General features: G+C 38.3%; 3 protein-coding genes across 3 annotated transcripts; 1 reads left to right on the top strand and 2 right to left on the bottom strand.

Moving 5' to 3' along the window:
- Positions 1-68641: 68641 nt before the first annotated feature.
- CLEC12A (C-type lectin domain family 12 member A) lies at positions 68642-81215 on the bottom strand. Its single transcript, XM_055566109.1, has 6 exons — positions 81046-81215; positions 76006-76104; positions 75140-75307; positions 73574-73731; positions 71429-71532; positions 68642-68997 (listed from the first exon to the last, which is right to left on the bottom strand). Exons 1-6 carry the CDS (start codon positions 81134-81136, stop codon positions 68823-68825), a joined length of 795 nt encoding a protein of 264 aa, XP_055422084.1. The 5' UTR covers positions 81137-81215; the 3' UTR covers positions 68642-68822.
- A 14063-nt stretch (positions 81216-95278) lies between these two features.
- CLEC12B (C-type lectin domain family 12 member B) lies at positions 95279-100683 on the bottom strand. Its single transcript, XM_055566110.1, has 6 exons — positions 100365-100683; positions 98462-98560; positions 97808-98026; positions 97110-97264; positions 96591-96706; positions 95279-95572 (listed from the first exon to the last, which is right to left on the bottom strand). The coding sequence occupies exons 1-6, from the start codon at positions 100573-100575 to the stop codon at positions 95422-95424; spliced, it is 951 nt and encodes a 316-aa protein (XP_055422085.1). The 5' UTR covers positions 100576-100683; the 3' UTR covers positions 95279-95421.
- Positions 100684-112516: 11833 nt separating this feature from the next.
- On the top strand, positions 112517-121623 carry CLEC1B (C-type lectin domain family 1 member B). The gene is made up of 6 exons (XM_055566111.1): positions 112517-112580; positions 113407-113505; positions 114570-114683; positions 114850-115001; positions 118534-118640; positions 121479-121623. Exons 1-6 carry the CDS (start codon positions 112517-112519, stop codon positions 121621-121623), a joined length of 681 nt encoding a protein of 226 aa, XP_055422086.1.
- Positions 121624-121896: the final 273 nt, after the last annotated feature.

Here is a 121896-nt window from a genome sequence, read left to right on the forward strand (position 1 = left end):
TGAGAAGCAATATACTTCAGAATAAAAATGATCAAATAAATTTCTTTTGCCATTTAAAGATTATATAAAGGGAGACATTATAACTGACATTAAATTGACCACTCTTCACTTGTTAAAAAAAAAATCAGACAGTCTTAAGGCTGAAATAGATGTTCACTCATCTACTCTTGCAACTACTGTCATTTGGGTATTTCTTGCTGGATAGGTTATGACACACATAAATAATTACAAATAAAATATCTTGAAAGGATTTACTACATTCCTATTTTGGGTCATATATAAAGAGAGGAAGTTGAGAGTTCAAAATAAGGAAAAGAAAAGTAGAATGGAGAGTTATGATGATTCCTGGTATATAATTTCTGTTAATTAAAATGCTTTCAGCCATTGGGGAGTTCCTTTGTGACACAGGTGTCACTTCCTAACTTCTAGTGTAACTTGAAATTTTTATCTGCCTGTTTCCAAAATGTATGCGATTTCTCTTCCTATGCCTTCTTTGGTGTTGAGTGCTCAATAATTGTCATAGGCTGAATTATGTACCCCCCTCTTCAAATTTATATATCGAGGACCTCACTGCTCATAGATCAGAATGCAATTATCTTAGGAGATGAAGTGTTTTAAAATGTTGGTTAAGTTAAAAAGGAGTCTTTACAGGGGGCCCTACTCCAGTATGGCTGATCTCCTCATAAGAAGAAGAAATCTGGGCACAGATAGGCAAGTGCACAAAGGGAAGACCATGTGAAGACACAGAGGAGAAGATGGCCAAGGAGAGAGGCCTCAGAAGAAATCAACCCTGCCAAACCTTTATCTGAGACTTCTGGTCTCCATAACTATTGTTTAAGCCACCGAGTCTGTGGTATTTATTACCGTAGCCTTAGCAAACTATTGCACCAATTTTAACCAACTTAGTTTTACTTCTCTCATCTTTTTTTCAAAGTGGAGCTGTATATAATACACAATATCTTCTCTCAAGAAAATTCCATAGTTGTTACGTTTGGTAGTCAGAAAGTTTTTGTTATACTTTGTCATATATTTTTCAAAGTTGAAAACATAATGATTGGCTATATTATTGGGCTCAAATCATTGCATGTGTATTTTCAGCCCAAATTGGATATAAACACAGTGATAACAGAAATTTCTCTAAATTTAGCAACCTCTGTTACTCTGTTACGTCATACACATTCTATCATGTCTAGCACCAAATGCCACTGGACTGAGACAGCATCTGTCCTTAGTAGATGCTCAATAAATTGTAGCTAGTGCCCCCTCTCTATGGGGAAATCAGTATCTTTCCAATTTCTTTCTCCTCCATGAAGTTGGAGAAGATCTTAAATATTTCAAGAACAGAAGTGAAGTCTACAGGCACAATCAATTCTTCAAGCTTAGGAACATAGAGCAAGTCTAGATTTTCAGTTGTCAATGGAAGCAAACATTTTGCCTTTATCACTTAATTTTCTCCCATTTCAGGCCACCAGTGGGTGTAGTAAGTGTAGGTTTGAGTAAACTTTCTAAGACTCCCATGCCAATGAGAATTCGAAGCAATAGCAAACAAACAAACCAAAAGCAAAGCCCTGAGAATAAGGCAAGGTTCATACACGTTGGATTTTCATTTCGTCTAGAATAAAAGTAATCTTTGTGGCTCACGAGTGGTATAGTCCATCTGAATGTGTAGAAATAAATATTGGTATCTGACCTTCGCCCAAGATCATATATTTGTCTGAAGCTTCTCTTTGGCATTTAATTTGTTGAGGGGCCTTTTTGGGAGATGGTGTAGAGGAAATTACAGAGGTGGCTAATCATAGATTTCTGCTTCCCTGATGGCTCAGCAGTAAAGAATCTGTCTGTAATGCAGGAAATCCAGGTTTGATTCCTGGGTTGGGAAGATCCCCTGGAGAAGGAAATGGTGACCCCCTCCAATATTCTTGCCTGGGAAATCCCATGGGCAGAGGAGCCTGGCAGGCTGCAGTCCATGGGATCACAAAAGAGTCAGGCACAACTAAACAAACAAAAACAATTATAGATTCAGAGTTCTTACCATCCTTAACACATTTATGAACAAATACACGCTATTAATGCTTACCAGTTGCTGAATACATCTCCATTTGTCCATATCCAGAGTTTGCTTGTGCTGTCCATTTTCAGTCCAATCCAATAGCAAGAGGGTCCCAGATAGGGCATCAAAGATTCCTTTCACAAAATACAGAGTGCTCTCCTAGTTTTCTCATTCTTATTACCTCCAATGCTATGGTCATTTTGAGCCCACTACCCTCTTGCTAGAGTTATTGCAACAGCCTAATAACATATACTCTGCTTTTATATTTGTAATTCATGGGCACATTACATTTAAAAGAAAATGATTGTTTTAAAACTTAAATCATGTCATATTCTTTATTTTTCATTTTCTGCAATATCTCCTAATTCTAGTTTAAAAAAGCCTACAAGACCTAGATGGTCCCTATCCCTCACTCACATTCTCATGTTAGGTACATTGACTGGCTGCCTCTTTTCTGTTCATTGAATTTTCCAGGCAGGTACCTACCTTACAATTCATGTTCTCACTGTTTCCTTTTCTGGGAAGTTTGTCCCCCAGATATTCCCTTGAGCAACTAACTCCCCTATCTGCATTACATTTTTGCTCAAGTGTTATCACTGAGTTGACTATCTTACTTGTAGTCTACCCACTGAAAACACTCATAAAATCCTCTCAACTTACAATTTTTTGCATAAAATTTACTAACTTGCAACATACTATATACTTTATATATTTATTGTGATTATTTTTTATTCCTTGTCTCTTCCTGTGTGATTTAACCTCTATAAAGACAAAGATCTTTGACTGTCTCATTGACTGATCTATCACATCCTTGAAGTATACCTGTTACAGAGTAGCTATTCAGTAAATTAAATGGAACATATACTGTGAAGGAGACATCTAACCGCTTCATTCTTGGAGTTGAATATGGCCAGAGATCCAGAGTGAGCCATGCATTTTGTCTGGCCATCCATCCAAGTTTTTTCACGTTCAGATTGAAAGAAGCAATTATTATTGATTCGGTTCCAGCTTTGTGGACATATAATTGCATCCTCAGAGCATGCCTTGTTGTTGAAGATCACTGGATTTTTAGCTAAAATTAACACAGTAATTGAGAGGGAAAAATGAAGAAAGTGTAAGAAAATGAAAGAGTTTCACCTTCACTGTAAAAGATTCTCATATATTTCAGACTGAGAAAATATATGTTATTTCCATGTTCAGTTCAAATGATTTAACTGACATAATTCAGGAAAATTAAAGATCAAGAACAGAGCATAAAACAAATCACCACTGAAGAATACAGATCTATGCATACTTTAAAATGGTGGTAATAAACAAACTTTCAGAAACTCAATCTTCTTTAGACATTTTTCCTTCCATTTTTTTTCATACTACTGGTATTTTCTTTATTTACCAGTTTTCTTCCCTGTAATTTACTATGGTGGCTGGGACACATCTCAAAATCTCAGAGACTTGGCTCCCTATTGCTGACTTAAGTGAGACTAGATTGTCTTTCAAAAACAGCACCTCTCATTAAAATTGTTCCTTTATCTTTAAACTCAAAACAATGGAGGGGAAAAAATGTTGAAATCTTACTAACATCCACTTTTTACTCTCCAACTTACTGCCACTAGGTAGATAAAATTACTCATGAAAGTGTAACAACCTTCAGAGAAACTAGGTTTAATAAAAAGGACACCTCTAACCCCAGCTGAAAGAAATGACTGGCTCACACTCAACAGTCTGAATTTGAAGACCCTCAAACTGTATAATAAACCAGCAATGTGGGACTATACATATGAGTCCTGGTATAAAAGTCAAGTGGAAAAACTCAGGTCACCAATATTAATTTCAAAATGATTTTAAAATGTCAAGTACAAGTAAACATATTGTTCAAAAATCAAGTATTTGGCTCAGAACTTGGGTCACCAGAAAGCCATGTTTTCTAATTCACTCACTAATTTTTTCATTCATTCAACAATTATTATTTGAGCTTCCACCATGTGCCAGATAAACTTTTGTAGTTTTAGAAGCACAACTCTATAAATAAGATACAAAAATCTTTCTCCTTAATGGGACTTACACGTCTAGTAAACTATAATAGTTTGTCATAAAATGCATCAAAGTAAAGGGGATTGGGACTGTTGGAAAGAGGTGCAATTTTAGTGCAATAGTCCAGACAGTGTTCCATGAGATATTTATTAAAGACTTGAAGGAGGTAGCTGGGGGCACATATTCACATATAGGGGAAGAGCTTCCCAAACAAAAAGAAGACCTAGGACAAAAGACAAAGATGAATGTGTCTTCCTTCTTCACAAAATAGTAAGGATGCCAGAGGACTGGAGGAAAATGAAATAGTAAGAGATGAGATCACAGAGATAGGTGAATGACCAGATCCAACAGAGCCTTATGGCCATTCGTAGGATTTTGGCATCACTCCAACAGAATAAAAGACTTCTGCATCATTTTGCACAGATCTGATTTGTCTCAAAAAATTGTTAAAAATATACTCTAGAACTGTACTGCTTGAAATGGTAGCCATAGCTAGGTGTGACTATTGAGCACCTGAAATTGCTAGTCTAAATTCAGGTGTCTTGTAAGTATAAAATGAACACTGAATATCAAACACTTACTACAAAAAATAATATGAAGATCTCAATAATGTTTACATAGCTACATGATGAAATGATAATACATTGACTACGTTTGAATTAAATAAAATGCAATTAAAAAATTTTTCTTTAATTTCAATGTGGCTGTTAACATTTAAATGACATTTGTGACTCACATTACATTTTCACTGGGCATTTTGCTCTAGAAGGTCAAGAGTGGAAGAGAGAGGAAGATTTAGAAGATAGAAGATGTGGATTGGAAACAATCAAGAGGGTAGAAATGATGAAAAGTACACAGATTGTGGTCATATTTTGAAAGGCCAGGCAGAATTTTCTGATTATATTTGGGGCTTGAGAGTGGGGGAAAAGAGTCAAAAAAGGACTATAAAGTTTTTACCTTGAAAACTGGAAAGATAAAGTTGCTATTTCCTGAGATGAGGAAAACCACAGATAGAAGGGGCTATAGGAGATAGAAGTTTATCTATCACATTTTCTTTTGTCATATTGGACAATGCTAGGTTTGAGATGTTTGTCAGAGAGTCAACTAGGTGGATTTAACAATTTGGGATTCAGTGAGATATATATTTGGAAATCATCAGTATTAATGTAAAAGTTTTAAGTCTGGTTCAGGTTACCAAGAGTACAAAGACAGATGAAGAGGGGACCTGCTCTAGGACTGAACTCAGGGCAAAGGTAAGAGGTCAGGGAGAAAAGGAACAAATACAAGAAACCTGCAAATAAGCAACAGATTAGGTAGGAAGCAAGGCATGAGAAAATGCTGTTTTGGAAGTCAAATGAACAAATCATTTCCAAGGAGAGAGACAGTGCTGACTACTACACAGATTAAGTTCGATAAAGACTAAGAATTGACCTGGAAGTTACTCATGGACTTGTAAGGTAAATTTGGTAGAAAAAGAAATGGGAATCTGAGTGAAGTAGATTTAACAAAAAACAGCAAAACAGACATTAGGAAAAACTAGCAAAGATTTTTCAAGGAGGCTACTGTACAGAGGAGAAAACAAGTTGGTATATGAAGGAAGAGTAAAGTCTAGAGAGTTTTGTTGTTGTTGTTGTTTTTTGCTTGTTTGTTTTTGGCGGGGGGAGTAGGAGTGATATCACTGTATCATGTTGCCCATGAGGATGTTTCAGTTGAGCATGAAAAGGCTGATGACCTAGAGAAGAGAGACAAAATTTACTAGAATAATACTAATCAGGTAAGAGGCTATAGGATCTAGCATAGAACATGAACACTCCATCTATATAGTACCAAGAATCTGGATAGAGTTTATGGGTAGAGATAGAGGTAATACAATAGGTGTGGTGATGAGAGTTATTTGGAAGTTTTCTACTAATTGTCATAAAAATGCCAAGCTGGATGAAGCACAATTTGGAAGGAAGGTTGCCGGGAGAGATATCAATAACTTCAGATATGCAGATGACACCACCCTTACAGCAGAAAGTGAAGAGCAACTGAAGAGGCTCTTGATGAAAGTGAAAGAGGAGAGTGAAAAAGCTGGCCTAAAACACAACATTCAAAAAACGAAGATCATGGCATCTGGTCCCATCACTTCATGGCAAATAGATGTGGAAGCAGAGGAAACAGTGACAGACTTTATTTTCTTGGGCTCCAAAATTACTGCAGATGGTGACTGCAGCAATGAAATTAAGACACTTGCTCCTTGGAAGAAAAGTTATGACCAACCTAGACAGCATATTAAAAAGCAGAGACATTACTTTGCCAGCAAAGTTCTGTCTAGTCAAAGCTATAGTTTTTCCAGTGGTCAAATATGGATGTGAGAGTTGGGCCATAAAGAAGGCTGAGCACTGAAGAATTGATGCTTTTGAACTGTGGTGTTGGAGAAGACTCTTGAGAATCCCTTGGATTGCAAGGAGATCCAACCAGTCAATCCTAAAGGAATCAGTCCTGAATATTCATTGCAAGGACTGATGCTGAAGCTGAAGCTCCAATATTTTGGCCACCTGTTGTGAAGAACTGACTCCTTGAAAAAGACCCTGATGCTGCGGAAGATTGAAGGTGGGAGAAGAAGGGAATGACAGAGGATGAGATGGTTGGATGGCATCACTGACTCAATGGACACAAGTTTGAGTAAGTTCCAGGAGTTGGTGATGGACAGGGAGGCCTGGCATGCTGCAGTCCATGGGGTCATAAAGAGTCAGATATGACTGAGTGACTGAACTGAACTAAACCGTAAGATTGGAAGCAAATATATAGACTTGACAATGAAGATGTGGAAAGACTCCCTAAAGGTTTGGAGAGAAAGGGTAAAGTATAAAATAATCATCTATGGAAGTGAGAGAATTAATGCACTCAGTTCAGTTCAGTAGCTAAGTCGTGTCTGACTCTTTGTGACCGCATGAAGTGCAGCACACCAGGCCTCCCTGTCCATCACCAACTCCCAGAGTTCATTCAAACTCATGTCCATTGAGTCGGTGATGCCATCCAGCCATCTCATCCTCTGTCATCCCCTTCTCCTCCTTCCCCCAATCCCTCCCAGAATCAGGGTCTTTTCCAATGACTCAACTCTTCGCATGAGGTGGCCAAAGTATTGGAGTTTCAGCTTCAGCATCAGTCCTTCCAATGAACACCCAGGACTGATCTCCTTTAGGATGCACTAGGGGAATGTAATATAATTGCTAGACCCCAACCCACTTCTTTTTAACTCTATCCTAATTGCACCTGGTATGATTGTCTGATGCTCATGTTTTTCTTTTTTCTCCTCAAAGGCAAGCTCACTGATAAATGCCTACTTGATCTCCTGATTCAGCACAAACACTCCTCCCATCACAAAGTCTCACTTGACTACTAGCAAAGTGAAGTGAAAATCACTCAGTAGTGTCTGACTCTTTGCAACCCCATGGACTATAGAGTCAATGGAATTCTCTGGGCCAGAATACTGGAGTGGATAGCCACTCCCTTCTCCAGGGGATATTCCCAACCCAGGTATTGAACCCAGGTCTCCCACATTGCAGGTGAATTCTTTACCAACTGGGCCACAAGGGAAGCCCAAGAATACTGGAGTGGGTAGTCTATCCCTTCTCCAGCAGATCTTCCTGACCCAGGAATTGAAATGGGGTCTCCTGCATTGCAGGCAGATTCTTTATCAACTGAGCTATCAGGGAAGCCCAACTACTTGAGGTAGACTTATAATCTCTTCTTCTGCTTCAAACTGCATGTACTCCTACTTAGTAGTCATTTTATCATGGCTCAGGCAGTAAAGAATCTGCTTGCCAATGCAGGAGAACTAGGTTCGGTCCCTGGGTCAGGAAGACCCCCTGGAGAAGGAAATGGCAACCCACTCCAGTATTCTTACCTAGAAAATCCCATGGATAGAGGAACCTGGGAAGCTACAGTCCATGGGGTCGTAAGAGTCAGACACGACTGAGCAACTGACACTTTTTTCTTAACATGTTTACATGCTTTTTTCTTCAGTTAATAATGAATTCCTTCCAGGGCAGAAAAAATACTTTTTATTTTTTCATTTTGGTATCATCATATGCCTGAAGTTCAAGAGATATTTATTAAAGGAATATTCATTCTAGAAGACAAAGCAGAGTAACTAATTTTGAAGAAAAACTAGATGGCTCTGGTAGGGAAAATATTTTCTGAGTCCAGTTGTCCAGTGAAGGGGAAGGAAAAGCTAGTCACTGGTATAACCAAATCAGTATTAATATAATCAATATATTTTTAGCAGCAATTGTTTACTCACATTTTTGAGGAAATCCTAACACTGCCCAAAGAAGAAAGGCAATACCTCCACAAATCATACTTGACATGATTAGCATTTTCTTTGTTACTATACCTGTGGAAAACATGTCACTGTTTATCTTGTAAAGAAAAGCGAACAAGTAAAGAAACAAAAGGACCAAATAATTTTTCTGCTCTATCTTCTCTACATGCTATAGTTCACAACCCAGTAATTAACACTTAGGAAAATGAGGAAAGGCACAGAAATCTAATTTGCAGCAGCAGCAGTCTCAAAAGTGCTTTGGCTCTACTTTTTGGTGCCATTTCTGAGAACTATGTTACTCAATCTTCTGTCTGGATTCCAGAACAGAAAAACAAGTTTCTCCTGGAGCTTTTTAATGAAATACTGCCTTTTCCAAGAGATGCGGGTTAATCCAGCGGAGAAGGGTAGATCCACAATTTCTCTGATGTCTTTGCTTTATAAAGAAGATTGTTTCTACTTAAGGGTCAGATTACGTATGATATAAACCAAAATTCTGAGGATGCAAGGTGGGATCAAGAAAGGATGCTCAGTTCCTGTATCCAAGGACAACTTCTGTCTTCCCTCTTACCTGGCCTTTTGATCCTCTGCTCCACAACCTTCCTATTTTCAATCCTTTCACTCTCCATCTCAGATGCTCTTGGAGAAGGCTCTTTGACAGTCATAGAGGGTGGAATAATCCTGGGGATGAACTGATAATTATATCTGATCCTCACTGCAGGAAAGCAAGGTGCCAGTTTTCTTCGGGGAGCAGGCGGAAGCAAGATTCAACTGGAAACAGTGCAGAAATCTAGCATCCGCCACTCAATCTCAGAACCCGACTTCAGGCAGATGCCCCCTTGGCCGGCGCATATCATGTGTCCTTTTCTCTTAGGTTTTCATGAACCTGGGTAGTAATGGCTGCCAGGCAATTACCAACCGGTACCCTAGCTGCAGGGGCGGTGGATCAGCAGCCCGGGATTGGCTGGAGCACAGTGGCAACTCTGAGAATTTCATATCTGATTGGCTCCTTCCCTCTCACCCGGTAACTACTCAAAACAGAGCCCGGAAAGGCCACTGTGACCCAGTTTTGGCTTCTTTATATAGTCTCCCGAAAATCTCAAATCTGAGACAATTTTACATGGTGGGCTTACAGTCCATGGGGTCATAAAGAGTCGGACAGGACTGAGACGACTGAGAACTCACGCACGCACTTCAGGAGTGTTTAAAAGTTTCAGATACAAAGGAGAAAAGGTTAAAACATGAGGTTTGTAATGAATATTACAAATAGATACAATGACAGATTTGTGGGTGGAGGGGTGGGGTCGGGGGGTCAGGAAACAGCTTCCTTTGCTTTTAAAATAAAATTTTCTGCCTATACAAATTTGTCTTTATTTTTCTAGCTGACCCTTTCCAATGCAATTATGTGCAGACTGACCAGATTTAGCAAATTAAAACCTAGAATTTCCACTTAAATTTGAATTTCAGGTCAACAATATATCAGTTCAGTTCAGTCCCTCAGTTGTGTCCGACTCTTTGCGACCCCATGAATTGCAGCAGGCCAGGCCTCCCTGTCCATCACCAACTCCCGGAGTTCACTCAGACTCACGTCCATCAAGTCAGTGATGCCATCCAGCCATCTCATCTTCTGTCGTCCCCTTCTCCTCCTGCCCCCAATCCCTCCCAGCATCAGAGTCTTTTCCCATGAGTCAACTCTTCGCATGAGGTGGCCAAAGTACTGGAGTTTCAGCTTTAACATCATTCCTTCCAAAGAAATCCCAGGGTTGATCTCCTTCAAAATGGACTGGTTGCATCTCCTTGCAGTCCAAGGGACTCTCAAGAGTCTTCTCCAATACCACAGTTCAAAAGCATCAATTCTTTGGCACTCAGCCTTCTTCACAGTCCAACTTTCACATCCATACATGACCACAGGAAAAACCATAGCCTTGACTAGACATACCTTTGTTGGCAAAGTAATGCCTCTGCTTTTGAATATGCTATCTAGGTTGGTAGTGGAGGTGATGGAATTCCAGATGAACTATTCCAAATCCTGAAAGATGATGCTGTGAAAGTGCTGCACTCAATATGCCAGCAAATTTGGAAAACTCAGCAGTGGCCACAGGACTGGAAAAGGTCAATTTTCATTCCAGTCCCAAAGAAAGGCAATTCCAAAGAATGCTCAAACTACTGCACAATTGCACTCATCTTACACGCTAGTAAAGTAATGCTCAAAATTCTCCAAGCCAGGCTTCAGCAATATGTGAATTGTGAACTTCCTGATGTTCAAGCTGGTTTTAGAAAAGGCAAGGAACCAGAGATCAAATTGCCAACATCTGCTGGATCATAAGAAAAGCAAGAGAGTTCCAGAAAAACATCTACTTCTGCTTTCTTGACTATGCCAAAGCCTTTGACTATGTGGATCACAATAAACTGTGGAAAATTCTGAAAGAGATGGGAATACCAGACCACCTGATCTGCCTCTTGAGAAATTTGTATGCAGGTCAGGAAGCAAGAGTTAAAACTGGACATGGAACAACAGACTGGTTCCAAATAGGAAAAGGAGTACGTCAAGGCTGTATATTGTCACCCTGTTTATTTAACTTAAATGCAGAGTACATCATGAGAAATGCTGGACTGGAAGAAACACAAGCTGGAATCATTTCCAGGAGAAATATCAATAACCTCAGATATGTAGATGACACCACCCTTATGGCAGAAAGTGAAGAGGAACTCAAAAGCCTTTTGATGAAGGTGAAAGTGGAGAGTGAAAAAGTTGGCTTAAAGCTCAACATTCAGAAAACGAAAATCATGGCATCTGGTCCCATCACTTCATGGGAAATAGATGGGGAAACAGTGTCAGACTTTATTTTCCTGGGCTCCAAAATCACTATAGATGGTGACTGCAGCCGTGAAATTAAAATATGCTTACTCTTTGGAAGGAAAGTTATGACCAACCTAGATAGCATATTCAAAAGCAGAGACATTACTTTGCCAACAAAGGTTCGTCTAGTCAAGGCTATGGTTATTCCTGTGGTCATGTATGGATGTGAGAGTTGGACTGTGAAGAAGGCTGAGCGCCAAAGAATTGATGCTTTTGAACTGTGGTGTTGGAGAAGACTCTTGAGAGTCCCTTGGACTGCAAGGAGATCCAACAAGTCCATTCTGAAGGAGATCAGCCCTGGGATTTCTTTGGAAGGATGATGTTAAAGCTGAAACTCCAGTACTTTGGCCACCTCATGCGAAGAGTTGACTCATTGGAAAAGACTCTGATGCTGGGAGGGATTGGGGGCAGGAGGAGAAGGGGATGACAGAGGATGAGATGGCTGGATGGCATCACTGACTCGATGGACGTGAATCTGAGTGAACTCTGGGAGTTGGTGATGGACAGGGAGGCCTGGCATGCTGCAATTCATGGGGTTGCAAAGGGTTGGACATGACTGAGCGACTGATCTGATCTGATCTGATCTAGGTTGGTCATAACTTTCCTTCAAAGGACTAAACGTCTTTTAATTTCATGGCTGCAATCACCATCTGCAGTGATTTTGGAGCCCCCAAAAATAAAGTCTGACACTGTTTCCACTGTTTCCCCATCTATTTCCCATGAAGTGATGGGACTGGATGCCATGATCTTCCTTTTCTGAATGTTGAGCTTTAAGCCAACTTTTTCACTCTCCACTTTCACTTTCATCAAGAGGCTTTTTAGTTATCAACAATTCATATTAGAAATAAATAAAAATATTGCATAAGGCATACTTACTTGAAAAACATATTATTTTTAATCTAAATTTATAATTTAACTGAATAAGATATTCAGGTATCTTATTCAGTTAATTCAAAATACAAGATGTATTTTACGTGACAACCCTACTTAGATCGCAACATTTTTTAAATCTTTTAAATTGTTAGGTGTTCCAGGGCTTGGTTGGGGGTTTTCCCTCGATTCTCTGTTTACATTTCTCTGTGAACCTTAGGTTGTGATGCAGCCCAGGGACTGAGAACAGGAAAGGAGCAGGGAACAAAGAGAAGACAGATTGCTATCCCTTTCAAGGTGGAAAGAAACTAGAGAAAGCGGAAGTAGAAAAAGAGAACATGAAGTGCTGAGAAGCAGATGTGGAGACCTTAGTGCAGGCAGTTTATTTTGAAAGTGAGAGAGAAACAGTGAAGGAACAAGAGAATTGAAACAGGAGACCTGTCAAACAAGTCACCACTGTGGATATCTGGAGCTTCATTTAGCAGAGAAATTCTAGCAGCCATGGTTAACACCATCAGGCTGTTTGTTCCCTTCTCTGTCATTTTCAGCTGTAATGAGCTTCTCCTGAGCCTGAGAAGGAGAGCTTGATGTTTTGCCTTCAGTGGCATAAGGCTCTTGTTCCCTAGGGGAGAAATATCAGGCTTTGTGTCTTTTCAACAATGACTGTTCTTCATCTCCCCAGACCTGAAACATAAGGGAAATTTGCTGATATGTTGTGACCTGCTTTCAAACTTACGGCATCCGGTGCAGTTTGTCAAGTACCTCGAGGTATCTGTGATTTACCTCTGTGTCCCCAGTTCTCAGGGTGTCTGTGCTCTTAAGCAAAACCACAGACTACCTTTAGCAACTTGTTAAACATTTTGGCTGAATTCTTTATAACAGCTTCTATGAATTGAGTATTTTCCGAAGGTGAGCAAGATTGCATGCTCTATCTTTCTTTGAAGGTACCTGTCTTTTTTAGATTTCAGCTTAGCTGACTGCACTATAACCTCAGAGCTCTGATAGGTTTAAGCAAAGTTATGAATTTGTGATGATGCAGCTGTATGCAGTTGTAAAAGCAGGAGTGATCAACTTCCCACCCTGCCCTCAGAGTGTCACTGTTTCTTCCCTTTCAGGGGCTCTGTTCCAGGGACCCAGCCTTGCAGCCCTTACAGGTTGACATGTTTGCTCAGTACAGTGGGATAAATTTATGCCACTTGCCGTCAAGCTTTCCATCAAGACCTGAAGGAATTAACGGATACTGATGGCATAACTGACTTGATGGACGTGAGTCTGAGTGAACTCCGGGAGTTGGTGATGAACAGGGAGGCCTGGCGTGCTGCGATTCATGGGGTTGCGAAGAGTCGGACACGACTGAGTGACTGAACTGAACTGAACTGATGCTTCAGGGTAGGTCCTGTAACTCTCCAAAGTAACCGGCTGCAGTGCTTAGGACAACCGTTTGATTCATTGCATCACAGTTCAGGTGACAGGTTTTGACACATCCTGAAGTTACAGACATGAGGACAGGGACTGGTGGTTTCTGCAGTTAAATGCTTAGGCAGCAGAATGTGGGAGAAGTGAGGCTTTCCCATGCAATAGTGCTGTGACCAAACCACCTACAACCCAGCCCTTGAACACAACTAGCAAGGAAGTGCTAAGTTCCTAGTCAGGCACATAAAACCCACTTGCAGCATCAGAATCTCCTTCCTGGAATTTGACATGCAGACCTGCCTGATCACTGTGCATAACTCCATATTGTGAAAAAGGAGAGGAGAGCTAAGCAACTGCCATGCTTTCTGTATGTGTGATACTGTTCCTTAATAAATGTTCTGTTGGGAATGCATTGTTTGACCATTAGCTTTTAAATATGTATGTGCTCGGTAGGTGTTGTGTAATCAAAGAAGGGAGAGCTCCCTGTTCTGACCACAAAACTGTGGCTTGTATCACATAAAACCTCCTACCAAAAAATTATTATCCAAGTGGAACAGAATTTGTAAAACTGAGAAGGCAAACTCAAGGGACTTTTTATATTCTACATGCTTTACATGTAGAATATAAGGGACTTATATCCTACATGCCTGCTAGAAAACAAACAAATAAAAACTTCTCTTTCTAGAAAAATATCACTCATAATCTTTACTGTTTTTATATACATGTGCATGTGCTAAGTCGCTTCAGTTGTGTCCGACTCTTTGCTACCCTGTGGACTGTAACTCGCCAGGCTTCTCTGTCCATGGGATTCTGGAGTGGGTTGTTATGCCCTCTTCTAGGGGGTCTTCTCAACCCAGGGATTGAACCCAGGTCTCTTGCATACATGGCTGGCATTTAATGAAAAATTGTGAAGCATCCTAAAAAAAAAATAGACTAAATGACAAAACATTAAGTGACAAGTCAAGTAATAAAAACTGACCTATAGATACTGATGATATCAGATTGGAAATTTAAAATAAAAATGATCAGTGTGTTCAAGTAGAGAGAAAAGTGTAAAGAATTTCCACAGCATAGAAATAATTCAGGAGTCAAATGAAAACTCCAGAACCTAAATAAGTTAGAAATGACATTAAAAATAATTTAATTAAGGATTCAGTTCAGTTCAGTTCAGTTGATCAGGCATGTCTGACTCTTTGTGACCCTACAAATCGCAGCATGCCAGGCCTCCCTATCCATCATCAGCTCCTAGAGTTTACCCAAACTCATGTCCATCAAGTCGGTGATGCCATCCAGCCGTCTTATCCTCTGTCATCCCCTTCTCCTCCTGCCCCCAATCCCTCCCAGCATCAGAGTCTTTTCCAATGAGTCAACTCTTCGCATGAGGTGGCCAAAGTACTGGAATTTCAGCTTTAGCATCATTCCTTCCAAAGAACACCCAGGACTGATCTCCTTTAGAATGGACTGGTTGGATCTCCTTGCAGTCCAAGGGACTCTCAAGAGCCCTCTCCAACACCACAGTTCAAAACTTCTTCGACATTCAGCTTTCTTCACAGTCCAACTCTCACATCCATACATGACCACTGGAAAAATGAGGGCAAAAGGGAATTCAAGAGATAAAAGTGTTTAGCCACTGGCATAAAAATTCCACTTTTAATGATTGTACTTGTTTTTCTCTTTGGAACCTCTCTGTGGGTCTCTTTTTTGAAACTGAAAATATGTCACTATGACTGTGGTCTCTGTATTCTGGAATGAAGTTACCCTTCTCCAGAAAAGAGTCACAAGTTACTTCTCTCAGGATCCAGGACTTTATGAATTTTGACCCCTTAATCCCTGAATAAAGGTTGAAATTTCTTGAAAACACAGATGATCACAACCTGGGCTGCAAGATTTTCAAAGGGCTTGTTTCCTTTTGGTTCAGTCTTACAGTGAAGGTAGAATTATTTGAGTCCCTATCTCATAGTATTTAGAAAAGCCAGAGGAACCAGAGATCGTGGATTTAGAAAAGGGAGAGGAACCAGAGATCAAATTGCCAACATCTGTTGGACCATCGAAAAAGCAAGAGAATTCCAGAAGAGCATCTACTTCTGCTTTATTGATTATGCCAAAGTCTTTGACTGTGTAGATAACAATGAACTATGGACAATTCTTCAAGAGATGGGAATACCAGACCACCTTACCTGCCTCCTGGGAAATCTGTGTGCAGGTCAAGAAGAAACAATTAGAACTGGACAGGAAGCAACAAACTGGTTCCAAATTGGGAAAGGAGTATGTCAAGGCTGTATATTGTCACCTTGCTTATTTAACTTATATGCAGAGTACATCATGAGAAATGCCAGGCTGGATGAAGCACAAGTTGGAATCAAAGACTGCTGGGAGAAATATCAATAACCTCAGACATGCAGATGACACCACCCTTATGGCAGAAAGTGAAGAGCAACTGAAGAGGCTCTTGATGAAAGTGAAAGAGGAGAGTGAAAAAGCTGGCTTAAAACTCAACATTCAAAAAATGAAGATCATGGCATCTGGTCCCATCACTTCATGGCAATTAGATGGGGAAACAATGCAAACAGTGACAAACTTTATTTTCTTGGGCTCCAAAATCACTGCAGATGGTTACTACAGCCCTGAAATTAAACACTTGCTCCTTGGAAGAAAAGTTATGACCAACATAGATAGCATATTAAAAAGCAGAAACATTACTTTGCCAACAAAGGTCAGTCTAGTCAGAGCTATGGTTTTTCCAGTAGTCATGTATGGATGTGAAAGTTGGACCATTAAAGAAAGCCGAGTACTGAAGAATTGATACTTTTGAACTGTGGTGTTGGAGAAGACACTTAAGAGTCCCTTGGACTGCAAGGAGATCAAACCAGTCAATCCTAAAGGAAATCAGTCCTGAATGTTCATTGGAAGAACTGATGCTGAAGCTGAAACTCCAATACTTTGGTCACCGGATGAGAAGAGCTGACTCATTGGAAAAGACCCTGATGCTGGGAAATACTGCAGGCAGAAGGCGAAGGGGATGACAGAGGATGAGACGGCTGGATGGCATCACCGACTAGAGATGGATATGAGTTTGAGCAAGCTCCAGGAGTTGGTGATGGACAGGAAAGCCTGATGCTGCAGCCCATGGGGTCACAAAGAGAGAGACATGACTGAGCAACTGAACTGAACTGAGCTTATAGTATGGAGATGACTTTGTTCTAACTTTCATTTCTCCAAGACCCAGTGTAGTATTAGTCTCTCAGTCATGTCTGACTCTCTGCAACCCCATGGACTGTAGGCCACTAGGCTCCTCTGTCGATGGGATTCTCCAGGCAAGAAAACTGGAGTGGGTTGCCATTTCCTCCTCCAGGGGATCTTCCCAACCCAGGAATTCAACCTGGGTCTCCCAGGTTGCAGGCAGACTCTTTACCAACTGAACCATCAAGGAAGACCTCCAGGACCCAAGATCTGTCTAAATAAAAGTTCAAATTTGCGTGAAAATGCAAGCATCTTCTCAGAAAAAAAAAAATGGGCATAATGATTAAATTAGTTCTCTGAGTTCCTGTTTTCTCCTGTTTTGGCCTGATTACTTCTTAGCTTTAATCAATGACTAAGGATATTTTAATCTAGGGCATCTCTTGTACCTCAGTTGGTAAAGATTCTGCCTGTAATGCAGGGGATCCTGTTTTGATCCCTGGATTGGGACGATCCTCTTGAGAAGGAAATAGCAACCCACTCCAGTATGCTTGCCTGAGAATCCCATGGACAGAGGAGCCTGTCAGGCTATAGTCCATGGGGTCACAAGAGTCGAACACGACTTAGTGACTAAGCCACCACCACCAAGGGTATTTTAACGTAAAAGAGAGGATTAGTGGTAGATTACATATTCCTTAAGTATCAGCTCTGTTGTCTTGAGAATCCTTCACAGATTTCCTGTTGATAAATATATGTAATAATCTGGAGGAAAAGAATCATATTATCATAAAATGGAGCACACCTCAGATGTTTGTTTTAATTTATTGTTCGAACTTTGAAAGCTATCAGAAATTATTTTTACATGATTCTCACAAATGCAAATTTCAGAGATTATGATTCACCTAAACATCAGCCTGCCACCTACAGGATTCAGTTTTCATTTACCAGAGTGTATTAACTCTGAGTAATCACATGAAGTACAAACTTTGCTGCTATGTAAACAACAGATACTCAATCTTGTCACTTAAAAAAAAAAATTTCTCCAGGGTTGGTCACTGAGAATCTCTTATTCAGTTCAGATATAGATAGTAATGCATAACGTTCCTTTTTCTCCTTGTTTCCATGTTGTTGAGATACTGTCAGCAAAATAATATAGTTTTTAGAGCACTTCTACTCAAATAATGCTCTAGGTCATGCTAATTCTCTTAGGGGCTTGAGTGAACTTGTGAAAATTTTCTGTTTATCATTAAATGCAGCATCATTAATCCAGTCAAGGGGTCAAGGAATTATCTTGTCTTTTAAGACCTTTTATGTTTGATGGACATTTGGACAGACTATTGATAATACAATCATAATGCAATCAAAAACTCTCTAGCTGAGTTTTAGAAATCTGACATAAAGCATCTAGCTGAAAGTACTCAAATATCCTGTCAGAAGGAGTGAATAACATGTTTATAGCATGACAGGAACTTTTACCACATTGTACAAATAATAATCTAAATACAGTTATGAAAGAAATCACTCACTGTGGGAATATTGATTCTACCATCATTTTAGAGAGTCTCAATATGCAGTCAGAGGAACTTAGTGAAGAAAGTGTATTAAGAAAAGTAGTTGTGTGAAGAAAATTACACTGAAACTGTCTAAAGGAAGTGATGCCAGAAAAAAAAAAACAAGAAAAAAAAACTTCACAATTAAAGGAACTGTTGAAAATATTTCATGTCTTTGAGCACAGAAAGGATAAAACAATAAAAGCTTATCCCAACTTAGAAAGGAGTGCAACAATTCCTTCAGTATAGACATAATAAGATGTATTGAAAGAAGTTGTAGCCCTGTTTATACTACTCTTTATAAACAAAATAAACCACTTTAATTCTCAAAGTTTCTAATATTTCAGATTAAATTTGGATGAGATAATATCAATTTTATTAAAAAAAACTTTTCCTGTATAATTATAATCAACTGAAGATGAGTTTTTAACGTTTTTACAAAAAGTTTTAAAGGTCACAAACCAATCAAATTTACCACATTTGTTTCTGAGCTTGTTTTTGCATAGTTTCAGCTTACACAATCATTTCTATATCCTAAACTCTTGTAAGTGCTTGCATTTACATAAGGTTGAGAATTTAGTACATCTACTTTGTTTTCACAGGTACCATAACTACGGGACTCATTAGATTTTCCAATTGTTAAATTTCCATTGAACACTGCATGCTTCACTGTTTTGGCACTTGAAATACTTATGGAGGTACCAAACCTGGAAGAAAAAGATAAATAAAAATGTGTCCTGTTCTTTATCTTGAAAAACAATTACCTCGTAAATATAAACTCTTACTTCCAAAACTTGCTCATTTCTTGTTAAATCATTTTAGTTAAGAGAGAAGAAAGTGACACTAGGTCTGGTGATTCTTTATACTATTGTTAGAATTCTCTAGTGCCCTCAACTTTCTTGGACTCAAAACTACCTCTGGTCTATCTATTACCACTTTTTATTTTTTATTATCATCTGCTGTTAGAATTTTTTAAATTATTTTTTATTGAAGTACAATTGTTCCATAGGGCTTCCCCGGTGGCACTAGTGATAAAGAACCCCCTTGACAACGTAGAAGACATAAGAGACGTAGGTTTGATTCCTGGGTTGGAAAGATCCCTGGAGAAGGGAATGGCAACCCACTCCAGTATTCTTGCCTGGAGAATCCCATGGACAAAGGAGTCTGGTGGGCTACACCATAGGATCATAGAGTCAGATACAACTGAAGCGACTTAGCATAGCATAATTGCTTTACAATGATGTGTTAATTTCTACTGTATTTGGATATTGGCATTGATTATTCAATCCCTTATACTGTGTATAAAATAGATAATTAATGAGAACCTACTATATAGCACTGGGAACTCTACTCAGTGCTTGGTGAAGAACTAAATGGGAAGAGAATCCAAAAAAAAGAGGGACTATATGTGTCTGTTACCAATTTTACCCTAGAGATCATTGAGTAACCTTGGCTTTCCCAGGACACTATTGATTTATGCCTGGTACAATTGGTATAATTACTTGGTATAATTATCAATAGTGCCTCATTTCACTCTCAAAATCATATGGTCAATAAATGAATCATATGACCAATAAATCATATAGTCATCTGGATTATAGTTCACTTAAAATATTGTTATAATCTTCCTTTAGTAAAGTATATAAGCTCATATTATTTACTTTAACAATGTAAAGTACTAGAAACAAAGCAGAATTTCTTGGCTCCAAGGAGATAATTTATTTTTTATTGCACTGGATAATATCCTTAACCCTGATTTGACTTTGTCCTTATACCTTGTCTCCATTCCTTAGTGTCCTAGGAAAGCAGGAAGCAGTCATGTAAAATAAAGGCAGGGAAGTATAGCAACACTTCTGAATTTCTTCCCCCAGTGCTTTCAATTCCAAGGAATTTCTGTATAGAATAGATTTTTTTTTTTTTTTTTGCAAAAAAAGAATTGCCTAAGTTATACAGAAAAGCTTCCAGGATATCTTTCTTGCCCTTCATACATCTTTGACCATGTAAGAGGGTGACTGTCAGAGAAACATCAACAAAATTAACACACCAGGTATTCCTTTATTATTGACAAAAAAAAAAAAAAAAAAGAAGAAGAAACAGGTTAACTCACAAGTCAAAATGGAAATATCTGAAACATTCCTTTCTGTCTGATTTGTGTTGTTGGAAACAGAATTCAGAAGCGTCTGGAAGATATATAATGGATGACATCTAATGAACAGCTATAAACAAAGGAAACATCAGTTAGTTTGAATGGCTTGGAGCTAATTCAAGTGCAACAAAAACAAGTTCATGCCATCAAAATTCCATTCAACATTCATGTTACTGCTCCTTTGTTCATTGTCCCCTTACCCTCAGTGGGATTTGAAGACCTTCTCTATTCTTCTCAAGTGTTCTATTTAACACCATTACTACACTCTTAACAGTTAGCAGGTGATAGGTGAAAACAAGTCATCAGGTAACCCATCATGTAGACATCTACAGAGGTTCTAATTTTCTGTATTCACCATGGAATAGGATCACATTCATTAAACCTTTCCCATGAGACCTCCCAATTCTTTTCCAATTTACCTGTCTTTATGTACTCTTTTTTTTCTCTCTCTCTTTTTTAAGTTATGAAAGTATGATAACACATTCACATGAGACTTGGAAAACATAGAAAAAAGTTATATATAGTTCCACTGTATGTGTGCATGTATGTGCACTCAATTGTGTTGGACCCTTTACAAGCTCATGGACTGCAACTCGCCAGGCTCCTCTGTCCGTGGGATTTCCCAGACAAGAATACTGGAGTGGGTTATCATTTCCTCCTTCAGGGAATCTTCCCCACCCAAGGAGAGAACCCATGTCTCTTGCACCTGCTGCACTGGCAGGCAGATTCTTTACCAATTGAGCTACCAGGGAAGCCCTTAGTTCCACTATATATTACAATGAGAACTTTAAAAAAATGTACATTACCATATGTAAAATAGATAACCAGTGTAACTTTGATGCATGAAGCAGGGCACCCAAAGCCAGTGCTCTGGGCCAACCCAGAGGGATAGGCTGGGGAGAGGAGGGAGCAGGATTCAGGATAGGGGAGACACATGTATACCTGTGGCTGATTCACACTGATGTATGGCAAAAAAATCAAAATACTGTTAAGTAATTATTCTCCAATTAAATTAATTAAAAAAAGAATCCTGAAAATTTTTAGAAATTAAAAAAATACAATTATTTTTTAAGTAGACAAATTAAGATTTTCAGTTGGAGTTTCAATATCAAACTCTCAAAAATTAATAGAATGAATATACAGAAAAGTAGAAGGATATAGTAGACCTGAAAAGTACCATGAACCAATTCAACATAATTAAGATTTATACAATTTTCACTCAACAGTAGTCTATCCTACTCTTTTAATTTTTCCCTCCTCACTGGGCCCTATGCTGAGCTGAGTCATAGTGTCTTTAAAATTTTCCTGGCATCATGAATTTTCTCTTGAGATATAAAAGGTATTTTATCTTGCATTAACTTCCAAGATTCTTAAGAAGAAATCTGGAGTTTAAGGTTTGTTTTCATGCTTTTTCTTCATTCAGATTTCAAGTAGTCTCTAACTATCCTCTTTGAGGTCTGACACATACTACAACATGGATGAGCCTTGAGGACATTATGGTGAGTGAAATAAGCAGTCACAGAAAAACAAATATTATATGATTCAATTAAATGTAAAGTTAAATGTAAAATTCATTTATTGACTATTACCCTAGTCAAATTCACAGAAATAAAGAGTGGAATCAGGCTTGCCAGGAGGCAGAGGAAGGAGAAATTGAGGAGTTGTTTAGTGAGTATGGTGTTTCAGTTTTGCAACATGAAAAGAGTTGCAGAGATTGATGGCACAGCGTTGGGAATGTACTATACACTTAAAATTGGTTAAGCCAGGAGATTTAATGTTATTTATTGTTCTTTAGTTGCTAAGTTGTGTCCAATTCTGTGTGGCTCCATGGACTGCAGCCCTCCAGGCTCCTCTATCCATGGGATGTCCCAGGCAAGAATACTGGAGTGGGTTACCATTTCTTCTCCATATGTTATGCATATTTTACCACAATTTAAAACAATTTTTTTAATTGGATGAGAGGAGAGTAACCAAGGTAGTGAAAGTCTCTGGAAGCCCCAAACTTTGAAACTTCCTTCTTTAAGGAAAAACCAGCTCAGAAGAATGATCTCTGAAAAGAAGTAAGTAGCAGTCAGATAAGGTAATTTCCAAAAAGACCTCACAACCACTCAGTAAGGAAGCCACTAATGGCATACATCTATTCTTCTTTTCTTCCGGTTTGAAAGCTATGCTTTTCATTTTTTATAAATGCAACATCATAATTGCAGTTAGATAATCATTTGCCTAATTTTTGACTTATTATTTCAATCCACCTTAGTTTAAAAGCTTTATTACGTGTATCACTCATATTACCAGCATTCAGTCCACATTGCAGACCTTAGTAAACACTTAAGAAGTACTTGTGTGAAATGTTATCAATATTTTACCCAAATTACTTATTACATGAAAAATACCCTTGTCAGAGTCATCTGTAAATTGTCAACCAATTATTTTTAGACACACTTCAGTCTTTGGAGATAAGCAGACTAGGTTTTGAGCTTACTTTCTGCTTCTTATTGCTCATGTGACCTTAAGAAATTTATTTATCCTCTATGAATTTCAGTTTTTGAATCTTAAATTTAGGAATAATGTATAGAGCCTGTTTGGAGGTTAAGTAAAACATCAGCTAGAAGGCATGATGCCATGGGAACTAACAAAGAAAGAGTTTCAAGAATAATGCAGTTAACAGTGAAAAACCTCAAAAAGTTTAAATAATGCATTAAGAGTAGTGACAAAAACTATTTACTATATGCCTGTATTAAGCCACATACTGGAAACCTGAGTTGGGTTAATCAGGTTCAAAAGATACAAAATAATCCAGGTAGTTAAACCAGAAAGGGCAAAGGTCACTGAGACATTTAACCACATTCAGGTTAATGCTGAGGACAAAATCTTTTGGATTGGAGCTTGCTGTGTGTTATAAGAAAATGAACAGGTATATTGTTCTAGATAGTAGGGGTTGGGGCATTCTACAGTTGCGAGTTTCGTATTTTTGCTACAGTCAAATATTAAGAAAAACAACAACAGCAAAATAATCATGAGCATAACTTGATCTGAGTTTTCTGTATTTTAACTTAAGTAAGATCACGTAGAGTTGTAATATGTGAGGATAAGATAGATAATTAAGTGGCTTATAGTCCAGAGGATGACTTTTTATCAGTGGACAATTCTAAGGGGGAAGAGAATCCTGTAATTTAATCTGCAGGAGTGATTATTTAAAATATACCTCACAATTCGAAATAAATAATTGCCCTCTCCTTCCTGACTCTATAAAAAACAAAACAACAACAACAAAAAAAACAGAAATCACGGGGAACAAGAAATAACAAAGAAATAGACTTCCATAGCTTACCATACGAACCAGCAACTCTAATCACTTGTAGATCCTTGCTTTCTGAAACTGTGATATAGGAATTTTCCAATGATATAGGAATTTTCCACTAAGATGGAGAGAGCAAAAGTGAAGGGCATGAAAGCCATTTATCAGGAATGGCCAAGAATTAATGTTCTTACTCAAATTCTCTGTGCCTGTACTTTAAAAATACCAGGAAATAGCTGCAGACATACCATAAATCATACCACAAACCTTGGTTCTATTCCTATTTTGCCCATCATCCATATTCATCAGGGAGGAGTGATTCTTCTCACAGTCGCTGTCGCACGTATTACAAATTATTTTGGTAGAAAAGTTATAGAAGTTACTTCCATACTGTATCCATATCTCCGAACATAAGTGAAGTGCTGGGTCTGAATAAGGACAGTCTATAAAGATATGATACATACACACATATGCATGACAGGTATGCACAGGTATAGTATAAATTAGCATATACATCAGAATTTCTAAATATTTGCATTATACATTCAAATGATTAACAGGAGTTATATTTTGAAAGAGATGATTGTTTAAAATATGAGAGAAGGAAAAGAACACAGCCTGAGATGAAACAGATTTGGATCTGGAGCAATTGGATCTGGAGCAATCTGAAGATTGAAGAAAAATCATGGCTATAGAGGGAAAAAACAATGAAGGGATTATTCAAAGCACTCAAAGAAAACTTCAGAATGTTTTGTTTGCTGCAAAAAAAAAAAAAAAAAAAAAGCAAGACCTTAGTCCGTATCTACTCTGATATTTACCACCTCAATGTTTTCAGTGATATTTCTATAAGACTCTTCTCTAAATGATTCAAATAGATTTCAGGTTGAAATCCAACTTCTTCCCATTATTTATAGGAACCCTCATGGCACTCCAGTATTATCTCTTAATCCACTTAGTTTCCTGTCATCCATTTATCTTGAAAATCTTAAATTTTTCTTGAGAATGTCTTACTATGTCATTACTTTTATGGAAACACTCATCTAATCCCTGCATTAAATATTGTACCCCATTCAGTGTGAACTGTTTCCTCCAACTATATGGTTTATTGCATTATGTGTTCATGTTTATGAACACTTATTACACTGAATTATAATTTTTCTGTTTACTTGTCTGCTTCTCCTGTCACACTCAAGATGAGAAATTGTTGTAACTGTTATATATAAAAAAAAAATTATATTCTCTAGGTTTCCCAGGTGCTTGACATATGGTGCACAGTGCATCTTTTTGATGAAAGAAGATAAGAAGTTAAGAGAGGGAGGAAGAAAATCAATGACATTTATACAATTTTCAGGAGAGGAAAGGATATTGTTAATCTCTAAAAAATATTGAATGAGCTATCTGGCAAGGCCTTGGTTTCTACTATCATTGTTGACACCATACTTTATATCCAACTTAATTTGAACAGGAAAGTTGCCTGTTCATCACTCCTCCCTGGTCTTCCACCCTTAAAATATATGTATAAATATAGCTGATTCACTTTGTTGTACAGCAGAAACTAAAACATTGTAAAACTACAACAAAAATTTTAAGAAATAAAGTAGAGGACCAAAAAAAAAAAAAAAAGTATTCAGATAGAGTTTTCACTTCTAGAGAGATCTAATGGAAAAACTATCTTCTTTATTTTTTAAAATAACAATAGAGGCAATCCACACTAGCCATTACTTCCTTTCTTGAGTATCAACAGAGAAGCAAAAATCCTAGGGTATATAGGAGCACCAGCACATGAAAGGAGAAGGCAATGGCACCCCACTCCAGTACTTTTGCCTGGAGAATCCCATGGACGAGGAGCCTGGTAGGCTGCAATCCATGGGGTCGCTAGAGTCGGACACGACTGAGCACCTTCGCTTTCACTTTTCACTTTCATGCATTGGAGAAGGCAATGGCAACCCACTCCAGTGTTCTTGCCTGGAGAATCCCAGGGACTGGGGAGGCTGGTGGGGCTACCTGCCGTCTATGGGGCCGCACAGAGTCGGACACAACTGAAGCGACTTGGAAGCAGTACATGAAAGAGAATTCTCATGATTAAAGAAAACGAAAAGAAAAAACAGCCTTCCTCCTCAAAATGATTTCAAAAAAACAGACTGATATTTTAAAATGTATCTCTAATCAATTTACAAAGATGCCTCCAAAAGAGTATATACATAAGGTAAGAATAGGATGCTACAAAAAAAAAAAAAAATCTTAAGAATCATTCAAAAATATGATAGCCAAAAAATAATCAATACATTAAAAAGTAAAATTTAAGAAATCTTCCAGAATCTAGTGTTAAAATAAACAGAAAATATAAAGGAAAGATGAAAACTTGTAAATCTGAACATCCAAAAGAGAGAAGTCATGGAAAGAACAGAGGAAATGAAATGAAGTAAAAAATAAACTATAAGGAATAGCACATATACTCCCTACATTTGAAAGCCCTAAACTTTCATATTGAGAAGACTGCAGCACACCAGGCTCCCTTATCCTTCACTAGCTCCTGGAGTTTGTTCAAATTCTTGTCCACTGAGTTGGTGATTTTATCCAACCAGCTCATCCTCTGCAGCCCTTTCCTCCTTTTGCCTCCAATCTTTCCCAGCAAAAGAATCTTTTCCAATGAGTCAGCTCTTCGCATCAGGTGGACAAAGTATTGGAGCGTCAGCATTAGTTCTTCCAAAACACTCATACCCAAGAAAAACCCAAAATGTCAGGACCCCAGCAGCTGAAGTTGGGTCATTTTTATAAAATAAAAATTATATTGGGGACAGACTTATTAACAACATTGTTTTCCAGAGACAATGAAGTAACTCCCTTAATTTTCTCTAAGAAGTGAATTTTTAGCCATGAAATTTATAGCTAGCCAAGTTAAAGACTTATTTCAGACATATGAGAATACAGAATATTTATCTCCCATATACCCAGCTAAACACCATCACAGCTAAACTCCATTAAAATGTTTAAATGTCAGTGCTAAAGAAGGAAGAAAGAAGGGATTTAAGAAAACCTAGTCTAAGGAGAGAGAAGGCAATTCATTTGAAAAAAAAAATAAACATAGAAAGAAACTAAGTACAGACAGATGAAAATGCTTATTTAACAGAAGAATCTATACATGTTTACCATATTTTTATGGTTTTTCTTTAATTTTGTAAATATTTCAGGACTTTGAACACAATGAAAAAGAAGAGAGAAAACTGGAGAACACTATGTTACTGATAACTCTGAAACAGAAAGATCTTTCACTTTTATTTTCCTTCCACTTTAACTCTTCAAAGTACTTGGAAGTAAAGTTATTCAACACTTTAGTGTGTATTCTAACATATTAAAATGATGTGCTCACCTGAGACAGTTGTAGGCATATCTGTGGGTAATGTGGTTGTTTCCACACGTTCTGTTACATTCAGTTGTATATCATAAACTGTCTTGCTGTTAAAAATGAGCTTGTAGTAATCTGTAATTCATATAAGGAGATTAATAACTTTCACATAGAATCTTCCAATAAATTATACTAATAACACAGCAGTTGTTTAAAAATTTAATAGAAAGCACATTTTAAAATGATAGCTACATAAGAGTAGAATATCAACTTTACATACTTTTAAGATTAACAGTTATTTGAAATAATAATGTTTGATGTTACTCAACACAGTACTAGTTCTTATATAAGGAAATGCCCAAATAAGTTTAAAAATACAAAACAAAAAAAATGTCTATGTGATGCAGAGATTTCAAAATAAAAGACTGTAATTCAATAGTTAGTTTTTAAAAATGCAAACCACACTTTTGAGACCAGGAGTCACCAGAATACATTGGTGAGGCTTCATGTTGTAACTTTTGAGTTTCTTGGACAGAAATAACCATATTTTATGGATATAGAATTAGTAAATACTAGCCTCAGAATTAAAAAAATAAGAATTTCAGAAAACTGAAATCATGTATCTAAAGAATATCAGAAGATTCAAAAAACATAATATATCCATTTTGTGGATTATTAAACAAAACCCATCTTTTCTACAAGACTGATATTAGTTTACTTGCCAGCCCTTAATCCTAACAGAATCTTTAAGTTTTATGAGAATTAAATGAGAAACAATCACGAAGAATGGACACAAACAGTTATTGCCGTGCTGCTGCTACTGCTAAGTCACTTCAGTTGTGTCCGACTCTGTGCGACCCCAGAGATGGCAGCCCACCAGGCTCCCCAGTCCCTGGGATTCTCCAGGCAAGAACACTGGAGTGGGTTGCCATTTCTTTCTCCAATGCATGAAAGTGAAAAAATAAAGTGAAGTCCTCAGTCGTTTCCGACTCCTAGTGACCCCATGGACTGCAGCCCACCAGGCCTCTCCGTCCATGGGATTTTCCAGGCAAGAGTACTGGAGTGGGTTGCCATTGCCTTCTCCAATTATTGCCGTAATCATACTCTATTTCCTTAGAATGCCTTTGTACCCACTCTTGTAGGAGGGAATGGAAAGGGAATAAGTGTTTCCCAATGGCATCCAGGCTTGAGAAGAGATACTTCAAAAATGTCATGAAAATGAAGAATTTATTTCTAATAAATGGACTCCTCATGAAAACTCTCAGGGTATAAATTAGTATATTTTGTTGCATTAATTTTATAACTTTTACAAACATAGGCTTTACATTACTTTCTTCAGCATTGGTTGTACAGAAGGAATCTGATATTAAGATAGCCTAAAAAGAATGACTAGTGTTACATGGTCATACAAAAATGAAACCTGTTTTCCTCTGTTTATCTGGAAGTTTTATATGGATATGTCTCAGGATTTGGATTCATTTGCAATATGTCTAAGAAAAGTAAGGGACAGCCTCAGAAAAGAGTAAACACTTACGCATTAAGCCCAGGGCTCCCAGTCCAGCCAGCACCACCAGGTTCAACAACAGTGAAACAAAAGCAATAGGGTACCACACCTTTGATGGAGCGCTGTGTCCTGTGAGGAGAATGACAAGAAGTCAAGCATTTTATGTTACTTCCTCTTTCCTTAATTCCCTCCAACTCCTGCTCTTCTATACATAGTGGTATCAGACTTCTAAAGTTTAATTTAAAAAATTGCTTGCAAAGTCAATGAGACCTCATTTATATTCAGCCAACATAAATACACCTGTTCATTCACATCTGACACTAAAAACACAGAATTTTATATAAATGTGATCATATGATGTATTCTGGATATTTTATGAACACTCTCACTTATATTTTAGCAGTAGTTTTTCCTCACTAACTTCTTAGTCTTTTTCTCATTGATCTACCTTCCTAGCTCCAGGTGATTAATGTTAACCACCTGCTGGGTGTTCTTCCTTATGTTTTCCAGGCTAGATTTTTGTTTCCTTTTATTTTTAATTTTTTGAATTTTTAATTGGAATAGTTGCTTTACAATGTTGTGATGGTTTCTGCTATACAACAACGTGGATCAGGTATGAGTATATACATATCCTCTCCCTCTTAAACTTCCCTTCCAGCCCCAAGCATCCAGTATCCTGCAATATTGTAAAGTAATTAGCCTCTAATTAAAATAAATGAATTTAAATTAAAAAAAAAAAAAACTTATCTTTCAGCCCCCCTCCCCCATCTAGTTCATCACAGAGCTCTGGGCTGAGTCCAGGATAGTTTTGAAATATGCTATTTAATATAATTGCTAATTCTTTCTCTGATGATTGATTTTTTTTCAAGTGATCTATTTAATATGTTAGTAGAAAAATCGACTCTCCAACCCAAACTTTTATAATGCTTTATTTCCCTCACTGCTTCTCTCCCTAACTCTAGGTTATATGGTGAGAGTTTATTATAAATGATTCTAGACTATGATAAACTTTCTCTTATAGTATATCTGTATCATTGAAAGATTGTTTAGCACTTTTATTATTGCAATTTTCATAGTCATGCCATTATCAGCTATTGCTTTTTTGCACACCTCTAAATGTCCCCTTAAACTCTAATTAATTAATCATGGGGCTAAAAATTTTCTTGCGTATTTCTCAAATGGAGTATATGATGATTTTTTAATTTTACAAAAATGGATAAATTGTATCTTTTCTGATTTTAGGATAAATGAATTGCAACCAAAGATGGAGAAACTCTGTACAGTCAGCAAAAACAAGACCGGGCGCTGACTGTGGCTCAGATCATGAACTCCTTATTGCCAAATTCAGACTTAAATTGAAGAAAGTGGGGAAAACCACTAGACCATTCAGGTATGACCTAAATCAAATCCCTTATGATTATACAGTGGAAGGGAGAAATAGATTTAAGGGACTAGATCTGATAGACAGAGTGCCTGATGAATTATGGACAGAGGTTTGTGACATTGTACAGGAGACAGGGATCAAGACCATCCCCATGGAAAAGAAATCCAAAAAAGCAAAATGGCTGTCCGGGGAGGCCTTACAAATAGCTGTGAAAAGAAGAGAAGTGAAAAGCAAAGGAGAAAAGGAAAGATATAAGCATCTGAATGCAGAGTTCCAAAGAATAGCAAGAAGAGATAAGAAAGCCTTCCTCAGTGATCAATACAAAGAAATAGAGGACAACAACAGAATGGGGAAGACTAAAGATCTCTTCAAGAAAATTAGAGATACCAAGGGAATATTTCATGCAAAGATGGGCTCATAAAGGACAGAAATGGTATGCACCTAACAGAAGCAGAAGATATTAAGAAGAGGTGGTAAGAATACACACAAGAACTGTACAAAAAAGATCTTCACAACCCAGATAATCATGATGGTGTGATCACTCACCTAAAGCCAGACATCCTGGAATATGAAGTCAAGTGGGCCTTAGAAAGCATAACTACAAACAAAGCTGGTAGAGGTGATGGAAATCCAGATGAGCTATTTAAAATCCTGAAGATGATGCTGTGAAAGTGCTGCACTCAATATGCCAGCAAATTTGGAAAACTCAGCAGTGGCCACAGGACTGGAAAAGGTCAGTTTTCATTCCAATCCCAAAGAAAGGCGATGCCAAAGAATGCTCAAACTACTGCACAATTGCACTCATCTCACACGCTAGTAAAGTAATGCTCAAAATTCTCCAAGCCAGGCTTCAGCAGTACGTGAACCGTGACTTCCAGATATTCAAGCTGATTTTAGAAAAGGCAGAGGAACCAGAGATCAAATTGCCAACATCTGCTGGATCATAGAAAAAGCAAGAGAGTTCCAGAAAAACATCTATTTCTGCTTTATTGACTATGCCAAAGCCTTTGACTGTGTGGATCACAATAAACTGTGGAAAATTCTGAAAGAGATGGGAATGCCAGACCACCTGACCTGCCTCTTGAGAAACCTATATGCAGGTCAGGAAGCAACAGTTAGAACTGGACATGGAACAACAGATCAGATCAGACCAGATCAGTCACTCAGTCGTGTCTGACTCTTTGAGACCCCATGAATCGCAGCACGCCAGGCCTCCCTGTCCATCACCAACTCCCAGAGTTCACTCAGACTCACATCCATCGAGTCAGTGATGCCATCCAGCCATCTCATGTTCTGTCGTCCCCTTCTCCTCCTGCCCCCAATCCCTCCCAGCATCAGAGTCCTTTCCAATGAGTCAACTCTTCACATGAGGTGGCCAAAGTACTGGAGTTTCAGCTTTAACATCATTCCTTCCAAAGAAATCCCAGGGCTGATCTCCTTCAGAATGGACTGGTTGGATCTCCTTGCAGTCCAAGGGACTCTCAAGAGTCTTCTCCAACACCACAGTTCAAAAGCATCAATTCTTTGGTGCTCAGCCTTCTTCACAGTCCAACTCTCACATCCATACATGACCACAGGAAAAACCATAGCCTTGACTAGATGAACCTTTGTTGGCAAAGTAATGTCTCTGCTTTTGAATATGCTATCTAGGTTGGTCATAACTTTCCTTCCAAGGAGTAAGCGTCTTTTAATTTCATGGCTGCAGTCACCATCTGTAGTGATTTTGGAGCCCAGAAAAATAAAGTCTGGCACTGTTTCCACTGTTTCCCCATCTATTTCCCATGAAGTGATGGGACCAGATGCCATGATCTTCATTTTCTGAATGTTGAGCTTTAAGCCAACTTTTCACTCTCCTCTTTCACTTTCATCAAGAGGCTCTTTAGTTCTTCATGGGAAATAGATGGGGAAACAGTGGAAACAGTGTCAGACTTTATTTTTGGGGGCTCCAAAATCACTGCAGATGGTGACTGCAGCCATGAAATTAAAAGACGCTTACTCCTTGGAAGTAAAGTTATGACCAACCTAGATAGCATATTGAAAAGCAGAGGTATTACTTTGCCAACAAAGATCTGTCTAGTCAAGGCTATGGTTTTTCCAGTGGTCATGTATGGATGTAAGAGTTGGACTGTGAAGAAAGCTGAGTACTGAAGAATTGATGCTTTTGAACTGTGGTGTTAGAGAAGACTCTTGAGAGTCCCTTGGACTGCAAAGAGATCCAACCAGTCCATTCTAAAGGAGATCAGTCCTGGGTGTTCATTGGAAGGAATGATGCTAAAGCTGAAACTCCAATACCTGACCACCTCATGCAAAGAGTTGACTCATTGGAAAAGACCCTGATGCTGGGAGGGATTGGCGACAGGAGGAGAAGGGGACGACAGAACATGAGATGGCTGGATGGCATCACTGAATTGATGGACATGAGTTTAAATGAACTCCAGGAGTTGGTGATGGACAGGGAGGCCTGGTGTGCTGCGATTCATGGGGTCACAGACAGTCAGACACGACTGAGCAACTGAACTGAACTGAACTGAATTGCAGGTATTTTCTTTCCATATCTACTCAATACTAAATGGTAACTACTTTAATTACTTCCTTGTTTATATCTATTCTTTTTATTGTTTATGGAATCTTATTATTTATATTTTAGATTACTTGGTTTTATTATCCAAGTCCATCATGATTTTCATGTCTCTTTATTTTATTTTTTTTGTATGATCTTCTAGGACCTGTAACTGGGCCTTAATGATCATTCATTCTTTGTATGAAAGTCATGGTTTTTCAAATTGAAAAATTTTAGTGCCATAATTTAATATCATAAATTAGTTTGATTATCTTTCTCTTGTAGGGATTCTGTTTTACCTGGAGCTGCTTGTTGGGCTTTTTCTTTTCCTCTGGTTCTGGGTTTCCTATGATTCTGGGTTCCATAAAATTAGTAACTTTTATTTGTTTTCCCTTGGCTTTACTGACCTTTAAGATTTGATACCAGTCTTTTGAGTACTTTGTGTGTGTGAAGTCACTCAGTTGTGTCTGACTCTTTGTGACCCCATGGACTGTAGCCTACCAGGCTCCTCCATCCATGGGATTTTTCAGGCAAGAGCACTGAAGTGGTTTTCCATTTCCTTCTCCAGAGGATCTTCCCCACCCAGGGATCAAACCTGGGTCTCCCACATTATAAGCAGATGCTTTACCGTCTGAGTCACTTTGAGTACTTTGAGAGGCATCAAATCTATGTGTGATGCAATGCATAGGTGTTTATTTCACTAAGTGCCAATGGAATGTCAGAAAACAAGTTCTTCATTTTATACCCCATAAAAGAAGAAACCTGGTTCATTGTCTTCTCAGATGCAAAGTCTGAGGATTTCTATGATTTAGGATTATAGAGGACCTTTTCTGCATTCTTATTTAGCTTCCACACTAACCCTCAGAGGCCAAAAAGATAAGCCAGCCCTCCCTGGACCACATAAGAAAGTTGGCGCCATCTTTTTTCTACAGAGTCTAATAAATCTCAAGAGACTGAATCCTTCCTAGGCACCAGAGAGACCTGAATCTAAGGCTTTTATTTGTGAATCTTCAGGCTCTTAATGAGGGCTGCTGCTGCTGCTGCTGCTGCTAAGTTGCGGCAGTCGTGTCCAACTCTGTGCAACCCCATAGACGGCAGCCCACCAGGCTCCCCCGTCCCTGGGATTCTCCAGGCAAGAACACTGGAGTGGGTTGCCATTTCCTTTTCTAAGCATGAAAGTGAAAAGTGAAAGTGAAGTCACTCAGTCATGTCTGACTCTTAGTGACCCCATGGACTGTAGCCTACCCGGCTCCTCCATCCATGGGATTTTCCAGGCAAGAGTACTGGAGTGGGGTGCCATTGCCTTCTCTGCTTAATGAGGGCTACTGCTGCTGCTGCTGCTAAGTTGCGGCAGTCGTGTCCAACTCTGTGCGACCCCATAGACGGCAGCCCACCAGGCTCCCCCGTCCCTGGGATTCTCCAGGCAAGAACACTGGAGTGGGTTGCCATTTCCTTCTCCAATGCATGAAAGTGAAAAGTGAAAGTGAAGTCACTCAGTCGTGTCCGACCCTCAGCGACCCCATGGACTGCAGCCTACCAGGCTCCTCCATCCATGGGATTTTCCAGGCAAGAGTACTGGAGTGGGTGCCATTGCCTTCTCCGCTTAATGAGGGCAGTGGTACACAAATCTTTTCTTCATTGGCACCATAAGAGTTTGGAGTACATACCATCAATCCGCTGCCTGGTTGCTAGCCCCAACAGTAGCTCCTTACATGGACTTAGGTATTTGCCAGTAGGAAATGGGAAAAAAAGGCAGAATGAAAGTACATTTAAGCTGATTGAAGTGCTAATTAAAATCAGTCTGAAATGAACAGTTATAGATGCATCATCCCTTCACCTTGATTTTTCTCTTAAAACTCCAATAAAATATAGAAAGTAGTTAAAGAAGGCATATAGATTCATAATAACAAAGAAAGGAAACCACAGAAATGGCCTTTGGAAAGGTAGGTAACAGATACAAAAGCTATTACTAACTTTGTAGGCACTTAGAAACTGAAGCAAAGTCAATAATGAGGAAACAAAAGTGAGCTGACTCTCGAGTAAGAACCCCAAAGGCTCCTGGTATTTTATCTTTCGAAGTGGAGGTATGGGTGAGTCTGAAAACTGAAAAAAATGCCCGAAAGTTGACATAAGATATGGGTATTCCCTCCTATGTATTTTTCTCTCCACTTTGTACAAGTTACCCTCTCTTACCCATTATAACAGAAGAATGCCCAGGGCAGAGTACTGAAAGATTCATTCAACTCCAGAATAGTCAACTGGCTCAAGAAGGGGGAAAAAATTTCAAATATAAAAAATTTTCTCAGTGAAATTGAAATTTTCTCAGGTTTCTCAGTGAATTGCTCCAGTTCATAAATGCTACTTCAGTTCATCACTTCATGGCAAATAAATGGGGAAACAATGGAATCAGTGACAGACTTCTTTTCTTGGGTTCCAAAATTACCACAGATGGGGACTACAGCCATGAAATTAAAAGACGCTTGCTCCTTTGAAAAAAAGCTATGACCACCTAGACAGCATATTAAAAAGCAGAGACATTACTTTGCCAACAAAGGCCCAACTAGTCAAAGGTATGGTTTTTCCAGTTGTCATGTATGGATATGAGAGTTGGACTATAAAGAAAGCTGAGCACCTAAGATTTGATGCCCTTGAACTGTGGTGTTGGGGAAGACTCTTGCTGACAGGAGATCCAACCAGTCAATCCTAAGGAAATCAGTCCTGAATATTCACTGGAAGAACTGATGCTGAAACTCCAATACTTTGGCCACCTGATGTGAAGAACTGACTCACTGGAAAAGACCCTGATGCTGGGAAAAATTGAAGGCAGGAGGAGAAGGGGATGACAGAGGATGAGATGGTTGGGTGGTATCACTGACTCAATGGACATGAGTTTGAGCAAGCTCCAGGTGTTGGCGATGTACAGGGAAGTATGGCATGCTGAAGTCCATGGGGTCACAAAGAGTCACACATGACTGAGCAACTGAAGTGAATTGACTGATGAATGCTACCATTTAGCTAGCCCATCTCACCTACACAAGCTCTCATTAAACCAGTTTAGTACCACACACTTAAGTAAGTAGAGACAACCAAGGATCATTTGATATTTGAAGAAAGCAACCAATATAAGGCTGAAGAAACAGAAAACACAGACAACAAGAATTTAGGGAAAGCATAAATAATGCAATGAGAACAGTTCAAAAACTCTGTAAATAAACAGACTCTCTTATATGACTGTGTTAGTCATTCAGTCACGCCCAACTCTTTGCGATCCCATGGACTTGCCAGGCTCCTCTGTCCATGGAATTCTCCAGGCAAGAATATAGGAGTGGATTGCCATTTCCTTCTTTAGGGGATCTTCCCGACCCAGGGATCAAACCCAAGTCTCCCTCATGTCACACAGATTCTTTACCATTTGAGTCACCAGGGAAGACCTTATAAGGCATGGAGGTATATAAATGTAGAAAACAATTTTGTCAGTTTCTTATACAGTAAACATAAGCCATGCAAACCAGGCTTCTACTCTTAGTTATTATCCTTCAAAAATTTCTAAAAATAGGTCTCTACAAAGACTTGTATATCCATCAGCTTTATTCATACTAGCTCCAAACTGGAAGCAACTGAAATGTTCATCTAGAGATGAGTGAGTTAACATGGTATGGTGTAGTCACACACTGGAATATTGTTCAGCCATGGAAAGAAATTCACTGCCAATGCATAGAACACAGATGAATCTCAAAAACATTGTGTTTACTGAATGAAGCCAGTCAGAGAAGAAGTCACAGTCAATCATTGCATATTATTTGAAACTATTTATATAAAAACTCTTCCCTGGTGGCTCAGATGGTAAAGAATTTGCCTGCAATGTGGGAGACCAGGTTCAATCCCCAGGGTTGGCAAGATCCCCTGGAAAAAGAAATAGCAATCCACTCCAGTATTCCTGCCTGGAGAATCCCATGGATAGAGGAGCCTGGCAGGCTAGAGTCTGTGGAGTCGCAAAGAGTCAGACACAACTGAGCAACTACACTGCTACTACTACATAAAACCTCTAGACTTAACAGAATAGTCTAGAATGACAGAAAGTAAAAGCTGGGGCTAGAACTAAGGTTGGTGGTGAGGATAAGATGGAGGCACACAAGTTGTTTTCTTGTGGTGACAGAAATATTGTAAATCTTAATTTTGGTTGGTTGTATGGGTATATATTTTTTAAGTCCAGTCAACCAAATGCTTAAGTGGGCATATTATTTTGTGTTTAAATTATAACATTGACTTTAAAGTACAATTTTTAAAACCATCAGAGAAGTAAGATACAATTTTGCATCCACATATAAGAATAGAATGCCATAGAAACAGCCTTTAGAAAACAATAACAGAAGTTCATGGAAAATAAAATAATACCAGAAACATTTTTAATGGAAAAAGATAATTTAAGAAAATCATCCATGAAATATAATAAAGGATAAAATGATGAAAAATAGGAGGAAAAAAGTCAATGAGGTTTAATATTATAAAAGTTGGAAAGATTCAGAAAAGTACACGAATACTCTGGGGGGATGGATGGAGAAAGTAATTAAAAAGAGCTGATTGTCCATAATTAAAGGTCATGAGTTTATCACCTTTGGTTTGTCTTCCTTATTTTCTCAAAAAATTTCTGTCTTTTATTTTATTTTTTTGTTGAAGTATAGTTGATTTACAATGCTGTGTCAGTTTCTGGTTATACATATATATATATATGTATGTGTGTATATATATATATATATATATACACACACATGTATATATGCATGTATATAGATATTAAGATTCTTTTCCATTATAAGTTATTACAAGATATTGAGTAGAATTCCCTGTGCTATACAGTGGTTCTTGTTGGTTATCTATTTTATATATAGTAGTGTACATATATCAATCTTAAGTTCCAAATTTATTTTTTCCTCCCTTTCCCCTTTGGTAGCCATAAGTTTGTTTTCCATGGCTATGAGTCTGTCTCTGTTTTGTAACTAAGTTCCTTTTGTATTATTTTTCAGTTTACTTCTTTTTTTTAATATTATTATTTTTTTTTTTACTTTACAATATTGTATTGGTTTTGCCATACATCAACATGCATCTGCCACGGGTGTACATTCAGATTCCATGTATAGGTGATATCATATGGTATATGTCTTTGTCTGACTTACTTCACTTAGTATTATAATCTCTAGGGCCATCCATTTTGCTGCAAATGGCAATATTTTATTCTTTTTATGGCTTAGTAGTATTCTATTTTATATATATATATTTCATATTTTCTTTATCTATTTATCTTTCAGTAGACATTTAGGTTGCTAATATGTCTTGACTATTTTAAATATTGCTATGAACATTGGGGTTACACGTATCTTTTCAAATTATGGTTTTCTCCAGATATATGTCCAGGAGTGGGATTGCTGGATCATATGGTAGCCCTATTTTTAGTTTTTAAGGAGCTGCCATACCATTTTCCATAGTGACTGCATCAATTTACATTCCCACCCACAGTTAGTAGAGTTCCCTTTCTTCCACAGCCTCTACAGAAAATATCTTTTATTTTCAGAAGAAATCTTTATTTTTTCTGCTGCAACATCTCCCACTATGTCCTTCTTACTTTTCTCCCAGCTCCAGTAGGTCTCACCTCTCATAGCTCTGCTCTCAGTTGCCTCAGCTGTGCCCTTGATGCTCCCTGCTCCAGTTTCAGCTTCACCGCCCAGCTCCAAGTCAGGAGTTTCATGGCTATCTTTTTCAGGAAATATAAACAGTGGCAATGTTTTTAGAAAATCATTCTTTTCTCTATAATCTTTTTTGCCTTCTAATTATCCAGGTAGTCCTATGTTCGTGGCTTGATTCTGATTCTGATGATAGATTTTTCCAATAGACAAACATGATGTGATCTTTTATAAAAATAAAATTGAAAGAGTTTCAGCTCAGTTCAGTCACTCAGTTGTGTCCAACTCCTTGTGACCCCATGGACTTCAGCATGCCAGGCTTCCCTGTCCACCACCAACTCCTAGAGCTTACTCAAACTCATGTCCATCGAGTCAGTGATGCCATCCAAGCATCTCATCCTCTGTTTACTTAGATATATAGAAAAGGATAAAATTGTTACATAAGGAAATACACATTAGAAAATATGTAGCAGAACATAAGGGCTTCCCAGGTGGCATTAATGGTAAAATACCCACCTGCCAATGCAGGAGACATAAGAGAAGTGGATCCGATCTGTGGGTTGGGAAGATCCCTTGAAGGAGGGCAGGACAACCCTCTCCAGTTATCTTGCCTGGAAAATCCCATGAACAGAAGATCCTGGCACGCTACAGTCCATAGGGTCGCAAAGAGTCAGACACGACTGAAGTGACTTAGCACAGCACTGTAGAACATAAATTGCATCTCCAATTTTATAGATACCACCATAGTGGTCTATGGTGTTTGTTGTATGATGAAGATGTAGTATTTTCCCCAAATACATGCAGTTCTTTCATCAGATGTTATAGAGACAGAGAAAATGACTCTTTGGAGGGACACTAGTCCCTAACACATGATCCACTAACCTGATGCCTCTAATCAGAGATTTGTTCACATAGAGGGCTTTTACTTCATTATTTAAATATAAAGTATCTCATAGCAATAAAGAAATTTCAGTGAATATGACTTTCATGTTTTGAAAAAATATCTTCCTACTGCTTCATTGTTATTAACTGTCTGGGAATTAAATTGCTGGATAAAGAAGACTGCAATTCTATTATGCTGAGATAAGGAAACTTCAGTCTTATTCTTTCTCAGAAAGAAATAAATGTTTAATGCATAATCACTGACTGGGTGTCCCATGATCCTATGAAACTCATAACATATACCTATTTCTTATCTTATTGCAATTAAATAAAAATATTGGATAGCTATGCTCACACTATTGCTGTCTTTTTCTTCCTCTAATAGCCTGTATGTAAAATCATCCTAAAATGTCTAAAAAATATAAGAAATGTTATTTTGGTGGCAACAGCAATCTGAATTTTCAGAGGTTTAGACCACAGTCTTTTTTCACATACTATGATGAACTTTGTTGTTGTCGTTGTTTATTCATTAAACCAAGTCTGACTCTTATGCGACCCCATGGACTATAGCCCAGCAGGCTCTTCTGTCCTTGGGATTTCCCAGGGAATAACAGTGGAGTGGGTTGCCATTTCCTTCTCCAGGGGATTTTTCCAATGCAGAGATCAAACCTATGTCTCCTGAGTCTCCTGCATTGGCAGACTGATTCTCTACCATTGAGCCATCAGGAAGCCCCATTGATGATGTTTCAAACTAAATAAGATAGACATAACTAGGCTTTGCAATAGTGACGATCTATGGACTAGTTCTCCAGAATTTAAATCTCAGAAGGGACTAACAGCCTCGAATTGAAGACAGGAGAACCCACCAGTATAGCTGATACCCTCTTCTCTGGTCTCTTTGATCCTCAAGGAGAATCTTACCTGTTCTCTTGAGACTGTGGCTTTCCTGGGGTTCCTTTGTCTTAGGATTTGAAAATTTGAGAGTTGCATAGGTCACTTCTTCAGACATTATTGAACAAAGCACAATTCAGTCACCCAGTGGGCTGTGCGTATCACCTTGAACTCACAGAAGCCACTCTTAGATGGCCTGTGCATGCAGGGACTGAGTTGACTGATCTATCTTTGTAAAGACCAAGCAAAAGAAGTGGTGTCAGAAAACAGAACTGTTCCCCTGAGAATTTCATAACTGCACTATTCTCACCTCTGTACATCCCTCTTATCTCACTTTTTCTAACTTCCTCCACTAAAACACCAAATTGAAGAAATGACTAAGAGAAAAATGTGGGTTTTAAATATAAACAATCTTTTATTTTTCAACTAGAGGGGAAAACATCTGTATCTCCAGACTCAACACTACCCTATGGAAATACAAATAAACATGTATTTATTTCTTCAGGTATAATTAGTTCTTAGAAAGCATGTGCCTGTGAGAACTCTGTTAGAATTGCATGAAGTGCATAACCCATTGCTGACTCCCAGAAAACCACAGGTGAGTTAATTCTAATCAAAATTTTTCATTCCATTTTTACGTGATTTTTTGTGGATTGCAGATTCCTGAGAATTTAAAGGCAAAATATTAATGGATCAAAACAAAAATCAAGAAGAAAAGGACTACAATGAACTACACTAAATATTGTACCCCACCCTCCTTTTTATTTACTGTCAAGAAAGATTGGAGCATTGTGCAATGAACAGAAGATACCTACCACAGAATTTAAAAGAAGAAAGAAAAAAAGAACTGTAAGGAGTAAATTTAGAAAAGTGTTCTGAAAATTGACTCAAGGAAAAAGGAAATTGCTTTAACCTATAGAGTTTGAAACTTTTTTAAAAACAGGAGTTGGGATGGAGACAGGGATGGGGAGGGAATATGTAGGTAGCGTGAGCTTTAGTGTTTTATTTAATATTAAATAAATTGGGAAGTCTCTAGGTCTCATTTTTCTCATTTACTAAAAACTCAACATTCAGAAAACTAAGATCATGGCATCTGGTCTCATCATTTCATGGCAAATAGATGGGGAAACAGTGGAAACAGTGGCTGACTTTATTTTTCTGGGCTCTAAAATCACTGCAGATGATGATTGCAGCCATGAAATTAAAAGACACTTGTTCCTTGGAAGAAAAGTTATGACCAACCTAGACAGCATATTCAAAAGCAGAGATATTACTTTGCCAACAAAGGTCTGTCTAGTCAAGGCTATGGTTTTTCCAGTGGTCATGTATGGATGTGAGAGTTGGACTATGAAGAAAGCTGAGCACTGCAGAATTGATGTTTTTGAACCGTGGTATGGCAGAAGACTCTTGAGAGTCCCTTGGACTGCAAGGAGATCCAACCAGTCCATCCTAAGGAGATCAGTCCTGGGTGTTCATTGGAAGGACTGATGTTGAAGCTGAAACTCCAATACTTTGGCCACCTGTTGTGAAGAGCTGACTCATTTGAAAAGACCCTGATGCTGGGAAAGATTGAGGGCAGGAGGAGAAGGGGACGACAGAGGATGAGATGGTTGGATGGCATCACCGACTCAATGGACATGGGTTTGGGTGAACTCTGGGAGTTGGTGATGGACAAGGAGGCCTGGCATGCTGCAGTTCATGGGGTTGCAAAGAGTTGGACACGACTTAGTGACTGAACTGAATTGAACAGATGAACCTAAAGTTTTTAACTGTTTTTCTAAATGCATATGATGTTCTTATTCTACCTCTCCTTCCAAGAGTGAATATAATGCTTCTCTGAGATCTTAAAACATACATTTGCTTTGAGCCAGTAGTCTCATTGTTTAGACGATGCAGAGATTAGACAATGATCTATGCACTTGCATGCTCATCATGTTGTCAGTTTATACATGTGAGAAATGTTTAAAGTGTTAAATATTGGACAAAAGGAAAAGTTGACATTCTTCACCATTTAGATAATGAGATCAGAAGCCAAGTTGATGTTTTGCACCTCTCGTAACAGAAAACATGTTTAAGGAATATGATGTCTGGGGTAGATAAAAACACTATAAAGGTAGAAGTTAAGGAATATTTCATGTGTTGTTGAGAAAGACAATATTTGCACATGTACATATATATGTAAGTGTATATATGAAAACCATGTTCTGATATGTAAACCTTGATATAAAGGGAAATCCCAAAAACTCTTACCCTGAAGCTCAGAATTTTCACTGGCTTGAATTCATTCTGAAGCAATAGGTGTTTTCAGCATCCTCCTAAATGTACATTCTCAAGTATAGTCAAAGCTGTGGTTTTTTCAGTAGTCATGTATGGATGTGAGAGTTGGACCATAAAGAAGGCTGAATGCTGAAGAATTAATGCTTTCAAACTATGATGTTGGAGAAGGCTCTTGAGAGTCCTTTGGACAGCAAGGACATAAAACCAGTCAATCCTAAAGGAAATCAACCCTGAATACTCATTGGAAGGACTGATGCTGAAGCTGAAACTCCAATACTTTGGCCACCTGATCCAAAGACCCAACTCATTGGAAAAGATCCTGATGCTGGGAAAGATTGAGGGCTAGTGAAAAAGGGGGTGACAGAGGATGAGATGGTTGGATGGCATCATTGATTCAATGGACATGAGTTTGAGCAAACTCCAGGAGGTAGTGAAAGATAGGGAAGCCTGGTGTGCTGCAATCCATGGGGTCTCAAAGAGTCAGATATGACTGAGAAACTGAATAAGAACAAAACCTACTACCTGAGAAAAACTCATTCACTATTTTAATTGACTGAAAACTTGAATAGTAGTTGACTTCCTAAATTTTCAAAGGATCAAATCTCTTCTCCCAGATAAAGATATTCATCCTACTCTAATCATATCATAATAAACTTTCTCTACACAAATACAAATGCAATGTATTTTATTTTATAATTGGGTTCTGCCGATTCCCGGGTCACTCGGCAGTAAAAAATCCGCCTGCCAAGTAGGAGATGTGAATTTGATCCCTGGATTGGGAAGACCTCCTGGAGGAGAAAATGGCAACCCACTTCAGTAAGCTTGCCTGGGAATTCCCACGGACAGAGCAGCTAGTGTCCATAGGGTTGCAAAGAATCAGGCACAACTTAGAGACTAAACAAGATCTGCCTATGTAACTTTGAAAAATGTAATAAATAGTTTTCTCTGGGCATTCAGAAACATTTGTTTATTCATCCATTTATTCTTTCCTTTATTCAACAGACTGAGTACCCACTGTATGGTAAGCAATATTCCAGACCATCTGATAGAAGCATTTATTTTCGTAAGGTAGTTTACATTCTATGCTTCATGTATTTACTTGTAAATATATAGCTTATATTGATATTTTTTACAGTATCCATGGATAAGCAATATAATATAAGGTAGTGAAAAATACTAGAATAGAAATAAAGTAGGGTAGAAGAAAGTGTGACAGAGAAGGAGAGGAGGCTTATGCTAAATAGAGGATGTATGGAAGACTTCTCTGTGGGGTTGTCATTTAAAACAACCAGAGAATAGCAATGACAAAAATATTATCCTATGAAAACATGCTAATTTAATCCTGTAATACCTACTAACTTTTTCAGTTTCTGAAATCTAAAAGTCAGAAGTTACTTACTCTTCAATTTCAAAGGTTTCAGTTCCTTTTAAATTTCCCCTTTCTTTTCAATTTCTTCATAATATGTTCCTCATTTTCAACTTCTGACTCCCTTGACAAATTTGACAATGAGAAGTATGTCAAATATTTGGTTTTCATCTCTCCTGAATAAGAATAATTTCATGTTCTCAGTTTCTGATCCACTGACCTAGTCCCAGAAATTTGATGCACATTGACTTTTGGGTGTGTTTCACGACCAAAGATTCTTTATCCTGATAGTCTGAATCAGATCTCCTTCATCACCAGATATATCCACAAACATAGTACTATCTGAAAAATAACAAGCCAGCAAAAGAAAGCAGTGACTAAAACCTGACGAATGGAATCTGGCTAACAGTGCACAATCTTCCCAAGAGCAGTAACATGTTCCAGACTGATTATTGCAACAGTTTTTGCAAAATGCTTGTGCAAAATGAGCTCAGAGGACTAGGAACCCTGAGAAAGAGGACAGTGAGAGAACAGGACACTCCACAGAATATGCAATAAGACAATCCAAAAATATGGAGGTTATGATATTTTAAAAAATAAGGAAAGAAGAATGGGAACTAGACAATCAAGAGCAAAAGCAAATACAGGAATACCTTTTTCAAATGTGGGGCAAACACAAATTTGGCATGACTGAACAATCAGTGAGACATAGTAATAGTATTCAATCTGAAATTTATGCTAAGAATGTTGTCTTTTGAATTGCTTAGTGGAGATGCAGGGAAAGATTTGCAGTCACTTCACTGAAATCAATCATTATGCAATAATAATGTGATCACATTTTTATTGCATAATGATTAATTTCAGTGAAGTGACTGCAAATCTTTCCCTGCATCTCAGTGAACTCCGGGAGTTGGTGATGGACAGGGAGGCCTGGCATGCTGCGATTCATGGGGTTGCAAAGAGTCTGACACGACTGAGCAACTGAACTGAACTGAACTGAATGTGATAAATAAATGCATTTTAAAAATTCACTCTTAAAATCAACCAGTGGTAAAATCATGAAATAATTATGGCTATGGTACATAGGTATGCTATTCATAATATTTAAATATTAGCAGGATAAAAGGAAAGGATCAAATTACAGAGATTAAGAGACAGGGGGAGGGAAGACAGAAGAAATAGGAGGAAGTGAAGAATTTTGAGATACATGGTTATAAGGAACTACTGTATAGCGTAGGGAACTCTGCTCAATGTTATTGGCAGCCTGGATAGGAGAGAAGTTTGGAGGCAAATGGATACATGTATATGTATGGCTGAGTCCCTTTGTAGAACACCTGAAACCATCACAACATTGTTAAATTGGCTACACTCTAGTACAAAATTAAATGTATTTTTTTTTAAGAGACACATGGCTGTGACAATAAGAAATAAAGGTTTGTATGAGGGGGTTTCCCTGGTGGTTCAGCTGGTAAAGAATCTGGCTACAAGGCAGGAGCGGAGAAGGCAATGGCAACCCACTCCATTACTCTTGCCTGGAAAATCCCATGGAAGGAGGGGCCTTGTGAGCTACAGTCTATGGGATCGCTAGGAGTCAGACATGACTGAGAGACTTCACTTTCACTTTCATGCATTGGAGAAGGAAATGGCAACCCACTCCAGTGTTCTTGCCTGGAGAATCCCAGGGATGGGGAAGCCTGGTGGGCTGCCGTCTATGGGGTCTCACAGAGTCGGACACAACTGAAGCGACTTAGCAGCAGCCGCAGCAGCAAGGCAGGAGACCCAAGTTCAATCCCTGGGTGGGGAAGATCTCCTAGAGAAGGAAATGGCTACCCACTTTAGTATTCTTGCCTGGAGAAGTCCATGGACAGAGGAGCCTGGTGGACTACAAGCCATGGGGTCACAAATAGTAGGACACAACTGAGTGACTTTCACTCACATGAGGGGGTCAGGGAAAAGAATTGAGAGAGTGAATTCTTCAAAAAAAAAAAAAAGAATTCATTTATCAAAACAAAAGCCAGTAGACAACTTCTAAAGTTATAAATCTATATAGCATAGTACAAATATTAAAGCTACAATCACCATAAAAAATAAAGACAAATTATTAAAAACAATTGCCATTGAGGAACAAAATAGTCATTTGGGGGGAGATGTTTTTATTGGCTAATCAGCTGTTCTGGTCTATTTTGTTTTAAACATATTCCTTTGAAAAAATGAAAATAATAGCAATTGTGTATATTCATATCTATTAAGCAAGGTTGTCTCCATTTCATAATTTGCCTTCATTCTGACCTTGTCCCAGTAGATTTCATTGCTGTAGATTCTGCCCTCAATTTAAAATCCACTGATTAGCATATTAAACTTTCTGCAGTAATATATAGATAGAAATGAATTTTTTTTTAATTTTTTTAATTTAAAAAAAATTTTTTTTAGTTTTATTTTATTTTTAAACTTTACATAATTGTATTAGTTTTGCCAAACATCAAAATGAATCTGCCACAGGTATGCATGTGTTCCCCATCCTGAACCCTCCTCCCTCCCCATACCATCCCTCTATCACACAAGGGAATACCCATAAGGATAACAGCTGATCTTTCAATAGAAACTCTTCAAGCCAGGAGGGAATGGCAAGACATACTTAAAATGATGAAAGAAAATAACCTACAGCCCAGATTATTGTACCCAGCAAGGATCTCATTCAAGTATGAAGGAGAAATCAAAAGCTTTTCAGAAAAGCAAAAGCTGAGAGAATTCTGCACCACCAAACCAGCTCTCCAACAAATACTAAAGGATATTCTCTAGACAGGAAACACAAAAACGGTGTATAAATTCGAACCCAAAACAATAAAGTAAATGGCAACGGGATCATATTTATCAGTAATGACCTTAAATGTAAATGGGTTGAATGCCCCAACCAAAAGACAAAGACTGGCTGAATGGATACAAAAACAAGACCCCTACATATGTTGTCTACAAGAGACCCACCTCAAAACAGGGAACACATACAGACTGAAAGTGAAGGGCTGGAAAAAGATTTTCCATGCAAATAGGGACCAAAAGAAAGCAGGAATAGCAATACTCATATCAGATAAAATAGACTTTAAAATAAAGGCTGTGAAAAGAGACAAAGAAGGTCACTACATAATGATCAAAGGATCAATCCAAGAAGAAGAGATAACAATTATAAATATATATGCACCCAACATGGGAGCACCGCAGTATGTAAGACAAATGCTAACAAGTATGAAAGGAGAAATTAACAATAACACAATAATAGTGGGAGACTTTAATACCCCACTCACACCTATGGATAGATCAACTAAACAGAAAATTAACAAGGAAACACAAACTTTAAATGATACAATAGACCAGTTAGACCTAATTGATATCTATAGGACATTTCATCCCAAAACAATGAATTTCACCTTTTTCTCAAGCGCACATGGAACCTTCTCCAGGATAGATCACATCCTGGGCCATAAAGCTAGCCTTGGTAAATTCAAAAAAATAGAAATCATTCCAAGCATCTTTTCTGACCACAATGCAGTAAGATTAGATCTCAATTATAGGAGAAAAACTATTAAAAATTACAACATATGGAGGCTGAACAACACGCTGCTGAATAACCAACAAATCACAGAAGAAATCAAAATTTGCATAGAAATGAATGAAAATGAAAACACAACAACCCAAAACCTGTGGGACACGGTAAAAGCAGTCCTAAGGGGAAAGTTCATAGCAATACACGCACACCTCAAGAAACAAGAAAAAAGTCAAATAAATAACCTAACTCTACACCTAAAGCAACTAGAAAAGGAAGAAATGAAGAACCCCAGGGTTAGTAGAAGGAAAGAAATCTTAAAAATTAGAGCAGAAATAAATGCAAAAGAAACAAAAGAGACCATAGCAAAAATCAACAAAACCAAAAGCTGGTTTTTTGAAAGGATAAATAAAATTGACAAACCATTAGCCAGACTCATCAAGAAACAAAGGGAGAAAAATCAAATCAATAAAATTAGAAATGAAAATGGAGAGATCACAACAGACAACACAGAAATACAAAGGACCATAAGAAAGTACTATCAACAATTATATGCCAATAAAATGGACAACGTGGAAGAAATGAACAAATTCTTAGAAAAGTACAACTTTCCAAAACTCGACCAGGAAGAAATAGAAAATCTTAACAGACCCATCACAAGCATGGAAATTGAAACTAATCAAAAATCTTCCAGCAAACAAAAGCCCAGGTCCGGATGGCTTCACAGCTGAATTCTACCAAAAATTTAGAGAAGAGCTAACACCTATCTTACTCAAACTCTTCCAGAAAATTGCAGAGGAAGGTAAACTTCCAAACTCATTCTATGAGGCCACCATCACCCTAATACCAAAACCTGACAAAGATCCCACAAAAAAAGAAAACTACAGGCCAATATCACTGATGAACATAGATACAAAAATCCTTAACAAAATTCTAGCAATCAGAATCCGTCAACACATTAAAAAGATCATACACCAGGACCAAGTGGGCTTTATCCCAGGGATGCAAGGATTCTTCAATATCCGCAAATCAATCAATGTAATACAGCACATTAACAAATTGAAAAATAAAAACCATATGATTATCTCAATAGATGCAGAGAAAGCCTTTGACAAAATTCAACATCCATTTATGATAAAAACTCTCCAGAAAGCAGGAATAGAAGGAACATACCTCAACATAATCAAAGCTATATATGACAAACCCACAGCAAACATTATCCTCAATGGTGAAAAATTGAAAGCATTTCCTCTAAAGTCAGGAACAAGACAAGGGTGCCCACTTTCACCATTACTATTCAACATAGTTTTGGAAGTTTTGGCCACAGCAATCAGAGCAGAAAAAGAAATAAAAGGAATCCAAATTGGAAAAGAAGAAGTAAAACTCTCACTATTTGCAGATGACATGATCCTCTACATAGAAAACCCTAAAGACTCCACCAGAAAATTACTAGAACTAATCAATGACTATAGTAAAGTTGCAGGATATAAAATCAACACACAGAAATCCCTTGCATTCCTATACACTAATAATGAGAAAACAGAAAGAGAAATTAAGGAAACAATTCCATTCACCATTGCAATGGAAAGAATAAAATACTTAGGAATATATCTACCTAAAGAAACTAAAGACCTATATATAGAAAACTATGAAACACTGGTGAAAGAAATCAAAGAGGACACTAACAGATGGAGAAATATACCATGTTCATGGATTGGAAGAATCAATATAGTGAAAATGAGTATACTACCCAAAGCAATTTATAGATTCAATGCAATCCCTATCAAGCTACCAACAGTATTCTTCACAGAGCTAGAACAAATAATTTCACAATTTGTATGGAAATACAAAAAACCTCGAATAGCCAAAGCGATCTTGAGAAAGAAGAATAGAACTGGAGGAATCAACCTACCTGACTGCAGGCTCTACTACAAAGCCACAGTCATCAAGACAGTATGGTACTGGCACAAAGACAGAAATATAGATCAATGGAACAAAATAGAAAGCCCAGAGATAAATCCACGCACATATGGACACCTTATCTTTGACAAAGGAGGCAAGAATATACAATGGATTAAAGACAATCTCTTTAACAAGTGGTGCTGGGAAATCTGGTCAACCACTTGAAAAAGAATGAAATGAACACTTTCTAACACCATACACAAAAATAAACTCAAAATAGATTAAAGAGCTAAACATAAGACCAGAAACTATAAAACTCCTAGAGGAGAACATAGGCAAAACACTCTCCGACATACATCACAGCAGGATCCTCTATGACCCACCTCCCAGAATATTGGAAATAAAAGCAAAAATAAACAAATGGGACCTAATTAACCTTAAAAGCTTCTGCACATCAAAGGAAACTATTAGCAAGATGAAAAGACAGCCTTCAGAATGGGAGAAAATAATAGCAAATGAAGCAATAGACAAACAACTAATCTCAAAAATATACAAGCAACTCCTACAGCTCAACTCCAGAAAAATAAATGACCCAATCAAAAAATGGGCCAAAGAACTAAATAAACATTTCTCCAAAGAAGACATACAGATGGCTAACAAACACATGAAAAGATACTCAACATCACTCATTATCAGAGAAATGCAAATCAAAACTACTATGAGGTACCATTTCACACCAGTCAGAATGGCTGCGATCCAAAACTCTACAAGCAATAAATGCTGGAGAGGGTGTGGAGAAAAGGGAACCCTCTTACGCTGTTGGTGGGAATGCAAACTAGTACAGCCACTATGGAGAACAGTGTGGAGATTCCTTAAAAAACTGGAAATAGAACTGCCTTATGATCCAGCAATCCCACTGCTGGGCATACATACTGAGGAAACCAGAAGGGAAAGAGACACGTGTACCCCAATGTTCATTGCAGCACTGTTTATAATAGCCAGGACATGGAAGCAACCTAGATGTCCATCAGCAGATGAATGGATAAGAAAGCGGTGGTACATATACACAATGGAGTATTACTCAGCCATTAAAAAGAATACATTTGAATCAGTTCTAATGAGGTGGATGAAACTGGAGCCTATTATACAGAGTGAAGTAAGCCAGAAAGAAAAACACCAATACAGTATACTAACGCATAATATGGAATTTAGAAAGATGGTAACAATAACCCTGTGTACGAGACAGCAAAAGAAATGAATTTTATATTTGTTTTATTCCTATATATATCAGTTTAATCTCTAAGAATTAAACTTTGCAATTAAAATAATTAGTAGATATTTATAAAAACAATATCAATGTATTCATTTCAGTTCAGCTGCTCAGCTGTGTCCAACTCTTTGCGACCCCATGGACTGCAGCATGCCAGGCCTCCCTGTCCATCACTAACTCCCGGAGTTTTACTCAAACTCATGTCCATTGAGTCGGTGATGCCATCCAACAATCTCATCCTCTGTCATCCCCTTTTCCTGCCCTGAATCTTTCCCAGCATCAGGGTCTTTTCAGATGAGTCAATTCTTCACATCAGGTGGCCAAAGTATTGGAATTTCAGCTTCAACATCAGTCCTTCTAATGTATACTCAGGACTGATTTCCTTTAGGATGGACTGGTTGGATCTCCTTGCAGTCCAAGGGACTCTCAAGAGTCTTCTCCAATACCACAGTTCAAAAGCATCAATTCTTCAGCACTCAGCTTTCTTTATAGTCCAACTCTCACATCCATCCATGACTACTGGAAAAACCATAGCTTTGACAAGACAGACCTTTGTTGGCAATGTCTCTGCTTTTGAATATGCTGTCTAAGTTGGTCATAACTTTTCTTCCAAGGAACAAATGTCTTTTAATTTCATGGCTGCAATCACCATCTGCAGTGATTTTGGAGCCCCCCAAAAATAAAATCTGCCACTGTTTCCACTGTTTCCTCATATATTTGCCATGAAGTGATGGGACCAGATGCCATGATCTTAGTTATCTGATTGTTGAGTTTTAAGCCAACTTTTTCACTGTCCTCTTTCACTTCATCAAGAACCTCTTTAGTTCTTTTTCCCTTTCTGCTATAAGGGTGGTGTCATCTGCATAAACTGAGGTTGATATTTCTCCTGGCAATATTGATTCCAGCTTGTGCTTCCTCCACCCCAGGGTTTCTCATGATGTACTCTGTATATAAGTTAAATAAGCAGGGTGACAATATACAGCCTTGATGTACTTGTTTCCCGATTTGGAAATCGGAATAAATGTATTAATCATGTCAATAACGTTTGAACACAAACATAATATTGTTTAGAAATGTTTTCTTTAAAGACACTAGTACATTCTATAATTTGTTCAGGTATGTTTACATAATATTAATTGAGACAATTTTCAGCAGTTTATATTGTTTATTATTTATAGATATGTAAACTAAGAAAATTCTTGTTCATAAAACTAAAAAGATGAAATAAAAAGATTCATTCTAACAATGCCATTCAGCTATTTGGATTTCTTCTGCATTACCTTCTAAGGTTACATAATTATTTAATGGCAAATATCACTTAATTACCCAATACATTGATTAAATCTCCCAATTTTGGTGAAAGAATTAGAAACCATGAGAATTACAAAAATAGTTTGCTTCCTACTTTTGTTTAAAAAGTAGCATATCAGATACTAGATTCAGTTTGTAATTGTATCAGAAGCTAACTTAGAAAAGTACCTTACAATATATGACTTACTCTGTGGGAACATTGTGTTAAAAATTAACTTACTAAAAACCATTATAATTGTAATATAGTTAGCCCTCAGTATCCTCACCTTCAACATCCAAAAATTCAACCAAATGAGATAAAATACATTCAGAAAAAAAAAAAAAATTCCAGGAAGTTCCAAAAAGGAACACAAATTTGCTGCATTAGCAACTATTTACCTAACATTTACTTTGTACCAAGGATTATATGTAATCTAGAAATGAATTGGGGTAGGGAGGAGCCAAGATGGCGGAGGAGTAGGACGGGGAGAACACTTTCTCCCCCACAAATTCATCAAAAGAGCATTTAAACGTCGAGTAAATTCCACAAAACAACTTCTGAATGCCGGCAGAGGACATCAGGCACCCAGAAAAGCAGCCCAACTCTTCGAAAGGAGGTAGGAAAAAATATAAAAGACAAAAAAATAGACAAAAGAGGGAGGGACGGAGTTCCGTCCCGGGAAGGGAGTCTTAAAAAGAGAGAAGTTTCCAAACACCAGGAAACCCTCTCACTGCCGAATCTGTGCCGAGCTTTGGAAGCACAGAAGGCAACATAAAAGGGAGGGGAAAAAAAAATAAACAATTAAAAATCGCGGATTGCGAGCCCTACGGGAACTCCCCCAGCGGAGAAGCAGCGCAGACGCCTGCACACGGCATTAGCAAGCGGGGGCTGGGCAGGGAAGCGCGGCGCGGGCTGTGTCCCTTAGAGTAAGAATCGGGCCGAATGTCCTGAGCGCTATCTGAGCGAAATAATTTGGGCTAGCAAACCAGACTGTGGGATATCTACCACGCGAAAAGCCAGCCCTAACCTAAGACACCGCCAGGCCCGCGCACAGAACAAAGGACTGAACAGAGATAGCCAGCTGCAGACCTTCCCCCTCCGGTGACAGGCAGCCAGAGCCTGAAGGGGGCAATCGCAGCCCCAGAGAGACACTATCTATAAAACTGTAAGCAGGCTTCTTTGCTAACTAAAACTTCTTGGGGGTCTGGACGGTCAACATCTGCCTGAGAAGGTGCGCCGGTTTTACACCCAGATAACCGAGTGGCGGGGAGGCGATAAGTCGCAGCATTGGCGCCCACCAAACACATCACCTGAGCTGCTCAGATCTGGGAAGAACACAAAACGCAGGCCCAACCGAGTCTGCGCCTCTGAGGACTACCCGAGTGCCTGAACCTGAGCGGCTTGGACCTGGGAGCTCAGCCCAGGGCCGGCCTCTGATTGTTCCCGGCGGAACAACCTAGAGCCCAAGCAGTGTGGGCAGGGAGGCTACACGCGCCGCGAGCGGGGGCAGACCCAGTGTGGCTGAGGCACTGCGAGCGCACGCCAGTGTTATCTGTTTGCAGCATCCCTCCCTCCCTCCCCACAGCGCGGCTGAACAAGTGAGCCTAAAAAAAAAAAAAAAAAAAAAAAAATAGTGTCCTCAACCATCCCCTTTGTGTCAGGGCGGGAACCAGACACTGAAGAGACCAGCAAACAGAAGAAGCTATAACAGAGGGAAACGCCTTGGAAGCTACAGGCCATAGATTAAAACCCTGTGGTTACTACGGATTACATAGGAAGGGGCCTATAGATCTTGAGAAATATAAGTCGGACTAAGGAACTGCCAAAAATGAACTGAACCCACAATACTCATAACAAAACCAGAGAAAGACCTAGATATATTTTTACTATTTTTACGATCAATCTTTCTTTTTTTTCTTTTTTTAATTAAAAAAAATTTTTTTAAGTCCTCTATTGTCCTTTAATTTTCACTTTTATAACTATTACTTTGCAAAAAAAAAAAAAAAAAAGACCCTATTTTTTTTTCTTCTTCAGCAAACTTCATATATATATTTTATAATTTTTTGACCGTGTTTTTTTTTTTTCTTTTTTCTTATTCTTATTTTCTTTAACATTGTATTTTTGAAATTCCAAACTCTACTCTAGATTTTTAATTTTAGCCTTTTGATATATGTTATCAATTTTGTACCTATAGTTTTTTTCATTATTTCTGTGACTTTTTTTTCCCCTCTGTTTCTTTCTCTTCTTCTTTTATATAACATCGTATATCTGCAATTCCAAACTCTACTCAAGATTTTTAATTTATGCTTTTTGGTATTTGATATCAATTTTGTACCTGTATTTTCTTTATAATTTTGTGACCTTGTTTTTGTTGGTTTGTTTGTTTTCTCTCTTTATTTTTCTTCTTCTTCTTTTTTTTTTTTTTTTAACGTTGTATTTTTGAAACTCCAAACTCTACTCTAGATTTTTAATTTTTGCTTTTTGGTATTAGTTATCAATTTTGTACCTGTAGTTTCTTTATAATTTTCACGACCTTGTTTGTTTTTCTTTGTTCGTTTTTTCTCTCTTTCTTTTCCTTCTTCTTTTCATTAACATCGCATTTTTGAAATTCCAAACTCTACTCTAGATTTCTAATTTTTGTTTTTATGTATTTGTTACCAATTTTGTACCTTTAAGAACCCAATCTTCAGGACCCATTTTTCACTAGTGTACGAGATTACTGGCTTGACTGCTCTCTCTCCCTTTGGACTTTCTATTTTCTCCACCAGGTCACCTGTATCTCCTCCCTAACCCCTCTCTACTCTACCCAACTCTGTGAATTTCTGTGTGTTCCAGACGGTGGAGAACACTTAAGGAACTGATTACTGGCTGGATCTGTCTCCCTCCTTTTCATTTCCCCCTTTTATCCTTCTGGCCACCTCTGTCTCCTGCCTCCTTCTTCTCTTCCCTGTATAACTCCATGAACATCTCTGAGCGGTCCAGTTGTGGAGGGCACATAAGGAAGTGACTACTGGCTAGCCCACTCTCTCCACTATTGATTCCACCTCATCTCATTTGGGTCACCTCTAACTCCCTCCTCCCTCTTCTCTTCTCCATGTAACGCTGTGAACCTCTCTGGGTGACCCTCACAGTAGAGAAACTTTTCATCTTTAACGTAGATGTTTTATCAGCGGTGCTGTATAGAAGGAGAAGTTTTGAAACTACTGTAAAATTAAGACCGATAACTGGAAGTAGGAGGCTTAAGTCCAAACCCTGACTCCAGGGAACTCCTGACTCCAAGGAACATTAAGTGACAGGAGCTCATCAAACGCCTCCATACCGACACTGAAACCAAGCACCACACAAGGGCCAACAAGTTCCAGGGAAAGACATAACAAGCAAATTCTCCAGCAACAAAGGAACACAGCCCTGAGCCTCAAGATACAGGCTGCCCAAAGTCACCCCAAAACCATAGACATCTCATAACTCATTACTGGACATTTCATTACACTCCAGAGAGAAGAAATACAGCTCCATCCACCAGAACATCGACACAAGCTTCCCTAACCAGGAAACCTTGACAAGCCACCTGTACAAACCCACACACAGCGAGGAAACGCCACAATAAAGAGAACTCCACAAACTGCCAGAATACAGAAAGGACACCCCAAACTCAGCAATTTAAACAAGATGAAGAGACAGAGGAATACCCAGCAGATAAAGGAACAGGATAAATGCCCACCAAACCAAACCAAAGAGGAAGAGATAGGGAATCTACCTGATAAAGAATTCCGAATAATGATAGTGAAATTGATCCAAAATCTTGAAATTAAAATGGAATCACAGATAAATAGCCTGGAGGCAAGGATTGAGAAGATGCAAGAAAGGTTTAACAAGGACTTAGAAGAAATAAAAAAGAGTCAATATACAATGAATAATGCAATAAGTGAAATTAAAAACACTCTGGAGGCAACAAATAGTAGAATAACAGAGGCAGAAGATAGGATTAGTGAATTAGAAGATAGAATGGTAGAAATAAATGAATCAGAGAGGATAAAAGAAAAACGAATTAAAAGAAATGAGGACAATCTCAGAGACCTCCAGGACAATATTAAACGCTACAACATTCGAATCATAGGGGTCCCAGAAGAAGAAGACAGAAAGAAAGACCATGAGAAAATACTTGAGGAGATAATAGTTGAAAACTTCCCTAAAATGGGGAAGGAAATAATCACCCAAGTCCAAGAAACCCAGAGAGTCCCAAACAGGATAAACCCAAGGCGAAACACCCCAAGACACATAGTAATCAAATTAACAAAGATCAAACACAAAGAACAAATATTAAAAGCAGCAAGGGAAAAACAACAAATAACACACAAGGGAATTCCCATAAGGATAACAGCTGATCTTTCAATAGAAACTCTTCAAGCCAGGAGGGAATGGCAAGACATACTTAAAATGATGAAAGAAAATAACCTACAGCCCAGATTATTGTACCCAGCAAGGATCTCATTCAAGTATGAAGGAGAAATCAAAAGCTTTTCAGACAAGCAAAAGCTGAGAGAATTCTGCACCACCAAACCAGCTCTCCAACAAATACTAAAGGATATTCTCTAGACAGGAAACACAAAAATTGTGTATAAATTCGAACCCAAAACAATAAAGTAAATGGCAACGGGGTCATACTTATCAGTAATGACCTTAAATGTAAATGGGTTGAATGCCCCAACCAAAAGACAAAGACTGGCTGAATGGATACAAAAACAAGACCCCTGCATATGTTGTCTACAAGAGACCCACCTCAAAACAGGGGACACATACAGACTGAAAGTGAAGGGCTGGAAAAAGATTTTCCATGCAAATAGGGACCAAAAGAAAGCAGGAGTAGCAATACTCATATCAGATAAAATAGACTTTAAAACCAAGACTGTGAAAAGAGACAAAGATGGTCACTACATAATGATCAAAGGATCAATCCAAGAAGAAGATATAACAATTATAAATATATATGCACCCAACACGGGAGCACCGCAGTATGTAAGACAAATGCTAACAAGTATGAAAGAAGAAATTAACAATAACACAATAATAGTGGGAGACTTTAATACCCCACTCACACCTATAGATAGATCAACTAAACAGAAAATCAACAAGGAAACACAAACTTTAAACGATACAATAGACCAGTTAGACCTAATTGATATCTATAGGACATTTCATCCCAAAACAATGAATTTCACCTTCTTCTCAAGCGCACATGGAACCTTCTCCAGGATAGATCACATCCTGGGCCATAAAGCTAGCCTTGGTAAATTCAAAAACATAGAAATCATTCCAAGCATCTTTTCTGACCACAATGCAGTAAGATTAGATCTCAATTACAGGAGAAAAACTATTAAAAAATCCAACATATGGAGGCTGAACAACACGCTGCTGAATAACCAACAAATCACAGAAGAAATCAAAAAAGAAATCAAAATTTGCATAGAAACAAATGAAAATGAAAACACAACAACCCAAAACCTGTGGGACACGGTAAAAGCAGTCCTAAGGGGAAAGTTCATAGCAATACAGGCACACCTCAAGAAACAAGAAAAAAGTCAAATAAATCACCTAACTCTACACCTAAAGCAACTAGAAAAGGAAGAAATGAAGAACCCCAGGGTTAGTAGAAGGAAAGAAATCTTAAAAATTAGAGCAGAAATAAATGCAAAAGAAACAAAAGAGACCATAGCAAAAATCAACAAAACCAAAAGCTGGTTCTTTGAAAGGATAAATAAAATTGACAAACCATTAGCCAGACTCATCAAGAAACAAAGGGAGAAAAATCAAATCAATAAAATTAGAAATGAAAATGGAGAGATCACAACAGACAACACAGAAATACAAAGGATCATAAGAGACTACTATCAACAACTATATGCCAATAAAATGGACAACGAGGAAGAAATGGACAAATTCTTAGAAAAGTACAACTTTCCAAAACTCGATCAGGAAGAAATAGACAATCTTAACAGACCCATCACAAGCACGGAAATTGAAACTGTAATAAAAAATCTTCCAGCAAACAAAAGCCCAGGTCCAGACGGCTTCACAGCTGAATTCTACCAAAAATTTAGAGAAGAGCTAACACCTATCCTGCTCAAACTCTTCCAGAAAATTGCAGAGGATGGTAAACTTCCAAACTCATTCTATGAGGCCACCATCACCCTAATACCAAAACCTGACAAAGATCCCACAAAAAAAGAAAACTACAGGCCAATATCACTGATGAACATAGATGCAAAAATCCTAAACAAAATTCTAGCAATCAGAATCCAACAACACATTAAAAAGATCATACACCATGACCAAGTGGGCTTTATCCCAGGGATGCAAGGATTCTTCAATATCCGCAAATCAATCAATGTAATACACCACATTAACAAATTGAAAAATAAAAACCATATGATTATCTCAATAGACGCAGAGAAAGCCTTTGACAAAATTCAACATCCATTTATGATCAAAACTCTCCAGAAAGCAGGAATAGAAGGAACATACCTCAACATAATCAAAGCTATATATGACAAACCCACAGCAAACATTATCCTCAATGGTGAAAAATTGAAAGCATTTCCTCTAAAGTCAGGAACAAAACAAGGGTGCCCACTTTCACCATTACTATTCAACATAGTTTTGGAAGTTTTGGCCACAGCAATCAGAACAGAAAAAGAAATAAAAGGAATCCAAATTGGAAAAGAAGAAGTCAAGCTCTCACTGTTTGCAGATGACATGATCCTCTACATAGAAAACCCTAAAGACTCCACCAGAAAATTACTAGAACTAATCAATGACTATAGTAAAGTTGCAGGATATAAAATCAACACACAGAAATCCCTTGCATTCCTACACACTAATAATGAGAAAACAGAAAGAGAAATTAAGGAAACAATTCCATTCACCATTGCAACAGAAAGAATAAAATACTTAGGAATATATCTACCTAAAGAATCTAAAGACCTATATATAGAAAACTATAAAACACTGGTGAAAGAAATCAAAGAGGACACTAACAGATGGAGAAATATACCATGTTCATGGATTGGAAGAATCAATATAGTGAAAATGAATATACTACCCAAAGCAATCTATAGATTCAATGCAATCCCTATCAAGCTACCAACAGCATTCTTCACAGAGCTAGAACAAATAATTTCACAATTTGTATGGAAAAACAAAAAACCTCGAATAGCCAAAGCGATCTTGAGAAAGAAGAATGGAACTGGAGGAATCAACCTACCTGACTTCAGGCTCTACTACAAAGCCACAGTTATCAAGACAGTATGGTACTGGCACAAAGACAGAAATATAGATCAATGGAACAAAATAGAAAGTCCAGAGATAAATCCACGCACATATGGACACCTAATCTTTGACAAAGGAGGCAAGAATATACAATGGATTAAAGACAATCTCTTTAACAAGTGGTGCTGGGAAATCTGGTCAACCACTTGTAAAAGAATGAAACTAGAACACTTTCTAACACCATACACAAAAATAAACTCAAAATGGATTAAAGATCTAAACATAAGACCAGAAACTATAAAACTCCTAGAGGAGAACATAGGCAAAACACTCTCTGACATACATCACAGCAGGATCCTCTATGACCCACCTCCCAGAATATTGGAAATAAAAGCAAAAATAAACAAATGGGACCTAATTAACCTTAAAAGCTTCTGCACATCAAAGGAAACTATTAGCAAGGTGAAAAGACAGCCTTCAGAATGGGAGAAGATAATAGCAAATGAAGCAACTGACAAACAACTAATCTCGCGAATATACAAGCAACTCCTACAGCTCAACTCCAGAAAAATAAATGACCCAATCAAAAAATGGGCCAAAGAACTAAATAGACATTTCTCCAAAGAAGACATCCAGATGGCTAACAAACACATGAAAAGATGCTCAACATCACTCATTATCAGAGAAATGCAAATCAAAACCACTATGAGGTACCATTTCACACCGGTCAGAATGGCTGCGATCCAAAAGTCTACAAGTAATAAATGCTGGAGAGGGTGTGGAGAAAAGGGAACCCTCTTGCACTGTTGGTGGGAATGCAAACTAGTACAGCCACTATGGAGAACAGTGTGGAGATTCCTTAAAAAACTGGAAATAGACATGCCTTATGATCCAGCAATCCCACTGCTGGGCATACACACTGAGAAAACCAGAAGGGAAAGAGACACGAGTACCCCAATGTTCATCGCAGCACTGTTTATAATAGCCAGGACATGGAAGCAACCTAGATGTCCATCAGCAGATGAATGGATAAGAAAGCTGTGGTACATATACACAATGGAGTATTACTCAGCCATTAAAAAGAATACATTTGAATCAGTTCTAATGAGGTGGATGAAACTGGAGCCTATTATACAGAGTGAAGTAAGCCAGAAAGAAAAACACCAATACAGTATACTAACGCATATATATGGAATTTAGAAAGATGGTAACAATAACCTTGTGTACGAGACAGCAAAAGAGACACTGATGTATAGAACAGTCTTATGGACTCTGTGGGAGAGGGAGAGGGTGGGAAGATTTGGGAGAATGGCATTGAAACATGTAAAATATCATTTATGAAATGAGTTGCCAGTCCAGGTTCGATGCACGATACTGGATGCTTGGGGCTGGTGCACTGGGACGACCCAGAGGGATGGAATGGGGAGGGAGGAGGGAGGAGGGTTCAGGATGGGGAACACATGTATACCTGTGGCGGATTCATTTTGATATTTGGCAAAACTAATACAGTTATGTAAAGTTTAAAAATAAAATAAAATTTAAAAAAAAAAAAAAAAAAAAAAAAAAGAAATGAATTGGGCTTCCTTTATAGCTCATTTGGTAAAGAATCTACCTGCAATGCAGGAGACCCGGGTTCAATTGCTGGGTAGGGAAAATCCCTGGAGAAGGAAATGGCAACCCCCTTTAGTATTCTTGCCTGGAGAATCCCATGGACAGAGGAGCCTGGCAGGCTACAGTCCATGGGTTTGCAAGAGCTGGACATGACTTAGCGACTAAAGAGAGAGAGAGAGCGAGCCATTTTCTCAAGTTTGGGGGGAAAGTACTGCTGCTGATGCTGCTGCTAAGTCACTTCAGTCGTGTCCGACTCTGTGCGACCCCATAGACGGCAGCCCACCAGGCTCCCCCGTCCCTGGGATTCTCCAGGCAAGAACACTGGAGTGGGTTGCCATTTCCTTCTCCAATGCATGAAAGTGAAAAGTGAAAGTGAAGTTGCTCAGTCGTATCCGACTCTTAGCAACCCCATGGACTGCAGCCTACCAGGCTCCTCCATCCATGGGATTTTCCAGACAAGAGTACTGGAGTAGGGTGCCATTGCCTTCTCCAGGGAAAGTACTATATACTATATAAAGTTTAAAATTTATCTCTATGACAACTCTAACATATTTTTTCACTTAGAGACTACTTCTTTAACCCAATATACACATAATATATTGAAATATCAAAACCCTATTAATTTCACTATACTCTATGAATGTGTTTTTAAAACAAAATGTTTTTATTGTATTAAGTATGTCTGTGTCAATAAAGGATAGGCACATGGTGCAATGAATTTATGAAAAATAGTTTTCATAATCCTGTTGGCAAAATCAGTAACCATTATCAAATCATCCAATCTAACTTACTCAGTGTCAAAAAATACCTTATTCTTAGTCATGTTAACAGCTAATACATTTTTAAGAAATGCATTAAAACCACTAAAAATATATTATGAGCTACATTTATGACATCAAAACACTTAAATCACATTTAAAATAATGTAGACCTAATAAAATTAATTTATACACTTCTGTGTTATAAAGGCAAGGTAATCAATCAATATGCTATTCTCATTGCTTCTTATTTTAATCATGCAAGGCATAATGTCGATAAGATTCCAAGATATAAATGAAGTAAAGTGAAAGTCGCTCAGTCGTGTCCAACTCTTTGTGACCCCATGGACTATACAGTCCATAGAATTCTCCAGGCCAGAATACTGGAGTGGGTAGCCTCTCCCTTCTCCAGGGGATCTTCCCAACCCAAGGATCGAACCCAGGTCTCCCGTGTTGCAGGCAGATTCTTTACCAACTGAGCTCTCAGGGAAGCCCAAATATAAATGAGGTACAGTATAAAACAAAAGGCACTGCATTTTATCAAATAGTTGTGTGCATGTTTATATATATATGTGTATACATATGCATGAATCAAGTTCATGGTCAAATTTTCCAACATATATAATGAAATAGCCAAAAAAATGTATATATTGTCCTATTGTAATCTACTCTATTAAACAACCAGCATATAATATCTCTATTAATGGAAGTTAAAAATTATTAAATACTTTATAAAATAAAATGAGGCTTGGCTATAATTGGAAAAGATAGATTATAGAATTTGACTCATATTTTACACAGACAAGTTATTTTTAAAAATCAAATGAAAGTTTAACCTTGAGTTTTATTAATTGACTTTAAAAATTGGCATATATGGAAAAAGCTTCAGTCAACAGAAAGAGAATCATTTATTACTGACCTATTAAGTTTTGGATATTCAGAGGTGATTTTCCAACTTACAACATATCCTTGAGAGAGGAATTCAGAGTAGTTAAAGCATCTTGTTAACATTGATGTAGTAAAACTAAGCATTTTAATGCTTAATTTTAGCTCTACTCTCTTGGAACTTTTCCTTGAGGAAATGGTATAATTAAACACAATTTGTCATTATTCCTAACTCACTATCACGTGTCTCATTTCAGAATAGCCCACAAGTGTCAAGAGATTTCATAAATAAACAAAACTTCACTTTGCCATTTGGGCAAAAGCAAAAGTCATTCCTTGGTTACTTTCCATGTAGCAATATGTACTTTATCTTGGGGGGAAAACATGGGGCAAACAATTGCAAAAAATTGCAAAAAAAATTTGGCAAACAATTCCCACCAAAGCACAGTATCTCAAAACTTGGGACATTCTTTCCCAAGTGAAAATGTATTAATTCACAACATGGGTATAGGATAAATTAATACATTATTCCCCATGAATAGACCCTTTCTCTTCAACTGTCTCAAAGTAATACAGAAGTGTTGTAGAAATAGAATTTGAAAGTATCTCAGAGAACAGAATCTCCTTACATATATAGTTGATTTTTACATTGGCCAGATCATTGGCTTTCTGATCCAACTTATCCCCTGCATCTTGTTCTCATTCTAGTATTTGATATATGAGAACTATTTCAACAGAATAGTTTGTTAAAGAGGCAATTCAATCAACAGATTGCCATGCTTCATTTGAAATGAAGCACATTAATTTGACACTACATAGTATACCTGAGCACATCTATCAACCAATTTGGCCTGAATGACATTCTACAGCACCGATGATGAATAGTCAAATGTATTGAAACATAATGAAAAACATATTGAAAAAGACAAGTTGGAAAACTAATCTCTACCTGACTTAAAAAAACGATCATATGTAAGACAGTGTGATGTTATTGTCAAATAAATAATTCAGTGAAAAATATCGAAGTCCAAAATAGATTGTTATGTATGTGGTCAACTGATTATTTTCACTAAGATACGAAGGTGATTCAGTGAAGACAGCATATTAATTTCTAAAGCTGGCTATCACTATGGGAAAAAAAATGAATTTGTATCCATGCTTTGCACCATAGAAAATAGCTAACAAAAAAAACAGCCCCACAACAAAATCTCACAATGGGCCACACACTTAAAGGTAAAATCTGAAATGATGAAACTTCAAAAACAACATAAAGGAGAAAATCTTTACAATTTGGGGGCGAAAAATATTTTCTAGCTACAACAACAAAGTGAAGTTAAAGTGTGGTTGTTCAGTCATGTCTGACTCTGTGAATCCATGAACTGTAACCCACCAGGCTCCTCTGTCCTTGGAATTCTCTAGGCAAGAATACTGGAGTGGATTGCCATTCCCTTCTCCAGGGGATCTTCCCAACCCAGGGGTCAAACACAGGTCTCCTGCAATGCAGGCAGATTCTTTACCATCTGAGCCACCAGGGAAGCCCACAACAGCAAAAGCATGATCTAAAAATAACAAAATAAATAAAAAGCTAGACAATGAAAATGAAGAACTTCCACTTTTTGAAAAAGATCTAAGGACATGAACAAACAAATCAAACACTAGGAAAAAAATATTTGCCATTCACGTAATTGATATAACATGTCTGATATTCAGACTATATCTCTCAACAGGAACTCTCAACACTAAAAATAAAGTATTACAAAATAGGCCAAAGATTGGCACTGACACTATCAAAGAAGTTATACAAATGTCAAATAAGCACAAGAAAAGATAGCCAACAAGGGACACCCCTACATAAATATTAGAATGTAAAAAAAAAAAAAGAAACAGAAAGACATATATCAGTCTTGCTGAAGATTATCAAACAAACAAAACTCTTTTTTCCCCAATTTTATTAGGATATAATTTACACATGGCATTGTGGAAGCTTAAGGTATACAGTATAATGATTTGACTCACATATATTATGAAATGATTACTGCAGTAAATTTAGTTATCCATCATATCATATAGATACGAAAAAAGGAAAACAATTGCTTGTGATGAGAACTCTTGGAATTTGCTCCATTAACAACTTTCAATTGTACCACACAGCAGTATCAACTATAGTTATTGTGTTGTGCATTAGATCCCCAGGACAATAACTATATGGTATAACTGGAAGTTTTTACTTTCTGACCACCTCATTCTATATCCTCTCTTCTTGGACTCTTGATCTGGGCTTATGGATGTATACCTATCCTGGTATCAAGTCAAAACTATTTTTATTATTGTGGCTTTAGAGTAAGTCTTGTTATTGAAGACTGTAATTTCTGCAAATATTCTTCTTTTTCAATATTATGTTGGCTATTCTAAATCTTATGCATTTCTGTATTAATCTTAGTATTAGCATATCACTTTTAAAAAATCCCTCTGAAAAATTCAGGGATTGTATTGAATCTAGAGGCAAATTTAGGAAAGTTGACGTCCCCCAAATATGAACTTTTCTAATCCAAGTATGTAGTTATCTCTCCACTTATTGAGGTTTTCTTTAATTTTGTCAGCAACCCCTACAGTCTTGATTTCCAGGGAAGCAGATTCTGAAGTCAAGATTAGTATGATGGAGGTTTATCAGGGACATCCTTGGTGTGTCCACTTGTGGAAAAAAACAGAAGAAAGCAGAATTGGGGAAAGGGAAGTTGGAGCTCTGAGGCTGGAATAGAGCTTCTGAGTTTTCCCTGATTAGGCCAAGGCATCAAGGCCTTCATATCCCCACATCGCAGAAACGAGCTGCTCTGGGAAAGGAATATAACCTTGACTGAGTTCATTCCCTTCAAGAGAGGCAAGGGCTCACACTTGATAGTTGGATGCTGATAGCTCTCCCAGCAACTAGGAGAATAAGCCCTTCAGTCCTGAAGAGGAATCTGTATATCACATCATAGGGTCCAGTACAATTTAACTTTCTTCAGCCTAGATGTATTTCTTCATGGAAATGAAGCAAGTCGAGGTTAAAAATATGTCTCTTCTCCTGGAATAAACCTGTAAGTGGAAGGTGTCTGGCATTAATTCTAGCTCCCGACCCTGCACCTGAGCTCAGAGTCACAACTGACACTCATTGTCTCTCTCTCCTATTTTTTTTTTATTTAATTTTATTTTTAAACTTTACAATATTGTATTGGTTTTGCCAAATATCAAAATGAATCCGCCACAGGTATACATGTGTTCCCCATCCTGAGCCCTCCTCCCTCCTCCCTCCCCATACCATCCCTCTGGGTCGTCCCAGTGCACCAGCCCCAAGCATCCAGTATTGTGCATCGAACCTGGACTGGTGACTCGTTCCATATATGATATTATACGTATTTCAATGCCATTCTCCCAAATCATCCCACCCTCTCCCTCTCCCACAGAGTCCAAAAGACTGTTCTATACATCAGTGTCTCTTTTGCTGTCTCGTATACAGGGTTATTGTTACCATCTTTCTAAATTCCATATATATGCGTTAGTATACTGTATTGGTGTTTTTCTTTCTGGCTTACTTCACTCTGTATAATAGGCTCCAGTTTCATCCACCTCATTAGAACTGATTCAAATGTATTCTTTTTAATGGCTGAGTAATACTCCATTGTGTATATGTACCACCGCTTTCTTATCCATTCATCTGCTGATGGGCATCTAGGTTGCTTCCATGTCCTGGCTATTATAAACAGTGCTGCGATGAACATTGGGGTACATATGTCTCTTTCAATTCTGGTTTCCTCAGTATGTATGCCCAGCAGTGGGATTGCTGGATCATAAGGCAGTTCTATTTCCAGTTTTTTAAGGAATCTCCACACTGTTCTCCATAGTGGCTGTACTAGTTTGCATTCCCACCAACAGTGTAAGAGGGTTCCCTTTTCTCCACACCCTCTCCAGCATTTATTGCTTGTAGAGTTTTGGATCGCAGCCATTCTGACTGGTGTGAAATGGTACCTCATAGTGGTTTTGATTTGCGTTTCTCTGATAATGAGTGATGTTGAGCATCTTTTCATGTGTTTGTTAGCCATCTGTATGTCTTCTTTGGAAAAATATCTATTTAGTTCTTTGGCCCATTTTTTGATTGGGTCATTTATTTTTCTGGAGTTGAGCTGTAGGAGTTGCTTGTATATTTTTGAGATTAGTTGTTTGTCAGTTGCTTCATTTGCTATTATTTTCTCCCATTCTGAAGGCTGTCTTTTCACCTTGCTTATAGTTTCCTTTGTTGTGCAGAAAGAAAAATTTTCAACTGTTTATTTTATATTGGAGTATAGCTGATTAACAATGTTATGATAGTTTGAGGTGAACAGCAAAGGGACTTGGCTACTCTTCTCACTCTCCACACATCTGCTGATCTTAGTCACCTTCACCTAGCAGGGGTTTGAGCCCATCATACCATTCTCAAGCTGAGACTGCAGAATTTGCCTTTATACCATCAAAATAGAGGATGGATTATAAAGATGTCCTCAAATGGCATAACTGGATGCCAAATGTCTTTCTTTCTGTTCCCCCTATGGTGTAAACACAGCCCCCTCTTCTGTTGGACAGAGTAAATAGCCCATCCCAATTCATCTAAAGGGATTATAAAGATGTCCTCAAATGGCATAACTGGATGCCAAATGTCTTTCTTTCTGTTCCCCCTATGGTGTAAACACAGCCCCCTCTTCTGTTGGACAGAGTAAATAGCTCATCCCAATTCATCTAAAGGGATTATAAAGATGTCCTCAAATGGCATAACTGGATGCCAAATGTCTTTCTTTCTGTTCCCCCTATGGTGTAAAAACAGCCCCCTCTTCTGTTGGACAGAGTAAATAGCTCATCCCAATTCATCTAAAGAGATGCTGTGCCCCTCGGTGGAAGCTTTTGTTCTTTACAGACAAGATTTTCTTAAACCCAGAGTTACTCTGACAGAAGGAATGCATCTCCCAAGTTAGTTACTGGAAATGATGGTAAGAAGGGTCACTCCTGCCTCTCCCTTTGGTTTCCAGACCCATGTATTCTATCTGTTGAAGACACAGCACCATATAAAGGTTATTGGTTTAAAGGATACACTATAACTTGGAAGATGGCATCATGTTGTAGTATTAACTCTTGAGATGGATCTCCAACTGTGCTTTCAATTGACCTTTAGCCTTCCATTGCTCTGTCTGACTTGAAGCTGTGTGTTGATTCTGTTTTTATGTAACTAGTGGATCCCATGGTCAATCCTCCATTCCCTTATGTGAATGCTAGAGAGCATCAGACGTGATGTTATGTAAGGTCCTATTCCAGTTTGTGGATATTGGTTCTGGATGAACCCTATGGACAGGACAAGAATTCCATACCCAAATATGCATCTATTCCTGTCAAAGCTCTTTCCATTGTGGAATGGGTATATATTAGCTAATTTGGCAGCAAACAGCTTATAGTTTTCTTTGAGGCATGACAGTGCAGTCCTGGCCCTTGCTATGCTGTTATTACCAGTTGCTGGATGTACAGATCTTTAGAAGGAAGTGTAACTTTAGGTGAGGTATTAGGATCACACTGCATATAATATTTACATATAGAGATTTTCCACATTTTAATCTTTATTATTACTATGTTTTTGGATGCTATTATTAATGGTATTGCTTTTGTAAATTTTATTTTGCACTACTTATTGCTAATATATAGAATTATGATTGATGTGCATGAATTGGGAATATACTATATATAATTTATCACTGAGCTTGCTAAATTAATAGTTTATAAATTATATTGGTTTATGTAAAGAATTAAATGATCTACAAATAAAATCTTATTTCTGTCTCTTTTTTAATATTTTTAATCTCTTTCTTGCTTTATTTCACTTTCAGGACCTCCAATAGACAGTAGAGGTTGTTGAATAAAATAACCGATAATTTCTATATTCTTCCAGGGTTCAAAAGAAAAACTTTCACTCTTTTACTAGAAATATGTTAAGCTTAGGGGTTTCTGTTGCTGCTTTTGTTAGTTTTTTTTTTTTTTTCTTTAATGTTAACATTCTTTATCAGATTAGAGATACCTTCTGCTTCAAGTTTTTTAAGAGATTTGGTGTTGAACTTTATCTAACATTTTTTCTATATCTATTGAAATGGCACTGTATTCTCTCTTTTATTTTTTTTCCTCAAAAGTAAGTAAATCAACCTGTCTTGTCCTAATTGGTCATGATGGTATTATCTTCTTTGTATATTCCAAGATTTCATTTTCTTTGATTTTCTGTAAAGTTTATATTTACCTTATTTCTGGAGAAGCAAGAAAAACTAGCTTCTGTTTTCTGTGTGTGCTCAGTCGTGTCTGACTTTTTGTGACCCCATGGACTGCAGCCCACCAGGCTCCTCTGTCCACTGGAATTATCCAGGCAAGAATACTGGCATGGGTTGCCATTTCCTCTATCAGTTTTCTGTATTCTCATCCAAAATACTGTATTTATGTTCAGCAGTATCTGGATTAAGTGAATGAAACATAAAATATAACTATGACGTTAGGCTCCATTCACTCAGCAAATGAAGAGAAAGAAAAAAGTTAGAAAATGCAAATTGTTAGGAGGGAGGCAGAAATGTAGTCGTACTGTATCTTTATTCTATAGGTGTGGTCAATAAGATGTATAGTCCCCAAAGTGTCCTTTAAGTGCAGGATAATACTTGGGACAAAATAATTGCACTAACTACTTTCTTCCACCCAATACTTCACTCATTAGTATACTCTCAGTCTTCACTGACTGGGCAAGCTTCTCGCATATAATATTTTTAGTTTCAGTGCACTTAATATAATAAAAGGATGCATAATATACGTATCCACAATACATCTCATCATTTATGACACTTGTATTTCTTATAAACCTGAAAGAGAAAATAAAGAATTACACTTAGCAAGTCAAACATTTGAAACACAGTCCCAGAAAAAAAAAATCACTTTTCCAACATATCACTTCTCCTATGGTCTGTGCTGTCTAAAATGAATTTTAATTATTATTTAGAATGGCAAGTGTCCAAGTTACTTATTTTTATGGACAAATGTGCAGTGTCACACACTGCCTGATTTCTCTCAGGCTTTTCTAGTTTCTCACAGCTGGAGTATTTGTTGTCCTTTTCTTCCAGACTTAGCACCTCCCTTCCACAGTACCTAGTATGAGTAAAGTAATGCAATTCCATTAGATTCTCCAGGAAAACTGGACAAGTAATAAATTTTGAGGCTGTCCTCCTCAAATATTTTTCATAATCATCAAAATCAGAAATTAACCTCATCTGTGATACCTTAAGCTCAGCATTATCTCCAAGTGGCATTTCCCTCAGCCATTTTCCAGAAATTTTACAATGAAGCCCTGAATGACTGCCAGCTCCTAACATAAGATGACTGTTGAGAGACTAGAGATCAAAGACAAACTTGTAAACTAAATATATTATCTTTGGGAAAAAAATGTAGCATCACCACTTGGATTAGTAACTAATGATTATTAATAAATAAGTTCCTCAAATAACTTTAATTTTCTATTTGAAGTAGCATAACACAGATTATATTAATCCTAGCTCATTTCCAGGAACAAATCCCAAAATAACATCAAAGATTAAAAAAAAGAATTACATATATTATATGTACATGATACATATAAAAGTGTATTATATACATATACTAGGATATATTTCTATTCCTATATTATTTCTTGTGATTTGAAATAGCCACTGCATTTTCCATCCCATTATAGTTTACTTTCCCATTAGCAATAATTACAAATAAACACAAGGAAACTCTAGCTTTTGAAACAAGATTACATCTATACTGTCCCTTTATGCTCACACTACCTTTACTTCTAGAATTTCACTCCAAATGAGACCTTTAGAATATACATCTTTCTCTCCTTTGTGCAGATCGTATCCCCTGTTCAGAGGAGGGCATGGCAACCCAGTCAAGTATTCTTGCCTGAAGAATTCCCATGGATGGAGGAGCCTGGCGGGCTATAGTCCATGGGATCACAAAGAGTTGGACAGGACTGAGCAACTAAGCATATCCCCTGTTCTGTGCTATCATTGCAGACTGACAAAGATGGAGCTGCAGTATCTTTATGACCCATATTCCTACCATACTATTTCTATCTCATGGAAAAAAACAAGCAGGACACAACAAAACAATAATCAAAACACAACCAAAGATTCTATTTGCTGCCTTGCCCAACGTCATGTATGTGGAGGAATCTCGGGGTTTAGATTCAGAGTGGCAGCACCCCAGCACATATGTATGGAGCTCACTCCAGCTTCATGTGTCCTCAACAAACAAATCTGTACAAATTTGTGAGATTGTAAGGGCATCCAGTGGGCTTCCCCGATGGCTCAGTGATAAAGAATCCACCTGCCATGCAGGTGACCTGGGTTCAATGCCTGAGTTGGGAAGATCCCCTGGAGTAGTGCATAGGAACCCACTCCAGTATCCTTGCCTGGGAAATCCAGGAGCCTGGCAGACTACAGTCCATGGGGTCACAAAGAGTCAGACACAACTTAGTGACTAAACAACATCTAGCAGTTTGAGGCTGTTGTTTCTTTCTTTAGTTGAATCCTGCCTGCTTCCTAAATTTAAGGAATTATAAAACAAATGAATTTTGGCATTGTTTTTATATACGCCTTGACCCCACCCCATTATAAGCAGAACAAATACAACATATGAGTCCATTTATACTGGCATATTTATAACCAATTTCTTACTATGTTGTGCAACAAAATATTTTTTTATATCATGCCCATGCTTATTTTATTCTCTTTACCAGAAGTGCTCTTCTAGTCAATCTCTAAATTTTTTATTCAAAAATGTCCACTTCAAATTTCAGTTATAACATAAATTTCAAAGATAAAATCATTTTTTGTTATTCTGTGTATTCTTACTGAAACATTTACACATTTTATTCTTTTCATCTGTTGAATTAATTTGTCTGTGCATCCAATCAATGGTTAAGTAAAAAAAAGAAGAATCAATCTTTCACTTGTTTTAGAATCCTAGCATTGCACAATTTTAAGTACATTTTCAAGCCCAGTGAATTGTGTTGGCTTCTATAGTTTTCTTAGATAAAAGCATTATTCACAGAAATCCTCCCTTATTTGGCTGGTAGTTGTCAAGATAATGGGAAGACATTTGCAATAATTTTCTCATTATTAAACACATCATAGAAGTCTGATGGAAAGGGTTCTTTGAGGATACAATTTCAGTAGAAGCTACAGTGCCCCTGAGAAAATTCACCTGTACTGAAACCCCAGCTATTAAAATTCAACAAGAATAAAGACTTACCAGTGGAGGGGGATAATTGTGTCCAAGTTTCTCTGTCCTGGGTTATCTGTCCTGGGAGATAATCCCAACCAATAGTTAGTTAACATCAGAGATTTTATAAATTCCTATAGGAAACAGAGGTGGCTTGTTAAAATCATTGTCTCCCTTTTCTGTAAATACCTCACAGTGTAATTTCTTACAAATTACTATGTCAAGGTGATATCTTTGACACTTTTCTACTATTTTCTATGCCATTAAAAAAAATTGAGACAGAGTGCCCCTTACTGAGAGATGTCTTTCAACATTTATATCTCAGTTACTATCTGGGGGCAAAGAGATGGTTCATCGTCAAAAAACCCAAGTTAAGAGAAACATTAGTATGAGAAACATGTAATAAGGTCAGAGGAGAATGGTTATAGACTAGAATTCAAACCCAGTTCAGAGATATGTAGCCAAAGTAATAGTTTTTTTTTTTTTCTTATATGCCAGTCATTTGTTAAGCAAATAACTATGAATGGATCATTTGAAAATAATAAGACTAGGCAGAAACTAGATTGATTTCCCCCCTTTTATAAAGAAGAAAAAGAATTCTGATAGTAAGGAAGTTGAGACTTTTGAAAAAAATATATCTTTGTTTTAAAATAAATACGGGATTACTATCTGAAAAACCACAAATGCCAATGAATAAATAAACTCTAGAGAGTGGTTGTTGTTGTTATTGTTTAGTTGCTAAATAATGCCCTACACTTTTGCAACTCCACGGACTATAGCCCACCAGGTTCCTCTGTCCATGGAGTTCTCCAGGCAAGAATGAATACAGGAGTGGATTGCTGTTTCCTACTCTAGGGGATTTTTTCCACCCAGGGGTCAAACCCACATCTGCATTGGCAGGTGGAGTCTTTACTGCTGAGCCACCAGGGAAGTCCAAAATGTGTGTGTGTGTGTGTGTGTGTTGGTTGCTCAGTAGTGTCCAGCTCTTTGAGACCCCTGAACTATAGCCCACCAGACTCCTCTTTCCATGGGATTCTTTATATTCTCCAAAATATAGAGATATAATTTAAATATTTGAAAAAAATAAGATAAATAAATAACTAAATCTTTCAGAGAATTCCCTTTTCCTGGGACCCAGGTACTCAGTGCGATATATCTGCTTGGCACTTGCCTTTGCCATTTCTCTTTTATTTACTTATTTGGCCCTGATGTGCCACACAACTTGTGGAATCTTAGTTCCCCAACCAAGGATTGAACCTGGGACCATAGCAGTGAAGGAGACAAGTCTTTAAACTACTGGACCTCCAGGGGATTCCCGTTTGCCACCTAATCTTAATTCTTTTGTTCAGTTGTTCAGTCACATCTGACTCTTTGTGATCCCATGGACTGCAGCACACCAGGCCTTCCTGTCCTATGCTATCTCCCAGAGTTTGTTTAAACTCATGTCCATCAAGTAGGTGATGCCATCCAACCTTCTCATCCTGTCTTTCCCTTCTTCTCCTGCCTTCAATCTTTCCCAGCATCAGGGTCTTTTCTAATGAGTCAGCTCTTTGCATCAGGTGGCCAAAGTATTGGAGCTTCCAACTCAGCATCAATCCTTCCAATGAATATTCAGGGTTGGTTTCCTTGAGGATTGACTTGTTGGATCACCTTGCAGTCCAAGTGACTCTCAAGTCTTCAACACCACAGTTCAAAAGCATCATTATTCTAGTATATGTAGCCTTTTCCTCTTGGTTAAAAAAATGCAAATGCAAAAGGGTAGAAACAGTGAACCTCCTTCTGTGTGATTTTACAGAATTGGTAAAACTCAGAAATAATTACAAATCTTCTGTTTTTAGATAAATGCTCAAACCTGTGTCCTGAGAATTGATTCTAAAGTTCTAGTTTGGAAATATTCACAGACCTAAAGATTCTGGGGACTCCATGTCTACCATCTGCCCATCAGCCTCTGAGAATCCACTGATGCTAAGGTGCTAAGCTAAAGTTTCACATGGCCTGTCTTGACTCGGTATCGTGATATGAGTATACTAAGTTCCATTCACCTCATACCCCAACTAAAATAAGCCAGATTCATGTCTGGACTAATACAAATCTTCCCCAACATGTCTCCCCCCTCTATTCTATGTTGGGGAAAGTGACTTCTTCCCTTACAGGCAGAGATCCATGTGATCTTACCAACACACTTTTGCTTTTAATCGTCAACAGGCTGGCATTGTAGTCAGAACAAATCTCATCACTCTTTTGCCACGTTTCCTGACCTTGGTAGGCACGTACAAAGTAGCATTTGTCATCATGCCACCTCCAGTCCTTTGGACAAGGTTTACATTTGTGCCCTGGAATAGGAGCATACTTTCGTTTGGTTGTGTAGACATCTTCATAATTCTTATTATTCCCATTTTCCTCTTAGTTTAAAAAAATAAAGCATATTTACTTGTCTTTCTTCTTCTAACACCAAAAGTGAAGAAAATAAATCTTGTATTCCAGGCTCCCGTATACAACCACAATGTGTCCAAAACATTATTTGAACACATTTGAAATTAAACACTTGGATTTCAGTCTATTTTCCAGTCTCAGGAGCCCTGATTAGCAACTAATTAATCTTCTTCTTTCCCTTTGTCATTTTGTGTATTTATACATGGCAATAAAGGCCAATCACAAGACATACTGCCTTTTCCAACTAGAGCATTTCCAGCTCTTTGACTTGTTGAATATTTGGGAGACTTCTTAAGATGAAAATATGTTTTAGTTATAATAACTATAGAAACTGTTAGAGATATTAAAAGACTAATGCCTCCCAATTCCAAAGGTAAGACTAAACTTGAATTTTTTTTCTATTAACTCTTATCAAACATTGAGTGACATTTAGGAACAAGGTCATCTATAAAAAGGTGATATATCTTCTATTGCTCTTCTTTTTAAAAAACATAAAGAGGTGATCTGATTTCCCTGGTGGTCCAATGTTTAGGAATCCAACTTCAAATGCTGGAGACGTGGGTTCATTTCCTGGCCCTGGAAGATTCCATATGCCATGGAGCAGCTAAGCCCGTGCACCGCGACTACTGAAGCCCAGGCTCCACAATAAGAGAAGCCACTGCAGTGAGAAGCCTATGCACCACAACTAGAGTCTAGCCCCTGTTTGTCACAACTAGAGAAAGACTGCACACAGCAGCAAAGACTCAGTGTAGCCAAAAATCATATAGTGCTCAGCTGTGCCTTATGCATGCTCAGCTGTGTCTGACTTTTTGCAACCCCATGGATTGTAGCCTGCCAGGCTCTTCTGTCCATGGGATTTTCCCCACAAGAATGCTGGAGTGGGTTGCCATTTTCTCTTCAGGGGATCTTCTCTACCCAGGGATTGAATTCACACTTCCTGCATTGCAGGTGGATACTTTGCCACTGAACCCCACAGGAAAATAAATTAAAGAGGTGATATATCCTTTCCTCCCGATATTCTATTGACTTCAGTGCCCAAAATAGTAGTGATAAATGTCAGATTATAGAAACTGCAGACCATCTTATTTAGTAAGTATCATCTCCTGATAATTTGGGAATTATAGTTATTTTTCTGTTTTTATTCTAACTGCACAGAAACATCAATGGGTCTTCAATCAACCACATTTAATTCTTTCTTCCAAATAATAGTTTCCTGGGAAAGGCTCCTAGCTTTTGATGAAGTGATCAAGTGACTCCAAGGTTTAGTTCATTGTCTAATAAATAACTCAGAAAGAAATAATGGATTACCTTTGTTTTTTGTATATAACTCACGACATAATTTGGTGGCTGTTTCTTCAAGTTTTATAGAAAGGTTCCTGATTTTCTGGGAACTGTTTGTGTTCTGCATGAGTTGTAGAGACACATTTCTTTGAAGTTCTTCTTTGAAATTTTGTAGCTTATTCAATTTTTCCATGCCTGTCTTCAAAGTTTTTAAATCTGACATGTGAATGTCACATTAAAAAAAAAGAGAAATGATAAACAAACAAACAAACAAACTGCAGTCACTCAGTACAACCATCATCTCCTTTCTGCTGAATTAAGAATATTAAATGTCTACGGAAGCAGTTATTTCACAGAAGTAAGGGAAAGAGACTGAGTACATATGACCCTATTTAGAGGACAAGAATAGAGGCGCAGATATAGAGAACAGACTTGTGGGCACACCTGGGGAAGGAAAGGGTGGGATGAATTGAGAGAGTAGCATTGAAACATATACATTACCATATGTAAAATAAACAGGTATTTACATATAAGTGCTATATATAACATGGGGAACTCAACCGATGCTCTGTGCTGACCTAGAGGGGAGGGATGAGGTGTTGGAAGGGAGGTTCAAGACGGAGGGGATATATGCATACATATAGCTGAGTCAACCTGTTGTATAGCAGAAACCAACATAATATTGTAAAACAAGTATCCTCCGATTAAAAATAAAATTTTACATTTAAAAAAATTTTAATTGTAAAACTTTAAAAAGAGACTAAGTACCATGTTGTAACTGCCTAGTTTTAAGTCCCTTTGTGGACATATCACCGATTCCAAGGCTTCGATTTAAAGAGCAAAACTCACTTCTAAGTGTTTTCCCTGGCGGTAAAAACATAGGGAATACATACATATGGCTCCTAAGACTCCCAGGCCAATCAGCAGCAGAAGGCACAGAACAGTCAGAGCCAAGGCTCTTTGACGCCATACGTGGGAAGGAACAGGTGGGTCTGTGGGAAGCAAAATTAGTAAAGACACTTAGAACGGTGTACATTTTAATTCGATTCATGTGTTCATTTATGTTGTCTTTATTTCTTTCCTCATAGGTCTGTGGTAAAGGAATGTGTTTTGCTAGAAACTCAAAGGCATTTAAAAATAACTTTTTAAAGACCAAGTAAGTCAAGAAGAAGTCAAAAAACGTTTTGTTAATTGTTTTGCATGCAAACTGGTTTTCAAAGCAGAAGCTTGGGATTGATAGGCTGATTCAAGAAACAGAAGCAAAAATGGGGCTGAAAAACAAGTGAGAAGGTACTGACCTAAAGGGGAAAGAAAGGGCTTCCCAGGTGGCTAAATGGTAAAAACTCTGCCTGCCGAGCAGGAGATGCATGAGGAGTCATGATTCAATCCCTGGGTTGAGACGATCCCCTGGAGAAGGAAATGGCAACCCACTCCAGTATACTTGCCTGGGAAATACCATGGTCAGAGGAGCCTGGTGGCTACAGTCCATGGGGTCAAAAAAGAGTCAGACATGACTGAGTGACTAAACAACAACAAAGGGAAAAGAAATCCAAAAAAGAAGGACCATATGTATATGTATTTCTGATTCACTTTGCTGTACACCTGAAACTAACACCACAGTGGAAGCAATTTCACTCCAATAAAAATAAATAGTAAATCTATGAAAAAGAGAAAGAAAAAGAAGTGAGAAGACCAATTAATCTGAAAAAGATGTATCTTGTCTGTACAAAATTGGGGAAACTGAGCAGCAAGCGGCTAACAGCAAGGTCAATTTAAGCGTTCCTTCCTTGAGTTGACAAATGTGGGGTATCAGAGAAAGCAATTTCCTTTGTCTATGTTTTCCCCAGAAAATACTGAGAGTTTGGCTGTGGAACATACATGAGAAAGTGTCCCTGTAATGTCTCTGGGTGTTCTCCCATCAGCCAGTTCTTAGGTCAGACTGAATAGTTTCCTCAGAATTTTTTCATGCTTTGATAAGCAAACTTTGATTGAATATTTCTTTTTTGTTGAACTATGAACATTTGTTGAAAAGATCATTTGCCTATTAAAAAAAAACTCAAGGAATTATAAACTTTATATTATAAATTAATTGCTATTAAATTACTATGTGATTTAAATAATCATTACTTATATAAATGGATACTAGATATTTCTTGAAAATATAATTCAGAGATAACATAACCTTACTATACTTACTATACTGTACCTATGTCCTTCATATCACAGTTGGTGATACCATGATACTGTGAAATAGAGAGAGAATTGAAAATGAAATGTGAAACTATGTTTTTAGACCTTGGACAACAGTTAACAGTGAAAGGATTACATAGTCAAGATCATTTCTAAGGTCAGAAACAAGACTTCAAGTGCTATTATTTTTACATACTTTTTCTAATTTATTTATATATTCAGTTAATCAAAAGTTATTGAATATATCTGTACACTGGACACTAGTCTGGATACTAACAACACAAAAGTGAGCAAGACATACCAACCCCTGCTTTCACAGGAGACAAATTTTAATTATGAGAGAGCTGAGAGATATCTCTAACTGTTAAATGGTATGCACAGGTTTGAAACTGAGCTATATTATAAAGAGCATTTAGTTTAGAACTTATGGCCACTGGGAATGAAAAATCAGTGCAAAGAAACTGCAGATAGCAAGGACACCAAATTCAAAGACTCTAATTTGGAGAAAAGTTTTACATGTTTAAAAAAAACAGAAAAGATTCAGAGTAGCTAAAGAATTGTGGCCAAGGTGAGAAATGATGTTCAGTTCAGTTCAGTTGCTCAGTCGTGTCCGACTCTTTGCGACCCCATAGATCGCAGCATGCCAGGCCTCCCTGTCCATCACCAACTCCCAGAGTTCACTCAGACTCATGTCCATCAAGTCGGTGATGCCATCCAGCCATCTCATCCTCTGTCGTCCCCTTCTCCTCCTGCCGCCAATCCCTCCCAGCATCAGAGTCTTTTCCAATGAGTCAACTCTTCGCATGAGGTGGCCAAAGTACTGGAGTTTCAGCTTTAGCATCATTCCTTCCAAAGAAATCCCAGGGCTGATCTCCTTCAGAATGGACTGGTTGGATCTCCTTGCAGTCCAAGGGACTCTCAAGAGTCTTCTCCAATACCACAGTTCAAAAGCATCAATTATTCGGCGCTCAGCCTTCTTCACAGTCCAACTCTCACATCCATACATGACCACTGGAAAAACCATAGCCTTGACTAGATGGATCTTTGTTGGCAAAGTAATGTCTCTGCTTTTGAATATGCTATCTAGGTTGGTCATAACTTTCCTTCCAAGGAGTAAGCATCTTTTAATTTCATGGCTGCAGTCACCATCTGCAGTGATTTTGGAGCCCCCCAAAACAAAGCCTGACACTGTTTCCACGAGAAATGATGTTAGAAGTGGTCAAAGGAGAAGTCAGGAGACAGATTAGAGCAGAGATGTGACTGTCACAATGGGTCAGGGAGGAGGTCATCCATGACTGAAACAAGGATAATCCCCATGGAACACTGAGAGCAGAAACCTAGTAGAGTTAGATGAGAAGAGAGAGAGGGATAACTAGGAGTCTGTGACCAAAGACAATGGGTTCAACAAGTTGAGTTGTGGACGGAGATGAAGAAATGGAGGGAAAATGGAGAGACTTAAGTGGTCAAGTGAGGATTATTTTTTTTGTTAAAATAGGGGTAGTATATGAAAACCCACTCCAGTACTCTTATCTGGACAATCCCATGGACAGAGGAGCCAGGTGGGCTACAGTTCAGAGGTTGCAAAGAGCTGGAGACAGCTTAGTGACTAAACCACCATGGCCACCAAAAATTATGTCGCTGTACCAGAAAGGGGTAATGAACTAAAGGAAGAAGAGAGAATAATAAAGCAAGAGAGAAAGTTGAAAATTGTTGAAGAAATGTGTTTGAGAAGGATACTTGGATTGAAATTTAGAACCAAATGAGAAGATTTGGTTTTTGATGAGTAAAACAGGATATTGTAAATATCATCTAGAAGTGAAACAGAGAGTATGAGTCAAAATAAATCAGAATAGAAATTTTGGTAGTAGAGATAAAAGGGATAGAATGAAATAGAAGCAAATCTTGTCAAATGAAACGGACATCCCCAGTGGGTCAGCGATAAAGAATCTACTTGTAATGCAGGAGACACAGGAGATATGGGTTCAACTCCTGGGTCAGAAAGATTCCCTGGAGAAGGAAATGGCAACCCATTCCATTCTTCTTGCCTAGGAAAATCCCATGGACAGAGGAGCCTGGTGGGTTACAGCCCATAGAGTTGCACAGAGGCTACAGAGTTGGACACTACTGAACACACATATACATATATTGGCAAATGAGAGTAAGCTGGGTTTGAGAGTTTGTGCATTTTTATGCGGCAATGTTCAGCTGCTCAGATGGGGCACAAAGTGGGTAGATATTTAAGAACTGGAATTTTTCAAGGAAAAAGCACAGGGAGGGAGCATATGAGACTAAGGGATAGATGTTAAATAATACAAAGTTTATATTATACAGTATAAACTTTAAGCTGAATAATGAGAAAATTAGACAAAATTGAGAAAGCCAACAAGACATGGATTCAAGATTTTTTTAGAGTCAAAGAATTTCTGAAGTGGAAATTTAGAATAAGGACAATTAGTAGGACAGAAAATGAGATAGAATGTGATGATATATGTTAAGAGCAATTATGGTATATTAAATTCATGATATGGTCTGTTCCTCTCAAACCATATAAAAGGAGAAATACCAACAAGGAAGCTGGCAGAAAGTATTGTAAAATCCTTAACTTCCTGTCCTTAAAAAAAAAAAAAAAAGTTTGTATTAGAGGAAAAGGCCACAGAATTAAGCTGTTATCCCTTCTCAGGATTTACAATGCTAATGATAAATGGACCCAAGATTCAACAATGAAAATGCTGTTCACAATAAAGTTAGAACTTCAAAGAATGCTACATTTTGGGGAGAGGGAAAACACTTAATGACTATATGAGAATTTTTCTATTAGTTCCCTCTCCTAATTTCACTGCTTCTACCAACTTTTCGTGTTATCCATATCTACTGTTTAATTTATGCACACTGATTTTAAGTTTGCATATTCTGGGACAGATTTCATCCAAAAGACAAAAAGCCAGGAGGTAGAAGCTACATACAATTGGAGAAATACATAATTGTGAATAGGATGGAAATTACAGTATAGAAAGTAAACACAAGTAGTCCATTTATCTCATAAATAAATTAGGATTAAAAAATATCAAACTTCCTGGCACAGGATGGATTTGAATGTGTCTCTTCTGATATTTCTTTATCTCTTTTCTTCCTTTAATACTTGATGTATCCTTTCATTTAATTTAACCCCTTCTATTATTTTAGTAAATTGGGAAAAGGTCTCCAAAAAAGGTAGAAAAAATTTTAGAGTTTAATATAGGCTCAGTTTGGTAAAAAAAAAAAAAAAAAAAAATCAAATGAAATCCTCTAAAGTTCCTCTCTGTCTCTCTGGTATCTTGTGCACCAGACACACACACATACACAGTAGCATTTATTTAGAAAAAGAAGGTACAACGCCTTGACTTTCTTGGACAGCACATGTTCATTGTTCCATGGTTTCCTTTCATGAGGGAAAAATGTTTCACAATCCAGTCATATGAAAATATTATCCTATCATAATTATCTTGATTGTGATATAAAAAAAAACACAGAAAATTTGTAAAAGATTAAGTGTCCAGTACATTGATCATTGCCTTAAAAAAACTTTACAGTCATTTTGTATGGACATTTTTGGTAGTTTGGGTAAAATTAAGATGCTTAATTAAAAATTCAAATAGAGAGATCATTGCCAATTCACTAACATCCAAGGGGAACCTACTCTTAACGCTTCTGCCACTTTGTACACCCTGACCACCTTACAACACATCTATAGCTAAAAATCTTACCTTCTTTCTCAAATTTGACAAACTTCTGGATATTTTCTGTCTGACTGGAGTCCTGGAATTTTAGATCTGCATAAGTAACTTCTTCAGACATTGATGTTATGCAAAGCAAGCCTAACAAACTGGAAAAAAGGAGAGGACAAAGTAATAGAGTTGGATGATAAACAGCTGTAATTTCAATGTCTGTTCATAAGCCAAAGTTTAAACATATCTTTAAACTTCTGTTTTTTATATCCACAGTACCAGTCACTCACAGCTCCGGAAATAAGCTGCAATACATGACCTCAGAGAAGAACAGAGAGCATCTTTCTTCCTCTTATCTCTTCCCTTTCTCATTTCTCTGAATCTACGGACCACAGAAAGTGTTTTTTAAAGTTGTGTTTGGGTATTATTAGCATTGTGCAAAGGGGCACAAATCAACATGGTGCAAATATAACATGGAGTTTCTTGGAGAAAAACTCTCAAGGAAAAAAAATAACAGGACACAGCCCTCAAACTCTGACTCGTGTACAGCAGCGACTTGGCATAGGTATTCTGTTGTCAGAGGTCTTGATAGAGACATTTGCTTAGCTGGGAGATCACACAAGCACAGAGAGAGGAAGAGCAAAAGCCCCACCCCAGGACTTCCCTGGTAGTCCAGTGGTTAAGAATCCACCTTCCAACACAGGGGACATGGGTTCAATACCTGGTCGGAGAACTAAAATCCCACATCCGTTTGGTTGCCAAAGTCATGTCTGACTCTTTTGCAACCCCACGAACTGTAGCCTGCCAAGCTCCTCTGTCCATGGGAATTTCCCAGGCAGGAATATTGAAGTGGATTGCCATTTCCTCCTCCAGGGGCTCTAACCTGCGTCTCCTGTATTGCAGGTGGATTCTTTACCATTGAGCCACCCATTCCACATGCTGCAGAACAGTTAAGCCCATGTACCACAACTACTGAACCTGCATGCTCTGGAGCCATGCACCACAATTAGAGAGAAGCCCACATGCCATAACTAGATAGTCCATGCACTGCCAGGAAAGATCCTGCATGATATAATGAAGATCCCATGTCAGGTGACTGAGAGCCCATACAAATAGATAAATAAATTTTTTAAAAAGGAAAGCCTCACCTCTACACCCTGATACACAGGTACAGGAGAGCCTAAAAGGGCCAAAGAACATCTAGTTTCTCTAAAAACAAAAAATATACTAAGGGATCTAGAATAAAACCATACCAGGGAGTATGCATATTGATGGCTATGGTCAGTATACTGAAAGTCCCAGAAATAGCTTTGCAGGTCAGGAGATTAGCACACATTGGATCCTTGCCAAAAGGTCCATGAGACATTTGGTCCATGCCAAAAGTTTCTTGACATTTTCCTCCTATCCGAAATATCCATGACCATATTTGTGCTGTGCTGTGCTTAGTCATGTCCAACTCTTTGTGACCCCATGTGTAGTGCACCAGGCTCCTTTGTCCTTGGGGAGTCTCCAGACAAGAACTCTGGAGTGGGTTTCCACGCCCTTCTCCAGGGGATCTCCCTAACCCAGGGATCAAATCCAGGTCTCCCATATTGTGGGTGGATCCTTTACCAGGACAGCCCATGAATACTGGAGTGGGTAGACTATCTCTTCTCCAGAGGAACTTCTGGACCCAGGAATGGAACTGAGGTCTCTTGCATTGCAAATGGATTCTTTACCAGCTAAGCTACTCAAAAAGCCCATGAACATATTTTGTTCATGCCAAATGGTTTTCAGATCAGATCAGTCGCTCAGTCGTGTCCGACTCTTTGCGACCCCATGAATCGCAGCACGCCAGGCCTCCCTGTCCATCACCAACTCCCGGAGTTCACTGAGACTCATGTCCATTGAGTCAGTGATGCCATCCAGCCATCTCATCCTCTGTCGTCCCCTTCTCCTCCTGCCCCCAATCCCTCCCAGCATCAGAGTCTTTTCCCTTGAGTCAACTCTTCACATGAGGTGGCCAAAGTACTGAAGTTTCAGCTTCAGCATCATTCCTTCCAAAGAAATCCCAGGGCTTATCTCCTTCAGAATGGACTGGCTGGACCTCCTTGAATCCAAGGGACTCTCAAGGGTCTTCTCCAACACCACAGTTCAAAAGCATCAATTCTTCGGTGCTCAGCCTTCTTCACAGTCCAACTCTCACATCCATACATGACCACAGGAAAAACCATAGCCTTGACTAGACGGACCTTTGTTGGCAAAGTAATGTCTCTGCTTTTGAATATGCTATCTAGGTTGGTCATAACTTTCCTTCCAAGGAGTAAGCGTCTTTTAATTTCATGGCTGCAGTCACCATCTGCAGTGATTTTGGAGCCCAGAAAAATAAAGTCTGACACTGTATCCACTGTTTCCCCATCTATTTCCTATGAAGTGATGGGACCAGATGCCATGATCTTCGTTTTCTGAATATTGAGCTTGAAGCCAACTTTTTCACTCTCCACTTTCACTTTCATCAAGAGGCTTTTTAGTTCCTCTTCACTTTCTGCCATAAGGGTGGTGTCATCTGCATATCTGAGGTTGTTGATATTTCTGAAATTGAAGAAAGTAGGGAAAACCACTAGACCATTCAGGTATGACCTAAATCAAATCCCTTATGATTATACAGTAGAAGTGAGAAATAGATTTAAGGGCCTAGATCTGATAGATAGAGTGCCTGATGAGCTATGGAATGAGGTTCGTGACATTGTATAGGAGACAGGGATCAAGACCATCCCCATAGAAAAGAAATCCAAAAAAGCAAAATGGCTGTCTGGGGAGGCCTTACAAATAGCTGTGAAAAGAAGAGAAGCAAAAAGCAAAGGAGAAAAGGAAAGATATAAACATCTGAATGCAGAGTTCCAAAGAATAGCAAGAAGAGATAAGAAAGCCTTCTTCAGTGATCAATGCAAAGAAATAGAGGAAAACAACAGAATGGGAAAGACTAGAGACCTCTTCAAGAAAATCAGAGATACCAAAGGAATATTTCATGCAAAGATGGGCTTGATAAAGGACAGAAATGATATGGACCTAACAGAAGCAGAAGATATTAAGAAGAGATGGCAAGAATACAGACAAGAACTGTACAAAAAAGATCTTCACGACCCAGATAATCACGATGGTGTGATCACTGACCTAGAGCCAGACATCCTGGAATGTGAAGTCAAATGGGCCTTAGAAAGCATCACTACAAACAAAGCTAGTGGAGGTGATAGAATTCCAGTTGAGCTATTCTAAATCCTGAAAGATGATGCTGTGAAAGTGCTGCACTCAATATGCCAGCAAATTTGGAAAACTCAGCAGTGGCCACAGGACTGGAAAAGGTCAGTTTTCATTATAATCCCAAAGAAAGGCAATGCCAAAGAATGTTCAAACTACTGCACAATTGCACTCTTCTCACATGCTAGTAAAGTAATGCTCAAAATTCTCCAAGCCAGGCTTCAGCAATATGTGAACCGTGAACTTCTTGATGTTCAAGCTTGTTTTAGAAAAGGCAGAGGAACCAGAGATCGAATTGCCAACATTCTCTGGATCATCAAAAAAGCGAGAGAGATCCAGAAAAACATCAATTTCTGCTTTATTGACTATGCCAAAGCCTTTGACTGTGTGGATCACAATAAACTGTGGAAAATTCTGAAAGAGATAGGAATACCAGACCACCTGACCTGCCTCTTGAGAAACCTATATGCAGGTCAGGAAGCAACAGTTAGAACTGGACACGGAACAACAGACTGGTTCCAAATAGGAAAGGAGTACGTCAAGGCTGTATATTGTCACCCTGTTTATTTAACTTATAGTCAGAGTACATCATGAGAAACACTGGACTGGAAGAAATGGTTTTAGACAAAACCAAATATGACCAGGTATCAAAGACCTTTCAGTATGACCAAGTATCAAAGACCTTTCAGTATGGGTCTTATGGATGTTTTGGACAGGACCAAATGCCTGGTAAGGGGGAATTCTGCCAGCTGATCTATTCCAGTTGTACATTCTGGAAATGGAAAATAACCACAGAATGGGTTTGGGGAAACACTGGGCCCACAGTGAGATGGACCTAAACTAAAACTCCACTGATCACCTAACCTCCCTAAGCTCCTACTCTGTCTGGTGGGTCACAATGATGTTATGGGTCTCCTGGAATTAGTATAGGCTCAGAGCCAGAGACTAGTATTTTCTGAAAGGTCTGATTATTTCCTTTTCGGAAATGCATGATTATGCTAGTAAAAGGGGAATTTGTGTTTATGTCCTCACCATTTTAGGATCTGTCAGAAGCTCTGGTTTCCTGAGTGCAAACTCAGGCAACATGGTGAGAATCTCATTAAATTTTAAGCCATGTCTTCTCTAGATTTCTTATGCCAGGAGCCCAGCTAACAGGGCTCATTAATCCTGGTTATCAGGAGAATGTAGGGCTGTTGCCTAAGGCTGGAAGTGAAGTATGTATTTGACTCCAAGCTGATCCACTAGATATCTCTTGATAGTCCCCTGTTAAGTTTTGACAGAAAATAGGTAAAATCAGTAGAAATGGGGTATTATATCCAGGGGCTTAGACCCCTTAGTGATGAGTACCTTGGTCACCCTACCAGGTGAAACGTCTAGTCTAGTTCAAGGTGTTGTCAAGGGTCATGGAACTAGAATTGTAGTGGGATAGGAAGGTGATGAATATTAGTTGCAGTTTCAGGACAGGTTTCAATGATTGGGAGTGTAGTTTGTCCCACTAAATTTTTGTGAGTTTCATCAAGAAAAGAGACTGGATAGAACACTGGAGGGGCTGGTAAAGGAAAGTCACATACTAATCAAGCAAATCAAACAGTGAGTACAGCAAATACTCTGGTTTGCTACCAAGATTCTCCCATCAGGACTGATGTACTTCCCAAGCTACTGAGAATGTTAGCAACTGAATTCTATGCTGAGTCTTTTTCTGGGAATTGCTGTCTGCCAAAGTGAGTCCCCCTTCTCAGGGACAGCCAACATCAAATGAGTGGACAAGGTAACAGGTGGGGGGTATAAAGGTTCAGCCTTCTGGCCTCCAGAGATGCAAATTTGAAGGACCAGCTTAGCTCCAGAGTTCCTTATAGGATTTCTGCTGCTGCTAAGTCGCTTCAGTCGTTGTCCAACTTTGTGCAACCCCATAGATGGAAGCCCACTGGGCTCCCCCATCCCTGGGATTCTTCAGGCAAGAACACTGGAGTCAGTTGCTATTTCCTCCTCCAATGCATGAAAGTGAAAAGTGAAAGTGAAGTCGCTCATTCATGTCCAACTCTTCTCGACCCCATGGACTGCAGCCTACCAGGCTCCTCCGTCCATGGGATTTTCCAGGCAAGAGTACTGGAGTGGGGTGCCATTGCCTTCTCCTCCATATAGGATTCAGTTCAGTTCAGTTCAGTCACTCAGTCATGTCCAACTCTTTGCGACCCCATGAATCACAGCATGCCAGGCCTCCCGGTCCATCACCAACTCCCAGAGTTCGCTCAGACTCACGTCCATTGAGTCAGTGATGCCATCCAGCTATCTCATTCTCTGTCGTCTCCTTCTCCTCTTACCCCCAATCCCTCCCAGCATCAGAGTCTTTTCCAATGAGTCAACTCTTCGCATGAGGTGGCCAAAGTACTGGAGTTTCAGCTTTAGCATCATTCCTTCCAAAGAAATCCCAGGACTGATCTCCTTCAGAATGGACTGGCTGGACCTCCTTGAGTCCAGGGGACTCTCAAGAGTCTTCTCCAGGACCACAGTTCAAAAGCATCAATTCTTCGGCGCTCAGCCTTCTTCACAGTCCAACTCTCACATCCATACATGCCCACAGGAAAAACCATAGCCTTGACTAGATGGACCTTTGTTGGCAAAGTAAAGTCTCTGCTTTTGAATATGCAATCTAGGTTGGTCATAACTTTCCTCCTTCCAAGGAGTAAATGTCTTTTAATCTCATGGCTGCAGTCACCATCTGCAGTGATTTTGGAGCCCCCCAAAATAAAGTCTGAAACTGTTTCCACTGTTTCCCCATCTATTTGCCATGAAGTGATGGGACCAGATGCCATGATCTTCATTTTCTGAATGTTGAGCTTTAAGCCAACTATTTCAGTCTCCACTTTCACTTTCATCAGCTGAGGCCTAATCCTCAACTGTGTTGTATGGATGAACTTTTACCTTTATCCAGTGCTGCTTGTCTTACCCTCTAAGCTCTTATTCTCAAGAACATATAGCATTAAATTTTCTACATAGAAATCTCAGAATTTTAGAGTCTTATTTGCTAAGGAATCCTACATATTAAAAAAAAAAGCTAAAGTGATTATTTTATATTTTTAAGGGAATAAAAACATGTTGTCATATATGACTCTAGATGCTTCTTTTTTACTTAACTCTTACTGTCTTCACTCACTTATTCATTATCCAGCCAGTCAATCAATGAGCATGCTCTAATCACAGAAACGGTAGTTGTTGTTGTTCAGTCACTCAGTCATGTCCAACTCTTTGCAACCCCATGGACTGTAGCATACCAGGCTCCTCTGTCCTTCACTGTTTCCCAGAGTTTGCACAAATTGATGTTCACTGAGTCAGTGATGCTGTCTAACCATCTTATCCTCTGCTGTCCACTTCTCCTTTTGCCTTTATCTTTCAAGATTACACAATAAATTACATATTTGTGGTTTTTAGTCTGACATGTAAGGAGTCTAGACATGATCATGCCCATTCACACAACAAGCTTAAGAAAAAAAAACTAAAAGTAAGCAACACTTCTTATATCCATCAGAGAACTGAGGTCACAGGGCAAATCACCACACCATAAAATTGAAGAGACGGATAAGTAGAATCAAAGCTTCCTGGAGCAGAGGCCCAGGAGTAGAAAACTACATAAGAGTTGCTACCAGAGCAGGAAAACCTAAACTGTAATTGACAAAATTATGGGAAAAAATGTTAAAGAAAAGTTCTGCAAAGATAATGACAGCTCATCCAAACAAGATCAATGAATAGACTGCTGCTACTGCTGCCGCTAAGTCACTTCAGTCGTGTCCGACTCTGTGCGACCCCATAGACGGCATTTCACCAGGCTCCCCCGTCCCTGGGATCCTCCAGGCAAAAATAGGGAAGGAAATAATCACTCAAGTCCAAGAAACCCAGAGAGTTCCAAATAGGATAAACCTAAGGCAAAACACCCCAAGACACATATTAATCAAATTAACAAAGATCAAACACAAAGAATGAATATTAAAAGCAGCAAGGGAAAAACAACAAATAACACACAAGGGAATACCCATAAGGATAACAGCTGATCTTTCAATAGAAACTCTTCAAGCCAGGAGGGAATGGCAAGACATACTTAAAATGATGAAAGAAAATAACCTACAGCCCAGATTATTGTACTCAGAAGGATCTCATTCAAATATGAAGGAGAAATCAAAAGCTTTACAGACAAGCAAAAGCTGAGAGAATTCTGCACCATCAAACCAGCTCTCCAACAAATACTAAAGGATATTCTCTAGACAGGAAACACAAAAACAGTGTATAAATTCAAACCCCAAACAATAAAGTAAATGGCAACGGGATCATACTTATCAATAATTACCTTAAATGTAAATGGGTTGAATGCCCCAACCAAAAGACAAAGACTGGCTGAATGGATACAAAAACAAGACCCCTACATATGTTGTCTACAAGAGACCCACCTCAAAACAGGGGACACATACAGACTGAAAGTGAAGGGCTGGAAAAAGATTTTCCATGCAAATAGGGACCAAAAGAAAGCAGGAGTAGCAATACTCATATCAGATAAAATAGACTTTAAAACAAAGGCTGTGAAAAGAGACAAAGAAGGTCACTACATAATGATCAAAGGATAAATCTAAGAAGAAGAGATAACAATTATAAATATATATGCACCCAACACGGGAGCACCGCAGTATGTAAGACAAATACTAACAAGTATGAAAGGAGAAATTAACAATAACACAATAATAGTGGGAGACTTTAATACCCCATTCACACCTATGGATAGATCAACTAAACAGAAAATTAACAAGGAAACACAAATTTTAAACAATACAATAGACCAGTTAGACCTAATTGATATCTATAGGACATTTCATCCCCAAACAATGAATTTCACCTTTTTCTCAAGCACACACAGAACCTTCTCCAGGACAGATCACATGCTGGGCCATAAATCTAGCCTTGGTAAATTCAGAAAAATTGAAATCATTCCAAGCATCTTTTCTGACCACAATGCAGCAAGATTAGATCTCAATTATAGGAGAAAAACTATTAAAAATTCCAACATATGGACCCTGAACAACACGCTGCTGAATAACCAACAAATCACAGAAGAAATCAAAAACGAAATCAAAATTTGCATAGAAATGAATGAAAATGAAAACACAACAACCCAAAACCTGTGGGACACGGTAAAAGCAGTGCTAAGGGGAAAGTTCATAGCAATACAGGCACACCTCAAGAAACAAGAAAACACTCAAATAAATAACCTAACTCTACACCTAAAGCAACTAGAAAAGGAAGAAATGAAGAACCCCAGGGTTAGTAGAAGGAAAGAAATCTTAAAAATTAGAGCAGAAATAAATGCAAAAGAAACAAAAGAGACCATAGCAAAAATCAACAAAGCCAAAAGCTGGTTCTTTGAAAGGATAAATAAAATTGACAAACCATTAGCCAGACTCATCAAGAAACAAAGGGAGAAAAATCAAATCAATAAAATTAAAAATGAAAATGGAGAGATCACAACAGACAACACAGAAATACAAAGGATCATAAGAGACTACTATCAGCAATTATATGGCAGTAGAAAGACAATGTGGAAGAAATGGACAAATTCTAAGAAAAGTAGAACTTTCCAAACTGGACCAGGAAGAAATAGAAAATCTTAACAACCCATCACAAGCATGGAAATTGAAACTTTAATCAGAAATCTTCCAGCAAACAAAAGCCCAGGTCCAGAGGACTTCACAGATGAATTCTACCAAAAATTTAGAGAAGAGCTAACACCTATCTTACTCAAACTCTTCCAGAAAATTGCAGAGGAAGGTAAACTTCCAAACCCATTCTATGAGGCCACCACAACCCTAATACCAAAACCTGACAAAGATGCCACAAAAAAAGAAAACTACAGGCCAATATCACTGATGAACATAGATGCAAAAATCCTTAACAAAATTCTAGCAATCAGAATCCATTAACACATTAAAAAGATCATACACCAGGACCAAGTGGGCTTTATCCCAGGGATGCAAGGATTCTTCAATATCCGCAAATCAATCAATGTAATACACCACATTAACAAATTGAAAAATAAAAACCATATGATTATCTCAATAGATGCAGAGAAAGCCTTTGACAAAATTCAACACCCATCTATGATAAAAACTCTCCAGAAAGCAGGAATAGAAGGAACGTACCTCAACATAATAAAAGCTACATATGACAAACCCACAGCAAACATTATCCTCAATGGTGAAAAATTGAAAGCATTTCCTCTAAAGTCAGGAACAAGACAAGGGTGCCCACTTTCACCATTACTATTCAACATAGTTTTGGAAGTTTTGGCCACAGCAATCAGAACAGAAAAAGAAATAAAAGGAATCCAAATTGGAAAAGAAGAAGTAAAACTCTCACTGTTTGCAGATGACATGATCCTCTACATAGAAAACCCTAAAGACTCCACCAGAAAATTACTAGAACTAATCAATGACTATAGTAAAGTTGCAGGATATAAAATCAACACCCAGAAATCCCTTGCATTCCTATACACTAATAATGAGAAAATAGAAAGAGAAATTAAAGAAACAATTCCATTCACCATTGCAACGAAAAGAATAAAATACTTAGGAATATACCTACCTAAAGAAACTAAAGACCTATATATAGAAAACTATAAAACAGTGGTGAAAGAAATCAAAGAGGACACTAATAGATGGAGAAGTATACCATGTTCATGGATTGGAAGAATCAATATAGTGAAAATGATTATACTACCCAAAGCAATCTATAGATTCAATGCAATCCCTATCAAGCTACCAACGGTATTCTTCACAGAGCTAGAACAAATAATTTCACAATTTGTATGGAAATACAAAAAACCTCGAATAGCCAAAGCGATCTTGAGAAAGAAGAATAGAACTGGAGGAATCAACCTGCCTGACTTCAGGCTCTACTACAAAGCCACAGTCATCAAGACAGTATGGTACTGGCACAGAGACAGAAATATAGATCAATGGAACAAAATAGAACGCCCAGAGATAAATCCACGCACATATGGACACCTTATCTTTGACAAAGGAGGCAAGAATATACAATGGATTAAAGACAATCTCTTTAACAAGTGGTGCTGGGAAAACTGATCAACCACTTTTTACAAGTGGTTTTTTTTTTTACAAGAATGAAGCTAGAACACTTTCTAACACCATACACAAAAATAAACTCAAAATGGATTAAAGATCTCAACGTAAGACCAGAGACTATAAAACTCTTAGAGGAGAACATAGGCAAAACACTCTCTGACATACATCACAGCAGGATCCTCTATGACCCACCTCCCAGAATATTGGAAATAAAAGCAAAAATAAACAAATGGGGCCTAATTAAAATTAAAAGCTTCTGCACAACAAAGGAAACTATTAGCAAGGTGAAAAGACAGCTTTCAGAATGGGAGAAAATAATAGCAAGCGAAGCAGCTGACAAAGAATTAATCTCAAAAATTTACAAACAACTCCTACAGCTGAATTCCAGAAAAATAAACGACCCAATCAAAAAATGGGCCAAAGAATTAAACAGACATTTCTCCAAAGAAGACATACAGATGGCTAACAAACACATGAAAAGATGCTCAACATCACTCATTATCAGAGAAATGCAAATCAAAACCACTATGAGGTACCATTTCACACCAGTCAGAATGGCTGCGATCCAAAACTCTACAAGCAGTAAATGCTGGAGAGGGTGTGGAGAAAAGGGAACCCTCTTACACTGTTGGTGGGAATGCAAACTAGTACAGCCACTACGGAGAACAGTGTGGAGAGTCCTTAAAAAACTGGAAATTGAACTGCCTTATGATCCAGCAATCCCACTGCTGGGCATACACGCTGAGGAAACCAGAAGGGAAAGAGACACGTGTACCCCAATGTTCATCGCAGCACTGTTTATAATAGCCAGGACATGGAAGCAACCTAGATGCCCGTCAGCAGATGAATGGATAAGAAAGCGGTGGTACATATACACAATGGAGTATTACTCAGCCATTAAAAAGAATACATTTGAATCAGTTCTAATGAGGTGGATGAAACTGGAGCCTATTACACAGAGTGAAGTAAGTCAGAAAGAAAAACACCAATATGGTATACTAATGCATATATATGGAATTTAGAAAGATGGTAACAATAACCCTGTATACGAGACAGCAAAAGAGACACTGATGTATAGAACAGTCTTTTGGACTCTGTGGGAGAGGGAGAGGGTGGGATGATTTGGGAGAATGGCATTGAAATATGTATAATATCATATATGAAACGAGTCGCCAGTCCAGGTTCGATGAACGATACTGGATGCTTGGGGCTGGTACACTGGGACGACCCAGAGGGATGGTATGGGGAGGGAGGAGGGAGGAGGGCTCAGGATGAGGAACACATGTATACCTGTGGCAGATTCATTTTGATATATGGCAAAACCAATACAATATTGTAAAGTTAAATAAAATTAAATAAAAAAAAAAATCCAAACCCTTGGCCACAACCACTAAGGCCTGCCATGATCTATCCCCTCTCACCTTCTTCCTGAGGCTCAACTGTTTATGCTGGTGGCAACCCTGTACCCACACTGCAGACTTACAGATCTGTGCCTTTGCGAGTCACATCACCAGGGACAGTGATGCTCTCCCAACCCTTGCCTACCTGGAAGAGTCCTGTTCACCTTTCAAATGCACACTAGGCAGCATTTCCTCCTCCTCTACTGTCCTCTTCCCATCTCCTTTCTCCTGCTCATTCGACAGTCCTTCTTTTAACTACTCTCAGTTTATTTCCACCCAAAGCCTTTTCTTTATCACTCCCTGATTTTTTTACTTTTCTCTCATTTTTAAGGTTTAATTATAGATAGTAAATTGTGCCCTTTCTAGTCTATAGTCTGTGAATTTTGACAAATTCTGTCTGTTTTGTAACTACAACCAGTTCCTTAACCAAAGAAGTCAAGCCCTCCACCCACTCCCAGCCCAGGCAGCCACAGATTTGTTTTCTGTTCTGTAATTTTGCCTTTTCCCATGTAAATGGAATTACTCAATATGTAGCCACTTAGCAGAATGCATTTTAGACACATTCAGATTGTTTCGTGTGTCAATATCAGATCCTTTTAAATTGCTGAATAGTATTCCTTTGTGTGAATGTACCACAGCCTGCTTATCCATTCCCAGTTGAAAGATATTCTGGTTGTTTCTTGTTTTGGATGATTATGAATAAAGCAACTACGTACCTTTTCATAAAAAAAAAAAAAAAAAAAACAAAAAAAAACGCTGGAGTGGGTTGCCATTTCCTTCTCCAACACATGAAAGTGAAGTCACTCAGTCGTGTCTGACTTTTAGCGACCCCATGGACTGCAGCCTACCAGGCTCCTCCGTCCTTGGGATTTTCCAGGCAAGAGTACTGGAGTGGGGCGCCATTGCCTTCTCCAATGAATAGACTAAGTTATGTCAAACATTTTCCAAAAAACAATTTCTGCATGGGATACTTCCTTCACTGAGTTGTTGTTATTTAGTCGCTCAGTTGTGTCTGACTCTTCTGCACCCCCATGGACTGTAGCCCATCAGGCTCCTCTGTCTATGGATTTTCCCAGGCAAAAATACTGAAGTGGATTACCATTACCATCTCCAGGGGATCTTCCAGACCCAGGGATCAAACCTGCATCTCCTGTGTTGGCAGACAGGTTCTTTACCACTAGTGCCACCCAGGAAGACCTAGGGTTATTGTGAGAAACAAATAAATCAATAAATGTAAAGTTTTAAGGGGACTCTCCACATAAATCTGGTGTGAAGACAGGTTTGGAAATCATGTAATTATTCAATGAGGAAAGAGTTATCCAAAATAAATACAAAATTGGGCTCTCCCAAGGCAGTGTGTGTGTGTGTGTGTGTGTGTGTGTGTGTGTAATAGCTCCCAGGAGTTCTAACCAGGGCAGGAGAAAAAGATATAGTAGACAGAGAGAGAGAGACTGGTTGAGATTCTTGAGACACACTGTGTCTCATATGCCAAGCTATCATAAAAAGCAATGAGGGATAAACTCTTCTGACACAAGAAGCTAATATATCCTCAAGAAGACCTTTGGATTTACTCCTACACTGTAGAGGCTGCCAGGGATAACATGATGATAGCAGGGCAGCAGGGAGAGGACTATGAGCAATAGAATCTGATCAAATTTCAGAGTCACTCCAAGGTCGGAAACAAAAATAGTCATTTTTAGTGAATATGAAAGAGAGTCCATGAAATAATAAGTAAAAGACACAAGATTTCAAGGAAAAGAACTGTAACCTCTTTTTGCAAACAAACTAGCCAACAAAGATATCAAAATTATTAATAGCAGATACTTCTCTGGAGAGGAACAATAGAAGAAACTAGCTTTCCCATGAGAATAAAGAAAAACCCAGTGTATGGAGGTCACGTGCAGAGTTTTTGACCTTCAATGAATAATTTTATCTTTCTGGGAATGACAGTGACAGTAGGCTACTTTTAAAAAGAAATGAAAAAGTTGCTTTTTAAATCTGTGTATACGAGACTTCCATTTCAGTCTCATATGAGAATTAGTGAACCTGTTTACTTGAACTGTGAGGCAAGACTACTGGAGTGAATTGCCATTTCCTTCTCCAGGGAATCTTTCTGACACAGGGATCGAACCTCTGTCTCCTGCATTGGCAGCTGGATTCTTTACCACTGAGCCACCTAGGAAGCCCATATACCCCTTCTCCAGGATCCCCCAGATTTCTACATGAATCAGCAACTGTCACAACAGGGTTTCCTGGACCTTGTTCCACTGCTGTGGCCTGTCTCAGTTCTGGCTGTTAAATATTTATACATCGCCCCTGTTCACTTGGGCGTATTTAACAACAAAGCAAGAAAAGTCTGTTATTTGAAAGAAAGGAAATTGAGTGAAATGAGTCTGAGATTGAAGATGGTCATAGAACAGCTGTTCCTGTAGGTTTCCAGTGACCTTGAGATGAAATAACAAGAACATCAGATCAGAAGGCATCAGACAATGACGTGGAATGTGTTCTGTGTAGCAAGTTTATTTGCCTGTTGCCTGATGGTTTAAATATACAGACAGTCACTATTTAATCTGTTTTTTTTTTCCCTTTAATAGTAAAGCTCTTTCCTTCCTCATATCACCTTAATCATAAGTCCCTTACATCTTGGAGGAAGCATATTAATCCAAGTCTTCAATCTTCACTAATGCAGCTGTCTTCTCGCAAATCCAAGAAATTTCAGCACTGCAGCGGGATATATAAATATTCCCATTTTGAAAATAGGCACATCCCTTGGATTCATTGATCTGAGCATATTCATAAGCACTAAATCTGAAAAAGAATCAATTTTAAATTAATTACAAATATCACATTTGAAACAACCACAATTCAGTGTTTTCAGCTTCCCTGACAATGAAACTCATGCATGTGAATGTTGAAAGACTTCTGTGGCCAGCAACCACAAAAATCCCTAAAGCCTGCATATTTGAGTTTTTAAAAATTTCCAATTACTCATGATCTCAGATAGAATTATTTAAGAAGTAAGCTTAAATCAGGAGTTGAGAATTTCTATTTTTTCCATAACATGATAGAAACTACCCAATGCAGATTATATATTAAAAGAACTAGAATTCCTTTTACTCTGGAACTTTCTGAAGAAAAACAGAAAAATACAATCACATTCTGTATAAAAATATGTTACATTTTACTATGCACAAATATCATTTTCTATATATTTATACATACGTGGGGAGTGAAAAGAGAATAAAACAGACGTTAGAGGAAATGAATGACAACATAGATGTAGTTCTGATATTGGTTCCTAATTCTTATGCTAAAGAATTGATGATAACTCTTAAGTAATGTCATCAGAAAATGATGATCATGTCTAAATCTTCCATGTGCCCCGGACTGCTTTTATTCAAATGATCTGTACTACACTATAATATTCTTTTCTCGCTTCAAGGCTTAGCTCACTAAATCTTACTTGCAATGTATACACTTTTGTTTACTCTCTCTATGATAATTTTTTAATCTATAAAATGGGAATATAACAGTGCTTTTATCATAGGGATAATAATAATTTGAACATCATAAGTATTACTTGTGTTTGTTAAATAGAGAAATAAGCTTAAACTAATAGATGGAATTCAGTGTCCTGCCATGAATTTATCTCACACATGAAATGAAGTCCTCCTCATTTCCATCTCTATTAATGAAGCTCTCTTTTTGTTGGAGGTTGTCCTTTTTTGTATCTAGATGTATAATTCTTATGATTCACATTTATTTTCTTTATATTCCATTTTTAATATCTTTTGCTTGTTTCTTTCCCCAATAATTAGAGACTTACAAGGATGGAGAGGGTCTAGAGCTATCCTCCCAAAGCCAACTTCTGCCAGATGGGTCCCAAGATAGTCCCAACCAGAAGAAAGGAAACTTGGGTAATGGTTGTGACCTCAGAAAATTCTGAAAGAGAAAACAGGAAAAAGTTCTGTGAGGGGCACATTCCTGTTTGCTGGAGTAAGAGAGATGGGACCATTCATCGAATTCATGTGAAAAGTGAAAGTGAAAGTTGCTCAGTCATATCCCTCTTTGAGACCCTCAGTTGTGTCCGACTCTTTTGTGACCTGGAATTCTCCAGGCCAGAATAATGGAGTGGGTTGCTATTCCATTCTCCAGGGAATCTTCCCAACCCAGGAATCAACTGGGGGTCTCCTGCATTGCAGGCATATTCCTTACCAGCTGAGCTACCAGGGAAGCCCAATTCTTACTCAGAATGCACTGAATTCCTACCATGTGATTCAGAAATTCTATTTACTATCAAATACATGAATAATTTCTCTAACCAGGGAAGGAGATTCAACCTGACCTTTTCTTCTAGGCTGTCTATCTTCACCAGCGTGGAGTTCTTGTCCATGCAGTTTTTTCTACTGTTAGGCCAGGTTTTTTCCTCATTTACTGCAAAATAATAGCAGCTGGTTTGGTACCATTTCCAGGTCTTAGGACAAGGATTGCATTTGTGGTCTGAAAAAGAAATTACACCCAGTAGCACAAACTCAACAACTCTGGAGAGACCAGGACCTGGAAAATAAATCATTCAAATTGACAATAGGGCTTCAAAACCAGCACCCTAAAAACAAACCGCTTTAGGAGCCCCTGGAAGTAAAGTCATCCAAGATTATGTGTTGGGACAATGGTGACTGAAATATTCTTTTCAGGGCTCAGTCTTCTGGCCCCAGAAATACCAGCTATATTTTTTAACTCCTTATAACAACAAGATCACCTAAAAATAGTTCATAAAATGAGGAGCTGAAATATCCAGATTAATATCATCCCAAGATGTTTCCCAAATTCACCTCCATGTTTTAAAAAGAAAAAAGAAAAACTTTGTATCTTCCCTGGTCTTCTGTAAATTTATAGCAGCATCATTAGAAGTCATTGGTAAAAAAAAAAAAAAAAAAAAGAAGAAGTCATTGGTAACACCCTCTCGTATTCTGATGTGCTGCACATCATCAATCTAAACCAGAGCAACAGATTTGATCTGACTGGTCAGCAAGTCCTGATTACCTGAAGTGTGAATGATTAGCTCTTGGCAGAGTTTGATGGCCATTTGTCCCTGCCTCTTCAATAGACTGGAGATTTGTGATTTGAGAAATTCCTCCTCCACAGGAAAGTTCCTGTACTCGCTCAGCTGCTGGGATAAGTTGTTCTGCTGTTGGTGGATGATTTTCTGGAGTTGAGTCAGTTTGTCTGAATCTGAGTTAATTTCGCTGGACATCTGTAAAACTCCAAGACAGAAGACAAACTCATGTATATCCTTCCATTCTTTATGACAGCTGTAGATAATTCTCTTAACACAGAAATATTGCTTAGGTTTAATATTTATTGGTAGTCTCTAATCACGTATCATGGAAAAAACACAACTGATGCCTTTTTATTTCAACTCTTAGAAAAAAGAATAGAAAAATAAAAATCGTCTTCATAGTCTAGTTTGTCAAGAGAAAACCATGTATTCAGGGCAAAATCCTCATAACAATGAAGTACATCATTTTCAGGTTTATCTTGGAGACATAGAGAATGAGAGATAGCTGAGGTAGCAGAAAGTATTAGAGGGCTTATGATGCTAGCACCCATCATATTAATCTAATCTAATCTAAATTTATATAGTTTACAGCTATATTTCCTAACCCCCTGCCCTGAGTTTGATGCAAGCACACTTACACATAATTCCCAAGGTCACCAGCCCAATCAGCAGCATCAGACAAAGAGTTAGCAGACCCAGGGCAGCCTGACGCCATATAGAGGATGGAGCTGGATACCCTGAAAAAAGCCAACACAAAGATTAGCAAACAGAACTGCCTTGTGGTTGTTACACATTGAGTTGTTTACTTCTCCTACTTAACAACCATCCAGATATTAAAATTTCTCTCTTGCTTCTTCAAATCCTCTATCTCCAAAATATCTAAAATGATACAAAACAAGGGCCCTGCCACAGTTCTCCGTTTTTTTGTTTTTTGTTTTTTTTTTTTCTCCACCATCCTCCGTTGCTTTAAGAGTCTCCTAATTTTCAGGCTTTTGTTTTACATCACCACACATATTTCTTCTTCAAGATGACTGAATTCATAAATGAGATATTGTGGAAAATTCTCTGGATGATCTCGACAATGGAAGAAACCCTTAGAACCGCAAACCTCCACACGGCAGGTGTTTTGTGAATTCTGCCTATATCTACTATGTGTACTATTTTTCACCTAGTAGATAATGAATTGATACTGAATGAGAGAATGAGTGAATATACAAGATAACCTACCAACAGCAGAACAGACTACAAAGCCAAAGGATAACTCTTCAAAATGTAATATCTTACCTATATATATGTATGTATACATACATGTATATGTATGTATATATATTATATATATATATACATATAGTTTTTATACTTACCTCACCTTCCTATTCCTTAATTCTGGATCTAAGGGCATCTAGCTTAGTGTCTCAGATAGATTAAGGCAATCTCCAGGTGCCCTGACATATGCACCATATTCACCACTCCCTTTTTCTCAAGTATTAGATTTTTTTTTAACAACAAAACAGAAATGCATAACCACCTTTATTAGACACATGCAAAGTCTATCCTATCATCTTTTTGTATCTCATCCCCAAAACCACACATACACGTATATACACATGCATGCTTAAAATAAAAACAAATCTAAAAAGCAAGAGAATGTTGTAGATGACTCAGGACAACAAACTGGCCTAAACTATCAGCAGATTCCTGAAGGTAAAGGATGTAGTCTGATTCATTAATTTGGATTCCTGATCACAGAAACACCTATTTCTTTCAATTTGGTACAAGAGAATGAGCAGAGGATAAGAATTGAGTCTCAACTCTACCAGGTAACAATTGCATGAATTTGGTTAAGTTATTTAATATTTTTCAGCTCAGTTTTCTCATTAATACTTCAGAGAAAGTACTACTATTGTTCCATTTCTTTCATAATTTTAGTTTGATGAAAGCATGATATCATGTATATAAAATACTATACACATATCAATATTGATTCAGCATACTGGGAATTTCAACTTCCCTTTGAAAATTCATAAGTACTTATAAGACAGAAGCAAGCTCTTGTCTATTTTTACCTCACCCATCCTCCAGTTTATCTTTTCAGATAAAGTTCAGATAACTCTACCAAAAAAAAAAAAAAAAAAAAAAAAATCCCTCTGACTTCTCTAGTTTAGAAGTTTCCAAACTGGACTCTAAAAGGATATTCCCCTTGGCATCTCTCACGAGGTATAAATATCAAGGACTACATTTGTAAAAAGAAATCTCAGTCCCCAAACTCAATCTCTGGCATCTTCAGCTGAAATAATTCACTATAACACAGAGCTTGGTGACACACAGCAATATTTCCCAATTTTAAAAAGTCCTGGAAACCACATATTTCCCCCTCAATGTAGAGCACACCACTCTACCAAAAATTTCTCCAACTTTGCCTCCATTTTGAAAATTCCACAGCAGACGTCTCAAACAGCATCAATGTCAAAGCCAGCACCTCAGGGTATCTAACATCTGTCCATCCCCCAAGATCACATCTTGCCATCTCTGAACCCTTACCTCTTTTTCTTAGGTTATTTCTATCCTGATTATTTCCTGCTGCAACAGAATCCTGAAAAGTGAGTGTCGCGTAGGTCACGTCTTCAGACATTGTAGAAGAAAGCTCTGCTCTTTGGGTAATTAATGTTTCAATATCATCAGACCCGGGAACACAATGTTCTTTGCAAGGCTGGGAGTTCTTATGTCCACACCCAACTGACACAAGACACATCCCACCATCCCCCTATCAGGACGGAATGAAGGCCAGTTTTTCTGCAGAAAAAGTGAGAGAAAGCAACTGTTGCCTTTAGCAATCAAAATACTATAGATCTCAACTCACTGCTCCTTCAGCATTGTTTCTTGCTGAAGCAAAGAAGGGATACTTGGAAGTGGAGCAGGGATGATGGCTTTGTGGGGAAGTTCCCATGATTCTCAGCACAGAGCCTGGGGACTGAGTGTTCCCATTTCAGGCTTCTCTGAGTGTCTTAATAATGACACAGGTTGTCCTCTTCACTTGTGTCTAAGGTCAGCTAATCCTGTGAATCTGATTTACTTGCTCTTTAAAAAAATATATTTTGGAAGTGCTTTGTGCATGTGAGATCTTAGTTCCCTGACCAGGAATTGAATCCATGTCCCCCTGCAGTAGAATTGCAGAGTCTTGACCACTAAACTATCAGGGAAGTCCTGGATCTTGGTTTACACTCACTCATATGGGATATCAAGGAGACACACATAAGACAGCAAGAGCTCTGTAGTTACACATACTGAGACAGGAAGAGCTGTACAGTTGAAAACCACTCATATATGGCTGCTGATTAAAGAAAAAAAAAATGTTGGTGAGAGACAGACCGACAGCTGGTGTTGGCAATGGGCTCAGAGAAAAAAAATGAACAGCTATTGAAATGGGACATTATATGGGAGTTTCCTTCCTACATGACTATGTTCTTAACAGAATAATGCTCCTTTAGATAATAGCTAACACTTAGAACAAGATTTTTAAAATGATTGCTTGATGCTTAGGAGAATGAAAAAAGCAGGCAGGTTAGGGACAGAATGAGGCTGGCACATGGGAAAATGCTTTTGTTTCTATTTTTAATGTGTTTGCTTGCTTGGATTTTAGCCCAACGGCAGCCCACAGTCATTGTTGAGGGACAGGTGAAATTCCTATAGAAAACATGGTCTTCTAGGTACGAAAAATCAGAAGATAGAGTTTGGAGAAACCACAGGGATGGATAGTGCTGGATATTCATAAGGAACACTGATAATGGGGAAATGGTCAGTATGTTTTTATGCCTCTCCAGGGTTTCTCTTTAAGCTACAATTTACTTACATTTCATTAAAAAAAAAATTGATGAAATAATCAACCTCTATCTTTCCTTAGGCCTAAAAATTCTCTGAAAAAGTGTTTCCACCAAAACTGAAATAAACCCACTGCACAAAAACTGAAGTTAATCCACAGCTGGGACTATAGGTTTCAGCAATACCCCAATGAGCAATAAAGAGCTGACAATTTATATAGAAAGCATTCTGGCTGTTTTTTTGGGGTGAATATGAGAAAAAATAGCACACCACATGTGTGGTTTGTCATTTAGTCGCAACAATCATCAGACTTAACAGTTCTTAGAGGACTGCATATTTCCAATCCCATCGAACTTTTTAAAACATTCTCATTTATACAAGAAAGTAAATTGTTGTTAAGAACCTGTGGTAGGCAGAAGAAAAGCCCCCAAAAGATGTCTGTGTCCTAGTCCCCAGAACCTTTGAATAGAGTAGTTTACATGGCAAAAGGGACATTTCAAATGTAATTAAGATAATGAATTTTGGAGAGAGGAAATTATCCTGTATTATCTGGGTGGTCCTAAATTTTAACTATTTATTTTGTATTGGGGAATAGCCGATTGGGCTTCCCTGGTGGCTCAGACAGTCTGCCTGCAATGCAAGAGACCCATGTTCAATTCCTGGGTTAGGAAGATGCCCTGGGGAAGGGAATGGCAACCCACTCCAGTCCAGCCTGCAGAATTCCAAACCCCCCACCCGCCCAGTGGCTCAGCAGTAAATAATCTGTCTGCAATGCAGGAGCCTCAGGAAACATGGGTTCAATCCATATATCTGTAAGATCCCTTGGAGGAGGGCATGGCAATCCACTCCAGTGTTCTTACCTGGAGAATCCCATGGACAGAGGAGTCTGGTGGGCCACAGTCCATAGGGTCACAAAGACTCGGATATGACTGAAGCAACTTAGCATGCATGCATAGCCAAATACCAATGCTGTGATAGTTTCGGGGGGACACTGAAGGGACTCAGCCATATATATATATATACTCTATCCATTCTCCCCTTAACTCTCCTCCCATCCAGTCTGCCATATAACATTGAGCAGAGTTCCATGTGCTACACAGTAGGTCCCTGTTGTTTATCCATTTTGAATATAGTAGTGTATACAGGCAACTATAAGTTCATTCTCTGTGAATTTCTTTCTGTTTAGTAAGTAAATTTACTTGTATCATTTCTTTTCAGACTCTGCATATAAGGATGCCACATGATATTTCTTCTTCTTTGCCTGACTTACTTCACTCAGTATAACAATGTCTAGGTCCAACCACGTTGCTGAAAATACCATTATTTCATTCTGAGAGAAAGGATTATGCTGTGAAAGTACTGTACTCAATATGTCACAAAATTTGGAAAACTTAGCAGTGACCACAGGACTGGAAAAGGTCAGTTTTCATTCCAGTCCCAAGGAAAGGCAATGCCAAAGAATGCTTAAACTACTGCACAATTGCACTCATCTCACATGCTAGTAAAGTAATGCTCAAAATTTTCCAAGCCAGGCTTCAGAAATATGTGAACCATGAACTTCCAGATGTTCAAGCTGGTTTTCGAAAAGGCAGAGGAACCAGAGATCAAATTGCCAACATTCTCTGAATCAAAAAAGCGAGAGCATTCCAGAAAAACATCGATTTCTGCTTTATTGACTATGCCAAAACCTTTGACTGTGTGGATCACAATAAACTGTGGAAAATTCTTCAAGAGATGGGAATACCAGACCACCTGACCTGCCTCCTGAGAAACCTGTATACAGGTCAGGAAGCAACAGTTAGAACTGGACACGGAACAACAGACTGGTTCCAAATAGGAAAAGGAGTACGTCAAGGCTGTATATTATCACCCTGCTTATTTAACTCATATGCAGAGTACATCATGAGAAACGCTGGGCTGGAAGAAGCACAAGCTGGAATCAAGATTGCCAGGAGAAACATCAATAACCTCAGATATGCAGATGACACCACACTTATGGCAGAAAATGAAGAAGAACTAAAGAGCCTCTTGATGAAAGCGAAAGAGGACAGTGAAAAAGTTGGCTTAAAACTCAACATTCAGAAAACTAAGATCATGGCATCCAGTCCCATCACTTCATGGCAAATAGATGGGGAAACAGTGGCTGACTTTATTTTTCTGGTCTCCAAAATCACTGCAGATGGTTAGTGCAGCCATGAAATTAAAAGATGCCTACTCCTTGGAAGGAAAGTTATGACCCACCTAGACAGCATATTAAAAAGCAGAGACATTACTTTGCCAACAAAAGTCCATCTAGTCAAGGCTATTGTTTTTCCAGTGGTCATGTATGGATGTGAGAGTTGGACTATAAAGAAAACCGAGCACCAAAGAATTGATGCTTTTGAACTGTGGTGTTGGAGAAGACTCTTGAGAGTCCCTTGGACTGCACAGAGATCCAACCAGTCTATCCTAAAGGAAATCAGTCCTGAATATTCATTGGAAGGACTGATGTTGAAGCTGAAACTCCAACAGTTTGGCCACCTGATGCAAACAGCTGAGTCATTTGAAAAGACCCTGACGCTGGGAAAGATTGAGGGCAGGAGGAGAAGGGGACGACAGAGGATGAGATGGTTGGATGGCATCACTGACTCAATGGACACGGGTTTGGGTAAACTCCGGGAATTGGTGATGAACAGGGAGGCCTGGCTTGCTGCGGTTCATGGGGTCACAAAGAGTCGGACATGACTGAGCGACTGAACTGAACTGAATATTCCATTATATAAATGTACCACATCTTCTTTAACCATTCCTCTGCTGATAGACATTTAGGTTGCTTCCATGTCTTGACTACTGTAAACAGTGCTGCAATGAACATTGGGGTGCATGGATCCTTTCAGATCATGTTTTTTTTCTGGATACATGCTCAGGAGTAGCATTGCAGAGTTATATGATAGCTCTGTTTTAGTCTTTTAAGGAACCTCCATACTGTTCTCCATAGTAGCTGCACCAGTTTACATTCTGAGTGCTCCCAATTTAATCCTAGGAAAGTGGGGAACCATTCCTAGATGTGATCAGAGAGACGAGAGACCCAAAGAAGGGTCAGAGAGATATAACGTTTCTGGGTGAATACAGAGAAAAGGGGCCAGGTGCCAAGGAATACAAAGAAGCTTAGAAGCTAAAGGATGAAAACTCGAGGAAATGGATTCTTCCCACAGAACATTCAGAAGGAGCGCAGTTCAGCCTTGACTTTACCAAGATCGGGGTTGGCATTCTAACCTACAGAACTGTGAGACGATAAACTTGTATTGTTTAAGCTATTGTTTCTGTGTAATTTAGTAAAGCAACAAACACAAAACTCTACAAATATTTGGAGACTATACATGAGGAAGGAAACAAAGAAATTTCTAAAGGCTTCCTTTGGGGTATTAGGTAACTGTACTCAGGAAGAGAATGTGGGTTAGGTTTTTGTTTTCACATGACTGGGGAAGTGGTTTGAAAGGTCTCAAGGTTCACCTCTGTGTGAAGATTAGCTTAGTCAAAGGTCTCCAGAATGAACGGCAACCACTTTAGGGGTATGAATTAATATCCAACAGGCTGCAGAAATGCAACCAATTATTCTTCAGTAACACTTTGGCATGATCTCTAAATACATAAATGTACATATATTTCTTGTTTATTTTTTTTCAAACTTACGCAGTGCTCAGTCCAAAGCAAGCTAACAAACTAAAAGACATGAAAGTGAAAGAAAGTGAAGTTGCTCAGTCGTGTCCGACTATAGCCTACCAGGCTTCTCCGTCCATGGGATTCTCCAGGCAAGAATACTGGAGTGGGTTACCATTTCCTTCTCCAGGGGATCATCCCGACCCAGGGATCGAACCATAGTCTCCCGCATTGGAGGCAGACACTTTAACCTATGAGCCACCAGGGAAACGTGGGGCAGCTCTAAATCACACTGTCAAGAATGTGGAAATGAATAATAAATCTACATTCATATTCTGTTCTAGGTAAATTAGGTGAAGGCACAGACCATTAATATGAGCAAAAGTTAAATCAAACAAGTAATTACAAAAATGAGAAATTGAGCATTGCCTGATGGTCCCGTGGTTAAAACTTGGAACTTTCATTGCCATGGACCTGGGTTCCATCTTTGGTTAGGGAACTGAAATCCTGGGAAATAAAATTCTGCAAGCTGCATTGCCATAAATAAATAAATAATAATAAATAAATATTAGCTGACCAATTAAAAAAAGGGAGAACTCAAGGTTGTTTTTCTTTGTTTTGGACTTTCATTAAATTTTGCAAAGATGGAGTTCTTGTTTTCATTTCCCTAATTCTTTCATATGCCTTAAAGTTCCCTTAAAAAGTAACTAATTTTTTACTATCTTATATGAAACAATACTTTGGTAAAACAAATATGAAGTATCTCACCTGGTTCTGAATTATTTCTATAATGAAGATTGATCCTATATACACTCTACTATTGTGATCCTTAAATGCTATATCATCTATTATTCATTGATTTTAGAAATTACTGCCTATACTTTTCTCCCTTAAAAATTTCCAGCATCTCTGCCTTCCCTGGTGGCTCCGTGGTAAAGAATACACCTGCCAATGAAGGAGACATGGGTTAGATCCCTAGTTTAAGAAGATCCCACATGTCCTAAACCCGTGGGCCACAACTATTGAGCCTGCGCTCTAGAGCCCAGGAGCCAAAACCACTGAGCCCATGTCCTGCAACTCCTGAAGCCCTCATGCCCTAGAACCTGTGTTCCACAAGAAAAGAAGCCGCTGCATTGAGAAACATGTGCACTGCAACTAGAAAGTTGCCCCTACTCACCACGACTAAAGAAAAGCCCATGCAGCAACAAAGAACCAGCACAGCCCAAAATAAGTAAATAAAATCAATACGATTAAAAAAATAATTCCTGCCTCTCAAGAGCACTTTGTGCCAGATTATACTAGCAAATAACACTGCTTGTTGCAATCATCTACAATTTCTAGGACATTTCTCCTCATTTCTTTACCATTTTTCGACTGTCTTAAATCTCCTCGTTCACCTCTATTCCTGTCATGATCATCAGTAATTTCAGTGCTCTTGTAGGTGAAATTCCAATACCCTGTGTGCTCAGATACTGGATTTACCTCCAATAACCTTGACCACACCCACAAATTAGTCACTCATTATGGTGATCATATATTAAAGCTATGCTTTTCTTTACTGTAGTTACTAGCCACATATGACAGTTTAAACTTCTATGAATTAAAATTAAAAACTCAATTCCTCAGTCATTCCAGTTGTAATTCAAATAGAATTTTCATGCTGAACACATAAAAAAAAAAAGAACAGCCCTTTTCTAGCTGTTTTACTGTACTTCTCCATTTCAGTAAATGAAAACTTCACACTTAACAGTTTCTCAGCCAAATACTTAAAATCACCTTTGACTTCCCCTGCTGCTTTCAGATGAATTAAACCCATGAGAAAATACTGTTCATTGCAGAAAATAAGGGAACATAGGCATTAAACATAGGAGTATTGTTCACTTGGGATACATTAAAAGAAATAATGAGTTTACATGACAGAAAACTGTGTTCTTGTTTCATTCTTCCATGATCATTCCATTCCCATATATTATTCTTATTTCAGAGTATGCTTTTAAAGAGGGACCTATATTGGATAGTGCCTAGAGAATGAGAAGAATAGGAATGAATTCAAAATTATTTACAAAAAGGAATGGACAAAAGTGAAAATTAAACTGGAGGTTATCAGAGCTATAGAAAAGATAAAAGCAACAGTAACAAAAAATGACCACTGGGTGGAGCCAAAGGATGATAGGAAAGAATTTTTTTTTCATGTATATTTATCCAAATAAGGTTATAAAATATTTTGCTTAAACTAAAGGGCTATGAAGACAGACTGATTGATTCAAATCCAGAACATTTGATCAACATTTACAAAAGTCCAGTGACTTTGGCAAGTCCCTTAATCTCTGTGCTTCTTTTTCTTATTAGTAAAATTGGAGTAAAATCTACCACAAGGGTAATTAATTAAAGCAAATAGGAGTAATAACAAATGGTATCACTATTATACCAGAATTAACCTTAAATTATTCTGGATGCTCTTAAAAGTGGAAGCTTTTGCACAACAAAGAGAACCAGTGACAAAACAAAAAGACAAGCTACCAAGTGGGAGAAAATACTTGAGAAATATTGGTGATGGATAAGGGGTCAATAGCCGAAGTATATAAAGAGCTCATACAACTCAATACTTAAAAAGAGACAACTTGATTAAAAAATTGACAGAATAGACCTGAACAAACATTTTTCCAAAGAAGATACACTGATGGCCAACAAGCACATGAAAAATGCTCAACATCTCTAGTCATCAGGGGAAATAACAAATCAAAACCACAATGAGATATCACCTCACACCCTTCAGAATGGTTATCAACAAAGAGACCACAAATAGGAAATTTTGGTGAGGATGTGGAGAGAAGTGAGTCCTCCTACACTGCGGTGGGAATGTAAATTGGTGAAGCCACTACAAAAAACAGTACAGAGGTTTCTCAGAAAACTAAAAAATAGAACTACCATATGATCCAACAATTCCACTCGGGTATATATCGAAGAAAACAAAAACACGAATTTGAAAAGACACAGAACTCCAATGTTCATAGCAGTACTATTTACAATAGCCAAGATATAGAAGCGACCTAAGAGTCAATCAACAGATGACTAGATAAAGATGTGGTGCGAGCGTGTGCTAAGTCGCTTCAGTCATGTCCAACTCTATGCAACCCCATCAGTAGCCCACCAGGCTTCTCTGTCCATGTGATTCTTCAGGCAAGAATACTGGTGTGGCTGCCGTTTCCCTCTCCAGAGGATCTTCCCAACCCACGGATTGAGCCCAAACCTCTCAAGGCTCCAGCAATGCAGGTGGATTCTTTACCACTAAGCCACCAGGGAAGCCCAAAGATGTGGTGTGTGTATATATATATATATATATGTATATGTATATATATATACACATTCCAATTAGGTACATATGTGGCATATATATATATATACCATATTATATATACATGTATATATACACACAAAATGAAATACTACAGCCAAAAAAAAGAACAAAATTCTGCCATTTTCAACACTGTGGATGGACTTGGAAAGTTTTATGCTTAGTGAAATAAGTCAGACAGAGAGACACCAATATCAAAAGATATCGCTTGTATATGCAATCTAAAAGTTAAAATGAATGTGTATAATGAAATAGAAACACATCTGCAAATAAAGAGAACAAACTAACGGTTACCAGTAGGGAAGGGGCAGGGAGGAGAGGCACATTAGAGGTGTGGGACTAAGAGATACAAACTGCTATGTATAAGATAGACAAATCACAAGGGTATATTGTACAGCATAGGAAAATATAGACATCAATTTGTAATAACTTTATTACAAGTATAATCTATAAAAACATTGAATCTCCATTTTCTACACCTTAAAAAATAATATTGTAGATCAACTGAACTTCAGTTTAAAAGATGGAAAAAAGTTGCCCAATTCTCCAGCCCCCTTCTGCTGCTGCTGCTGCTGCTGCTGCTGTGCTAAGTCGCTTCAGTTGTGTCCGACTCTGTGCGACCCCATAGACGGCAGCCCATCAGGCTTACCAGTCCCCTAGTCAAGTTCAAATGAGCACAACCAGGGTTTGCCAGAAGCCTCACCAGTAACGCTCTATTATAAGACTTTTTTCATAGTCCTCATGATATCTGAAATAGTCTAGCTCTTTCCTTTCTTTGCTTCTTTGCTATCTGCATTCACCACCCTCCCCTAGAACATAACCTGAATAACAGCACAACTTTCGTATGTTTCTTTCACCATTTGATCCCCCAGAAAATAGAACAGTGCTTAAGACATACACACAGTGATCAGTGGATACACATTCAACTGACTGGTTAACTTTCCATGAAATGTAAGTTTTGCAGTGATTTTAATAAGATGTCTTGTATCCCAATATACCATGTCATGAATTCTCATGCAAATAAGCTTGATCAGTTCACATCCCTCAATCACAGAACACAGCATACTCCTTCAAACTTAACTAGCTTTGTTTCAGATGTGTGCCCCCTTGAATAAACTTTCCCCTTTCCTTCTCTTTTCTTATGCAATCTGTGCCTTTTCTTCAAATCTTGTCTATTCCATTTGATAAGATGTGGAGGAGGGTATGCCAACCCGCTCCAGTATTCTTGCCTGGTGAAACCACAGAGGAGCCTGATGGGCTACAGTCCATGGGATCACAAAGAGTCGGACATGACTGAAGTGACTTAGCATGCACAATCCATTATCTAACTTTTTTACTTATAGGGATTTTGCACACACGTGCATGATGAACATCTCAGTCAGCATTGTGAAGGTGATCTAATACATTTTCCCCCTTTCATTTTCTCTCTTGTGTGTAACCAAAAGCTCTGTTACAGTTGTCATCTGATAATTATGCATTACTTAACTTATTCACTTCAGTTCAGTTCAATTGCTCAGTCGTGTCCAACTCTTTGCAACCCCATGAATCACAGCACGCCAGGCCTCCGTGTCCATCACCAACTCCTGGAGTTCACTCAAACTCATGTCCATCGAGTCGGTGATGCCATCCAGCCATCTCATTCTCTGTCATCCCCTTCTCCTCCTGCCCCCAGTCCCTCCCAGCATCAAAGTCTTTTCCAATGAGTCAACTCTTCACATGAGGTGGCCAAAGTACTGGAGTTTCAGCTTTAGTATCATTCCTTCCAAAGAACATCCAGGGCTGATTTCCTTTAGAATGGACTGGTTGGCTCTCCTTGCAGTCCAAGGGACTCTCAAGAGTCTTCTCCAGCACCACAGTTCAAAAGCATCAATTCTTCGGTACTCAGCTTTCTTCACAGTCCCTCTCTCACATCCATACATGACCACAGGAAAAACCATAGCCTTGACTAGACAGACCTTTGTTGGCAAAGTAATGTCTCTGCTTTTGAATATGCTATATAGGTTAGTCATAACTTTCCTTCCAAGGAGTAAGCGTCTTTTAATTTCATGGCTGCAGTCACCATCTGCAGTGATTTCAGAGCCCAAAAAAGTGAAGTCTGACACTGTTTCCCCATCTATTTCCCATGAAGTGATGGGACCAGATGTCATGATCTTCATTTTCTGAATGTTGAGCTTTAAGCCAACTTTTTCACTCTCCACTTTCACTTTCATCAAGAGGCTTTTTAGTACCTCTTCACTTTCTGCCATAAGGGATAATGCTTATTCCACTTTTCTGACTCCCTCTTCTCCTTCTGGCTTCTCTTTCTTTCTTTTTTACACATCCTCTATCCATCATTACCAAAACAAACCAGAAGCAATATTGTAACAAATTCAATAAAGGCCTTTTAAAAAGAGGTAATTTATGTAACAATCCATCTCTAAAATATTAAACAAAGGTTTTTATTCCAAATGAAAACTCATCAGGCTATTTGTAATAAAAACTTCAGCTGTGCTTTCCTAAGCCAAGAGAAGAAGGAACATTACTCAAGTAGAAAAGAATTTTAAAAAGATATGAAAAAGTTATGGAACATATATACACTACTATCATAAAATAGGTAAACAAGAGCCTACTGAAAAAAAATATGCAAGTAGAAATAAAATGTCAGTGGCAGGCTTTGTGGGGTGACTGAGAAACATCTGCAAACCTCTGGATTTTGGAGAAGGGAAAAGAAAAGCATTTATCTACCACTTTTTCCTGCAGTTCTCTGCTTAATTTTTGCTGAGTAATTCAGCTTGCATTTATGGGGTATGTAGAGAGAGGAAGTAGAATTAAGACTAATGTTATCAGGCCTCCTTTGACCCTGAGAGTCTGTACTCACCCAGCATACTTCTAACACCACAAAACCACACTTGATAGATACAAATAAAGGCAAATATATTCTCATGGAACATAGATCCAAGCAAGAGACACTCAGCCTGTGGTTAAAGTTATCATTACTGGCAATTTAAAGTGAAAGTGTGATAGTCTCTCAGTCGTGTCTGACTCTTTGAGACCCCATGGTCTGTCAGTGGGATTCTCTAGGCAGGAATACTGGAGTGGGTTGCCATTCCCTTCTCCCAGTATCTTCCCAACCCAGGGAGTCAAACCAGGGTCTCCGGCATTGCAGGCAGATTTTTTTTTTCCCCCACCATCTGAGCTACCAGGGAATCCTGGTTTAAAGTGAAAACATTACTAAAAGACAATATATCAATTTTGTTTTATTTCACTCTATTAGATTTTTTTCCTTTGATGCATAAACCTAATCCATATAAATTCTGCCTCATGTGGATTTCTTGATTTTTTAAAAACTTTGACATGAAAAAGATGCAATAATTCAGAAGAATTCTAGGCTATAATTAGAAATTCTAACACAAGACCATGGAACATCGACTATAGCTCTTCTTAGATCAAATTATATCAGACTCATTTATCACAGAGAGATAAACTCTTTATCTGATGATATTTTATTTATGAATTTTCATCAGAAGCCAGTCTGCTTAAACAACATGATTTGCACTCTGCCGAGGTTAAGATGACACATGAACTTTTGTTCTTGGAAAGGATATACATGATGGAAGATTCAGAATGGAAGCTAAGGAAACAGGAAACAAATGCCATATCTACTCCTTTACCACAAGTTATTATTTTAGTGTTTCTGTGTTCAAGGTCCATGTATCTCTGAGAAGCTATCAAAGGGCTTCCTGGAAAGAAACAAAAAACAAAAAAACATGTGCCCCAACTCATGTGGCTCCAACTTAGCAAACAGAGGAGAATCACAGGCGGGTAGACATTGAGATCATCAGAGTGGACAAATTTTGTGAAGCCACTGAACACTGAACTCATTTGCAGCCCAAGGAAAGCCATGCAGGATGAAGATGGATATGTCACCTTAAATATTAAAACTCAAAAACCAGCTCTGACTTCAGGTAAGAACACCCAGAGCCAGCAACTTGCAAATGAACTATTGAAATGGTTCTACCCTAGAGTCCTTTTCTCTACTAGTGATAGCTTGTATGGTTTTGTTTTCTTTTCCTGAATGACCCTTTTTCCCAACAGCATTTAAGTGGTATCTGCATAGATTCAGATAGATTTACTTAGAATATAAACAACATAGGTCTTGCCTTGACTCAGTTGGTCAAGTCTGCGTTTAATGTGGGAGATCCAGGTTCAGTCCCTGGGTTGGGAAGATCCCCTGGAGGAGGGCCTGGCAACCCACTCCAGTATTCTTGCCTGGAGAATTCCATGGACAGAAGAGCCTGGTGGGCTACAATCCTTAAAGTTGGACACAACTGAGTGACTAACACTTCACACTTCACATAAACAACAAAGGATACAAGCAGGGCACGTTATATTAAGGTTACAGAGTTAAATGTGGAGGGAATAGAAATCTAGGGGATAAGAGAAAAGAACGTTCAGAAATTCCATTTTCTAAGATGTCAGCAAATGAGTGTGATTCTATAGTTGCTCCTTATCACCACAATTATTTATACGGCTGGGCACAAAACAAAGACAAAAAGAAACACACAAGACCTTAACAACTAGTTACATTCTGACTCAGAGAGAAGTCCAGTGGGAGTGGGAATGGAGCGGGTTGTGTTTACCATTGGTGATCACCACAGGAGCAAAGGCAAGATGGAATGAAGAAGCAGTTTATATCACTTGGAGAATCCCGACAGGGCAGGGATGGGGTGATGCTGTCCCATAGCTATGCCATGCTGCCTGCCCTCTGACATCCTTATTGTATGCCCACAGTGGAACCTGCTTCCTCCCCTTTGTGGCGTGTGATGGCTTTGACTCTGCTGGTCTTATGCGTGGGGATGGTTGTTGGGCTGGTGGCTCTGGGGCTTATGTGTAAGTATTGACTTTTTCCTAATGATGTGACATAACTAAGTGTCCTGGTGTGTGTCACTAAGCCTAATTGTCACGATTTGTATATTTGTCACCACACCAATCATCCTATGCTTAGGGGCCAGGATGCTCTCAGTAAGGGAGAAATTCTGACCTTTACCTTCTGACTGAAATTAAATTTTAGATTAAATTAATTGGGCTTCTCTGATGGCTCAGATGGTAAAAAATCTGCCTACAATGTGGAAGACTCAGATTCAATCCTTGGGTCCGGAAGATCCCCTGGAGAAGAAAATAACAACCTGCTCCATTATCCTTGTCTGGGAAATTTGATAGAGGAGCCCAGTGGGCTGCCGTCCATGGTATCTCAAAAGAGTCGGACATAAATGAGCTAATAAACAATAACAAATCTGTATAAAATTGTTCATATACTGTTTATTTTTCCATAAGATATTTTAGAATGTTTCATTCACCACCTTTGATTGATTTCAATGTCACTGTATTTTGAGCAAAACAAGAATGAATATTCTGGTATTACATGGAAGCATAATAATAGAGGTCATTCACCTCTGTGAAACGCGCTAAGAAGTTTGTGTTCAAGGAAAAGTCAAAGCAGCCGCTTTGGGCATATGATTTGATCACGGCATGTTCTTACTTGTGATTATCTCCTTCAAGTATTGACAGTTCTCTTATTTTTTTTTTTTTATTTTTGGAGAACCCTCAGCTGCCATTCTGCACAGTACTTAATGTGTTCTTTATACCCATTTTACCCTGATCCCTCTTCAGCACTCATCTACTCATATATTTCCTGGAGGAGGAAATGACAACCCACTCCAGTATTCTTGCCTAGAAAATTCCGTGGACAGAGGAACTGAGTGGGCTACAGTCCATTAGTTTGCAAAGAGTTGGACACAACTGAGTGACTGAGCACACACACACACTACTCATATGTATCTAGTAAATACTTCATAGATTGACAACTCTACTGAATTTAAAGTTCATAGAGAGGACATTTTCTGCAGCGCCCTTTTTATCCTAATTACAAATGATTATCTAATGTTTCCATCTAGCTGTCATGCAGCAAAACTACCTACAAGCCGAGAATGAAAAACTCTCAGGAACTCTGAAACTGTTAGTAAAGAAGGTCTGTCAAGATTTAATACAACTATCAGGACAAAAGGAAAGTAAGTATGGTTTGGTAACCTCTTCATCTCCCCTAATTCTGGACTTTTTGTTTTTGTTTTGTTGCTATATGTAAAGAATCTTGAGATATGCAGGAAACAAGGAAGATGAGGAGAAAGTAAACTTAATTCAGAATGACAGGGATCCTATGCTTGGTTTCTCCTCAAGGTCATAAGTGCAACCCATGTGACACACACTGGCGATACTATGGAGACAGTTGCTATGGATTCTTCAGGCACAACCTGACATGGGAAGAGAGTAAGAAGTACTGTATTGACGTAAATGCTACTCTTGTGAAGATCAACAGCAACAGCATCCTGGTAAGGATATTTCTATGTCAAATATCTTGGGAGTCATAAGGAGATAAATCTCAAAGGAGACACATCTTCAGCATTTTTCTTTTTTTCACATGTCTATGTTGTCCAGTTTTTTCTCATCTGAGAAGTTTATCAAGCTAGGTAAAAATTACAACCTTTGAGAGTAGAAAGTACTGAAATAGAACTAACAAAACTTTGAGTTCTGGTATATCTCTGTAACAAAAGTTAAGATAATTTCTTAGTTTCCTTAACTCTATTTATGAATTCAAAAAAGAATCTGAAAGTATAAAGAAACTCAATATGATTGTGAAATATAAATATCAGTGTTATCCCAACATAACATGCCTTCTCAGTTTTTGCTAAGTTGTTGACTCTTTGAATGAACCATGGTGCAAACTCTGTCTTTTCACAGATTCTCCCAGACATAGTTTTATTAATTTAAATTAATAGTTTAAATTATTTTTATTGGAGTACAGTTGGTTTGCTTTACAATAGTGTGTTAGTTTCTACTACACAGCAAAATGAATCAGCTCTATGTATACATGTATTCCCTCCCTTTTGGATTTCTTTCCCATTCAGGTCATTACAGGGCATTGAGTAGAGTTCCCTGCGCTATGTGGAATCTAGAAAAATGGCATAGCTGATCTTATCTGAAAAGCAGAAATAGAGACACAGATGTAGAGGAAAAATGTATGGATACCAAGGCGAGAAAGGAGGTGGTGGGAGGAATTGGGAGACTGGGATTGACAGAGTTGAAAACATTTTAAAACATTTCTCCTCTTCCACATTTCCCTCTTTGACAGCTTCTAACAAAAGCTCTTTCCAAGAAAAACACATTCACATCCACTACTGCACTCTCCCTTTTATATTGAATGTAGCTTTTCTTTTTGTAAATCTTGGGAGCAAGCCAGGAGCCAAGAATTGGAGTTTCCCTTCAACCCAATAACAGTTTGTCAAAAGCATTGTTGTTCAATCACTCGGTCAGTCCAACTCTTTGCGACCCCATGGACTGCAGCACACCAGGCTTCCCTATCCTTGACCATCTCCCAGAGCTTTCTCAAACTCATGTCCATTGAGTCAGTGATGACATCCAACCATCTCATCCTCTATTACACCTTATCTTCCTGCCTTCAGTCTTTCCCAGCATCAGGGTCTTTTCCAATGAGTCAGCTCCTGGCATCAGGGGGCCAAAGTATTGGAGTTTCAGCTTCAGCATCAGTCCTTCCAATGAATATGCAGGGTTGATTTCCTTTAGGGTTGACTAGTTTGATATCCTTGCAGAAGGGACTCAAGAGTCTTCTCCAACACCACAGTTCAAAAGTGTCAGTTCTTCAGTACTCAGTTTTCTTTATGGTCCAACTCTCACAGCCATACACAACTACTGGAAAAACCATAGCTTTGACTAGATGGACCTTTGTCAGCAAACTAATGTCTGCTTTCTAACAAGCTGTCTAGGTTTGTCATAGCTTTCCTTCCAAGGAGCAAGTGTCTTTTAATTCCACGGCTGCAGTCACCATCCTCAGTGATTTTAGAGCCCAAGAAAATAGTCTTTCACTGTTTCTATCATTTCCCCATCTATATGCCACGAAGTGGTGAGACTGGATGCCATGATATTCATTTTTTGAATGATGAGTTTTAAACCAGCTTTTTCACTATCCTCTTTCACCTTAATCAAGAGACTCTTACATATGTATATATATATGCATATCCTTAAACTTTTTATTTTGTATTGAGGTATAGCCCATAAACAATGTTGTGTAGATTTAGGTGAACAGTGAAGGGACTCAGCCATACATATACATGAAAGCACATATCCTTTAAAAGGCAGAAATTATTTATTGTATTTATCCCACAATTTGAATATAGTATTAATTCACATTTTTGTGTATTAAAATGAAATCAAATGTAAATTGGAATAGATCAGGATTTGGGTTCTATGCAGACAGGGATTCAATAGAACTCAAAGATTCAGGCAAGTCATTTTCTATAGAACTGCTATAAGTAATCAGCAAAATTGACTTGTGCCTTATTGAGAGCTGAAATAACCAGTAACTGACCAGAAAAGAGGAAATTAACCCAGTGACATTCACGCTCATTTGTATGTCCTGTTATTCTAACTTGCTGTACCACATATTTTCTCTTCTTGTGGGCTCAGGCTCATAGAGAAGATATTCAGATAAATTAATTTCTTTCAAATCAGACAAAATAAGAGGGTGCCTTAAAATCTCAATTCTATTACAAGGAGGTTAATTAGAGACTAAACATGTCTTCTCAAGTCTTATTACTATAGGCCAATATCATGTTGAAGATGTACAATTAAAAGAAGTAATGTGATTTTGGAGGAATAAAATATAGTTGAATTTTGGGCAGAATTTCAGATAGAATCTATCTGTCAATTCTATAGTGAAGTATATAATGTGGATGTATTTTAAAGAAAAAAAAGTTAATAGAAACATGACAAGTAGCTCACATTTAAGAAATAAGTGACTCTCACGAAATCTCTCTCATGGAATGCCATCTTGTGTTTCACGTTCCTGCCAAGATGCTCAAGCCATTTTTATTTGCCAAGAACATGTTCTCATCTATTTTTTTCTGGGAGGTATGCGAGCATGTGAACATTTGACTTTCTTCTAATTTTGCTACCCATAGATAGATTGATTGATTGACTGATCCTCCATTAATTCAACAAATCCATCCATTAATTCAACAAATTCCAGGACTTGAACCTGTGTGTTAAACCTACAAAAATGCTTAGCTTCATGGAACTTTATTCCTGTTGGAGCAACAGGCAATGAACAAAATAAATAATTATTACTGTGTTTAGTCACTAAGTCATGTCCGACTCTTTGAGACCCCATGGACTGTAGCCTGCCAGGCTCCTGTCTATGGGACTTCCCAGGCAAGAATACTAGAGTGGGTTGTTGTTTCCTTCTCCAGGGATCTTCCCAACCCAGGGATCAAACCCCTGTCTCCTGCATTACTGGCGGATTGTTTACCACTGTGCCACCAGGGAAGCCCATATAGTATAGTAAATAGAGATAATTTCAAAGTAAAAAATTGTAGATGTATGTCTTTGTAAATCCTTTTGAGAATGACATCTCTTTTATCCAGTCAACTAAAAACAAATTGATATTTCTATATGAAGATTTTGTAGACAAGCTAAGCAATGAAACCAAAGCAAGCACAGCTTAATTCTAGGGAATATAAAATCTCATCAACAATGTATTTTTCATTTTCCTTCTCATATGTGGTACTTTATTTGGGATTCTAACCTTCAACTGATGGAAGATAAACATATAGGATTATTAGAAAATCATCTATCTTGTTTACAGTTTTTCCCGGTATCCTACAACTATTTTTATGCTAAAACAAGTAAACTTGGTATAATTCTAAATATCAAATATAATCAGTTAGCATTAATATAGACATATAATCCATTGTTTTGTCCAGAGTCTTATCATGAAGTTTTTCTTTTATGCCATTATAAGAACTGTAGAAACACTCTGACCATTATAATTTTTTGCATTTGCAATAGCAATATTTCAATAGCAGGACTGGATTAATTCGTTGGATTGGATTGTCCCGCCAGAAATCCAGTGACATCTGGAGATGGGAAGACGGCTCAGTTCCTTCCAAAACTATGTAAGTCATTGAACACTCAGAACACAAGGCACAACTAGGAATTTTCATTCCTGAGATCTTCTCTGCTCTTGAGTACAAGTTACTTAAAAGTTGGGAAGTGGCTCTATGTTGTACTGTGTGTTACAAAGGTGATGACTGAGTTACTTACTCCCTAATCCTAACAAGAGAGCGCTTGCAATTAGAATCTATTTTCTGACTCTCCCATTCTCTGCTCTTTATCTAAGTTGTAATCCACCCCTATTCCTGATACTTTTTTCCCACTTGTTTCTATCCTTAACTTTACCATTGAACATTTTGCACATGTGTTTGGTTTGGTTTTGGTTTTTTAGTAGCGTGATCTGATTCTCTTCACTTATTTTGAGAACAAAATTTAATCTTTATAATTTATGGTTGGAACATCTTACTTTTAGTCTTTTTTTGACTTTTCAGTATCATTTTCCCTTGTCTTCCACCTTAGGGGGCTTCCCTGATAGCTCAGTTGGTAAAGAATCCACCTGCAATGCAGAAGACCCTGGTTTGATTCCTGGGTTGGGAAGATCCTCTGGAGAAGGGATAGGCTACCCACTCCAGTATTCTTGGGCTTCCCTTGTGGCTCAGCTGGTAAAGAATCCATCTGCAATGTGGGAAACCTGGGTTCAGTCTTTGGGTTGGGAAAACCCCCTGAAGAAGGGAAAGGCTACCTACTCCAGTATTCTGGCCTAGAGAATTCATAGACTATACAGACCATGGGGTCCCAAAGAGCTGGACATGACTGAATGACTTTCACTTTCTACCTCAGAGGTCTCTAAGAATCAGGCACATTATCAATTACAAGAGGATTCTAAAGTCCATGTCAAAAGGCTCTAACCTTCTACAGACAATCCAGGCAAAAGGATCAATTACACTGAGTTACTTAAAATGATTTTCTAATCTCCAGTCACCTTTTGTTCACATTGTGCAATGTCTCTCCATTTAAAATATAAATTGACAACCCAAACTTGCATAATTTGATCATTACTTAATTTTTAATTAATTCAATCAACAGATACTTATTAAATTTTTATTACGGACAGAACTCAAGAGTACTAGGAGTACAAGCAAGCTTCTTCATAGATCTGGACTTTACATTTATCACTTGCTGACTTTTCACAGTAGTTCAGGCACACTGGTGACCCCTCTGTTCTTTCAATAAATTAAACATGTTTTGTGGTCTTAGGGTGGAGAAGGCAATGGCACTCCACTCTAGAACTCTTGTCTGGAAAATCCCATGGACAGAGGAGCATGGAAGGCTGCAGTCCATGGGGTCGCTGAGGGTCGGACACAACTGAGCGACTTCACTTTCACTTTTCACTTTCATGCATTGGAGAAGAAAATGGCAACCCACTCCAGTGTTCTTGCCTGGAGAATCCCAGGGACCGGGGAGCCTGGTGGCCTGCTGTCTACAGGGTCGCACAGAGTTGGACACGACTGAAGTGACTTAGCAGCAGCAGTGGTCTTAGGGCTTTGTACCTGCTGTTTCCTTCTAGAATGGCCTCCTCCGTGGCAGGCTCCCTCTTGTCACTCAAGTCTGTTTAAACATCATTTTCTCAATGAGACCATCTTTAATTACCCAAACTAAACTAGCCTCCCTCCACCACGTCCATTCAAGTCTATCACATCACACTGTTCCATTATTACTTTTACCAGTCTGAGATTTTCTATTTATTTACTGGCTTCTTACCAACATTCCCTCACTACAATGTAAGTTCCCCAGTAGAAAAGACCTTGTGGTTTGTTTACCACTCTATTAGCAGCACATGAACAAGTTTGGCAGGTAGTAGGTATCCCACACTCGTGCTTGTGCTTGTACTAACTCAGTCGTGTCTGACTCTTTGTGACTTTATGGACTGTAGCCCACCAGGCTCCTCTGTCCTTGGGATTCTCCAGGCAAGAATACTTGAGTGGGTTGCCATTTCCTCCTGCCAGGGATCTTCCTGTCCCAGGGATTGAACCTGAGTGTCCTGAGTCTTCTGCATTGGCAGGGGAGATTCTTTACCACTGAGCCACCTAGGTATCCCATAGATATTGGCAAATGAATTAATAAATATCCATTCTTTGTCCTCTTGTTATAGCGGTGTAGCAGGAAATAGACAAGTGAACAAGCAATTATAATGCAGTCTTATATCTGTTACCCTGTAACATAAATCCTCATTTCAGAAATAACTAATCGACTTAATTTTCCTTGAGCTCACTTCCACCCTGTGTAGGTACTTGTCCGACAGGGCGTCTCTCTATCTAAATCCTGCCCTTCTTTCAAAACAGAACTACAGCATGATCTTTCATGAAAAGGTGAAAAAGTAAAGCCTTTATCATCATTTCAGATCCCCATCCATCTTTTCCTCTGGACTCTTATTGTACCTACTGTTCACTTCTACTTAATCTTAAAGTATATTAAATTGCTATTGTGTTATTCACATGTACATACTTTATACTCCAAAGCAGGCTGGAAGTTCCTCAAAGATCTGAATGTTGCTTTTTATTTTTTTCTTTCATACTTCTTATCTTCACTTTGTTCAACAGACTACTTCACACAGAGTTTGACTGGTGTTAGTCTCTCAGTTGTGTCTGACTCTTTGTGACCCCATGGACCATAGTCCACCAGGCTCCTCTGTTCATGGAATTCTCCAGGCAAGAATATTGGAATGGGTTGCCATTTCCTTCTCCGGGACATCTTCCCAACCCAGAGATCGAACCTGGGTGTCCTGCATTGCAAGCAGGTTCTTTACCATCTGAGCCATCAGAGAAGCCCAGACCCAGAGTTTGATTGCTGATTGTTTATTTAGCTTTCAAAGGAGCTCATTCTACCTTTTCCATTCACAGGTTGAAGCTTTCTGGAACTGGAACAGAAAATATGAACTGTGCTTATTTTCATAATGGAAAAATTCACCCTACCTTCTGTGAGAATAGACATTACTTAATGTGTGAAAGGAAAGCAGGCGTAGTAAAGGTGGAACATCTACTTTAATGCAAAGACGGGGCAGAATGTCATGGATAAGGGCTTGATTGGACAATAAAAGATCTGGGTGAAGGAACCACTAGCCACAGAATTGCTTGTTTTTCCCTTTTTTTCCGCTTGGAGTCATTATTCATGACTTTGCATTATCTATCCTACCAACAACACGTAGTTCCTTCTTTATATAGCCCTTTATACTGAGGAACAGGTTAGTGCCTTCTTTAAACATCCAGAAGCCATTGTGTGAACCCATCATTTGTTTCCCATTTGTTCTGTTTCCATTAA

Source organism: Bubalus kerabau, chromosome 1 (genome assembly GCF_029407905.1).
Source record: "Bubalus kerabau isolate K-KA32 ecotype Philippines breed swamp buffalo chromosome 1, PCC_UOA_SB_1v2, whole genome shotgun sequence".
Taxonomy (NCBI): Eukaryota; Metazoa; Chordata; class Mammalia; order Artiodactyla; family Bovidae; genus Bubalus; species Bubalus kerabau.

Bases quoted from the DNA above. Each gene is read 5' to 3' on its own strand.
- CLEC12A (XM_055566109.1), bottom strand. From the start codon at position 81,136: ATGTCTGAAGAAGTTACTTATGCAGATCTAAAATTCCAGGACTCCAGT. The intron at 75,308-76,005 runs GTATGTATTCCC...CTTTGAAGACAG, and splicing joins GGGAGTCTTAGGAGCCATAT to GCATGGAAAAATTGAATAAG. The intron at 71,533-73,573 runs GTAAGATCACAT...TGTTTCCTATAG, and splicing joins TTAAAAGCAAAAGTGTGTTG to GAATTTATAAAATCTCTGAT.
- CLEC12B (XM_055566110.1), bottom strand. From the start codon at position 100,575: ATGTGTCTTGTGTCAGTTGGGTGTGGACATAAGAACTCCCAGCCTTGC. The intron at 97,265-97,807 runs GTAATCAGGACT...TTTCTTTTTCAG, and splicing joins GCTAATCATTCACACTTCAG to ACCACAAATGCAATCCTTGT. The intron at 95,573-96,590 runs GTAAGTCTCTAA...ATTCTTTTTCAG, and splicing joins TCTAGACCCTCTCCATCCTT to ATTTAGTGCTTATGAATATG.
- CLEC1B (XM_055566111.1), top strand. From the start codon at position 112,517: ATGCAGGATGAAGATGGATATGTCACCTTAAATATTAAAACTCAAAAA. The intron at 114,684-114,849 runs GTAAGTATGGTT...TTTCTCCTCAAG, and splicing joins ACTATCAGGACAAAAGGAAA to GTCATAAGTGCAACCCATGT. The intron at 115,002-118,533 runs GTAAGGATATTT...CATTTGCAATAG, and splicing joins TCAACAGCAACAGCATCCTG to CAATATTTCAATAGCAGGAC.